A 144,179-nucleotide genomic window follows, 5' to 3' on the forward strand; every position below is an offset into this window, starting at 1 on the left:
GTGAACATCTAGGTGGCAATTCCATAATCACAAAAACTCAACATGGGTTTCAGAGAAACAAGTCATGCCAGACAAATCTAATCTCTTTCTTTGATAAAATTACCAGCTTGGTAAATGAAGGGAATGCTGTGGATATAGTATATCTTGATTTCAGTAAGGCCTTTGACAAGGTTTCCCATGACATTCTTGTAAACAAGCTTGTAAAATGTGGACTAGACAAGGTAACTGTTACATGGATTTGTAACTGGTTGACCGGCCGAACCCAAAGGGTGCTCAACAATGGCTCCTTTTCATCCTGGAGAGAAGTGACCAGTGGGGTCCCACAGGGCTCTGTCCTGGGCCCAGTGTTATTCAACATCTTTATCAATGACCTGGATGACAGAATTTGGAGCATACTTATCAAATGTGCAGATGACACCAAATTAGGAGGAATAGCTAATACCCGAGAGGACAGGATCAAGATTTAAAAAGGCCCTGAATAGACTAGAAAGCTGGGCCAAAGCTAACAAAATGAAATTCAACACGGAGAAATGTAAGGTATTGCACTTAGGGCGGAAAAATAAAATGCACAGATATAGGATGGGTGACACCTGGCTGAATGAAACTACGTGTGAAAGGGATCTAGGAGTCCAAGTAGACCACAAGTTGAACATGAGTGAACAGTGTGATGCGGCAGCTAAAAAGGCCAATGCAATTTTAGGCTGCATCAATAAAAGTAAAGTGTCTAGATCAAGAGAAGTAATAGTGCCACTGTATTCTGCTTTGGTCAGGGCCCACCTGGAATATTGTGTCCAGTTCTGGGCGCCACAGTTCAGAAAGGACATTGAGAAACTGGAGCGTGTCCCAAGGAGGGTGATTAAATGGTGAAGGGTCTGGAAACCATGCCCTATGAGGAACGACTTAGGGAGCTGGGGATGTTTAGCCTGAAGAAAAGAAGGTTAAGAGGTGATATGATAGCCCTGTTTAAATATTTCAAGGGATGTCATATTGAGGAGGGAACAAGCTTGTTTTCTTCTGCTCCAGAGAACAGAACCCAGAACAATGGATGCAAGCTACAGGAAAAGAGATTCCACCTCAACATTAGGAGGAACTTCCAGACAGTAAGGGCTGTTCGGCAGTGGAATGCACTTCCTCGGAAGGTGACAGAGTCTCCTTCCTTGGAGGTCTTTAAACAGAGGCTGGATGGCCATCTGTCAGGGATGCTTTGATCTGGATTCCCTGCATGGCAGGGGGTTGGACTGGATGGCCCTAGTGGTCTCTTACGATTCTATGATTCTATGATTCTATATGTGTGTGTGTGTGTGTGTGTGTATATATATATAAATAAACACTCATACAGACAAATGTGTGTGTACACATAAAAAAAGGCATCTCACTTTTGGCTGTACCACTATGTGTATATATATAAGTATGTATGTATTTATATAAGTATGTATGTATTTATTTATGTGTGTGCATACACACACACACACACACACACACACACACACATATACAGATGGTGCATACCCCTTTCGTAAGTGGCTAAAGGCAGCAATTCTCACGATATTACGCGCTAAACAGTGACCTCATTCTTCACCCCGGAAGTTAAAAATGTTGCGCCCCATTCAGAGCCCCACAGAGCATGCGCAAGGCTGCCGATGCGAATCGGCCAATACACATTGTATTGGGCTGGTGTGGTAATCCAATCTGCACTTGCCTCACTTTGCCTGAATACGCATTGGCCGATTCGCAAAACCTCAATTCGGAAGGCCGCCCAGGTGTAAACAACAATGCGATATGAAGCAAATAGGAATCGGCAAAGCGTATTCAGAGAGCGAGGGTGTGAATGAACGATGCAATATAATGTGAATACGCATCAACCAATGCGAACTGACCCTACTTCTGTGCCCTGTGTGGTAAGGTCCTCAGTCACCCGGCAAGCAGGTAGCCATCTTGGGTCTTACAGTTACTGAAGATTCCTCAGCAAAGGTGAGACTTCAAAAACAACTGAGCCTAGTGGAGGAAGGGCATTTTGTTTTTTAAATTATTATTATTATTATTATTATTACACTTTATTTATATAGCGCTATAGATTTACACAGCCCTGTACATACGATCAATAAAATAGATAAAAGTAGATATAAATAAGCCTGCCTATGGCGTACATTCTACAAAATAATAAAATAATACATATTAAGGAGGCAACAAATTAAAAACATCAAATAATAATCATGCAATGCCTGGGAATGCTTTTATTAGACATAAACATAACCACATACAAGTTTTATATGTATATCTAAAACAAACATATACAGACAATTACAAGGCTACATACTTGACTAAACTACTATACAAAACCTAACACTATTGACTCCCCCATCACCGGCACTGATGGATAGATGCCTCTTGTATTATTATATTTCCTTTATATATCAATATATTTATGTTTTTATAACATACAAAGTTTATTTTACAAAACCTAAAAATGATTTCTATCCTTGATATAACTGCAGAGAAGTAATAATTCACAATTTTTTAAATTATTCAAAGATTTCTCTTTGATCAACACTATTAATTCATCCATTTCAGCAAATTCAATCGTCTTCATTAGCCAATCTTCTTGAATTGGAATAGTGGTATCCTTACATCTTTGAGCGTGTATACATATATTGTAAAGTCTTTCCATGTTTCTTCTCAATTTGATCATTAAGAATTCCAAGCAAAAATGTCCCTGATTTCAACTGTATCTTAACTTTAAAAGGTAGGTCTGTCAAAAGGAAGGACATTGGTCTCAATACAGACAAAGTTTTTGCCCTCAGAGAAAATGGAAGCTCTAGAAATCAGGGAGGAATCAGCTCAGCTCATTAAAGGGATACTCCTCGCTCTGCATATACATGAATTCATTTGGTTAAGCACACAGTGGTTCAGGATTAATAGTATTTTATATATTCATTACACATCAAGATTGTGATAACTGAAAAATGATGTGAAGGGAAGCTTAAAGGCTCCCCCCCCCCAAAAAAAATTCAGCAAAATAGTTCTTTGTTTCTTTATATCAAATATAGAACTTTTCAATTTTAGCTGTATCCTATCAGAGATATAGAAACTTTCTTTAATCATGATTTCCTTCCAACAAGCTAGACTCTTGGTCATTTGCAATGCAGATCAAGGAACAGGATGTGTTCTGTGCTGGATGAGGTTACATTCCCTTTGAAGACACAGTTTCACAATTTGAGCATAGTCCTAAGTTCAGCCCTGAAGCTGGATACTCTGTCTTGTTTAAGTGATGGTAGGAGTGCATTTGCACAATTAAAACTAGTGTGTCAACTATGTCCATTTCTACGAACATCTGAGTTGGCAATAGTGACACATGCTTTGGTTACATCCTGTTTGGATTTTTGTAATGTACTCTACATGAGATGGCATGTAGAATACAGAGTGTTTGGAAATTTCGGCTAGTCCAAAGACTTGCAGCCAGATTGTTAAGTGGGGCTGATTAAAGGAAACAAACAACTCCCTTACTGCAACAGCTCCACTGACTGGCAGTCTGTTTCCAAGCATAATCCAGAGTGCTGGTTATGAACTATAAAGACATGCATAGCCCAGGTCCATCTTATCTAAAAGACCATTATTTCCCCTTATGAGACTGCCTGAGCACTAACATTTTTGAGCAGGGTACTTCTCTTAATCCTACCTCCCTTGCAAAAACTTCTAATGGGAACACAAGAGAGGGACCTTCCCCAGACTCTGTAACTCCCTTCCCTGAGAAACTAGGCTGGATCCCTCCTTGCTTTCCTTTCATCAGTAGTCAAAGGAAGGGACCCAAGTGGCACTGGCAGGAGCGCTGCTGCTGTTGTTGCTGTGCTCCGGGGTGGAGTCTTGGCCAGATAGCTGCCAGTTGCCCAAAGTGATGGGCCGATGCCAGGCAGCATTCCAGAGGTGGTGGTACAATGCCACCAGCCAGGCATGCCAGAAATTTATCTTTGGGGGCTGTAGAGGTAACCCCAACAACTTTTTATCCGAACAAGACTGCCTCCAGGAGTGTGCCACAGGTGGAGATGCAGCGGCACCAGTGACCCCCGGCTGGCCAACAGAAGAGACGATGTCCACCACTAAGGCTACATCCAGGTTTGGTCACCGTTATGAGCCAGGAGATGACAGGGTTGGCTTCAAAGAGTATTTTATTCCAAAAAGTTTTGGAGACAGCTTGTTTTATGAGAAAACAACATTTTAGTGAAGTATACTATTTTACTACCTTGTTTTTAAATCAGTGTTTTAAATTGCTTTAACAACAGTCAACAGTTTAATACTATTTTTATCCTAACTTTTTTGTGTGTTTTAGCCACAGATGCTTTGGGTTGTTGTTGTTCTTGTGTGCCTTCAAGTCATTGCTGACTGATGGCAACCCTGAGGCAAACCTATCACCTGTTTTTCTTGGGAAAATTTGTTCAGAGGGGATTTGCTCTTGCCTTTCTCTGAAGCTGAGAGTTTGACTTTTATTGAGTTTCCATGGATGAGTGGGGATTCAGACCTTGATCTCCAACTATCCTAGTTCAGTATTCAAACCAGTAGACCACTCTGGATGCTTGCAATTCTCTCTAATGTGATCAATTTATTTGGAGGGTACAATTTAGTACCCTGGATCATGTCTTTAAACGTTGGACTAATAGCATTATCACACCAGTCCTTTTTCATGCTGCAGTCATGTAAGGAAAAATAAAACAGAGATAAACCATCTCCAGTGGGTTTTTGTGTATGCATGAAAATGCAGAGCAGACACAATTTTGTTATTTCTTCATCTTTCTCTGGGTACATTTAGCCATCATTTGCATTTCTCAATTCTCTCATTTTATATGAGGAGAGACATAGGGAGCTGGGTATGTTTAGCCTGGAAAAGAAACAGTTAAGAGGTGATATGATAGCCCTGTATAAATGTTTGAAGGTGCGTCATGTTGCGGCTGAAGGAAGCTTTTTTTTCTGCTGCTTCAGAGAATACGATACAGAACAATGAATGCAAGCTACAGGAAAAGAGATTCCTCCTAAACATTAGGAGGAACATCCTGACAATAAGAGCTGTTTGACAGTGGAACACACTTCCTCAAAGAGTGGTGGAATCTCCTTAGAATCATAGAATAATAGAGTGGGAAGACACTACAAGAGCCATCCAGTCCAACCCCATTCTGCCATGCAGGAAATCTTAATAGATAGTCATCCAGCCTCTGTTTAAAAACCTCCAAAAAGGAGATTCCACTACACTCCGAGGAAGTGTGTTCCACTGTCGAACAGCCCTTACTGTCAGGAAGTTCCTCCTAATGTTGAGGTGGAATCTCTTTTCCTGTAGTTTGCATCTTTGGAGGTATTTAAACAGAGGCTGGATAGCCATCTGTGGGGGGGGGGGGGGGTGCACGGCAGAATGGGGTTGGACTGATGGCCCTTGTAATCTCTTCCAGTTCTATGATTATAAAACGTCCATTCTGATTTTGAAGCAGCTACTACTGCACTTTTATTCGCATAACTGGGGCTGTTGCCCTCATCATGCTCTCTTCCTGTTTTCTCACTCAAGTCCACTTCCCTTATACCATACCCCACATACATTTAGGTTTTTTTTAATGAACTTTTTCATGCATTCAAAGCTTTGCAGTTCCAATTTAAGCTTTTTAAAATGATTTTTTACAACTTTGTGGCTTCAGAGCTCCAGAACTGCAGGGAAAATGGAGTGGGGGGAGGGGGAATAAAAGAAATAGCAAGTGGAAGCAGGCAAAGGGTGGAGGAGGGGACAGTGACACCACATGACTGCCAATTGCACAAGTGCCCCGGGAATCACACCTGAGGTATTGTGCAATTGGCAGTCAATTAATGGGTTTCTCCTGTGTATGAAAAGGATGGTTGGGGGATGGGGCAGCTATGGGAGGGAAGTGGAATCATGTGACTAGAATTGCTGGTGCTTCTTCCTTCCCAGGGGAATCATGGTTTAAAAGCTGTGTGTGATATCTCCTAAGCCAGAGGAGATTCACTGGCCCACTGACATTAATGCCACAAACCCTCACTGGCTTTAAGTCATGGTCTTCTCCATAGGGCAGTTCTTTATAGCAAGGGCATACTGGGGAAACAGACAAGCTGATGGGCCTTAAAGGCACCAGATCCCATCTGATCTTGGAAGCCAAGCAAAATCAACCCTGGTGAGTTGTTGGGTGGAAGAGTGCCAAGGAATACCAGGTGCAGTGGGTTATATAGTCAGCTCTCAGTATCCATGGTTGATCTGTTCTGGACTCCCCTGCAGATACAAAAATCCACAGATGCTCAAGTTCTGTTGTTCCTAATGGCAGCACAGCTACGTTCATGCACCACCATGGGACAACACGGATGTCCCTAATGGTGGCATGGCCACAAGTACACACCACCCTTGGGGACAATGCAGGCTTGCCATCCACGGATGCTTGAATCCACGGATGGCAAATCTGAGGACACTCAGGGCCGAATGTATTTCAGATGAAGGAAAAACCTTTGAGTATTCCTTGCCTAAGAAATTCATGGGGTCACCATAGGTCAACAGGCAACTTGAAGACACACACACACACACACACACACACAGAGAGAGAGAGAGAGAGTTATCAACAGCTATTAGCCAGAATGGATATGTGCCTACACCAGAGTCAATGGGAAGATGCCTTTCAGTATCATTTCTGGGGAACCATGAGCCTGAAGATGTTGTTACCTGCATTTCTTACATGCTGGCTTTCCAAAAGCATAGGGTTAGCCATTGTGAGAAAAAAGATGCTAGACTAAACTGGTCTGATCCAGCACTACTATTATTATAAATACATTTTTGTTTCTCATCAGGAGAAAATGCAGTTATTTGTTTAATTACCGAGGTCACTAAAATTAGTACCCAGCTTGTTGGGGGCAATTAGTTAACACATTATAAACCGCTTATGGAGTGTTTAAGTGCACTGATAATCGGTATAGAAATGTACTTGCTATTGCTATTGCTAAATAACTATAGAGATTCAAGAATATGTCTGCTGGAGAATGGATGAGCAAGGGAGGTGGGGAGGACGTGCACATCATTTGAAAACTGTGACTACTTGAATAAAATTAGGTTGACTTTAAGTGTCTGTTACATGCTTGTCTTATCTGTGTACACGTGCTTACATACATATGTATGTAAGTACATATGAACTGTATACTGTAGAGTTATTTGTAATTAGGGATATGTATTCAGGTTTATCAGGGAGGTGTGGATGGGACAGGCCAACCTTCTTCTGCTGCCTTAAACACCAATAAAATCATATTTAAAAAGAGGTCATATATTTGGCAAATGGCAAGTCTTACATTCACTTCTGAAGACCACTGAGCCTATCTCTTTGTGTAAACTAATAATTAATACTCATCAGAAGGTCTTACTGCCCTTTTCTTCCTCCAAAGTCAGAGGAGTGTAAATTAAGAGCTTTTGCAGAAGCTGAAGAGGAATGGGTTACCAGACTCAAAGGATGGGGAAATTAAGGGGTTCCCCCTGGTCTTGCATTGTCTATATCAGACGAAGCAACCCAAAATCCCCAGAGCATCTGTTCCAGTCCTGGGATTAACAGCCTTTACTGTAGGGTAAAATACCTATCATTTCCTTCTTCTTCTTTTTGCTATGAACATATAGCAATAGCAACAGCAAGTACATTTCTATACTGCTTATCAATGTACTTAAACACTCCTTAAGCAGTTTATAATGTGTAAGCTAATTGCCTCCAACAAGCTGGGTACTCCTTTTAGCAACCTCAGAAGGATGCCAGGCTGAGTCAACCCTGAGCCCCTGGCTGGGATTGAACTCACATCTTGTGGTTTGTGAATGAGTGACTGCAACACAGGCATTTAACCACTGTGCCACCAGGACTCTAACATACTCCCCACAAGCCCTTTTTTATTATTCTTAAACTCTCTAGTTGTTCTGCACTTTAGTTTTTCTGACCCTCCCCCTCCAGGTTCTAGCTATTTGTCTGAATTCCTTTTTGGTGATTTCTCCCTTTTTCTATTTCTTATACATTTACCATTTAAAACATAGCTCAGTAGAAAGATCTTTAGTCATCCATCCTAGTTTCTTGAGCCACCTCCCATTTTTCCTCCACATTAGAACTATTTGAAATTGTGCCTTCAGTGTCTCCCTTTTGAGAAACTCCCATCCATTCTGAACTCGCTTTTTACTTTTACTATTCCTGACCACAGGAATTTCCCTAAGTTTACTGAAATCTGCCTTCCTAAAGTCTAGAATGTGTGTCTGACTATGCTTGGCTTCCCCTTTCCACTGTATAACAGACTCCAGGAGAACCTGATCATTCCCACTTAAGTATCCTGCCACTTGCACCCCATTAACCATGTCATCATTTTTGGTTAGGACTAGATCTTATAAATTGTGTGGATAGTCATAAGGATAGTGATGGGATGGGTAGCATAGCATAGAAAAAGAAACATCTGGGGCATTTAAAAGTTCTCAAACAGCCAAACAACTTTTGGGATAATGAGAGGAATGAAGGGGACAGAGTGCCTTGAAATCTGGGGTGTGTAGGATGGGTGCAGAGGCAGTTTGGACAGAGCCGTATGGCATGAATGTTCGGAAGGGCTAGTCTACACATAAGTGTGTTATACAATTGCTGCAGATTTCTGCGCATTCATATTGACAGTTACTTGTATTCACTTTGCATCTATTCACTTCTATTCACCCTCCCTCTTCCAAAAATGTGCCACCATTTGAATCCCTGTGAAGCAGATGAACTGTCACATGTGTGATAATACACATTTCTGCGGATTTCCACAAATACTCCAGTAAAAACCATGAAGCCTTTTTATGCGAAGTTTAATGAGTTTTTGGGGGGCACAAAAGCTCAAACTCCTGTGAATTGCATGTGGCCGGATCTCATTCTATCAGACTAGATTGAAGGATATTTTAATTGTGTAAACAAGCAATGAAATGCTTGCAGGAAATCAGAGCACTTCTCACTGCTTTTCTGTAGTTTACCAACAGAGGGAACCATTGCTTAACTTTAAAACAAAAATTGCAAAATCTGGAATCTAATGGTTCTCAGCCTTCCTAATGCCACGACCCTTTAATACAGTTCCTCATGATGTGGTAACTCCCAACCATAGAGGAGCAGTGTCTCAGTTCCTAAAGCCATTGGTTTAAGAACCGTGGATTACTGGCAATGTTTAGCTAATACAGACTAAATTAGGCTCAATCACTTAGTTACAAAGATGCCTTTAAAGTATAATATAATTAGTCTTGCCCTTTCACTATTTTATCTTTATTTATTTGATTTATTCCACACCCATCCTCATATATGTGCTGCTACAAGGAATATACTTTTCCTGAGGACTTTTAGTTAAAAAGAGGAGTAAGTCAAATTAAACAGAAAAAAATAACCTCAGAAATAAAAGTGGTAACTGTTGCTCAAAAAACCATCAATAGAAAAACAGCTGTGAAACATCTGCATTGGACTGGAGCTACAAAACGCCAGTGACAAGACATAGCCCCTGAGAATTTTCTTTCACCATTCTCACCCTTTTAGATTGGAAAGAAATGCTTTTTGCTGCTTATAATAGCCCACCCAGGATGTCAGCATCCCCAAAGAAGGAGTGCCAAATGAATGTTCACTATACCTCCAAAAGGAGGAACAGAAACCCAAATAACCTCTGGATTTCATGCTTTTTAGTCATTTGCCTGAGGAAAGGGGTGATACTCCAACCTCACTTCTGTTATCTGGATAGTTTGCCCTATTGAGTCAGCCTGCAGAAGATTCTCTGTTTTTCTTCTGGGTTGTCTTTTATACCCTATTTACCATTCTCAGTGCTGCAGCCTGGGTTCAGTACCCAGCCAGAGGAGGGCTCTGCTGCTTCTTATTAGACCTCAGTTGCCCACCTTGGTCCTGTTTGGCTAGCAAATAATGTTCTTCTTCAAGACATCTTCCTGCTTCCATTAAAATTGATTTACTTTTTCAGTCAATGTTTTAGAGCACTCAACGCAGAGCAAATATTGTCCTGTCCCCTCCTGTTAGTTCTGGGGGTGTCTCCCTCCTTTTGGATGCTTTGGTATTTCTGTGTGTAAACTCATGTTCTATTGACAGGCACAACCACAGAACTGTTTATTACTAGAGATGGGGCAAAGGAATCACTGCTCATATGAAAGTGCTCTATAAACTGCAACCTATTGAGATGGAAAAGGAATTGTAAATCTTATTGGCCTCAGAACAGCATGATGCTCTTGTGGTGTTCTGAGGTGTGTGTGTGTGTGTGTGTGTGTGTGTCCATTTGAAGTTCAGCAGGTCAAAAGTTTCTCACATATTCTGGATGCTATCATTTATGCTATCTTTTCCACTATATAAAAGACACCCATCAGATATGCTTGTTGTCTGTTTTCTCCTTGTATAAAACAGAGGTGCTGGCACTGGACAATGGTATGGGAACAAGTCCTTCAACCCTTTGTCCTTGCCCATTCTCACATCAGCATTGCCTCCTCACACCACACAGAGAGAGAGAATGCACCTGCTATTCACACAGTATTGGGATCTTGTACTTTTTCTGTCAAAGGCCCAAGATAGATGGGCAAAAAGGGATGTGGTTGCAGTGATTTTAGGGTTAGGGACCACATACCAACCACACGGTCCCTAACCCTAAAACATGCTGGCGATGGCATCATGGCAGCGTCCTGTCCACAGGGCGCTGCCATGATGACACCAGGCATGCACCTTGTCCAAATAGCACGGCAGGGAGTGATGTCTTTGCGCCACCCCAGGCCACTTACAGTGGCCTGGCTGCGGCACAGAAAGGAGCTCTGAAATAGAGCTCCTTTTGGGGAGCAGATCATTCCCACGGCAACCACATGGACACAGGAATGATCCTGAGGAGAAAGGGGCCGCCCCTTTCTCCTCATGGCTCCCAGGGTGTCTGGGGAAATGAAGCCCCATGGACACCCCTTTTCCAGGCCACAGAGAAGCGGCATTTTGCCGCTTCTCTGTGGCCTGGAAAGATGCCAGATTGGGGCCGCAGGGCTGCTGGTGAGGCTGCCCTGCCCCAATCCAGCAGAAAGGGGGCGGTCTGTACTGCAACAAAGATCCCATTTTTTTTTTCATCCTTGGCAGCAAATGTAGCCCAATAGTTCTGGAAATGGAAAGGTGGTTATATAAACAAAATTCAAGCAATCATTTTTAAAAAGCAGATATTTTATTTAGCATTGAACACTTGTTCGCGTAAGCATGTTTGCCTGTTACTAGCCCTGAGATGACAAAAAAACATTTGTAGAGGCTGTGCTTCTCTTCTACCCATCTGGCAAAAAAAAAAAAAATCAATCTCTTTCTCTCTTCCAAGAAAAAAAAGATGGAAAAGCACTGGCAAGACATGATTGGGTTCCAGATGGATGACAACTTTGTGTGAAATCCCATCCCACCCCCCTTAAAATATAAATGAACAACCCACAGCAATTCCTCACTAAATGCCTTAATGTGGAAATATGTAGTTTCTCCTGTTCTCTTCCTAGACAAAGCTTCCTTCTTTCTTCTCAGATGGATTCGACCCTCTTACTAGGCCTTAAAGTTCACAAACATCTATACAATGTTCAAATACTGGCTTTGGATTTTGAAACACCAAACAGAACCGTGACTCCCTAGGTCCTGCAGTGCCACCAAACATAGAGACATCATGTGTCTCCTACACATTTTCGTAAAGATGTCACTCTTTGAGGGGCCATGAGTTCTTCAATCCATCTCATATGAAAGCAAAACAATCACAGTTATCCAGGATCTGTGTCTAGAGACACCAAACCATCACCAAGACTTTTATCTTCACACATCTTCATGAGGTCTAGATCAAGTACAAATGTAGGTTCATGACTGGTTGCATGAATTTTCATGGTATGAAAATCTCAGTTTCTGTGAACCAGAGGTCTGAGAAATACTGATCTATTTGCTCTTTTAACTTTTATAGTACTGTGGACCCTTACTATCCACTGGGGTTTAGTTCCAGGACCTCCCATGGATACCAAAATCCGTGGACATTCAAGTCCCATTAAATACAATGGAACAATAAAATGGTGACCCTTATATAAAAGGACAAAATAAAGGTTTGCTTATTGGAATTTTAAAAATATATTTTTTCAAGCCATAGATGCTTGAATACATGGATAAGGAGTCCATGGGCCAACTGTAATAACATTTTAGCTGTACTTTGCTTTAATTTACTGTAGGCTGTTTTTGAGTCCTGTGCCAATAAAAGGGCAGGATATAAATTTTAATAGATAATAAATATAAACATAAATATATAAATATAAATAAATTTGCTGGACAGGAGCTGGAGGTATAACACCAAAGAATAAGATCAAGAAAAGGAGATGCTGACCAAGGACGCTTTCATACTAACAGCACTATGGTTTCACTTTAATGTCCATGGTTCAATCCTATGAAATCCTGGGACTGGCAGATTCTTCAGCTGGAGAGCTCCTCTGGTGCCTCTGATCAAACTACAAATCCCAGAATTCCATAAGATACAGCCATGCTAGGAAGAGTGAAACCAGAGTGGTACAATGCTGCAATGCCCACTGGCCCTCCAGAGTGCTTTATGTTGTTATTTTCATTCATGTTGTCTCCAGCCGATGGTGACCCTGTCATAGGGTTGTGTTGACAAGGTTTATTTTTAAGAGATCTGCCATTGCCTTCTTCTTAGGCCCAGAGAGCATGGCTTGCCCAAGATCACACAGCAAGTTCTATGGCTGAGTAGGAATCTGAACCTCGATCTCCCTCCATTCAAACCACTACACTAAATCGGGTCTTCACTGGCCATGTATCAGTCTGAAAACACAATGGAATGTATCATGCAACTACCAGAATGGTCAAGGAATTTTAATTTATAAGAACTAAGGAATAATGCAATCGCTAGTAAAAAGGAATATAAAAATAGTTTATATGCAGACATTTTTCAAAACCTTTCTAATCTAGTATGAGACTTTGTACATGCTCTCAGTTCAGAATATAATGAACATTTCACTTAGATTCAGGGTTTATGAACAGCTGCAATCTTATACATGCTTATTTGGGAATAAGATCTACTTAACTAGATGATTTACTCCCAAGTAAGCATGTGCAGAATTGTAGCATTTCAAACAACACTCAAAATTTTCTTTGTGTATCAAAGTTTTGTCACAGGAACAAGGAAGTGAAATTGCAGCCACTGAAGCAAATAACTTTTAAACCAGGGTCCATAATATATCAGATGGGAACAAAGCCAATGCCTTCTGTTGAGTAAAACAACCGAAAACAGCCTGTGAAAGAAACTATGCAAATAGAGGTGTAACCCCTTTGCATTCCATTCCCTTGAAACTGGACCTAGACAGTACATTAATATTTCCATCCCAGTGCTTGCATTATCCTAAGATCATAAGTATTCTGGCAGGTTTTAAACCAGACGTATACCTGTCCTGACAAAAAACTAAGTGGAGAGTTAGCATATATAGCAGGGATGGGGGACTTCCAGACACCGTAAGACTGCAATGCTCACCATCCCCGACTACTGTCTATGTTAAGGCGACAGCAATTACAGTGCAACAATACGTAGATGAGTACATGTTCACTATCCTGATATACATGATACATATATTATCAATCTTTGTGCCTTAATATTAATGTACCCTGGTGGCACAGTGGTTAAATGCTGGTACTGCAGCTAAAATGTGAGTTTGATCCTGCAGGGCTCCAGGTTGACTCAGCCTTCCATCCTTTCGTAGGTTGGTAAAATGAGTACCCAGCTTGTTGGGAACAATTTTATAACACATTGTAAACCACTTAGAGAGTCCTTAGCACTATAAAGTAGTATGAAAATGTAAATGCTATTGCTATTAATCATGACCCATTTTTCTATTTAAAAATAAAGCAAAATGACAAAAGTTGTAGGTAGACATGATCAAAACAAAAATACTAAATAGCCCCAACCCTATATACACTTATTTGGAAGTAAGGCTCATTAAAGTCAATGGACCATATTTTTGTAGAAAAATAGGATTAAAAATAAAATGAAAGAAATACCTAGCAGTTATGAGAATAAACCATAATAATGTGAAGAACAGCACCGAACCCTTTCTGCTAGGGTTGGGGCTGGCTCTACTGAAAAAAGGATATTCCACTAAGCTTTCCTCATTTGTTATGTATTCCTGGAGTCACAGCATGGAACTACTCTCTTTCTAGCAGAGAGAACTACACTTCTCTCTAGATTTAATTACTCATTAATATCATACCACATCCCAGTGTATCTTGTGGTATATATGTAAAACAGTGGAGGAGAGCTGACTGTCCATGCTAGGTATAGGCCAAAGCAGTATTCAAAGTAGTGGTCTGCAGAGGGATGCCAGTCTGTGGCAAGTGCTCAGCAATTAGTCTGCAGTGAGGAAAGAAATAGTCATAGTCAATGGCACAAAATGATATGGTCCCTGGTGGACTGGCAGGTGAAACTGTTGGTCCAACAGATCATATAACTTGATAGTCACAGGGCCAAACCATCTGCAGGTCTAGAGCCTCCTGGTCCTGAAATGAACATGATATATAGAGATATAGATATAGATGTGTGCCTGTGTGTGTGTACATGCACACACCTTTTTCAGACATAGATGGTTCCAAATGCTATATGATTGTGTTAATAACTGAATAGGAATTTTTGCCCAGCAGTAAAAACACTATCTTTATAGAACAGGAACTTTTTTGAACCTGTACTACCCCTACTGACCCCAAAAGGACTCTGGTATGTAAGGTTGTACATGAATATTACCCATGGTACCAGAGAATGTTCCAGGCTGCAGAGAACTACTGTGTATAGGCAACCCTCAAATAAATGGGACTGGTAATCTGGGTCACTGAAAGCAAGCAAGTGGCGTGTTTCTGTCCTATCTTTGGCAGGCAAATCAGGCCTCTCCCTACTGCCTACTTTGATATGAAAATTGCTCTCTGAGAAGGCTCTGATCTCCTTGCCTCTCCCTATCAGTGCCATGGTTTACCCATTTGTTTGCACAGGTTTAAATAAAAAAAATAAGTAAGTAAGATCAGATCAGATTCTAGGAAACATTTTTACATGGAAGATTAATGGGGTCATCCTATGTTCCTTGGCAGCTACTTTGTAAACTGCTGTCAAGTTGACTTTGACTTATAGCAGCCCTATGAATAAGAGACCTCCAACTAGACTCACACTACACGCTTAGAGTGCTGCTATTCCACTTTAACTGCTCTGGCTGCTTCCTGTTGTATTCTGGTATTTGCAGTTTAAGAAGGAACATTTAGATTTCTTAGCCAGAGAGCTCTTAAGCCTTACTGAACTACAAACCTCAGAATGCAACAGGAGGCAGCCAGAGCAGTAAAAATTGAACAGCATCACTATAAGAGTAGTGCAGTAATGTGGAATGTCACTCTGTCACCAACAGCCCTACTCAGGTCTTGCAGCCTCAGGACCATGGCTTCCTTGACTGAATCTATCCACCTGCAATACAAGCTTCCTCTTTTACTATAGACTTCTACCTTACCAAGCATTATTGTCTTTTCTCTTGAGTCATGTCTTCTCATAATATGTCCAACATATGACAGTCTCAGTTTAGTAATCCTGGCTTCTACTTCTGCCATATCACTAGCCTAACATGGGCCAGCCCTTCTTAGTACTTGGATGGCAGACCACCAACAAACATCAGGTGTTGTGGGCTATATTTCAGAGAAAAGAACTGGCAAAACCATCTCTAAGTATCCCCTGTCTATGAAAACCCTATGAAATTCTTGGAGTCACAATAAGTCAACAGGTGACTTGAAGACACAACATTATTATATTCACTGTAGCACTTACAAAACATTGTCATGTTTTTCCTGATGCAGGCCAATGTGATGCAGTACAAAAGAAAGTAGCTGTCAATCACTGTACTTTACAGTGGTCAGCACAGATAAAGGTGTGATCCCCCTGTAGTAAAATCATATCCAATTAGTAACAAAAACTCATATCTACTAACATTTCATGATGACAGCTGGAATGTTTGTGGCAAAGCAACATTGAGATGCAATCAAGATGGCAAAAGGAGAGGCTGCAGCAGTTTGCTTTTGCCTGAGCCTGCATGGAAGACAGAGAATGCTCATATCTAGGTCTCAGTTGGGGCTAGAATATGGCTCAGTCTCTCAGTCTAACACTTTAACCAGTGTGCCACTCCAATATTGTCCACATATCACTTCCCCTCTGAATGGAGAAGCAAGTCTTTTCTGAAGAGGAAAAAGCCATAGACACGAGAACAGGGACCACAATTATAAGCTCACTGGAAAAGAAAACACCCAGGATATGCAGGGATATAGACCACAGCAAAAAGAGTACAGCTTAGTCCTTTAATCCAGGGAAAACATTAGTTCCACTGGGATTTTATCCCCAGTTCAATCCTAGGTTGTTGAAGAGGGAAAAGCAAAAATATACACACTCTGGAAGCAGATTCCAAGTAATAAAGTGGCCAGAAGCAGTGCACCAAACAGAAAAAATACTATGTAACCCAGCTATGCAACTGGATGCCTTACATTTTGCTCCAACCCCCACCCCTTACTCCCCTCCAACCATAGTTCCTCCCTGATTTCTATTCCTGCAGCCTGCTAGCTTTTCCTTCCTCCTTATCTTAATGAAAAGGCAAGAGGAGGGTTAGGCTTCTTTTTTTTTTTTTTTTTTTTTTTGGCTCTTATAGGGAGCTCTGGTTTGATCTAGTTCAGATAATATATAGTTTATCTGATAAATTTTAATTATTAGGACCAAAAACAGCATACAATTAAAATGAGAAGTTGGCAAGAAACAAAATCCTACCACACCCCATGGGACTATGAAGGGGTATAAAGTTAAATGAAGCATATCATTAACAACCTGCTATTTAGACCAGTATCGCTACATGCCACCAACCTCTCATAGTGATCACCAATCCATGCTGCCAAACTTTTGAGATTGTAATCGAAAGCATCCTTAATAGAAAAAAGGATCCCTTTAAATCAGCAGGAGTTAAAATTCTTATGATGTACTACACACCTTCTAAAGATGCAGGGAGATCAAATACATTGGGCTGAAGGCAGGCTGCAGGTTAATGTGGCAGCAAGTCCCACTAAATTTAATACTGTACATATAAATTAGCTGAATTTGGTTTGCACTGAAATCAGTGGAACAAAATAATCATTGCTTTAATTCCATTTGTTTTAAGAGAACCAACATTCAGTTTCTCAATGTGAATCCCCTGCTGGGAAGCTGCAGAGGGCAAGGCCAAACTGCCTGTTGACCTCATAGTTTGTGCAGCATCTTGTCCAGACTATTCCCCAAAAACCTTTCTGCACATAGCAGCAGTGAAAAAACCTTCATCCTTGCTGACTACAAGAGGAAAAAAACCTGAAAAACTGTATCTGATTTACAGTATACAGGAACATTAAAAGAAGATAGCCTACAAATTAGAATCTGACAGCAGAAAAAGAAACGGGGGGAGGCAGAGGGAGAAGCAAGGGCAGAAAACAGCTGAGAAAGGATGAATGAGATAAGCAAGGAGAAGAAGATATAATTGTGAGAAAGTGCAATTACATAACTCGGACTAATTATTAATTCAAGTCAATCAGAAGCTAATATTGGAACCACCATATCAATTTGTTTTGCAATGCCCATGGGTTGGCTTTGTTTGTGGTACATTACACTTAACTGAAATGCAGATATAATGGAGTATAAAGATCATAGCGCAAATTTCTTTCACTACAGCCAGGCAGAGCCATTGTTTTTATTTTGCTTTAATGGCTACTCTAGTTAAAAGAACCAAGATTGAGGCTGCTACAAAGCAGAAAAATGCCCCACCATTTCTCTGTATGTAGATGTTTAGTGGTGGTGACCAAATCCATCTGCATTTTCCCATGGAGATAATCCCATCCTGCTTCTAGATTAGCATATTAGTCAGCTAGCTCTGTCATTGTAAAAATACTATTGTCCCAAAGCCAAATGTTTGCCTGATTGTGGTAGATACGCCTAACCACAGGGTTTTGATGCAATAAACCTATTGATGCCTTTTGGCTTAAGTTTTGTAGAATAAGTTCCCATATGATACTGAGCCGGAAGCACAGATCCGGTAACAGACACATTTTAAAACTGCCATTTTAAAAAAAAAACTTTCACCAGAATAAGCATGCTACACACTTTCTCATGACACAACCCCATGTTTACTTGGAAGTAAAGCTTGGGACTGCTGCCCAATGTGCTGTTTATCATCAAAACTGTTTACTTATTGAACTATGAAATGAAATGGCAAAGACACAGGAACAAATCATAACACTCACCTTTTCCCTTATTTGTGAACACAGGGAGGTAGTCAAATATTTCTAATTTACAAAGTAAGACTTTTTTTGGTGGGGGAGAGATGAAGAATAGTAAAAATATACATTTTTACTATAATTGCCATCTGTGGCCCAGTCTGCAAGGGCCAAGATATTCTGAGGGTAGACTGGAGTATCCTGGCCCTGCAGCTATTGGTTGATAGGTTGATACATGCTGAGTGTAAAAACAGCTGAGTGAAGTGAGTTTGCCAGAGGGAAACGTGTGGCTGTTTAGGCCCAGTGTCACCTTTCTGTGTTTGTTCATGTGTTATATTAATGGGATCACTGCAGGACAGGAAAATGCAAGGTGAGGCTGGTTTTGTTGTTGTGGTTGAGTGTAGACAACTCCTTAATCATCATCTTCCTTCTTGAATGTAGTCTGCACTTTAGTTGGAGGTTGAGACAAGATATAGAAAGTCCATAATAACTTCATTGTTTTCATCATTCACTTTAAAGTTATGCAGACCTTCTGTGGTGGCTATTTTTGTCTTATTCAACTGGAACCCTGCTTAACTTTCTTAATTTCCATTAGTGGTTGTTCTAAGACTCTACCATCCTCTGCTATTAATATGCTGTTATCTGCATATCTTAACATTAAATACATAAATATATTAAACAAATTGATAAATATTAATATATAATATAATTAATATTAAATAAAAACAAGATAATTATTAGTTTCTTCCTTCAGTTTTCTCACCTCCTCTGAATCCCACTCTTCTTGCAAATAAACTGATAAAGTGATACAATGTAGATGTGTGTTACTGCCTCCCTCCCTCATCTATTGGAAACTATTCCTTTCGTTTATATTCTGTCCCAACAAAGGTCTCTCATTTCTTTAGATCAACTAAAAGCTTTTCATAATCTATGCTGTCAAAAGCTTTGCTATAACCTATGATGCACAGGCCAGTTTTCTTCTGAAATGTTTTGATGTGTACCATTAGCCAACATATATGTGGAAGAGGATCTCTAGTGCCTTTTCCTTTTCTGAAATTTGGCATTTCTGGCTCCCTGTATTTTAAAAAAAAAATTTCTTGCATCTTGAGTATTACTTTGCTGGCATGGAAAACAAGCACTTTGGTGTAATGTTTAATACAATTCCCTGTGTTCCAGGTTTTTGTGACTGGAATGTGGGGAATTATTTTATTTTTCATATTTGTTGGTAGGTTTGTAGTTGCTCCAGTAGAAGACAGAAATTTTGGTTTTTGCAAGCCTGGTGGAGGAAAAAAAATAAATACATTACTATTTGAATAGGTATACATTAAACGGATACTATGACTTTTGACTTAGATACATGACTTTTAGCTCTTCTACCTTCTCTCACCCAATCCTCTTTAATTTCATTAAATAGTTGCCATTGAATTAACTAGTGTGACAGCATAACACATCAGGAAAGACACCAAGGAAAATTACAACATGTTTAAGCTATATACTGTAACTTGATTGATTAAAGCTGATATCCTCTACAATGTGTAGCACATGCACTTATCTGCAACTAAGTTTCATTGAACTTACTTCTGGGCAGGTATACAACTGACCTCTACATGTATTGTTTCCAATTTCAGCTGGTACAAGTACCAAAAATGGATACTCTGAGAAGAGGCAATTTTAGAAAGAACTATGGATTTTGTAGGGGATTTTTGCAACAATGGTTGACTCAACAACTAAAATGTATATGCAGTCTCTCTGGTCTACTACACCCAGTCCTCTTCATTGTAAATAATTGCGGGTTTTAATTGTCAAGTTGTCAAGCAGAGTTCTTTAACCAATGTTTCTATAAGAAAAGGGGGAACAATGTTCCTTCTGTGTGACTTACACAACTACAAGTACATAAGAGAAAGAGGTTCCACCTATTTGCTTAGTAGAGTGAGAGTATTTGCTGGCAAGGTGGCACGGAGATGCTATTCCATATTTGCCCTTCCTTATATATTCTAGTTCCTCAAAGATGAAAAATAAACCTTTATCCGATGTCTTCTAAATGTGGAGCACTAAAAATGTGGAGCACTAAGTATGAATGAATGAATGAAAAAAAAATTATATACCGCTATTCCTATATAGATCATAGCGGTTTACAACATAAATGATACAATTATAACACCATATAACCTCAACAGTGTAAAGAAACTTCCCATAACCAATTAAAAGCTATACAAAATACTCTAAAAGACCATTATATTATAACCATAAAACCATACCATTAAAACCATACAACAAAATAGCTGGATCGAACAATATGCGAGAGAGGAGAAGAGGATAGTATTAAGGCACATGGGGGAAAGCTTGACGGAAGATAAAGGTCTTCAGATTTTACCTGAACAGATCTAAAGAGGTGACAGAGTGGAGCTTGTCGGGCAAGAAGTTCCAAATCTGCGGGGCCGAGATGGAAAATGCCCTCTGTGAAGATGAAGTATATCTAGACTTCGGAACTCTTAACAGATGTTTTCCGCCCGATCTGAGAGTACGGGGGATTGTACAGGGAGAGGCGGTCCTCCAAGTACCCTGGGCCCAAGCTATTTAGGGCTTTATAGGTAATTACCAACACCTTGTATTGCGCCTGGAAGCGAATAGGCAGCCAATGTAGATCTTGCAATATAGGTGTTATATGGCTAGTCCTGGAACATCCAGTGACCAGCCTTGCTGCCATATCCTGGACCAATTGTAGCTTCCGGGTTTGGTACAAGGGTTGCCCCATGTAGAGCGCATTACAGAAATCCAACCGAGAGGTCACCAGAGCATGTACCACCGTTTCAAGGTCCCCCTGGCCCAGGTAGGGTCGCAGCTGGCGTATCAGCCGAAGCTGATAACAGGTGCTCCTGACCATCGCATCAACCTGAGATGTAAGGTGGAGTGACAAGTCCAGAAGCACCCCCAGACTGCGAACTGAGTCCTTCAAGGGGAGCGTGACCCCGTTCAGGACAGGTGGACAAACCTCCTTCCCCGGGCCAGGGGAACCTATCATGAGCACTTCCATTTTCTCTGGATTCAGGCTGAGTCTGTTTTCCCTCATCCAGCCCATTACCGACTCCAAGCAGGCATTTAGAGGAGAGATGCCATCCTTAGTCACTGCATCAGTCGGAGACACATATTTGGGTGTCATCAGCGTACTGATAACACAGCACCCCGTATCTCCGGATGATCTCTCCCAGCGGCTTCATGTAAATGTTAAATAGCATGGGGGACAAAATCGCTCCCTGAGGAACACCAGATGTAAGGGCCCTCTTATTGGAACGATAGTCCCCCAGCTGCACCATCTGGAATCTACCCGAGAGGTAGGAACGGAACCACTGGAGCACAGTGCCCCCGATACCTAACTCCCTCAGGCATTCCAGAAGGATACAATGGTCGATGGTATTGAAAGCTGCTGAGATGTCCAAGAGCACCAACAGGGACATGCTACCCCTGTCCATGCCCAGACGGAGATCATCAACTAAGGCGACCATGGCAGTCTCAACTCCATAGCCCGCCTGAAAGCCGGTTTGAAACGGGTCTAGAAAATCCGTTTCATCCAAGATTCCTTGAAGCTGGAAGGCAACCGCCCTTTCGATCACCTTCCCTAAAAAAGGCAGCAGCGAAACAGGCCAATAATTATTCCGAATCAGGAGGTCTAGGGAGGGCTTTTTTAACAGGGGTTTTACAACGGACGTTTTTAAACTAGATGGAAACTGCCCTTCCCTGAAAGATGAATTAATAGTATGGCGCAACATATCAGTTACAACCGTTCCCCCCTCAGCTGCCAGCCAAGAAGGACAGGGATTGAGAGAGCATGTCATCTTCCTAACACTACAAAGAATCTTGTCCACATCCTCTGTACTTACAGACTCAAAATGATCCAGTATAACAAAGTCCACGGAAGCTCTGGAGACCTCTACTCTAGAGTCAGAACAAATACTGGCGTCAAGATCAGCCCTTATCCGAGAGATTTTATCCGCAAAGAAGTTGTTAAACTCATCACAGCAGGCCTTAGATGGTTCAATAATAGGGTTAAAAGAGGGAGGCAATTGGGTAAGCTCCCTCACTACCGTAAACAGCTCTGCCGGACGCGACTCTGCGGACGCAATACGTGCAGCATAGAACGAATGCTTTGCTGCACTTATTGCCACTCCGTAGGCCAAGAGGGACTCTAGGAGTGTCTTGTTGGATAAGTGCTGGTGTCTTCGCTAGTTGTGCTCTAGTCGTAGCGCAGCCCGCTTCCTTACCCTGAGATCTTCCGTGTACCAGGGCTTTTTGTTGGATGCAGGCCGGAAAGGACGCTTGGGAGCGATACTGTATATAGTCCTGGAGAGATCTCTATCCCAGGTGTTAGTCAGGGCATCAACAGAATCGCCGTTGGTTCCAACCATATACCCCTGTAAGGCTTCTTGGAACCTTTTGGGTTCCATCAGCCTTCGAGGGTGGACCATCCTAATTGGTCCGCCACCCCCGGGAGGGATTTGGGTAGAGGCCTTGATTCTAGCCTTGACCAGGAAATGGTCTGTCCATGACAGGGCAGACATTGACCACCTCTGCCCACGGATTTTCCATGTCCGTACAAAAGATAACATCAAGCGTATTTCCGGCAGAATGCGTAGGCCCTGAGACCAATTGGAACAGGCCCATGGCAGTCATGGTATCCATGAACTCCCGAGCTGCACCCGTTGGACCATGGCTGGCCTTGAAGGGGATGTTGAGGTCCCCCAGGACCAAAAGCCTAGGGGACTCCAGCACCCTAGTTGATGTATTATTATTGCTGTTGACAAAAGGACACCAGTACCAAGGACCACTGCCGAGATGACAGTTATACTCAACATCTACTCAAGGAGTGAATTTCAACAGTTCAGCTAATATGGAAATTTACGTAAATAAAAATTTCACGTATAAGTGGCTTTCTGCTTCATGCTAATGAGGTTGTAGTTATTTGGCAATAGGTTTCCAAAAGTGGAAAATCTATCATTATGGGAGATTTCCCAAGTTTTGAAACTACAGTGGACCTTCTCCTTACGTGGAGGGATCCATTCCGGATCCCCCCGCGTAAGGGAAAATCCGCCTATGCTCGAGCCCCATAGGAAATAATGGGGGTCGTGCATGTGGTGGAGCAGCGCATGCGTGCCAAGAGCACACATGCCATTGTTTCCCTCCTCAAGCTGCTTCTATGTAAGCTGGAAGCCACGTAAAATGCATCTCCACAAGGCACGGGCGCACTGTATTTAAAGTTTTGGGAGAATTTCAAGTGGAAGAACGAAAAGCTGAAAGTGTATTGTGTGTGTGTGTACAAAAACATCCAAAAGGTTGATAAAATGGACACAATAATTATGTTCTTAATTACTGATTGTAAGCAGTTATTTCCAAAGGTATGAATTCATCCATCCAGCCTTTAATGTGAGCCTGCTGGAGTTTTCTAAGTTCTTTGGCATTGTTTTCCTTTGCTTCATCCTCTAGATCCTTTATGACACGGCCCTAAATTTTACCCTCAAATTATCCAGGGGTCATATCAAAATCCATCGTTTTGGCCCCAAAACCTGCCCTCGGCTTATACACAAGGAGGTCGAGGTATAGTCAAGTATATATGGTAATTTGTCCAGATATATGTGTACTTTCCCCCTTCAGAGAACTGGTTTTTACTACTATGTTACGGCTTCCGTTTCTTCCTCCTAGTCTTGCCTCTACTTCTAATTCTACCTTTATTTCCATCTATGTCCCTTTTGGAAAAAATACATAAACAGGAAAAGCATGTAACAGAAAAGTAGTTACACGATTGCCAAAAACCTTTAAACCGCTTCAAAACCTGCTCTGCTGGAGCGCCCCCGCTGTTGTTCTTTTTCGTTCTATTAACATTATACTGTTTAGTAAATGTTTGCTTTAGAGTCGCCTTCTTCTTTGCAAGACACACAACAACAAATGGACAGGTTTCTTTTTTCCCTTTTTTTAAAATAGCTTCATTGCTTTTAAAAAACATACAATCCCAGAATGGAACAAATAGGCAGAATAAACACATACAAGGATAACTGTTGTTATATATCTATATAAACACTGGGCTAAGGACGTTAAACAAGAGTAATTTGGCACAAATAGGCGAAGGAATTAAGTTACAGGGGTGAGGAATTAAAAATTAAGGACTGTCTTATTTTGAAAATCATTCCTTTAGCCTGAAGTAAGATTATTATTATTATTATAGTTATTATTATTATTATTATGTTCACATATATCCTGCCTTTCTCCCCCCCCCCCCCCCGAAATATATAATCCATGCTTCTTAGTCAGGCTCCAAATGGAGGACATTTTGAAATTCCTCCGGAAAGAAGGCTGAAATGGAGGACAGGTCCTGGAAAAGGAGGACGTGGAGTCAGCCCCCCCCCCCCTTTGAGCACGTGCTGTCGAGCGCGCGAGGCCTCACTCAGGGAGGCCTGGACCAATGGGATTCCAGGAGAGCAACGGACAGCTGTCCTCGCGCCCCTCTGGCCACACCCGCCCTTCTGCGCGCGCAGCCCAGCCAGCCTGCCAAGGAAAGGCGGGAGGGAGGGAGGAGCCAAGGGGAACCATCTATCCCGCCTCTCCTAGAGAGAGAGAGAGCTCTCCGCGCCAGCCTCCCCCGCCCTTTCGCAAGGCGTGTGACGCATGCGCCCTGCTCCCCTCTCCCCTCCCTTCTTTTTTTAACCCCCGCCCAAAGCCCGGAAGTGACGCACGGTGCCGGCTCGGCGGAGGTAGGTGGGTGGGGCCCCCCTCCGTGGCGGAAGCGGCTGGAGTCGGGCGGGTCCCCGGTGCGGCGCGCTTCTCGTCTAGGTGGCTTCTCTTCCCCCTCCCCCGCCCCTTTCCTCTTCCTCTTCCTCCACCTTTTTTCCCCGCCCGGCTTCCGTACCCCTTCCTCACCTCGCCTCCACCGTCGCCATGATCCTGCTGGAGGTCAACAACCGCATCATCGAGGAGACGCTGGCGCTCAAGTTCGAGGGCGCGGCCGCAGGGTGAGCAGAGGGAGCGGCAGGGGCACGCCAGGCCTAAGCGGCCCCGGGCGGGACTCGGGTGGCCCTGGACGGCAAAGCGGAAGGAACGGGCCTACCTCCTCCCCGAGCCTTATTCGTTGGTTGATCATTGCTTGAGGGGCCTGGCAGCCCTCGCTCTTCCTCCACGGACTGAGTCAGGGCTGTGCCTTGAAACGTCTCCCTCCTCGGAGGTCTTTAAGCAGAGGCTGGATGGCCCTCTGTCACTGGGGTGCTTTGACCCAGAGCTCCTGCATGGCTCTTCCAAGGCTAGGGTTCTGTCAGCTGACAGAGGCGCCCCTGAGGCCCACGCGCCTCCCTCCCTCTTGGCTGCTTGGGGCGACACTCCTGTTGGCAGAGGCCACTGACAGCTCCGAAGCAGGAGACACCGACACCTTTCCCTCCCCCGGCTTCCGAGGCGGCTGTGGGCCTAGGACTACGCCCTCTCCAGGCCCGCGGCGCTTCCCCTCCAAGGGCTGCCCTGGTGGAGGCGCCTCCTGCTGCCGGCCCTCTCCCACCCGCAGCCTGTCAGCGCTTCCTCCCAGCGATGGGCGCCTGGACCCGGGGCAGCCCCACCCTCCTCTCCCTCCTGCCTTTGCTCCCAGGAGGAGGAGGAGGAGGAGGAGGGCGTGGGTCAGCTTCCGAGTGAGCCGTCTGCGTCGGGACACACGGCAGGGCCCCCCAAACACTGCAGAAAGCATCCAGTTTTGAGACCTGCTTTAAGTGCCCTGGGTCAGTGCTAGGGAATCCTGGGAAATGTACAGTAGTTGATTCTGGCACCAGAGCACTCTCAGACAGAGGAGGAGGAGGAGGAGGAGGCTAAAGGCCTCACAAACCCTGCAGCTCCCAGGATCCCCTGGCACTGAGCCAGGGCAGTTAAAGCAGCCTCAAGGTGGGTTTGGGGCCAGAAGGTAATGGCCCTGCAAGCGGGAGCCTCTTCCCCAGAGCGCCCCCAGGATCCTCCCTCTTCCTTTCCCTCTGTCGCCGCTCCCTCCAGGAAGGGCTGCCTTCCCTCCTTGTAGGCCCTTCCTTGGCAGCAGTTCTTGAGGCGGTGCCCATTGCAGGGCGCGTCTCCTTAGAGGTATAGGCGGCGCCACGGTTTGAACGATAGGCTTTGAACCTGGACAGATCACACTCTCTCAGCCTCAGACTCAACCCTCTGAACAAATCTTGCCAAGCAAGACCAGTTAGAAACAGTGGTGTGCCTTCAATATAATAATAATAATAATAATATTAATAATTTATCTTTATTCCGCCTCTCCCACAGGATCAAGGCAGCTTCCAATAGCAGTGAAATGCATACAGTACAGGTTTAAAATAAACATGAAAATAAAACCCTATCATCCCCTCCCCAAACAACGGCATAAGAATCCCAACATAACGGCAATTAAAATTCCCTATAAATGGTTAAAGATAATTTAAGACAGGGCAGACATGACCTCTTGGGGTACATGTGGAATGGGCCATAACAGCAGGCTGACCAAGCAAGTTATTCAGGGAAGGCCTGTCGCCAGAGATCAGTCTTGATAGCTGTTTTCAAAGCCCTAAAGATTGGTGATATAATGGCTCTCCTCCGACAGGCCATTCCATAATTTGGGAGCAGCAGATGAAAAGGTCCTCTGGGTGACCGCTGCCAGCCTGGTCTTTTTGGGCTGCAGTAAACTTTTCCCAGAGGACCTGAGTGTGTGCGGTGGGTTATACAGAAAAAGGCACTCCTGCAAGTAAGATGAACCCTTCAAGTCATTTCTCAACAGGATCCTTGGCAAGGGGAAGTCCAACACTTTCATAGCCGGCATCCATTGTTTTTTGTGGGTTTTTCAAGCTATGTGGCCATGTTCTAGAAAAGTTTCTTCCTGACATTTCTTGGTAAGGTTTGTTCAGAGGCCCTGAGGCTGAGAGTGTGTGACTTGCCTGGGATTTACATAGCTGACACAGCAATGAGACAACAGCAGTATAGCACAACAGGGAGAAAGCCTCACTTTTTTCACAGTCATGAACCCCACTGGGTGACCTTGGGCAAGTCACACTTTCTCAGCCTCAGGGGTAGGCAAGGGCAAACCTCCTCTGAAGAAATCTTGCCAAGAAAACCTCATGATAGGTTCTCCTTAGGGTCACCAGAAATGACTTGAAGGCACACAACTATAACAAGATTTGAAATATTTGAAAAGGGAACGTTCTTAAAGAATATGAATAAATCTTTATTATGGTCTTCTGAGTGTGTGAGCCTTCAAACCACCTGTCAGCTTATGGTGACCTCAGTTATTTCATAGGATTTTCTTGAGCAATGCATCCTCAGGGATAGTTTTCCAGTTCCTTCCTCTGAAACATAGCCTGCAGCTCCTGGTATTTGTTGGTGGTCTTCCATCCAAGTACTAACCAGGGCTGACCCTGCTTAGCTTCCAAGATCAAACAAGACCTGGTGTCTAGTGATTTCTGAGAGAGAGAATGAACCAAGGCTCTTGGGAAACGGACAGGTAGTGAAGGTGGTGGAGCTACCATTGTGTAAACTGGTCAAGTGGTTATTTGAGTCTTCAGAAAGAACTGCATCATTGTTCTGAAATTATTTTTCTGTTGTATATGTCTGTATTACTGCAAAGGACAGAAATCATGCGGCCTTCTGCCACCAGTCCTAATCAGAATAGTCAGTCAGAAAGGAACGTAGGTAATTGCAGTCCAAGCATCTATTTTTGTTTGTCTTCAGGTCATTTTCAACTTATGGGGGCCCTCTAGGGCTGGGTAGTGCTTCCCTCATACAAAAGGGAAGTATGCATGTCTTAACTTTAGCCAGTGAGTTATTTGGGTTGTTTTTTATTGTAGCCTTCCACTTTTTTGCCAATTGCTGTAAGAGCTTCTTTGAAAACACATCCCAAGTTGACCTAGCTTTTTAAGGCAAAATTAATTGCTGTTAAGCATGCCATCAGTTTTCACCCAGGTTAAGGTCCACCCCTTCAGCATTCTTTGGAACATTCTCTGCAAACAGTCACTGTCCGGTGGTCATCTGGGAACTGGGATACAGTCTGCCTTCTGTGCACTCTCACGTTGTTCTGTGCCTTCAGGTAGTGTCTGACTTAGGGTCACCCTAAGACAAACCTATTACTGGGTTTTCTGGTATTTGTTGAGAGAGGGTATGCTTTGGCCTTCCTTTGAGGCTGTGTGACTTGCCCAAGGTCACCCAATCCATGCCCAAGTGGGGATTTAAACCCTTGGTTCCTAGAGTCATTGTCCAATGTTTAAACCACTACACCATGCTGGTTCTTTTAGACCTATAAACCATTTCACTACACATCTTTGGCCAGTGTTTGATCTGCATGCAATTAAGCTCTTTCGTTACGTTAACATCTGACAGGCATTTTCATGTCAGCTGCATCACCCACTTCCATATTTTTGCTAGTCACTTCAAGGAGATTATTTTTAGATACAAAGTAGGATACAGATGTGCAGTATGCTGTACATACTGACTGTGCATAAATCTGACTGTTTTCTTATCTAAGTCTATTAAAAGTCGTCTTCATAATCATCTTCTTAGTTTTTGGTACATTCCTGCAGCTTACAGTACACATGGTGGGGGAAGTGTTTCTATCAGAGATTTTAAAAGTGTGTGTTACTTCTCTGCTGCAATATACATAGCTGAGTTTGCAGCATTTAGCCAAATATAGCCTCTTATCCTCATCAATAATTGGTATATAGCTTTTGCTTCTATTCCATCAAGATAGTGTGTGAAGAATGTGGCTGAAGGACAGTGGATATTACAAGCTAGTTCTGTTCATGTGTTTATCAGTCCCTCATGGTCCAACATCTGGCAAAATATTATAATAGAGTGGCTTCATACATGTGGATATATGTGTGTGCGTACATATATGCAATAATGCTACTTTAGATAAATATTGATATGTATGAATTACCATGCAAATTATACAGTTGTGTCCCAATACTTCTGGATGTACTCAAGTCAGCTTCTTACATCACACAGATGGTCAGGTTTGCTACCAGATTACTACAAGCCTCGGTTATGTGTACAATTAGTATAATTCCCAGGTGTACCTGTGTATATAATTTTCTCCTGCCTTTAGTCCAAATAGCTCAGAGTATCTCCTCTATTTAATCATGAACCATATGAGGTAATTTAGGCTGAGAGATGATTGGTGCAAGGTCACCCATTAAGCTTCCTGGTTGAATTGGGATATTATTATTATTATTATTATTATTATTATTATTATTATGCTTCTTTATTTATAAAGCACTCTAGAGTTGCACAGCGCTGTACATACAAACAATAAAATAGATAAGACTAAACTTGCCCATGGCATACAGTCTAAGAAATAATAGCATAATACATATAAATAACACATAACAATACAGGAAAGGGTTCAATAAAACAGGCAACAAATTAAAAACATCAAATAGCAAATAATAGTCACACAATGCCTGGGAACGCTTCTCTGAACAGGATGGTCTTCAACTCAGTTTTGAAACTAGTTAAAAAAGTGATGAGCCATGTTCGTGGGGGAAGGAGATTCCAGGAGCGAGGGGCAGCAAGTGAAAAGGGATGAATCCGGGACGGGGCAGAGAAAATCCTGGGCTGAGACAGCAGACCTTGACTACCAGAACGGAGGGCCTGAGCGGTTTACTTATGGTAATCTAAACAGCCTCCCTATGACAGTTGTATGATTCATATCTTAGGTATGTTGAGAGGGGAAGTTATAGCTTCTGCATTTTTAAGCTAGTGGTGACCATGTCCAGACAAGCTCACATTCAAGACAAAAATCTGAAAGAAGTACTAAACTATTTGTTAGAAGCCAAGTCGTGTTTTACAGTGTACAGAATGGGTGTGTAGAGAAGGCTTTGTTCGCTGCATTTATTAATCTGAGAAGTACACACTTCAGCCAATTTTCCTGCAATCTGGAGCACTGTTCCTTTAAAAAAGATCATTGGGCATGTGCGTTTCAATAAAAGCAAGGATACTAAGACATTTTGTGCAGTTTCAGACTGACAAGCCTAAACAGAAATGAAACTGATGATTTTGCTGTCTTCTCAGTAGACACTAATGAACACAGTTGAAGTCTAATGGTTATAATGCTAATTTTATATTTCAGAAGACTGAGCTCAATTTTAAGTTCTGGTGTGTGTTATCATTGCTTGCCATGTCCTATTGCTGCTTCCACGTGTATTTAAAAACCAGCAAAACCATGCTTTTGCTGGTTTTTAAATTCTCTTAAAAACCATTTTTAGAGTATTTTATCTAAAGTATGGTAACAAAATCCATATCATATATGAGAACTGTGGTTAAACAGATAACAAGCAGAATCTTTTTCAAAAATTGAAGGCTTTTTATTTTAATTGTGAAGATCTACTGCCACAAATCCCTATTTGGAGAGATCTTTTTACAGATTATGCTTATTGTTTGATCATCCAGGAAACTGTACACAATCCCCTTCCTTTAAACACAGAATTCCCCCCTCAAATACAAATATGCTAACTGTTGGAAAATATATTTTCAGTTTGAAAGTCTTTACATCTATTTTAAACTGGAATGTAAGTGTATTAATATTTTATAGGACAACAAGCAAGGCAGTTTCAAAAGAATCTGCTTCTTCTCGATCTAGATTCTTTTTTCTCTCTATGCATGAAAATGCTTGCTTAGCTTTGCCTATGAGCGCCCTGGAACACTAAATGACATATGGTGATTTTTTTAAAAAGACCTTTGGAGCAGCCCAGAAAGCTATTCGTTCTCAGTTATTGGTGGGTGTATTGATCTGTGAGCATTATGCCCACACAGCTTATGCTGTGCTAAGTCACACTGTACAGCTTGATTTCAAGTGTTTCTGCAAAGGAAGATTTATAGAATGCTGTACTGTATTATTACCCATTCCTAGATTAGATGTAAGAAAGTGGCACACAGAATGAAATAACTGTTGTTTAATTTTGCTTAATAATCTGTAAAGCTGTCTCAGGGACCTTCCCAAATGATTCTGTAAACCTTATAAAATCAAGTTTACGTTGGGTCTGAGCTGCAGATGATTTAAGCTACCTGGGGAGAGAATCTGGATCTATGAGAATATATTCTATAAAAGGAACAGTGAATCATAAGCCCAACTTCAGCAACTGATCAGAAGTTGCTGATTATTAGTGAAAGAGCAAGGATGGGAATTGTGTCTCTCCAAATGTTTTTAGACTGCAAATCCCATCAGCCTTAGCCAGCATACCCAAGGGTGAGGAACAGTAGAACTAGCAGTCCAAGGACATCTAGAAGGCTGCATTAAGCCCACCTTCTAGAGTCAGCGATCTGGACTTGGTGGCACGTGGCTTTGGTCCAAAACACACTGCAGAAATCATCCAGTTTGAGACCACTTTAACTGCCCTGGCTTAGTGCTAAGGAATCTTGGGAATTGTAGTTTATTGTGGCACCAGAGCTCTGTCAGAGAAGGCTAAATGCCTCACAAAACTACAGTTCCTTGAATTCCCTAGCATTAAGCGGTCTCAAACTGGATGATTTCTACAGTGTGTTTTGGACCTTTGTTACATTTTGGCTGAACTACTGTAACATATTCTGTGTGGAGCTGCCTTTGAAGAGTGTTTAGAAACTTCAACTGGTCCTAAAGAGCTGCAGCCAGACTGCTAACTGGGGCTGTCTGCTGTTTCTGGACACAATTGAGAAATGCTTTTTTTGACCTATAAAGCCCTATATGACACAGGTCCAGGTTATTTGAAGGACTGCATTCTCCCTTGCGAAACTGCTCTTGTTTTAAAAGCTGCTTTGGAGGCAGCCTCTCTGTCCCACCATCCCCGCAGGTACATTTGGTAGGAACATAGGAGAGTGCCTTCTGTGGCTGCCCCTAGATTCTGGAACTTGCTTCAAGAGAGGTTAGACTGTCACCCTCCCTTCTCTCTTTCCCTAAACAGCTGAAGACATTTTTGTTACATTGGGCCTTTAAGGACTGATTATTTAGGTGGGACAGGCTTGCACAATGTGCTGGATTTTGTGTTACTTTTTGGGGGGCTGTGGTTTAAGCTTTAACTTTTTATTTCATTGACGTTTTCATCTCTTTTTAACTGTTCTATTTTGTGAATTTTTAAATGACTTTTTAAAAAATTGGTTACAAGCTGCCTTGAGCCCTAAACTGGGGAAAAGGTGGGGTATTATGATTCACAAGACTGTCCTGGTGAGTCCTAATGTCATACTAAGTCTCCCCAAAGTGGTCAAATGTAACTTAAGCTAAATAGTTGCTTGTGTTTTTTTCTTTTTCTTGTTGCATGGTTCCACAGCATACAAACACAATAGCAAAGCAATTGTTTCTCCAGGCCACCTATTATTATTATTATTATTATTATTATTATTATTATTATTATATATCCTGCCTTTTCCCCAAAACTGGGACTCAGGGTGGCTTACAATGTTTAAAAAAACAGTTCAATTAAGCTGTACACCTTAAGTTAGATATTACGTCTTTCTGACTCATGTTTAATATGTGTTAGAAGAAGTAACATGTGCAGCAGCTCATGATACCTATTTCATATGACAGGCTCATGCTGAATTTGTACCCCAGGCTAGTTACTGGAACTACTGGATCTCTTGGGGTTGCCTGATTTGCTTCAATACATTGTTTGTGTCCATCGGTTTAAGCTCATACACCAAAACAGCTGCATAAAGGGAAAAAATAGACATACTAGAACCACTGTAGAGATGCAAACTGACTGAATAAAAGATGGTACAGTACTGGAAGAGCTATATAGACAATTTTATATGCTTCCCTTCCCTTGGAAACTGCACTGTGTAAGACTGACTTACTCTTTGGTGCTTTCCTTGCATGTGATGCAATTCTGCATAAGCTTTATTGGAACCAGAGTTGTCATCATTCTGAATGGAGGCAAGTCTCCTTGAAAGGAAATTCTGTTACTTTTAGTGAGACCTCCTTCCAAGTAATTGTGTTTAGGATTTCCCCATATAGGCCCTACCAATCCAATATGTGTGTGTGTGTGTGTGTGTGTGTGTATTAGCATAATCCAAATTTTAAAATGAGTTTTTGCTCAGATTTTAAATGCATAACCATAGATAGGACTGCTTCACTACTTGTTTTTAATGCTGTAATTTCCTGTTCTGATACTGTATTTTTGGAACAGCTCTTATTGCCAGGTTCCACCATAATCTGTATTTATTGGTACATCCTGTCCTGTAGTTTTGCACATCAGTGTTGACTCTTATGGGAAATGAACTGATCCCCTGTGCAGTGTAAGCTATAAGCTTTTTAATAGCTTTTTGTTTGTCCTACAGAAATGGGAGATTAGATTGGCCTGGAATCCTCAATTTCCTTTATTATTCAGGCCAGATGTTAATTGAAAACATGGGCGGGATACAAACGGGCAGGGGAAGACGTCTTGGAGGTGTATTCTACTGAATACGGAGCTTCCAGACCGCCCGCCCCGGGGGCGTGGCTCAGGAGATGGGGCTTCCACATGGGGGGCAGTGAAGACGCCTCACCTGGGGCCGTTTCTGACCCGCAGTTTCCATACCACCGCCTCGGAGGACGCTGCAAAGACAGAGGCAGCTTCCTCACGGGCGGCCAAAAACGGGGCTTTTTTTTTTCTTTTGCCGGCTGGCGGATGCGCAGCTGCAGCGCTAAGCAGCAGCGGCAGAAAGCCTATGGGCACATTTAAAGTGCCCAAGCCCCTTTAAAACTTCCCCCCCCCCGCTCTGCCCAAGAACAATGGTGGTCTCCTGCCAGCTGGTGATCAGCTGGTGTTGGCATCCTTGTCCACTTGCACTTTGCCAGTGTCACCAGCATCATGGATGCCTCCTCTCCTTTGGTCCCCGCGCTCCTGCTGAATCTGCAATGCACAGCTACAGCTGTCTCCGCTGCCACCGCTGTCCCCCTGCCATCCCCCATCACCTCCCTTGTACATATGTAAATATTTACAGTTTTAGCGGTTTTTATTGTTAGGTGAAAATGGCACAGGAATGTGTGTAGGGGCTCACTTTAAAGTCCAAACTTTCCAAGCAGCGCATGCGTACATGTTGCTCTAGGGTTAGGGTTAGGGTTAGGGTTAGGGTTAGGGTTAGGGTTAGGGTTACGAGTCTTAAAATGCGCTGCAGCTGTGCTGCAGCTTCCACACCTGCATGGCAGCTGACGCTGCAATTAAAGCCTGACTGCAAACTGCGCATGTTCCAGGACCCCGACTCATTATGCGACGCAGCAGACACGGAGCTTTTAAATGGGCAACTTAAATTAGCGGCGTAGCAATTCTGGCATACCGGTGCAGCAGCTTACAGACGGAGCTGCGCAGCTGCGCATCAAACGGAAAAGAAGCGGAGAAAAGCAGCACCTTTTTAATGCCGCTTCTTCCCGCTTGGGGTGTGCGGGGGGCGTGTTCATGGCGGCATTCAGGTAAGGGCCGTCTGAAGGCTCTACCTTCATGACGTCATGAATACACCCCTTTTTGCCCGTCTGTATCCCGCCTGAGTGATTTCCTAATTAGGCTGCCTTTTCCCTGTATCACCTCTTAGATGTGCATCCCTCCCCCCCCCCCATCTCTCTAATGTAGCAGATGAGAAGCAAGTTCTGTACAAGATACTTTTCTCATTGTATTAATTTACTGTTAGGCTCAGGCATTAGGATTTTTTCCAAGTAAAAATTGAGGAAATGCTGTCAGATGGGGATTTGAGGTTGGTTTTAAGCATGTGCTGGCTTAGCTCCATACTATCTGTCAGTCTGTGTTACTGGTTGGTCCTTGAAGCTAAGATGGGAGAGTTCCAAAAGTGCAGAGACTTCATTTAAAAATAGTGTGCACCGATCACTGGTTGGAGGGAGACAGACTGGCGTAGGAAGAAACTGGATTGACCAAAACCCTTTCTTATCATCTCTAGTATTAGGGTAGCTGTCCTTGGAATCAGATTCAGAGATTATTTGAATGGTCTGTGCTCAATGCGCATTAGTGTTAATGGGGAAAACAGACAGCTGCCTCTGGCAGAAACTGCTACTGTTTTTAGCTTCCCAAGTTCAGATGAGCTTGTGAAAAAAGGTCTGTCTTGCATTTAGAGTCAGTAACAGGAAGGGAGCTGACTGCTGGGTGGTATTTTTGGTTTGTGACTCTTTTTGTTTGCTCTTTAAGGCCAAATGCAGTGAAGAGAAAAGCTCCCTGTGTCCTCATGTTTCAGGTGGCTTTCCCTGTAGGAGGCTCATAAAGAAATAAGAGGATACAGAAACTGTCATTAATCAAAGTAGAAGAAAGCAATGCTTTGTTTCAAAGTTTGAAGATACGGCAGCTGTGTTAGATACACACATTTAAGTCATTTGGATTGGGAAGGCAGTAACCAAGAGTCACAAATGGGCCCAGCATACTGTCTGTGCAAAATTAAACAGGATGGATCTTGCGGGAGTAGTGCTAGCAGCATTCACTCATGAGGAATATTATATGGTTGTATAAAGTTATTAGTCCCTTTCCTTAAGGCTGCGAGGCGCTTTTACATGAATAGATGGTCCAGAATTGTCAGTGGCACAGGTTTATGCTCTAGCTCTTGATTTCTCAACTTGGATCAACTTGCCAGAAATGTGTATGTTTTCAGTGCAGAGGTGGGGAAAATGTAGCTCCTGATCCCTTTTTGTACCCTCCCAGCACATTGGATATCCACCAAAGTTCCCAGATTTTTAAAAATTGAATAGTTGTTTTGATCATTTCAAAAACAAACCCAAATGTGATGGTTGGGCTTTATTTGCTGTACACAATCTCCCAAAAGCTGGTCATTATTTTAAAATAAAGGTTTAAAGTTTAGTCGTTGTTTATAGCCCATTTTTTTCCTCCAGAATGAACTCAAAATGGGATTGAAAGACTCACAACGTAACAGAAGAGACCAGAATTTTATCTTTATTTTGCATCACTGTGTCTCAGGAGGGCTCAGAGTTGTTGCATAGCCTATCCCTGTTGAAATGGACCATATTAGAAAGCTAAAGCATTCTAATACTCTGTTGTACATTGGTAGCATTAAAATCTCTGAGCAATGCTTTGTCCATTGAGGCCTCTTCTCGGCTTCTAATTTCATTGCCTGCTGCATAGTAGCAAGTACCAAACAGATGTAGCATGTCCCTTTTAAGATAAATTAATGAAGTTCAGTGTCCAACATGCTGGATATCCCCTCCCCTGTGATAAAATTATTAATGAGAGGTAGAGGACATGAAAAAATCTTTCCTCGTGTTTACATGTTCCTTCCTGTATGTCTTACCGGAAAACCTGTCTAGAAAAGCAAGGGGAGAAATGAGAACAGAAGAGAATCCAAACAAGAACTCCTCTCTTTGTCCTCTATTTCCACTACATATTATTTGAAGCAACTTGAAGGAGGAACCAGAAGATTATCTGAGTGACAGAGGGAGAATCTTTACATCGTGTTGTGAGCCAACCCCTCTTCTGTCCTACCTCTTTCAGATCATATACCAAGGGATGAAAACAGGAAAGAACCAGATACTATCTGATCTTGGAAGCTAAGCAGCATCAGCCTTGGTTAGTACCATGGTTGATTGGTTTAAACCACATTAAACCAAATGACATTTTAAAAAAAACACCCCTGATTATTTCATATTTTGATTATTTCATATTTGATTAATTCATCTTTTTAATAATCTGATGTTTTTTAAAAAATATTTTCCAACGCTTTTATTGAACAACAAATGTAAACATTTTTACTTTTAGCAGTGTACAGTGGACCCTTGTTATACGCTGGGGTTTGGTTCCAAGATCCCCCGTGTATAACAAAATCCGTGTATGCTCGAGTCCCATTAAATATAATGACATAGCAAAATGGTGTCCCTTATAAAAAATGGAAAATCAAGGTAAATTTATACTTTTTTGGAACATTTTCAAACCGTGTATGCTTGAATCCGTGTATAAAAAATCCGTGTATAAGAAGGGCCGACTGTAATTTGTTTGTTTTTATTTTTTATTTATATACCACTATTCCAAAGATCATAGCGGTGAACAGCAAGTAAGCTAATTAGCAAGTAAGCTAATTTGCCCCCAATAGTCTGAGTATTCATTTTAGCGACCTCGGAAGGATGCAAGCCTGAGTCAAGCTTGGGCTCTTTTGCTGGTCTTGAACTCGCAACCTTGTGGTTTTGAGTGAATGGCTGCAGTACAGGCATTTAACCACTGCGCCACCAGGGCTTAATGGCATGTGATGGTTGTTAGACCAGTATCTAATATCAGATATTTCTTTTTAGTTGCTTTATTTTACAGTGCAAGAAAGTCTATTCAGAAATGAATCCTTCAATTAACATAAATTCAACCAAAACAACTTGCATTAAAAGAGCACTTTTTAAGAACAATTATGATTTCAGCTAGTGGCCATAGCATCTGAACTACATTTTGCTACTTAGTCCTATATGTGTATAGTTCTACACATTACTGCAAAACAAAAACAAATCTGATTTAAACAAACAAAAACTTGGTTGTTTTTCTTATTTTTAAAAATGTTTTTCCCTCAACCCTGATTACTACTTGTATTCTTGCCAAAGAATACCAGATACTGTTGGCTGTGTTTTTGAGGAAGACAGTGACAAACCACATCTGAGTATTCCATGCTAAAGAAACCCTGTGAATTTGTGGAGTCACCATAAATCTACAAGCAACTTGAAGGCCCATGTATATGCATACACAAAGTAGGAACTTGGAGACAGTAGAGATGGCAGTTTGCATGTGAGATATTTCAATGTGTAGAGGCAGTATCTTTCTAGATAATTAGGGAAGGGACTTTGTACTATCCACAATACTTTGTCTTACGTTTTATGTTCTTGAATTTCCCATTGCTTGACCTCTGTTTCTTTTCTGTTACTCTTTAAACACAGTTGGAGTTAATCCTCTGTTGATAAACCAGTTTGCCTTTTGTATTCCAAAAATCTCACCTCCATAGTTTAAAAAGGAGTTCTAGAATGTTTGGAAGCAATGCTTGTTGGCATAATTATCTGCACAGGTACACGTAATGTTCACATAACCTTTACATTAGGAGTGAATTTTGTGAGCATTCAAGAAAGAATGGTTGCTGCCCTTTTTATTCTAATTTCACATTGTCAGTCATACTTAGCCCTGTGGTGATGACATGTGATTGCACATGGAATTCATCCTCTGATCTTAGTTGATAACCAGTGAACAGAGATTAGTTTGTAGGCATGTGGAAATTGCTCCCTATTCAGGATACAAAGGTAGAACGGAGATTTTAATTCATGAAGTAGTGAGGGTATATTCTTGAGCTTCACCTGGTAGGCAAAAATTACAAAGAGTGAACTGTTGGTGGCTAGAAACAACTTAAGATATAAAAAGTGTGCATTCTTATTTGTGCCATTGACCATTCACTGTATCTAGAGTTTTCTATGTCATTTTAAACTGCTCAATTGAGACTTGGTATTCTGCTGTTGGTACAAATGACAAGGATAGTATCAAAACGGAATGGGGGGAGAGAAAATGTTTTTAGGATGATTTTTCTAATTTGGTGACATTCATCAATATGGCCCCATACAGACTGCCAAAATAAAGCTGCTTTGGGACACTTCGGAGGTATGCTGTTTAATGTTGCATGCACCCTAAGAGTCTGGAAGCTGCGCCAAAGCCACGCTCCAGTCCTTAGGACTAGATCATGGCTTTGGTGTGGCTTCTAGATTCGTAGGACGCATGCAACATTTAAGCAGCATGCCTCCAAAGTGTCCCAAAGCAGCTTTATTTTGGCCTGTCTGTATGGGGCCTATATTAGCTTGGGTATTCTTCACAGCTGACCATTGTGCCAAGCAATAGACCAGACAAGCATTGTAGATAGGAAGTTTGACTTCTCTCAGGATCCTTTTACAGTTGCATCTGCAAAATCAGCAAAATACTAGAGATGCATATTATTAGCCTTTGGCATATGGAGAAGATGTATTTTTCTATTCTGAAAGCAAGCAGGTCTTGAAAATCTACAAGCCAGGGTCAAATGTATAACTGGTCACCTAGATATCAGAGGCTAGTAGGAGTTAATTCTATAAAAATGAACAGCATGAGCAGTTAACTACATTCCCTTGATAGCTTAGGATATACTAGAAAGCTTGTAAAATGAAAGCATGCATTCGGTCATTTGTGACAGGATGCAGATTCATAGCTCCTGTGAACTTCATCTATATTCTAACTGCTATTCTTTCCTCATCCCCCAGAAACAAGCCTGAAGCTGTAGAAGTAACATTTGCGGGTAAGTCCCACTCTTTTAAATTGCCTGGAGAGAAATAATTGAGAATGAAATAAAAATTATTTGTTTTGTTGTGAGTTGTCTCAATCAGTGAGCCCTAGCTCCTTTTTATCACAGTGACTCAAACTAACTGCACAAAAGAAGCTCTGTTTCTAGAATTTTACTATCTAATACTGAAGTGTCCATTACCCATCCTATTGGAGTTGATATATTAGTGATGGCAGTTAGACAAATGCCTTCATAGCCTTCTCAGTCCATGTTTTTTGATGTGCCGGGGTGGGCAAAAGTGTGTCTCCCAAGGCTGTTTTGACCTTCTGTGCTCCTGGACTGCACTTTTTCTGGCATTGTGGATTGCATCTCCTGTAGTCCTGTGGGTGGATCAGTTCACCTTATAATTAGGTTGCAGGACACCTTTCCCCCACACCAATATTTTTAAAAAAATATATCAAAACAAAAGTGGAATTTCTGCTTCTTCTGACTTTTTTTGTTTTTGTTTTTGGGTTTTCTTTAGGTCTGGTGCAGAAAATTGGGACCCAGTTGGGTGCCAGGGGCTTATAATCGGCTCCCAGTCCCACCATACTTACCACTATGTCTTTAGAATGGAATATGTATGACAATAATACTGTCCTGTCCAGAATTTTTAAAGACTTGCCAAGTAACCCAGTGAAAAGCACATTTGTCTCAGGCCTCAGTTTCAAGTTCCTGTCCAGGCTTGGAATTCATTTGGTGGTATTTTCAAAGGTGCTTCTGCATTTCTTTTTCCTTTTTTTCCCCTCCTCCCCCTTCTTTCCTCTTTTCATGAGGTGGTATTAGTATTCATTATCATTTAACTTGCTGTGGTGTTATGACAGAGGCTACTAATGCCTTCTTGACTAGTAAAAGCTAGTAAAATTCCATCATACCAGTGCTGAAATGTTAGCACTGAATGCTATGTGTTGCTGTCTTAATCAGGAACAGGCCATTGAAAAATTTGCTATTTAGGACCTAATAGTACTATTTGCATTTCTGAAAGTCTTCATACATATTCTGAGCTGGTGCAGCTTGTTTCTAATAGGAACCTAAAAATCCAGTTCTTGAAGGGTTTGCAATCATACTCGTCAAATTCTTGCATCAGATGGAGTAGGCTGGAGTCCACAAAATCTGATGCCTAATAAAAATGATTAATCTTCAAGGTGCCAGAAGACACTTTCTGATCATAGTTAAGGAATGGTGCACACTTTGATGCAAATATACCCAATTCACATCTTCAGAACTGTTATGTATACTGAAATACAATCCTCATTACTACTATTTTGCATTTTAAATTTTTCTCTGCCGTTATGTAATCAAAAAGAAAATACAAAAGTATGTTTTTTAGCAGCAGAGAAGGGGCCGAGCATCCTGATCTTGGGTGGCTCCGCCCGCTTGGCTCCTGGTAGGCAGGTAGGAAAACAAAGAGACAAAGGTATGACCGGGGCCCTGGCCCCCCGCCCCTGCGGGCGGAGCTACCCAGGAACCCCAGTCTTCTTCCTGCCTTGCACCTGGTAGGACGTCTTTCATCCTTCTTTGGATTTTTTCATCGCTGGCTCCCCAGACTCGCCTGGCTCCCTTTCCTTCTCTCTCCTTCTTTCACTCTCTCCAAAAAAAAAAAAAAAGAGAACACCTTCTTTCCTATCTTCTGTCCTTGTTTCCTCTCAGCCTCCCACTCCCTCACCCCCCCCTCCAATGGCTACCGATAGGGAGACCAGAGCCACAGGGGAGCTCGCTTCCACTCTGCCCGGGCCAGCCCCGGCTTTGCCGGCTGCTCGCCGAGCGGCATCACCATCAGCGACCCTGCAAGTGGAAGCGCGTCCACAGCGGCCGGAGGAACCCCTCCCTTCCGCTGTTGGAACGAGGGACTCCCAGACGACCCGGGTTCAGGATGGGTGGTCTGAAGAGGGAGACCCCTCACCGGCGGACGGCGAGGAGGACGTGAGTAACTCCCCCCCACCGCCACAGTTATTGAGGTGGTTCAAGGCCTTCCTGCAGCAGGAGGCTGCCTCCACCACCGGGATACCCCAGGGACGGGACGAAGGCGCCGGCTCGCGCGCGCGCGAGGCCAGCGCTTCGGCTTGGGGGGCGGCTGCTTTCCCGGGAGGGGGGCCGCTCCTCATGTGGCCGGGGCCCATGCCCCCACAGGCCTTTCTTCCCGGCGACTCCGTTCCGGGGTGGGGGATGGCACCGGGCTTCCCCCTGGCCAGCGCGGGCCCCATACATGGGGCGCATGAAGGCCGCCATGTTGACCGGCCGACGCTCCTCCCACTTCCGGATGACCCGGAAGTGCCCCACCGGCACCACGCGGCCGCTCATGGGCGCCGCCATCTTGGCCATGCGGCCGCCCATGGGCGCCGCCATCTTGGCAGCGCGGACGCCCATGGCCGCCGCCAGCCTCCCCAGCCGGAGGCCTATGCCCACCGGCTCCTTACCCGTGCGGAGATCGCACCAACCACAGCGGGGCGGGCAGGCATTTTCGCCAAAGAGGCCCCCGCCACCACCAGCCAACCCCAGCCCACAGACCAGCCCAGAGAGGGTCTAGGGCGAAAGGCTCCCAGAAAGCGGAGCTCCCCGACCAGGGATACAGCCACCACCGAGCCCTCCCCCAATCGGTCTCCTTTAAGCCAGACAGGAGCCGGCGAATCAGAGGGGGATGATGAAGGGGCCCCATGTTCCTCTGATTCTGAACGCTCTTATCTTCCACCTCCCAAGCGCACGCGATACACCAGGCCCTCTGGTCGCAAGCGCCCGCGCGATTTGCTGCCCCCCGAGGATGAAACCTCGGACGACACTCATAACCTCTCAGGCTCTGAGGCAGAGGAGGGCGAGCTGTCGCATGATGAGACAGATAGCAAGTCAGACCCCCAATTGTCCTCTCGCCTGTTTAAACAGGAGGACTATGTGACACTTATAAAAAAGACGACCAAGACCTTAGGCCTTGCCTCTCCTTCGGATCAGGCAGCTCCCAACCCCGACTCAGACCTCCCCAAGGTGAGCGAGGATTTGTTCCCAGTGCCGGTCTCGTCAGTCCAGCAAATCCCATGCCCTCAAAACATCATGCAGATTATTAGAGATGAGTGGTCTAAACCAGCTTCTGCCAGGTCCAACCACGGCATCACCCGCAAGTACTACGTACTTCAGCCAGCCGTCATGGACAGACTCAGGGTCCCATCCGTGGATGCCCCTGTGTCGGCACTCGTCTCATCAGCCGTTTTCAGCAGGGACGGTGAGGACACACTCAGAAACCCAGAGGACCGTAGGGCGGACGGAGCACTAAAAAAGGCCCATGAGGCCTTATCCATTGCCATAAGGGCCGCGACCACCGTCTCGATGGTTATGCGAGCCACCCTCCAGTGGTCCCGTCAACTCCTCGACCTTCTGCCCAACCCAGATACCAGGGTCAAACAGACAGTTAACAAAATTGCCAGAGCGGCGGCCTTTGCAGCCGACGGCACCTTAGATACCATCCAGCAGTGCGCTAGAGCCCAAGCAGCAGCCGTGGCAGTTCGCAGGCAGTTCTGGCTTAAGAGTTGGAATGTGGATTCGAAATCCAAGCAGAACTTGGCCTTTACCCCATTCCTTGGCTCCAAGCTGTTCGGAGAATCCTTAGAGCCAGTGCTAGTAGAGGGAAAGGACAAGAAGAAAGCCCTTCCCACCTCCAAAAAAAGGGACGATAAGAGGCAATACAGAAACCGCTCTTCCTTTCGCCCCTCCCAATCCTCCTACCCTTCTTCATCCAATTCCTTTCGAGCCAGGGAGTTCAGGCCCAACAGACCAGGTTGGGGAGACACAAGAGCCAACAAGCAGGCTAAGCCCTCTTTCTCCTCCAAGGAAGGAGCGGGGTCCAAACAACCCCGCAAAAACAACCCCCAATGATGGTGCTCCCCCAGTAGGGGGCAGGCTGCAGGGGTTCGGCCACATCTGGGAGACTACCACCTCGGACAAATGGGTCCTGGATACCATCCGTCAGGGCTACAAGATAACATTTCATCATACACCAACGGACAAGTTCATACCGTCTCCCAGATCAGCCGACCCCAACAAACACCGCCTCCTACTGGAGGCCATCCAGCGCCTGCTAGACATCAAGGCCATCGAACCCGTCCCGAGTCAAGAGAGGGGACTAGGTTGTTATTCCACCTTCTTCCTTGTTCCCAAGAAGAACGGTTCCTGGAGAGCCATCTTGAACCTCAGACGGGTCAACCGGTTCGTCCTAAAGAAAAAATTCAGGATGGAGACGCTCAAGTCTATCCTAGAAAGCCTCCAGCCCGGAGACTACCTCTCATCGCTGGATCTCCAGGATGCTTACTTACACATTTTGATCCACTCTTCCTCAAGAAGGTTCCTCAGGTTCAGATACGGCAATCGCCATTACCAGTACAGAGCTCTCCCCTTCGGACTAGCATCTTCCCCCAGGGTGTTCACCAAAATCATGGTGGCACTGGTTGCCCTGTGGAGGGCCCAGCGGTTACACGTCTATCCCTACCTCGACGACCTTTTAATCAGGTCACCATCCAGACTTCAGGGGACTCAAGACATCTCTCGCATCCTCAGGTCGCTACGGGACCACGGCTTTCTCCTCAACCTACAAAAGAGTTCGCTGACCCCAAGCCAGCAGATCCACCACCTGGGAGCCATAATAGACACACACAAGGGGACGGTGCGCCTGCCTCCGGATCGGATCCAGGCCATTCAGGGGGCCATCTCAAAAGCCCTAGGCTCCACGCGGCCCAGCCTCCAGCTGCTGGCCCACCTCCAGGGTCTCATGATAGCATCTATCCAGTGCCTCCCCTGGGCGAGATTCCACTCCAGGCCACTACAATGGCTCCTTCTCCCACACCAACGAGCCATCACACTCAAGAGACACAAGACGATCCGCCTCTCCACCGAGGCAAGGCGGTCATTTCGCTGGTGGATGTCCGAATCAGTCCATCGAGGTCGCCAAATTTGGAGGCCCCCGAGTGTCCAGATTACAACGGATGCCAGCCTACACGGCTGGGGAGCAGTTTGCGGGACACAGCTGGCCCAGGGCAAATGGAGCCCAGAGGAATTAAATCACAGCATCAACTGGCTGGAGCTTCGTGCAATTCGCTTTGCTCTTCTGGCCTTCAGACAGTCGATCCGGCACAAGTCAGTCCTGATCAGGACCGACAACACCACAGCCAAGGCTCATGTCAACCGACAGGGGGGAACCAGATCCAGGTCTCTGATGGTCGAGGCTCAATCCCTGCTACGATGGGCGGAGACCAACCTCTTAGCCTTGGAGGCAGAATACCTTCAAGGATCCCTAAACTCAAAAGCCGACTGGCTGAGCAGAACGGACATAGATCAGGGAGAGTGGAGCCTCCACCCTCAGGTCTTCCAGATCATCACCGACAGACTGGGTCAACCCGTACTAGACCTGTTCGCTTCACCAGCCAACGCCAAGACTCACAGGTTTTTCTCCAGGTTCCTAACGGAAGGAGCCGAAGGAATGGACGCCCTCAACTGCCCTTGGCCGCCGGGCCTCCTCTACGCATTCCCTCCGACTCCTCTGCTGACCAAGCTCCTGGCCAGAATACGCAAGTCCAATTCACAGGTTATCCTGGTTGCTCCAGCATGGCCGCGGCGACCCTGGTTCTCAGAGATCCTAGACATGGCGTCTCAGAGCTTCGCTCTTCCACTCAGGCCAGACCTCCTCGCACAAGGCCAGATCCATCATCCGGACCCAGCCTGGCTGCGGCTTCACGCCTGGAAATTGAACGCCACATGCTGAGCAGCTACGGCTACTCCCCAGAAGTGGTTGACTCCATTCTGGCATCGAGACGCCAATCTACAAATAGGATCTACGAATACACCTTCAGGACATTCAGGAGGTGGTGCAAGCGCAAGAACAAGGACTTCATCAAGGCTTCTGTTCCAACGGTGCTACAGTTCCTGCACGAGGGGTTTCTCCAGGGCCTGAGGCCCAACACCATCAGGAGACAACTGCCAGCCATCACTTCCATCCTGCCCCATAAGGAAGCAGCCAGGATATCTCACCACCCTCATGTCCGCAGATTGCTAAAAGGGATCGCCAACAAAGCGCCCCCGACCAAGCATAGGTTCCCCTCATGGGACCTTCATCAAGTCCTAAAGGCTTTGACCATCTCTCCTTTCGAGCCACTGAGAGAGGTGGCCCTCAAGTTCCTGACCTTCAAGACGCTCATGCTGACGGCACTAGCTTCGGCGAGGCGTGTGTCTGAGATCGGCGCCCTCTCCGTCCGCAAGGAACTGCTGATCATCAGGCCGGACTCCGTTCTCCTGCGGCCGGATCCAACTTTTATCCCCAAAGTCAACTCCGTCTTCCACTCCACTCAGGACATCGTCCTCCCGTCCTTCTGCCCTCGTCCAACAACTGAGTTAGAAAAGCGTTGGCATACTCTAGATGTTCGCAGAGCCATAAAAGTTTACCTCAAGAGAACGGCCTCATTCAGAAAGTCTGAGGCGCTGTTCGTTTCCTTTCGACCTGGCTCAAAGGGCAAGAAAGTGTCAGTATCTACTTTGGCAAGGTGGATCAAGCAGTGCATAGTCCAGTGCTACAGCTCACTCAAACTACAGCCGCCGGGGGACATCACCGCTCACTCGACAAGGAGTGCAGCTACTTCAGCGGCCCTGTCTACCAACGCCCCGCTGGCTGAGATTTGCAGAGCAGCCACCTGGAAGTCCCCGTCTACCTTCACCAGACATTATAAGCTCGATCTCTTCCAATCGGCAGAGGCGGCCTTTGGCCGGAGGGTTTTACAACACATAGTGTCAGATCCGCCCTCCGCGCCAGCCAGCCCTCCCTAGTATCTGGTCTGCTTTTGTAAATCCCAAGATCAGGATGCTCGGCCCCTTCTCTGCTGCTAAATGGAACGTTGGACTTACCTGAGAGACGTCCCTTTACAGCAGAGAAGGCCCGAGCATCCTCCCCACCCTATCTGCCTACTGGCGCGGGTGGGCGGGATCCATGTTTCTCTACACCTCATTAGTTTCTGGGGTGTGTTAGGCTTGAAATCGACTGAGGTTCCTGGGTAGCTCCGCCCGCAGGGGCGGGGGGCCAGGGCCCCGGTCATACCTTTGTCTCTTTGTTTTCCTACCTGCCTACCAGGAGCCAAGCGGGCGGAGCCACCCAAGATCAGGATGCTCGGGCCTTCTCTGCTGTAAAGGGACGTCTCTCAGGTAAGTCCAACGTTCCAATTAAGGGAAAATGCACACAAAAATAAGTAGCAGTGAAAGTAACATACAAAAGTGCACCTTCATGCACAGTCCACATATTGGGGTAAATATACATAAAGAAATGTATAAAGAAATGTTTTTATCCAGGCTTTTAAAAGAAAATTGCAATTCAGTAAAAAAAAAAAACATTAAAATGAATAAGAGAAGGAAATTGATCAATTTAGTCCACCTCTATAAGTCAGTTATTAGATATCTGTCATCTGGCCTACTGTTTCTTGTATTGCAACTTCAGTAACAGTATACTCAAGTAACAAAAAACCTTTATGCTGTTTGTACCCTATTTTAGAAAGCTTTTGTCTCCTACTGTGTAACTAGGCTGAAAATAATGCAAGCACTCTTCATCTCTCAAATGCTTTCCTAGATTTCGATGGAGTCCTTTACCATATTTCCAACCCTAATGGTGACAAAACAAAGGTTATGGTCAGTATTTCTCTAAAATTCTACAAAGAGCTCCAGGAACATGGTGCCGATGAGGTAAGAATAAATACACCTTATTCAGTTATTCTAATGCATTTGCCTGGAGTAAAATTTTATAGATGCTTCTTACATGATAATTCTAAAATGCAGGCATCTCAAAAATGCATTTGGTATATGTTTTGTTGCTCTTATAATATGTTCCAAGGAGCTGAATTAGTGCTTTAACAATGCAAACTAATGCATCTAAACCAGCAGTTATGTTCTGTAAAATCTACAAGTTACTCCTAAAATAGTCAGCTTTATAGAACATGGTCTGAGGTAGAATTTGGCACTTGATTGTCTTTAATTGAAATTAATAAAAATAAGCATTGTTAGTTCACTGCTGGAAACTGAGGTTATAGGCACAATTCAGGATACTAATTTTGATCTAGATTGCTCTAATCATAAAGTTCTTCCTTAGCTGTAATTCTCACACTTCTTGACTTGCTGAAGTCTTTCACATCCTTCTGTTGGGAGCAGTTTTGAAAGAAATAACCATGTTAGTCTGTTTCAGCATAAAAAAGGGAAAGGGCGAGGGGGATGAATCTAGCAGCACCTTTCAGATGAACTAATGTATATTTGAACACACTTTCATTGATATCAGTCCACTTCTTCAGATGCACTGCACATCTGAGGATGTGAAATGGATATACATGAAAACTCATGTTAAATTATAAATTAGTTAGTCTGAAAGGTGCTCATAGGTTTCTCTTTTTCCATCTCCCCTTTTTTCCCTTTTGGGGGCATCACATTCTCTGTGATCCCATGTAACTGACAGATTATTTCCAAAAGAGGAACTCATCCTCCTAATAGCTATTTTATATGATAGCCTTTTGGAGAATGCTTGGGCTGTAGTGTTGACTGCTGGCTTCATTATGTTATAAGAGTGATGAATTGCTTGTGATTTGATAGTAAGTTTTCAGGTGATATTATGTCCATAGTACTAGATAAAGTAGAGTGAGTAGAGTTCTGTAGTAACAGTGGATTTCTGCAACCAGTGTCACCTTGCATTCAATTAATGAAGTCCTTAGCAGAGCCTGGGAAAGTTACATTTTTGAACTGGAACTCCCAAGAATTCTGTAGTTAGCTTGACCATGGGGGTGGGGGGATGAGGTGGCAGAGAGTGGTCTTTGCTGCTCACTGAAGCATTGCTACTAGAGTTGGATTCTGCCACTGAAAGATCAGAGAGTCTGTTTGGGAGGATTTGGGGGAAAACACTGAGAGCTTTCAAAATTCCCCCCCCCCTCCCCATAATAGTTCTGCTTGAATCTGTTTGTAGTCTGCAAATGCTTAATTAGTGTCTGCAGCTGATGTGAGAAGTGGCAAGTTTGGTTCATGTTAGACAGTATATCTTTTGAAAAGAACCATTTATGGTAGAAAAAGCAGTCCTTTCTGTGCGTTGTGGTTGAATCTCTCAGCAGAAAGTGTGACTCAGTTCCTGAAATGGTTTTCATATGTTGCATAATTTGAGAGGGTTCATGCTGCCTTGCTTAGGAAGAGCAGATGCTGCAACCAATATGGGACTGGATAGAAAGCATTTCATAAAACTGCTTGAATTATTTACAGTGGCCATCTGAGACGAACCAAGGCCTTAAAATGCCCCATAGATCATGGGGTGTATGTAGTGTGTATTTTCTCATTTTTTGTTCATGGGAAAGCTTTCTGGGGATTCTTTTTAATATCTGAACAGAAGCATGTGTGTCAAAAAGGGTACTAACACTTTGCCTGCTTCTTTGTTCCAAACCTCTTCCCACCTACCAAGAGTGGAGTAGGGGTTAATTTGGCTAACATGCTTGGAACAGGGTTGGGTCGGGTGGCATTGAAAAGGGAAGACCAAAGAGTGGGAGAAAGGAAGGTGTTTTTCCACTCAGTCACTCTGTTCAAAACTCTTTCTCATAAATAACATTGCCATTGGTGTTTAAAGATGCACTTTTGCAGATAATGTCTAGTTACATCTTTTTTGGATTTCAAAGCAGCAAAATAAAAGGTGGAAAGAAATCAGACTCACATCAAGCATATGGTATAGTGGCCATGATTATGAAGCAGGTAGTGTCTTCTGCTGTTGCTGTACGAAAGTGCATTTTACAGTATTGTAACTCTTAACAGTCTCATCCATCTTCTCAGAATGGCTTCTCTTCTTTAATTTTTTAAAATCCTCCTCCCACTGCTTGCCATTTAACAGCTGTCTAACTATTCAGAACAGCAGTGGTTTGGCTCCAGTCTGGTAGACATGGGAACATTTATGGTAAATATGCCTCATATCTGACCCAGGCATTTTTCATGCCTAGCATGGTTAAAAAATGGAAAAAAATAGCAATTCTCTTCCAGATGTTTTGGACGACAGCTCCACAGTCACTTACCATTGGCCATGCTGGGAGAGCATAAAGAGAAATGTGGGCTTGGAGAACATAATGGTCCTGCCCTACTGTGGTACTTCACCAAGCAGCATATATTTTCTCATAGATCTTTTCTTGCAGTTGCATGTCAAAGTGGCAGAGAATAATTTTGGGGCCAGTGGTGAACTGCTTTGCTGAGTAGAAATAACTTACACAAGGGCTAGAATTTTTAAGAGCAGTGTATTTGTGAAGGGCATGAAAATCATGTCAAAGCTCACAGCTTTTTGTCTTTTCCCTAGTTGTTGAAGAGAGTATACGGAAATTACTTGGTAACTCCAGAATCTGGTAAGCCTTCATGTAATTTGTGTCTTCATACTTATTCAATTTGCTGTTCCAATGTAATTATTCCTTGCTTTTTATAAAATAAATTACTGTATGTTCTCAAGCTAGCTCATGGTTGGGATCTCCTTGTCACAGTGCTATATCTTAAAATAAGCACACAGCCCCCTTCAGTGTTCCACAGGGAGGCTGAGAACATCAGAGCTGTATTTCTGAGCAGTGAAGGCTATGATTCTGGATCCACCCCCAAACATACCCCCGCTTCTGTAGTTTAGAGATCTTTTGTTCTGTGTAATAAGACTGACAGGCTCTCAAAAGCTCTGGAAAACCATGGTTACCTGTGACAGTACTGCTTCCCACTCATTTGTTACAGAACATCGGCGGGAATAGTTTCACTTGGTGTTGAGGAATGGAACAAAAAATTGCCTTGTGTGGAGGAGAAAGGCATGCTTAATGGAGCATAGTTTTATTTCAATGTGGCGCCATTGAAGAGTTGGAAAGAAATAACCTATGAGTTATAGTAGTCTGCATCTGCATTGCAGAAATAATCCAGCCATTGCTCAGTGCTATGAAATTCTGGAAATTGTAGTTAATTGTGGTACCAGAGTTCTCTGACAGAGAAAGTTAAATGTCTCACAAAACTACAATTCCCAAGATTCCATGGCATTGATCCATGGCAGTTAAAGTGGTGTCAGCGTGGATTATTTGAGTCCCTATATTGGGAGAAAGGTGAGATACAAGTAAATAAAATAAATAAAATAATTATTTCTGCCATGTGCATGCAGTTGCAGTGTATTGCTTTCTTCACAATTGTAAATTTCACCAGAGAAGGGAAAATTGTGATTATTGCATTGTTCATCTGTTGTAGGTTACAATGTTTCTTTGCTGTATGACTTGGAGAACCTTCCTTCTGCCAAAGACTCCATTGTACACCAAGCAGGCATGCTCAAACGCAACTGCTTTGCCTCAGTCTTTGAGAAATATTTCAAGTTCCAAGAGGAAGGAAAGGATGGGGAGAAGAGAGCAGTCATCCACTACCGGGATGATGAGACTATGTAAGAAATAACTGGACTTTCATCTCCCATATCTTGAAACTGTTTCCCAACCCTGCAATTTAGAATAGTCCAAAACATTGTGTTCATCAGTGCACAGTTTGTCACCCACAGTCTCATCTGTGTTTAGGTGGGTGAGTAGCAAGATATGTTTGCTTGCCCCTAGGTAAGTGCTGATACTTGTGCTTACAGACTGTTTTACAAATGCACAGTGCAGGTCAGTGCAGCACACACTAGATTTCTCCAGATACGTATCAGCTGGACTTCTCATAAGAATATATATTAATAAATGATGTTACTGAACTCAACTTGCATGTACTTGATGCTTTAAGGAAATCAGGATAAGACTTGAATGTTTCTTGGGAGAGTTATGGGCCAGTCTGTATAAAACATCTGAAGATGGATTGCATCATTCATATATGTCAGCTTGCCCCACAGTTTGGAAGACGCTCTACACTATTAAAGGTTTTTGGAGGGTAACAATCATTACATGTGCACAGACATCCTTGATGTGGGGAAAGATATTGCATGTATCATGCTGTAGATAGTCAAGAACTTATGGCAAACTGTAAAGCCATTCTGCATTTTGGTAGGTGTCAAGTGAGGTCAGAGAGAAGAGAGATGCTATGTTTTCTGCATCAGCCCCATAAAATAAGCTGGTGAGCAGAATCATAAGGACAGTTAAATAGTTGATGAACGACCCTTGTTGTTAAAATCCTAGTAGATTCTCTGTATTACAAAAGATTTTAGATTCATAAATAGTATTCTTTTCATCTCCTTTTTAGGTATGTTGAATCAAAGAAGGACCGTGTCACCGTTGTTTTCAGCACGGTATTTAAGGATGATGACGACGTAGTGATTGGAAAAGTATTCATGCAGGTATGATACTTCAGATTCTGTAGACTTCTGAGGGATAGTAATTAGCACATTTATATCAGGAATACCATTGCGCTTTTGCCCTTCCCACAGTAAGATTGGCACTGTGGTGCCTTTGGAAATTCAATTTGCTGATACAAATATTACTATACATATTTGCACTCAGTAGATCTTTTAAAAAATTCTATTGGGTGCCCTGAGATCTTTTGATATAGAGTGGGATGTATATATACTTTAATCAATTGTTTTGCCTTCAAGTCCTTTCTGTCTTATGGTGTCCTTATTTATCATGTCATTTTCTTGGCAAGATTTATTCAGAGGGGGTTTGCCGAGAGAGAAGGACTTACCCAAAGACTTACCCAGTAAGTTCCCACAGCCCAGCAGAGATTTAAACACTGGTCTTATAGAGTTGGTCCCACACTTAAACCATTATACCATTATACTTTAATAAGTACTAAAATAAATAAACCAAGTGGTTAGGGCAGAAGATTTGAGTGGAAACATGATGTATAACTGGATGGAGTGGTCTAAAAGTGGAAGCAAGAAAACTTGCACATAGAATGCAACAGTAATTAATCCTGCTGTTGGTTCTGCATGTACTCTGCTCTCTGAAGCATATACTAAGTTAAATAGTTGTTTCCTCAAAGCCACATGAGTTCCTGTTGAGTAACATTAGTTTACATATCCCTAATACATATCTAATGTGAAATATGGCATATTTCACATTAGATTCACACAGCTGTTCTTCCTGTATCAAACTGCTATTAACTAGATGATTAGTTCTGTTGTGTGTGTTTTCTATGTTAAGTCAAAGGCCATGTTGAGAACTGAAGGATTCAGCAATAGAACATATACCCATAGTCCTATATACATTTAGTCAAAAAAGAATTGCACTGGTCCTTACGTTTGAGAGCAGACTTACCCAAAGTCAACAAGTGGTTTTCCATGGCGCAATGGAGAGTCAAATCTTGGGCTCCCAGAGTCCAGCACTTGAACCACTACACCACATTAGGTCTCTACCCAGTATATACCTGTTCCACTACTCCAATCAGGATTCAACCAAGCATTGGTTGAAACAGTGCTGTATACTTATAAAAGAAATGGTCTTGGCAGTGAACTATATCTCTTTAAAGCACCTAAGAGCAAAAACAATCCTTTGGAATACAGATCTCTGCTGCTCTTTCTTGGCCCAGTTATAGTTTCTACATCTTGTTTCAGATAGAGCACTACCATGCTCCTTTATCTTCATCTTGATGGAGATGCATGCAGAAAATTTGGTTAATTTCAGTAATTAGTCACTCAAATCGGTCTTAGCACAAACTTGTTAAAAAGTAGATATATTTTTTAAGGGGAAAATTCTTGGAAGTTGACAGTTTCAGACGGTTTTGATTCCAGGATGAAACATGATTGAAGCTCAGAAGTTGTAGCCATTGTGGTAGGTAGACAGGTGGAACTTAGCATTGTCAATTTACATTTCTGAGAATGGAAAAAGAGGTTCAGGGAGAGAATGCTTCCTACTAGGTTTCTGATTAATAAACATTTACTGTCTTTTATCTCAGGAGTTCAAGGAGGGTCGCCGTGCCAGCCACACAGCCCCTCAGGTGCTCTTCAGCCACAGGGAGCCCCCCTTGGAGCTAAAAGATACAGATGCAGCAGTAGGCGATAACATTGGATACATCACCTTTGGTAAGTGGGTGGCATTTTCAGCTGGGTAAGAGTCTGATGACTAGACAAAATGAAAGCTGTTTGCCTCTAGAACAGACCTGCACAACTTGGCCATAGGTAGGGGGCTAAAATTAAAATCAGCTAAACTTCTTCAGGCCACAGATAGATTGTAAAAATTAATCATTATTAAATTACTAAATATTATTAATTACTAATTGATGAATACTAAATAATAATAATTAATATTAATTCCATTCTCCTCCTCCCTGCTCTTCTTGGGAGAAGGCCTTGACCAGGGTGACCAGATGTCATAACCAGAATGGTGGACAGGGTACCACAAAATGTAGGACATTCAAGGAAAATGTAACACATTACAAAATAAAAGCTAAAAACAATAATATAAATTTACAACATTTACAAATATAAATGTACAAAAAAACCCCACCTCCTTATGCCCCCCATGCCATTGGGCTCCTACCCCCTCACCCCCCTGGCAGCCCCTTCCTTATTTATAGGTGAGTCAGTTGTAAAAGCACATCTCACTCCAGAAGATAAATATACTTCAGCAATTTGCACTCTATGTCTTTCTATAATAATAGCTACAAAACTGAACAATGGTAATAGCATTGGGTTTTTTAAATTTATATGCTGCTTTAAAAATTCTTTCCATCTCTGAGTTATGAGAAGGATGGAGGGGGGGGGATAAGAAAGTGTTGGGAGGGAGGGACTGCAAACATATTAGGTGATGTATACCAGGGTATGTACAATTTGCAGCTAAGTAGGTGACCCTGAGCAAGTCACAAACTCTCAGCCTCAGAGGATGATAATGGCAAACCCTCTCTGAAGAAACTTGCCAAGAAAGCCCCATGATAAGTTTGCCTCAGGTTCACCATAAGTCAGAAATAACATGAAGACACACAAGAACAACAAAAACCCTGCAATTATTTTACAGGTAGTACATGGAAAGATGAGGCAGCATGGTGTAGTGGTCTGAGTGTTGGACTATGACTCTGGAGACCAGGGTTCAATGCTGCTGGTGTGCAGGCTTTTGCCCCACGGACCTGACCAGCAGGCCAGCCTGTTGCAGAACCTACTGCTGTGAGGCAGTGGGGGCGGCCAGGGCAGCCATGCCGTCTGTCAGTCTGTTGCTGCCTTTTGGTAGCCCTACACTTCTGGGCTTCTGCGAGTAAGAACCCCATTGGCTTTAATGGAGCTTGAGTACGTGGAATTTCCCTTACGCGGGGGGGGGTGGTGGTGGTGTCTGCATGTTTTAAGGTCTAACTAAATCTCAAAGGTAGACCTTAAAACATGCAAGTTAACAGTTGTTGCTCCACACCTTTCCCCAAACCTTACGCAGCTGGTGTAGAAAGTATACTGTATATACTCATGTATAAGTCTAGAAATTTTAGTCAAAAAATTGACCCAAAAAACCTGGGTCGACTTATCCACAGGTCAATGTAAGTACTGTACTTTATATATATAAGAGTTAAATATATATATATATATATATATATATATATATATATATATATGAAGGAGCCATCCCCTTTCTCTGAATAAAAGGCAAGGGCTTGGTCCATCCTGGAAACATCAAAAATAAGCATGGCTCCCCTCTATTCTCTCATCCATCCATCCTTTAGGATGAACACAGACAAGTTCTTTAGCATCATTTTTCTTTGCATTATCCTTTCCACCCTTTGTTACATGCCCCTAAGTTTTACCCTCAACTTATCCAGGGGTCATATCAAAATCCATAATTTTGGCCCGAAAACCTGTCCTCGACTTATACATGAGGTCAACTTATAGTCAAGTATATACGGTAGTCCATTGGCTGCATGTGACACTTGGAGCCCCCAGATCCTCCAGACATCTTAAATTTTAATTTGGTTGATTTTTTCATCCAAAATTCCCCTCCTCCCAAATGCAGAGATTTTCCTTACTACAAGTGTCCCATCTCTCTTGAAAAGTGTGTGTTTGGGGGGGGGGGCTGAAAACAGCTGTGTCAGGCACGCCAGTACAGCCCAATGTGAACACAAATGAATATTGGCCCCCACTCCCTTTACAGGTGTCCATCCCTGCCCTGTACTTTAAGGTACAGACATTTTCTCTTCATTGCCAAAGCCAACTACCTGTCATTACAGCTTCTCACCAAACCAACAAGCCTCCATTCTTGGAAAACTGTATGGAAATTTTTGCCAAGCCAGTCTGCTTAGTTCCTGAAAGCTTTGTCATTGGGCAGCACTTGGCTATGGAACACTAATAAGCCCAACTGTCTTTCCACTGTGACAATAGGATGAGAAACTCCATCCGGATAATTATCTTTTCCCAGGGGCTATTTTAACAGATCATGTTATAGAGGAGCCTTTGCCAAGACTTGTGATGCATTTTGGTGATAGAAAAAGGAAATGAAGTCTGCTATTGAGGGGCATTTCATCAGAGTATTTTGAGATAGATAAAATAAGTATTAAATGCCCTCTTTGCAAATTTTTGTGAAGACTTTTTTTTTTTGTGGCTATTTTGTACTTTTTTGGATTTGGATAAGTAATAACAATTCTGTTCCTAGATAATGAAAGGCTGTATAATAGATCTTTATGCAAGAAACCACTATGTCTATAGTTTTTTGTGAGTTTATTGGGCTATGTGGCCTTGTTCTAGAAGAGTTTATTCCTGACATTTTGCCAGTATCTGTGGCTGGCATCTTCAGAGGGAAGGTCCTTCATAGATCTTCCAGATATGCAGACTATTCACTGTCACCAGCAGCCAATGAGTAAAGTAGGCAAATAGCTAATGGGAGATTCAGGCCAGATAAAGGAAAGTATTTAGCACATCACATTCTTTTAGCTATAGAATTTGCTACCACAGGGTGTGGCAATTGCCATCAATTTGGACATCCTTGAGAGGTCATTAGACATTCATGGAGAATAATTGTCAGTAGCTACTAATCATGATGGCTATAGCCTGTTTCTACGCTTGCAGGCTATGTGGATTTCAGTGCCAGTTGCTGGGCAGCACAAGTAAAAGGATGTTATTACATTTGTGTCTCGTTTACAGACTTCCCATAGGCACCTTGTTGGGCATTGTGGGAGAAGAATGCTGGACTACCTGTGCCTTAGATCTATTCCAATATGGCAGCTCATTATGATGGGCCACAGTACCTCTATTAGAATTAAAAAGAGACTATACTTGCATGGTCAAGGTTCTGAAGGCATCACATTCAGACAAGCTTAACCATGGTGTGCAACACAGAGAAAAATTCCATTTTTTTCTGTGCACATACCATTATGTGAATACTGCAAATGCTGTTGATCTAGTACATATAACTTAAAGAATGAACCTATTCTGTTATGTTCTCTTTGCAGTGCTGTTCCCCCGCCATACCAATGCTGCTGCCAGGGACAACACCATCAATTTGATTCACACATTCCGGGACTACCTGCACTATCACATCAAATGTTCCAAGGTACAGAAAGGGTAGTACTAAGTGGTGGTGAACAGATGGTGGATCTATGATTTGTAGTAGACTAGCAAGGATTTTTAATTCTTAGTTGTATAAACATAGCAGCAACATCCCCCCATCATAAATTATAAGATGAAATAAAGCAGGAGATAACCAGAATAAATTTTGTATGGAAAGGATGTATGGTGTTTTGAAACTGCTGAAGTTTCTGAACAGTTTCCAAAGGCAGCCCCACATAAAGTGTGTTACAGTAGTCCAAATGTAAGGGATGTAATCAAGGCATGTGTCACCGTAGCCAGATCTTAAGGAGTGAGGGCAGCTGGCACACTAATTTTAACTGTGCAAATGCACTTCAGTCCACTGCTGAAACCTGGGCATCCAGGCTCAGAGTGGAGTCCAGGAGCACACCCAAGCTGTGAATCTGAGATTTCAGGGGAAGTGTAACCCCATCCAGCACAGACAAAGCCCCAATTCCCTGTTCTGCCTTACGACTGACCAGGAGCACCTTTGTCTTGTTTGGATTAAGCTTCAATTTGTTTGCCCTCATCCAGTCGATTACTGACAACAGACACAGAGACAGCTTCCTTGGAGTCAGCAGGAAAGGAGAGATAGAGTTGGGTGTCATCCACATATGGACGACACCACACTCCAAACTCTGGATGACCTTTCCCAGCGGTTTCATGTAGATGTTAAATAATGTGGGGTACAACACAGAAACCTGTGGATCCCTACAGGCAAGCAGCCAAGGAGATGAACAGGAGTCCCCCAACAACACCTTGTGGGTCCGCCCCTCCTAGAAAGACTGGAACCACTGCATAGCAGTGTCCCCAAGTCCCATCCCAGAAAGGCGGCCCAGAAGGATACTATGGTCGATGATATCAAAAGCCGCTGAGAGATCTAGCAGGACTAACAGGGACACATTCCCCCTGTCCAGTTTCATGCACCAAGGCAACCAAAGCTGTCTCTGTGCCATAGCCAGGTCTGAAGTCAGATTGAAATGGACCTAGATAATCTGTTTCATCCAGGAAACCCCTTGTGTACAAATGGCAAAGAGTAGGTATATTACAGTCAGCTCTCTGTATGCACGGATTCTTTATCCATGGATTCATGCATCCACAGCTTGAAAATACTCAAAAAATATAAATTCCGTAAAGCAAACCTTGGTTTTTCAGTTTTATATAAGAAACACCATTTACTGTGCCATTGTATTTAATAGGACTTGGGCATCCACAGATTTGGGTATCCATCGGAAGTACTGGAACCAAACTCCAGCAGCTACCAAGGGCCCACTGTATATTTGTATCACAAAGTATGCCTTCCAAAAATTCCAAGGCATCCTGGCACAGTGTGCCCCACTTTTTGAGACTTCTAGGAGACATTAAGAGGACAAAACTCTCCTCCAGCGACTGTGTTCGCAGTCTGGGGGTGCTCCTTGACTTGTCGCTCCTGATGACAAATCAGGTAAATGCGATGGTCAGGAGTGCCTGTTATCAGCTTCGGCTGATACGCCAGCTGCGCCCTTTTCTGGAAGTAAGGGATCTTGAGACGGTTGTGCACGCGCTGGTAACCTCACACCTTGACTTCTGTAATGCACTCTACATGGGGCTACCCCTGTACTTGACTCGGAAATTACAGCTGGTTCAAAATATGGCAGCCAGGCTTGTCTCAGGAACATCTAGGAGGGACCACATTACTCCGGTTTTGAGGTCCCTCCACTGGCTGCGTATCAGCTTCCGGGCACAGTACAAGGTGTTGGTTATCACCTTTAAAGCCCTAAATAGCTTGGGTCCAAGCTATTTTAGGGACCGCCTCCTCCTGTACAATCCTCCCCGCGCTCTCCGCTCCTCTGGGAGGAACTTACTGCAGCTTCTAAAATCTAGGCTAGTGGCGACCTCCCAGAGGGCGTTCTCTGCTGTCGCCCCCAAACTCTGGAACGACCTGCCGGATGAGATCTGTCAGATAACATCATTAGACAGCTTTAAAAAAGCGGTGAAGACAGATCTCTTCCGGCAGGCCTTTCCAGATTAACCATCCCGGCCCAGGTTCCCTGATTCCCTCATTCCTCCCGTGGCCCCATCTTAGTGATGGTTGAGGATCAACAGAGGGATATCAGGGTTTTTAGTTTAGTTTTTAATTGTTGTTTTTATGCATTGATATTGTGTTTTAATATGTTATACTGTTTAATGCTGTCTTAAGGGGGGGAGGGATAAAGTGTTTTTAATTGTCATATTTTATATTTTACTGTTGTTAACCGCCCGGATTGGTTTGCCAGAGGGCGGTATACAAATAAATAAATATTATTATTATTATTATTATTAAAAGCCCAACATACCCTGAAAATGCAAAAAATCAAAATTGGAAGTGCTTGTCCAGTCAGATCTGGTTTGGATTTTGTGAGCCCGTTCCTGCTTTACTCGAAGAAGGCTTTATGTTCCTTCTTTTTGATTTCTGGCTGTCATCATTATGCCTACCATACCTCTGGGAAGTAACATTTCTGGGTGTTGTTTTTCTAGTGCTCACTGTCTTATTGCCAGAGAATTACTGTATATACTCATGTATAAGTCTTGAAATTTAGGTTAAAAATTGACCCCAAAAAACTGAGCTGCCTTATCCATGGGTCAATGTAAGTACTGTATTTTAACACACACACGGTGAAAGGCAAGAGTTTAATCTGCCCTGGAAGCACTGACCCCATTCTACTCTCTCAGTCATCCAGCCTTAAGTATGTGCACAAATAGTAATGTATGCTGGAATTTTGTAGGTTCTTTGGCATTGTTTTCCTTTACTTCATCCTTTACATCCTTCATTACATGTGCCTAAGTTTTACCCTTGACCTGTCATATAAAAATCCAGAAGTTTGGCCCAAAAACTTGCCCTCAACTTATGTATAAGGTTGACTTATAGTCAAGTATATATGGTATGTTTGGTTGACCAGGAAGAGGGACAGAATAGACTTTAGTTAAATAGTTTTATAGAAGTTTGTACCTCTTCAAGTAAATATTTTGACTCAAATCTCTGTGCATTAAAATTGCTAATATATAATAGCAAGTTATAAAATGGAGTTTGGGCTGCACCAGCAGCTTCAACAATTTGGTACATCAAATTGTGCAAAACAAGAAACTGTATGAATATAACCTTACAGTGCAATGATAAAGAGAGGCTGATTATGATTCCTGTCTAGGTAATTCCATTATCCTGCTTCAAAACAGCACTGAAAAGGGGGTGGTTGAAGTTTGAATTTCAAAGTAGTAAGACAGATCCCTTAAACTGCTTTTTTGTGTTCTTTTTTCCTAAAAAATAAAAATAAAAATGCAGGCTTACATTCACACGCGCATGAGAGCAAAAACATCAGACTTCCTCAAAGTACTGAATCGTGCCCGGCCAGATGCAGAGAAGAAGGAAATGAAAACAATCACGTAAGTGTCAAAAATACAGTTTTTTCTCTTTGCTGCTCATCATGAGCTGCCTTGCTCATCACTGCAGATAACACAGGCCTAGAGAATACAGAAGAACTCATATAAACCTGATACTCTTGTCTAAATTGAGAAGACACACAACACTGGTTGTTCTAAGAGAACTCTTTCCAAAATAAACCTAATAACTTTGAAATACAGCACTGATAGTAAAACTGTGATGTTTTTAACAATGCCTGATACTTCTCTCTTTGCCCAAAACATTAGTTTGTGCCGTTTATCAGTTGGTGAATTAATGCACTCATCATTTGGTAAGGTTTAATGCTAACTTTAATGAGCAAGTATGAAGGAGGGCTCTGTATTTATCCCATAGATGAAACAGAATTGCCTCAGTTTCAGATTAGCTTCTAGTTGGGGTTCAGACAAGAGACAAAGCCTTGGTTGGCTTTGTTAGCAACTTGACATTAGGGAAGGGAAGTTGTGATCCTGCTAATTTTCCTGGGTGTCTCAGTAGCTTTTGAAGCCATCAACCAAAATAATCCTCTTAGTCTATTTGGAGGGATGGAAGTGATGGGCCCTGCTTTGCAGTTGTTCTGCCTCTACCATGTATGATGCTTTTAGAAGTTGGCATTGAAAAACTATTACCATTTCCTATAGGCATTATTGATTCCAGTGTTTCAGAGGATTGCATTTTATCACCATGCTTTTCAGTATCCACATGAACTCACTGAGTGAAATTGTTTGGGGAGTAGGAGTCAAGTGACATAACATACTTCCATTATGATTTCTTTTGCATGTACACATTGAACGGTCTCATTCAACAATTACATTTTCTCTTTGTCCTTAACCATCAGATGTGGCCCTGTTTCTGTAAATAGTTGCCTGAAGTTGATAATGTACTGAATAATGATGAACAGATTAAAACAGTCTGGACAAATTGAAACAATTTAATGTAGCATGTATAATTTGAGTGAGGATGCATACCTACATCCTTCCTATTCTTTCAACTGCTCCCAGTTTTAGGCTTATCAGACAAGCTCATATGAACTCAAACTGAAGGCTGTTCTTGCTTTAGCAAGTTGAATATTTTGATATCTATAGTGCGGTACAGACCGCCCCTTTAGGGCAGCCTGCACCTGCTCCTTTCCGCAGAGGATTGGGGCCAGGGCAGCCATACCAGCAGCCCCTGCAGCCCCGATCTGACAGTTTCCAAGCCATGGAGAAGTGGCAAAATGCCACTTCCGCATGACCTGGAAAAGGGGTTTCTTTGTGGCTGCATGCCCCCGGACACCCTGACAGGTGCAGCCATGGGAGAAAGGGACCACCTGGCCCCTTTTTCCCTGGCTTCATTCCCGTGGCAGTCACACACGGAGTGTGTGGTTGCTGCACGCTCCCCAGCTCTAGTTTTGGCCTTAGGACAGCATTTCCGTGCTATCTGTATCAGGCCAATGTCAACTTACTGTCAGTCTTGTGAAGTGCAACATAGAGAAATCAGAACTGTATGGATATGAAGAGTGTTATGTTTTCTGTGCCCTGAATAGGAGGAGGAAACTAGTCACTGCAGATTAAAGTTTTATGGAAAAATAGGTAAAAATAGATACTCTGGTCAGAAAAGGCTATGGAGCTTATATATATTGCTAAATGCTCTTCTAGCATGGATCAGTGCCCTACTGGGAAGAGGAAAATAATTGAACTGATGTGGATATTCATAATGTACCAGACTGATCTTGATAATCTGATAAGATACTGTGTCCTGGCAGTTAAGTGGAGCGGCTAAAATAAATATAACAAGTCTGAACATTGGTCTCCAGTTTCTGGAGGGGATGGAGAGTTGGGTTATTCCAAAAAGGCTCCTGCTGTGAGAGCTGCAAGCACAGCTGTGAATGCCTTGTGACTAGCTCTTAAGAATTACAGGATGTCTGCCTTATCCAGCTTTCAGTATATGTAACCTCCTTTAAAAAGGCATCTGGTTTCCTTCACAGAAGCTCAATTTCTTTCTTAGGCAGCCTTTGGCAATTGTATGAAAATACATTTATCCTCAAATGAGCATAACTCTGTTTCCTGTGGTTATTGAGTGTGTGACCTCTTCATAAGAACAAACTGAGATACTTTCTTTACTTTCTGCTCTTAATTTTTCTTATGACACAAACAATTAGACCTACCTATTCCATTTGTTTTATTCTGTAATGATCTGGAAACAGTCCTAGAAAATAAGATTTCGCCAATGGTCAAATTCCAGAGTTTGACTCAAGCATGGGGGTTCATAATTTCAACCAATACTAGATTATGCTAGGCAAAATAGGTAAATCTTGCTCCACAAATGCTAAGATACAATTTGCAAGTGTTATTTTACCATTGAGATTTACAGAAAGAATGATTTAATATACCAACTTTTCATGTACAGTGTTCCTAAAAACAGACATAAATTTTGCCAGATGGGAATGGGAAGGACACTAAGGAAATGGTGAGGCTATGGTGTAGTGCGAAATGGCAAAAAGTGGGCCCATGTGGAGAGCAAAATGGACAGATGTAGAGCAAGATGACAGGTAGAAGAAAGAGTTGAAGTGTGTTTATTTCACTTGTTTTAGAAGTTAGAAAACACAAGGTCATAGTCATTAAAAAATCTTCCATGTCACAGATATGCCACAGAGGCCCACAGCCATATGAAGTTGGCTGCATGTCCAAGTTGAGGTCTCTTTGAAGCTACACTTGTGATAAGCCAAGGGTTTATGCTTGACTCCATTGAAAATGGATGTAGACGGAATGTGAGCAGTGGTTGCTTCATGTGGGCAGTGGGTCTATGTGAACATACTGGGCAAGGAGTGCAAGAACGGTTTTATGGGCCTGGAAAGCTTAAGCTAAGCACCTTAAGGGGGAAAGTGTGTTAAGGTCAGATCGAGAGTGCAGACCTAGAGTGGTGATTTGGTGGCATTAAGCACTCAAGCCAAGCAAACCTCAAGTGAATTTTGGAGCTGGATAGTGGAATGTGGGGCCCAGTATGGATCAACAATCAAAATGCACACTAAGTAGCTATACTTGAGAGTAGCTCTGGGTTCAGCTGATGTACATGAGGGGAGTGATTGGGTTTTGTCATGACAACACCAAAACAAAGTTGTAGAGATGGGACATGTGGAAATTGTGCTCTAAGAGCTACAAGTATGTAGTATGTAGAGCTCAGACTTCAGGATATGATGTGTGGCTGCAATGTGCCAGAACTACCCTTATGTATGATTTCTCTATTTTTTGCCAGGGGGAAGACTTTTTCATCCCGTTAACGCCTGAAGTGAGGTGGAGCTGAAAAACTGTGGCAGAAGGCTGGAGCAGTTGCTACATGATAATTGTAGCATGTAAATGTTGCACCTCTCTGGGCTCTTATGGAAATAAATCCAATCGGGTTATGATTTCTACACAAGTTTGGGAAGTGATCTGCAGAATCGAGCTGTGCTTGCGAGGACTTAATAGTTCAGACAAAACAAAAAAACTTAATTCCATTTTGATCAACTTTACTTTCTTTCCTTTTTTCCCTTCTCCCCTTTTTCAAGCTGTTTTGCTTTGCAATATGTTTACCGGTAATGAGTTGCAGTATTTCTTATGAGAATAATGCAATATTAACTTGTTTTTCTTCTGAGTATTTTGAGTTCACAACTCCTGTATCTGAATAAATATTGTTGGGGTTCATTAATAAAGGAGATCTTTCTATCTTACCAATTACGATTTTTGAGTATTCACTTCTAGATATACTTTATTAGTTTATGCTCACACTAAATCAGAAAAGGCACACACATACATGTGTGTGCATGAGTGCAGAGTACCCAGATACTCAGTACAGCCTTATCAGCAGCTTCTGTTGTTGAACAGATTAACTCACAGGGCTGAAGAATGAAACTTCAAAATAGGAGTGAGAAAGATATGGCCCTTTAAATATTGTTGGATCTCAGATCCTATAATCCCTGATCACTAGTCAAGCTGACTGGGGTTGGAAAACTACCCATTCCTCATCCTTGGGTTTAAGTCAGAAACATTAATTTGCCACTTTGTAAAGGAGTTAAGTATGAAAACAAAAATAGTGTTTTATTTTGAATTGTAACTCCCCATTCCTGAGAGCATGTCAGTTGAGTTCTGTGCACCACCTAGTGTACTAGTATTCACATTGGGGAGGAGGTTAAGTCTGGTGTTCTTTTCCCTGTCTCCCACATTATTCTTGCAGGTTGAGCATGCAAATATCTAAAATATCTCACTTGACTCTCTGAAAATGGACCTCTTAGACAACTCTCAGCTGACATAGTCTGAGTGTATTAACTCCTGCAGGAGGTGTTTGAGGTGTGTTCTCTAAGGACTCTTTGCCAAACCCAGATTAAGAGGCCACAGAGCAAATCTTTGTGCAGTTGAAGGATAGGCAGTTAAATCCACAAGAGAAATGTTTGTCACAGTGGATTGTCGTGTCTTCTCTTTGCTATCTAGTAAATACCCCTGTTCTGTTTCTCATGACTGCTACATGGGGCTCAAGCCCTAGCCTTTACCAAGCAGAGCTTGTGAGCTGGACAGCCACACCAGGTCATTAGATGTAGTTGAAATTTCAGTATTTGTATTCAGCATTGTCATTGAAACATTCAGCCTGATTCAGCAATTGTTGTGACAGCATGTCTGGATTTGCTAAATATTGTTTTATTGAGCCACAGAAGAAACTGCTGAGACAGGGATTAGCCCAATACACATCATACATTGGAAAAGGCTACTGAATCACTTCTTCAGATCTCTGGGTCACCACTTGCCCATCCACAATTTCTTGCGTGGTGATCACCACCTTCTTAATGGTCTGTTTCCTGGTGTCTGCAAGAAATTGATAAATCGCAACTAATTAAAAAACAAAAACAAAGATGGACTCAATCAGATTAGGGATGGGCAAATTTGTCAAGCTCTAGATTCAGTGCTGCATTTAATTGAGAGCATTTTTTGCATAGAAATGCCTATGTCATCATGTTTTCCCCCACCCCATGCATGCCTATTTCCAGTGACAAGTTTGTTTATGCACATTTTAAAATGCACTGTGTCTTGCAAGCAGCATCAGACAAAGGTTTTGGCTTTCTAGCTGCAAATTGCATTTGGATCCATGTTTTGTTCTGAGAAGTGTATATTGGGGTATAGTAGTAACATGAACCCAACAAATTTCTCACCCATCCCTAGATCAGATGTCTAAAGAGAAGCAGCAAGAAGCATTTGACTTCCAGGTTGCTAGCAGGCTCAAAACAAGTTTACAAATAGCTTCAAATTAAGCTTTGCTTCTTACTGGTAGAGATGATTCAATCTATGCTGTCTCTATATTTCCATGATTCATTGAAAGCAGATTATCTTGAAAATCATAATTTATAGGCATTTACTTTTACATGTGAATTACTACTTATGCTCATTTTTAGCATTTTACTATGCTATGCTATCTTCCTGCTCAAAATGGCTGTTCAGGAGATTTCACTCCAAGGATGAAGAGATGAATACACCTGTCTTTCCTCAGCTGTAAAAATTGCTGGGAGTTGATATTTTAAGTGGGATAATGGTATGGAGGTGACACAAGTTAAAACCTGCCTTTTCCTGCATTAATGTATCCTTTCAGATTATCACTACAGACAATTCATAGTTCTGTCCTCATGCACAAATTGGGATTTGATGGAGCAGAAGGATGAGGCAGCTGGAATGATCATATAGACTAGAAAAGAGCACAGCAAAGAATACAAAGCTGTGTTTAGGATAGGGGTGAACAAAGTATGGCTTTGAGGGGTCAAAAAGTACTCTCAAATGACCTCTTGGGGGTCTGAGAGGCATTTCACCATGTTTTGGTCCTACTTGGGCCATTGTAGACCCAGGAAAGACCTTTTAAAAATCTGGAAGTAAACTGGAGCTGCCTTCTTGTTTCATGAAAATACTCCCCCAGCTCCTAGGATGTTGGGGCACACTTGAAAACAAAAGAAGTTTTTTGGTGGGTGGGTTGGTGGGGTGTCTCAGGAGGGGGAGTAATGCAGCCCCCAGCTTCCCACAGTTGCCCATCCCTGGCCTAGGATATAGTATAATTATGAGCCAAACAATTTTGCAGTGCCTCCATATGGACAGTCCCAATTGTTGTTTATTTCTTCTTTTCATAGTGGCTTATTTCTGGTGAGAATAAGAAAGATGTGATGAATAAGGAGATTTTTTTTTTTTTAAAAAAAGGATGCTATGGTAATATTTATGCCTATGTCCAGCCTTTTCTCCAGTAAGTTCAAGATGGTAAGCATAACATTTCTCTCTCGACTTTGTTCTAACACATGCCCTGAGAGGTAGGTCAGGCTGAAATGAGCTTCATGGCTCAATGGGGATTATAACTTGGGTATGTTACATCCCAATCCAACACACATGGGAAAGTTATCAGTGGAAGACAATGTCATCTAGACTCTCTATAAAGCTCTGTGAATGAGACAGGATGATTGCATGCAGCAGAAGGCTCATCAAATCTCCCTAAATCTGGTCAGTGCCCAAATGAATGGTCACCTGGAAATTCTCTGCATTCTCTTGGGTAACTGCAAGAAATGTGAATTATAGAATACATGATAATATTTAAAAAGTGGTATCAAATATTGGAGAACTTTCTTATATTTAGTTACTGCTGCAAGACTTGTGATAGCACAAAATTGGAAGAGCAGTAACCCACCACAAATAGAAGAATGGATGATAAAGACACAAGAAATGAAGGAAATGGACAAATTGACAAAATTGCTAAATAATAGATCTGAATTGGAATTAAACGATGAGTGGTTACCAATAGCACAGACACGGGGAAAGGTATTTGATATAAAGAAAGATATTTTGATATAAATTTGATGTATGTGAAATTAGGTAAAATGTGTGTACATACTTTTTTCTTTTTATTCAGAAACAGTTGTTTTTGTCAAATTGATTATAATAAGTATAAAAAAATTGAGAATGTAAATAAGATTAAGATGTGAAATGAGCAAATCGAAATAAAAAAAATATTAAAAAATAAAATAAAAAGTGGTATCAAAACACACACTTCTATTAAAATAGAAACTTCAGGGTGATTATTTCTCACTCTAGATCCATCTTCTACCCCAAGGGTACCTGCATAGCTATTGCTGAAACTGTGATTGCTGGTTACCAATGAGAGACAAATCTAGACTCCCAGTCTATCCATCATCTTTCTTTAAAAGTTTTATAGCTGCACATCACTCCCTGGATTTGTGAAGATACTAAACTGCTGACACCAGGCTTGGGACAAATGTGTAACCAATGGATGTTAGCAATGAGGCAATTCAACCTCCTTCAACTCAAACAACTTTCATATGAATCCTGTTTGTGGAAAAGCAGCAATAAAGCTTGGGAAGAGTTTGAATGGTGGGGATGGGGGATCAGCAAGCAGTATAGCAGGCACACAGATGCAAAGGCGAGCAGCTAACTAATGTCACTCTAATGCAACACCATGACTCACCTGCTTTGCCTGCGTTCGGCAACTCTCCTCTGAAAATACAAAAATATAAAAAGGTGGCAAGTGTTTTGCATGCTGTGCCCTAAGGCAATTTGCTTACCAGGTGAGCTCCCTGCTACAAATTTGTATACACCTGGACTGTAGCAATCACTGGACAAGCTGTCAAGGCAGGATGCTTACCAAAAGTCCCTGTATTTCTCAGGAATCACAAGTGATTTAGCCTAAGCTCTCCTCACTGGTGGCTTCACAAAACCAAGTTACAGGGTTCAGATTAGGGTTCAGAGCTTACATTTATTTCAGAAGTAAAACATTCACTAGAGGGCAGCTTTTCCCTCCAGACTGCCAACACTATCTCAGGAGAAGCAGCACCTGACTGATTTATTTTTCTCAAGAGGAAAATCTTCCTGGCATCTACTTCCAAAACTATTTTGTAAAACCTATGGCAAAAATCACATACAAGTTCATAACCTAAAGTTACACACTTGTTGTTGGTCGTCTGTTCCCCTGTTGATTGGGAAGTAACTGGTTCACATTTCCAAGTTCCCACTCACCCCTTCATGCAAGGGGGATATGCAACAGGAGTCCTACTTCTGCCTATTGCACCAGAGATGGCTCATGAGAGAGGTTAGTTAGCTGCTTCCTGAACAACAGGGGGATGGACCCACATTGATTGCAGTGTCTGCTGCCCAATAAGTGGGGATTGAGCGTAGTAGGATGGAAGACTCTATGTAGCCCAGTAACTAGTGTTTATGCATTTATAATTCCCCCGCAGGATTCCAGCCTCATTGCCTAATCAAGAACATTCCCACTCTTCAAGTGCCGCACAGCCAATGGTGAGAAATTCTGTACGCTGCACTTCAACAACATCTGGAGAGCCACAACTTTATCATACCTGGTTATAACTGGAGCCAACAAATTCACTGGAACGTCCTTGGTGACATATGCTAATGCAACTGGGATTACATTAATGTAAGTACTTTTTAACCTTTTGTGAGGAGTTATCCAGTACCTCGTTGTACAACAATATCTCCCAGGTTGTACAACAGCTGTGGCTCCATCTCTAACCCAGATGCCCACTTTCTGGCTGGGGCTGTGTTAAGACAGCATTGTTGCCCTCCCAGACCTGCACATAAGTAAACTGGTGAGCAAAAAACCTACCAGATGCAGTCATCCTTCCATATCCATGGATTCTTTCTCCACAGATTCAACTATCCAAGGCTTGAAAATATTTTTAAAATATATAAATTCCAAAAAGCACATCTTAATTTTTTCATTTTATATAAGGGGCACTTACTATGCTATTGTATTTACTGTGACTTGCGCATGAACAGATTTTGATATCTACAGGGGTCCTGGAATCAAACCCCAGCAGATATCAAGGGCCCACTGTACACATTTCTGGACACTTGGACCAAGATTCTATTTAACACTGACAGAGTATAAAGCTCTGTTAGCATATTTACATGGATCTAACCCACTATACAATTCAGACAAACAACAGTTGGAGAGCCAAATATTGGCCACCTTTGTAAACATTTTGAAAATTCAAATAAGAATGAGAGAAACAGATATTTGGAAAGACAGCTCAGAAGAGGAAAGCTGATTAAAGAACTAAGAATGGATTCAGTCAAACAATAGTTGGAGGGCCAAACGTTGGTCCCTTGTATACACCTAGAAAATTCAAATGTGAATGAGAAAAACAGAAGATAGCTCAGAAGATGAAAACTTCCTGCTGAACAAATGCTTCATTGAAAACCAAGTGCAAAAAGTCAACCCTCAGCTCTTTCAAAATAAGTCTGCATCTGAGAAATATGGAAATAGGCAGCTGTCCTCTTGTTACCTGTCTGTCACCCCCTCAATCAAGCTGCGGTAGTGTTCAATTTCATTCTCCAGCTTGGTCTTGATATCCAGAAGTGCCTCGTAGTCTCGGGCCTGTCTCTCCAGATCAGCCCGGCAAGCTGCCAGATCATCTTGCAGCTTGGCAATTATCTGGTTAAGGTGGGTCATGTCATTATGATAGCGATCTCCAGTGTTCTTCAAGGTGTGCTCCAGGGTGTCTACCTGAATTAGAGAATATTTTGTCAGGTAAATTAGAAAGGATATCATGTTTTGTTTGTTTGTAATATTTCTGTGTTTTGGCATGGAGGGCTGTTGTGAGGATCTGACAGATAACTCCCTTAGGATTACACTATAAAAAAGGACTGTGCTCTACATCAGTTGGCAACATGTTGTCCTCTAGGTATTGGGGAAATGCAACTCCCATCAGCCTTAGTTAGCAAAATGACTGGTGAGGGATGCTAGGAGTTACAGTGCAACATCTAAAAGAACACACAAAAGCACAAATGGTCTACTCATAGCAGATATAAAATGTTTATAATTTTAAAAGCAGGACCTCCACTCAGACCCAGCTTTTTTAGTTAATTAGATGTAATTATTCTTTAATTCACCTCACCATGCCTAATATCTTACAATAAATATTTTCAAAAGATTATGATATGCTGGACAATTGTTTAAAGGAAAAAAAACAGCAGATATTCACTGAAGTAGCACAAACTTCTTGCAAAAACATGTGGATCTTTTTTTATCCCACTTGTCACTTGGACAGATTTACACCATCCTAAAATGTGAATCCACTTTATGGACTTTATGGGAGGCTTGAATATGCTTGTTATAGTAACATCTGCTGCTGCTGCTGCTGCTAATGCTGGATCTCAGCAGCTCTGTGGAGATCATGATGCTCTTCGCTTTGCCTGGACACATACTGTAAGCACAACATCTACCAAGATTTCAGTCAGGAACATGGGGTCACTTCTTTGTGAAGATGGCTCATGATATATTTGGAAGGTAAGCTACACATGGCCTACCTGTTATTTCCCCATATATTATTAGTATTCCAAGTGGAAGATCTCTGCCCTACCCAGAAAACCTGGACCTTAAATGGGGGACATGTGGGGTTGGGCGAGAGAGAGAAAAATCTGTTGCCTATACAAGGATTTGGGAAGGAAAGAGTGTGATCGTCTTACTATTTTCTGGAGGCTCTGATGTTCGATTTCCAGACCTTGCAGCTGCCGCTGAATTTCTGATAGCTCTTGTTTGGCTTCTTCCAGTGCTTGAGTGTTTACATCAGCTTCTTGGGACATGGATTCAAACTGTAAGGGTGAGGAACAACAATATGGAGAAGAAAGGTTAGAGCCAAGGAAAATCTATGCTTTCTTGCCTTCTTTTGCAGACCCTTACTTTTCTCACCTTGGTTTTGTACCATTTCTCAGCATCAGCACGATTCTGCTCAGCCACTTTCTCATACTGGTTGCGGATCTCCGCTATAGTCTCATTCAGATCATTTTTCTGGGGATTATCCACTTGCACTGTTACATCAGAGTTGGCAATCAAAGCATTGAGAGCATCCACTTCCTGTGGGAAATGGAGGTAAAAGGAATTGTCTGTTATGATGTAAAAAAAAAAGGTTAAATGCCCTTGAACTCATTAGTATAGTTCCCCAATTCCCATTCACCATTGTACCTAAGCCTACCTATGCATATACATAATTGAGCTAAATTCATATTGCTATATTGTTTGCCACTACCTTTTGTTTGCCACTGCCTTCTGTTCTCAAATATTAGGTTAAGAGCACATTGGGACATGGAACTATCCTGTTACATTTTGTAAAAGTGTCATGCATGTTGATGAAAGCTCAAGGCTCAGGCACCATCTAGTTTTGCATTGACAGAAGCCTGTTTGCTAAGTGCAATTATAGAAGAGTAAACCAGGATGGAGCTCTCTAGAGACCTCTGCCATCATGGCTCTTCAAAGCTTAGGCCATTGTCTCCCACCCCACTGTGCACCCTCAAATGAATCACATTACATCTGTAAATTTCACTAATAGGACTGATGAGAATGCCAGGTTTTACCATCATTTAAAAATATGTCACATAAGTTTTATTTTACATCTGAAATTTTATTCTGTGGGCTCTTTCATACTATACAGAGCATTATAATCCCACTTTAACTGCCATGGCTGTGTCCTATGGAATCCTGGGAGTTGTCATTTGGGGAGACACAAGAGGAGTTCTCTGGCTGAGGATCCCAAATGCATTTCCCAGAATTCCATAGGATGGAACCGTGGCAATTAATGTGAGATTACAGTGTTATCGTTGTCTAATGTGAAAGAGCCCCAAATGAAATGATCTTGGCACTGACTATGCCAAGTGGCTTTATGTGAATCCTGGCTGTTGGAATCAGCATCAAGGATACATCTTAAGTGAAGAGAAAATGTTGAAGAAAGTTACTCATCTAAGACAAAGAAGAGAGAAAAGAATGGGGTCTCCTGGCCTCAGCTTTATGACTGTGAGAGTGAAGGAAAACATTGAAAGTGAAGTAAGACTATAGACTCAGGGCAAAAAACAAAACAAAACAAACAAACAAACAAACAACCCAAATCAGATAAGACAAGAGGGAACACACAGTCTATATCTGCTTCACCACTCCCCTTAAAACCTGACTGTGAGGTCTAGGAAAATGCTTCCTAAAGAAGGCATGCAAGATTCTCAGGATTCTAAAGAGTGCATCAGTGCTCTGGGTGAGTAACACTCATGAATGAATGTACTGACTGAACCAACACCCCCCCCCCCGTGTTTTCCTTCCACTGGTGGCTGTTACCTCTTTGTGGCTTTTGCGCAAGTGAGCCAGCTCCTCCCGGAGGGACTCCAGGTCCCCTTCCAGCTTCAAGCGGAGGAAGTTGGTATCATCAATCATTTTACGCAACCCATGGGTGTCCTTTTGCACACTGTCACATACCACCTGCTCTGCTTCCAGCCTGGAAAAACAGAAGGAGAACAAGAAATGAAAGCACATTTACTTTGTAAATTTTGGGTTGGAAACATCAGGGTTGATTCTCACTTTTGTTTTGATACTCATGTGCATGTGTATGAGAACAAAATCTATGCAACTCAGTATGTGTGACAAGTTCATGAATGCCAATGCCTTTTTCTTACATAGAAGTGGCTGCCTGGTCATTTCTTGAGCCACCATGGTGCAGTGGCTTGACTAGGAGCTCTGGAGACCAGGATTTGAATCTTGCTTGGCCATGAAAAAAAAAACATTCTCAGCCTCAGCAGTGGGCAAAGGCAAGCTCTCTCTGAATAAATCTTGCCAAGAAACTCCTATGATCAGAGTTGACTTGAGTTAAGGTAGATGAGCTCACAGGTCTATTTATTTATTCTAAAATTTGGCTCATAGGTAAGTTTGTTTTAAAATTTATATGTTACCACAACACCAAAAAAAAAAAAAAAACCACCTTGAAAGGTGCTTGCATGATAGCAAATATAAGTTCCAAAAAAGAGAGTCATAGGAGGAAAAGAAAATCTGAAGTCTGAATTTGCCCCCATAAAACTAACAAATAAAAATTAATCCTGAAGAAACTACAGTATCCACCCACTATGAAAACAGCAGGTAGCAATCCTTCATTGTCTCTTCCTGAGGCAACATACCAAATGGGGTGTGTAGTTAATGTCTACCGTGAACAGAGCCAAATAAACATCCCTCCCTTCTCTCTCTTCCCCCCCTCCCTTTCTTTTCCATTTCAACCCCCCTTCTCTCTTTCCCTTTGCCTCCATCCCTTTATTTCTCTTCCCAACAATTAGTCTTAGAATACAGTTCCCATTGACACATTTCCCTATAGCTAATTTACTGAATGGGAGATGCTTTTCAAAGGACTGGCAATGGGCTGGCCCTTTCTTTGTAGTCTGCCAAGCCCCTTCCTGAAATTGAACTCTCAGTATGCATGTACAGGACCTATTTTCTGAGTCAACACCAAAGAGAGGAGGTAGGAGGCCCTGGGATGGATCCAAAGGACCTGCAATCTTTGTCAATAAATCCCATTTTAGGAGTAAAAGTTCTAACAGATGGATCTGTGTGGGTCTCTCTTTAGAGAACTTTCTTCAGCTATAGTACCACCAGAAATAAAGCCCAGCCACTAATGGACATGAGCTTGACAAATAAGGAATTTGAAGCATAGACTCCCAGGGTTGATAGTACTTGTTGTTGTATACCTTGAACTCATTTCCAACTCATGGAGACCCTAAGGCGGCCCTATCATGCAGTTTCTTGGCAAGATTTGTTCAAAGGAGGTTTGCCATTGACTTCCCATGAAACTGAGAGTCTGTGACTTGCCCAAGGTCACCCAGTGGGTTTCATGACCTAACAGGAATCAAACCCTGGTCTACATAATCATAGTCCAACAATCAAACCACTATACCATGCTGGCTCTCATATTATTACTTGATGTAAAAAAATGATCATATAGAAGAATACACACACACTATTTCTCACTGACCAGCGACGATTTACATAACTTTAAAGTGGGTAATGAAGACACTGAAATAGTTAAAGATTTTTTATACGTTAGTTCAGTAATTAATCAAAACAAGACTGTAGTTAAAGAATCCAAGGAAAGGCAAGATCTGGAAAGGCAGCTATTAGACCCTCAAGCGTAAAAATATTAAATACCAAAGCCAAAATCACCCATTCACTGGAAATCCAGTTTCTACTTATGGTTGTGAAAACTGGGATGTGAAGAAAGCTGTGAGGAAGAGAATCAACTCATGTGAAATTTGGTGCTGAAGTTGAAATGTAGTTCAACAGATACCATGGACTGCCAAAAGGACAAATAAATGGGTCCTAGAACAAATCAAGACTCAACTCTAACTAGAAGCCCAAAGGTGTAAATCAAGGCTATAAAATATTTAAAAATGTCATGAGTCATTGGAAAAGTCAATAATGCTAATTAAATGGAAGGCAGTAGGAAAAGAAGAAGACTACATTGACTCTATAAATGAAGCCATCAGTATGCAAGACCAGAGCAAGTCATGAAGATCTCCAATTCATAGGGTTGGTTGCCTTACGTTGAAGCTGACTTGACAGCAAAAAACAACACAAATTCCCCAGGTTGTACCACTTTTAGGGTGTAGGTCAGGAAAGATACCTCTTCTGTGTAAGTTCTTCCATCATTTTCTATGCTAAAGGAAATTGCTTCCCAGTTTTTGCATGGAAGAACATTATGCTGTAGGCTATGTTTCAGAGGAAGAAACTGTCAAAACCACCTCTGAGTACTCCTTTCCTAAGAATATTCTATTAAATCCATGGGGTTGTCATAAGTTGACAGGCAACTTGAAGACACATACACACACACATTATTCAGTCCATTGTTCGCTGTCAGAACGGGCACCCTTCCAAATTTATTTCCAGAGTGAAAAATAAGCTTGAGATACTAGCATGAAGTTCTAAGCCTCCAAGGATCAGTGTTTGGCAGCCAAAAAACATTGGAAATGGAAAGTATTCAGTCTTCTTGAACTAGAACTCAAAAAAATGTGGTTTGCCTGTTCCAGTTCCATTAATAATTCCTTCCATTTCAACCCCTGAATTTATGTGTTTGGGTTCAGGATGACTTGTTAAATAGGTGTTTTGATTAGTTCAGTGAATGACCAGCTGAGTGAAAAGCTGCTGTAACTCCACTCAATAAAATGTTACTCTTGTAACATTTCAAACTCCACATAAGAAATATGGGAGGTAGTATCCCAGAGTCCCCCCCCCTTTTTTTTTTTTAAAGGAGAGATTGTCAGTTGGAAAGGAACCAGAATTCTGATTTTGTATATTCACTGTATGACACATTTCCCTAACTGCACTAAGCAAACATATACAGGGTATTCAGAGCAACGTAACTTTCATTTTAAAAATTACAGAACGTTTTTAGATAGTTTTGGAACAACCAGCCTTGATGGGCAATGTCTGATGCAATCTCATTAACTAGACGACTGGGCACAAAATTTCTCTCCTCGTGAAACATGTATTTTACAGACAATGCAAGCATAAGGACTACAAACCATAATCAGCAAATCAATTTATCAATTTCCAGTGCCAAATATTATATTCATTGTAACTCAGAATCAAAGAAAGCAAACAAGCTTGGTAAAACTTCTCATCCAAACGTAACCTAGGTTAGAAACGTAACAGCCACTTAACACAGATAAATTTGTTTTGTTTTGTTTTTTTCTTGCAGATCTCATTCTCTGGGCAATTATTGAATGGGATCTGTGAGAAAATAAAAACTTTAAAATGATCTTGACTTTTATTTCTCAAATCTTCTCAATATACAGAATTACCCCCCCACACACACACACACACACACTCCTTCTTTGAGCATACTCTTCACATTTGGGTGTTTGCAATAACATAATGTACTCTGCCTGTGGGCATAGTTTTATGGTAAACCATCCAACAAGGATAGAAGCAAAATAACTTACTTGTGCTTGAAGTCATCAGCTGCCAATCTAGCATTATCAATTTGTAGAAGCAGTCTCATGTTCTCCATATTGAGATCTTCAACCTGTCATGGAAACGGGCATTTGTGTGTCAGTAATGAATATAAGGCGTCACCATATAAAAATCACAGTACGTTGCATTAAATTCAGTTGAGCTTACTCTCAATTAAATGCACTTAGGACTACTTTCTGTCTGACTACTACTGTCATCTTTCAGCATGTGAGGGAGAGAATAGGCTGGCCCAGCTCCACCAGGGCCAGCCTGAAGAAGAAGAGCCCTCCCTCCAGTCCATCTGCCTTGGTCCAGGCCTCAGAGAGAGAGAAGAGTGCTGGACCTGATCCCCTCCCCCCCTCACCATTCCCTTCTCCTTTTGTATCGTGTCTTTTAGATTGTAAGCCTGAGGGAAAGGAACTGTCTATTATCCCCTCTGTTGTAAACCGCTTGGATTCCCTGTGATTGGGCGGTATATAAATAAAACCTATTATTATTATTATTATTATTATTATTATTATTATTATTGCTTCAAAATGACAGAGCTGCCAAAGCTGGCCCTCCCATGAGGCAGGATGAGACTCTTCCCACTGGCAACAGGTCAGAAAGTAGAGGCTGATGATGGCCTGACACGACCACAGCACTTCCACTTCAATTGGCCACAGTTCCCTTAATGGTTGCACCAGATTTGGAGATGGTTGCTGTGACCATCACCACCTCCTTGGTGGAGACTTACACTAGACCCTGAAAAAGTCAGAAGCCCCCAGTCATGCTTTTTCAAGCTTTTCAGCCACGTAAGACAGGAGTGGGGAAATGTGGCCCTTTAAATATTGCTGGACTGCAACTATGAGGATTCCTTGCCATTGGCTACACTATCTATGGTTGCTGAGAGCTGCAGCCCAATAACATCTGGATCTCAGGGCAAAATGGCTCCCATAGACTTACAGTAAGAGTCTCATGAAAGCCAGGTGATTAGAACTCTGGAATTTTTAATACGGACAAAAGTAACCCAAGAAGTAATTTTTCACAAAGATGCCTATGTCACTCTGTTTCAGTACAAAGGAATCTTGTGACACATTTAAGACTTGACCAATTTATTTCAGCATAAACTTTTGCGGACTGCAGCTTTGTTATTGTTGTTGTTATTGTTATTAACTGCCCTCGAGCCGTCTTCAGCTTGTGACAACCCTGTAGATGAGACACCTCCAAACCTCCTTGTTGTCAAACTCTCTGCTCAAGTCTTGAAGGCCCATATCCTCCCTGATCAAGTCTAACCACCTGACGTGTGGTTTTCCTCTCTTTTTGTACTGCCTTCTACCTTTCCTAGCATCATTGCCTTTTCTAATGATTCATTTTTCTTCATGATGTGCCCAAAATACGACAGCCTCATCATGAGGCTTCCAAGAAAAGTGCATGCCTGAATCTGTTTTTATTTCTCCATAAAAACGTATCCTGAAATAAATTGATCAACTGACACTGGCTCAACGCTACTTCTGTTGATCATTACAAGTATATGAAGTCGAAGGTTTCATGGTCAGCATCCATAGTTTTTTGTGGGTTTTTCGGGCTATGTGGCCATGTTCTAGAAGAGTTTATTCCTATTACAAGAGGAACTACTGTATTATAAGAATATTCTGAAGATCAGCTGGGCAGGTGCATATATTCCACCATTGGTCATATATCCAAAGATACTAGGATGAAAATCTTACACATCAAGCAAATGGTTTGACTTTCCAAACAGTTCCTGAAATAGTAGCCTACCATTGGAATTTTGAGTATGACAATGAAACTAATATAAGCTGAAGTTTATTTGAAGGGTTATCAAAAGACAAAGATGATGTAGTTTTCCCAACAAAATTACCACAACTGCAGTTCTAGGGAGTGTCTTTGTCCTCTTTGCTTAGTGTTTGGATAAGCAAACAAACTGTACAAAGCAATGACTCTAGAAGGGGTTTGTTCTCAGGATACAAATAATGGAAAGAGAGAAATCTAGTGGGTTCTTTAAAATAACACACACACAGCCAGGCTTTGTCAATAAAACTGTTGAGAGAATGCATCAAAAAAGTCAAGGGTGTGGGAGAAGCAGAGGTGTCTGGCAAGGGCTTTATTTGCTTTCTGGGGAAGCAGGAAAGACATTTTTATTACATTTCATCTGGTTCCCTCTAACATCAGGAACTGCACCATGATTGCTTCAATAGAGGGGTAATTGACACTGCTTTTCTATGTTCTTTGAGAGCTACTGCTGTCAGAACCCTTCTCTCCACTTCTGGGCAGAACAAGAAGGGGAGACTTCTGTAGTTGAAACAGACTGATATCCAGTCAGAGGCAGTGCAGCCTTTGTGACCCTTTGAGTGAGTTCTGGTGTTGCTTTGACTTTGTACCTTTCAGACTGAGAAGCCTGGGGAAGGCATTACTTCTCAAAATTTGCTTTGGGGATTGTTGTTTAAAAAAATAAATAAAATTGTTGGGCCTGTGCAGACTGGCCATTAAGGTCAGCCTGGGGGTGGAGTCGGGGTGTTGGGTCCATATGACACATGCCCCGACTCCAGCCTCATGATGGCATGATGCTGCATGCTGGACCACAAGGTGCACGGCATCATGGAGCTCCTCTGGTGCTGTGTTTAGATCAGGGGTAGGCAACCTGCGGCCCGCGGGCCGGATGCGGCCCGGCGAGGCCTTGGGACCGGCCCCAGCCCAGTCCTGCTGCCGATTGCCGCCGGGGCCTTTGGGGGGGCAATTGTCTATAGAAGCCTCAGAAACATGCATTTATCTTAACATTTTTTAAAAAATCAGCAAATTTTTTCAAGTGTCCTCCATTTTTTATTTAAAAAGTGCCCTCCATTTGAAAATTTTGTCCTACATTTGTCCCGGTTTATTTATTTATTTAATTTTTAAAAAATTATTTAATTGTTTATTTTTTGGCTTCGGCCCCCCAGTTGTCTTAGGGACAGCTACCCGGCCCCCGGCTCTAAAGGGTTGCCTACCCCTGGTTTAGATGATACAGTGCCAAGGGAGCACCATAAAGCCATGGTGTGGCTGCTACGGCAACCTTCCCATGATGCAAAAAGAAGCTGCTTTGCACCCTGGAAAAGCCAAATCCATACGACACACACCCTGACTCTGCCCCCATGGCAGCATGATGCTGTGCACCACACCACATGGTGCACAGCATCATGTCCCACTGGAAAGACCAGATTGGGGCTACGGTGCGCGGTTGCCATGGCCCCAATCTGGCGAAAATGGAGGCACCTATAGGCCAACCCTTCAGGGACAGTCTGCACAGCCTCTTACAGCATCACATGTCCATCTTTTTTGGGCTCAATAACCTTTCATATGGGGTTGTTGCTGCTTTTTGCCTTGAACATACACATAAATATGTAATATAGGCAAAATCTTCTACATACAGATATGACTGTATTTATACGTGTGCCGTATTGTATCTGAAAATACGGGTATTGATACATATATACCTCATAGAGCTAATGCTGATAGCAAAGAAGTGTCCTGTGTAGCTGACATCAGTGTTTTTGTTACAAGTCTTTATGTAAGTTTTATTTCAATATTTCAACAAAATACAGTTTTAAAAGTGTGTTTCTTCTGAATATATCAAACATGAAAGCAGAAAAGATTCAGAAACATCACCTTTTTGTTGTCTATGCTCAAATCATCCCTTCACTGTCTCCCCTTTCCCTCCCATATCCAGTATAAGCTTCTGTTGTTAACTTTTAAAGCCCTGCATGGGCTGGCCCCTCTTTATTTATCTGAACTTCTTTCTCCTTACATTCCCACTCGTACCCTCCATTCTGGTAGTCGAAGTCTGCTGTCCCAGCCTAGGATTTCCACTGCCCCATCCCGGATTCGTCCCTTTTCACTTGCTGCCCCTCACTCCTGGAACCTTCTTCCTCCACGAACACGGGTCATCACTTCTTTAACCAGTTTTAAAACTGAGTTGAAGACCATTCTGTTCAGGGAAGCGTTCCCAGGCATTGTGTGATTATTTATCTGACATTTGATTAGATAGTGGATGTTGATGTTTTAATTGTTGCCTGTTTTTTTAAACTAAATTATTTTATATTACTACCTACTGTTTATATGTATTTTGTAGATTGTACACCATTGACAGGTTTTATATTTTTATTGATTGATTATCTTTATGTACAGCGCTGTGTACATGTACAGCACTATAGAAATAAACTATAATAATAATAATAATAATAATAAATCTTGCCAAACAGTATTATTATTTATTTATTTTATTGATTTGTATCCTGCTTTTTCTCCAATAATGGGACTCCATATATTTTAAAACAATACAGACTAAAGCTATGCAATGCCATTAATAAATATATGAGTTATTTTAAAACTGATTAAACAATTTATAAGTTGAAACATTAAACACTAAAAATATTAAAATTTGTTAAGACCATATACAAACCTTAAAAACAGCACTGCACAGGATTAAAATCCCACCTCAGTCAGTTTTTAAAAGCCTGACAGCATAAAAATGTTTCAGCTTGCTAAGGGAGGGAGAGCAAGAACAGGGCCATCCTGGCCTTTCTAAGGAGGGAGTTCAAAAGTCTGGGAGCAGCCATGGGGAAGGCCCTCTCCCTTGTTCCCACCAAAAGAGCCTGAGCTGGTGGCGGTACAGAGAGAAGGTCCTCTCCAGATGATCATAGGGCTCTAAGGGATCCTTCAGTCCTTCAAATGACTCACAGTTTGTGCATGGTGAACAAATACCTAAAGGCTAGAATCCATTCTAATGTTACTCAGATATTAAAATGCACCCAGATGTTGAGATGATTTAGGTTTCAGGGTTTCTTAGCAAATTTAGGTTTCTTAACAAATTTTCAAACCTGAGTGAGCACATTTACCTTCTTGGTTGTGAATGTGTGACATACCCCCATGCATTTCTGAAAATGTATTCATGCACCTCTAGCTGTGACATCTGTTGCAATTCTTATTTTGCAAAGCCAGTGCAAATACACCACCCTAAGCTACCCAATATGGAGCAATTTTTTTAAAAAAAAAAAAATAGTCCCAGATGGGGGCATTTCAAGTAGAGACCAGTAGCACACGGAAGGAGGAAATGTTCTCCCTACCCACACAACATTTACTGTGCAAGACCAAGTGCTGTCTAGCAACATTTCAAGAAATAAATGTCAAAGGTCTTAACTTTGTACAAAATGAATTGAACAAATGCCATCCATTTAATTCTCTTTCCACTAAAGACCTAGTTTTTGAAAACAGGCAATGCAGAAGGAACTCTACCCTGTCCTAAGACTGAGTTTTATTCCTTCTTAATCACAGTGGACATAAGTAAGCAAAAAATTAGTCAGAACAACAAAGTCCCATTGAAAGCAATGGAAAGACACTTTCAAAATGACTCTAAAGGAGGAACAATTGTACTTCCAGGTCTTACATAGGGCAAGACCTGAAACTGATTCCCTTGTAATATCTGCTCTCTTCCTGTCCTTTTGATAGCTCTCTTGACTTCCTCCATAAGGTAAAATCCTAGTCCATGTCCCACTCACCCAGCCCTGGCTCCTTTCCACTCATATTTTCACCTTTTTCACCCATACCTGTCGATTGCCATTACCTTATCACTTGCCATGACCACCAGCTCATTTGCCTGAATCCTCTGCATTTATCTGCAGCACTATGGATGTTTGCACAACCCTAATAGTTGCTCAGAGCAGATGTGTGCAAGTCCTACAGAGTTCAATGGGCCACAGTGCCAAACAAGAGAATACAGAATTGTCACTTGAACTCATGTAGCTTTTGTTTGGTCGTTCAAATTGTGCATGACAAAGGCAGGAACAGATTGTGTGAACTCTAACTTGGAGGTAAACTTGGATCATACCAACAGTTTTATGACCTGCCTCATGGGACTATTATGTGAATGAAATGGGAAAAGACATAGAAGTCTCCATGAGCTCTTGGAGGAAAGGCAAAATAGGAATGTCACAACTAAATACTAATAGCCACTTGCTAAGTCCATCTCTTTCTCTCTGTTCCTCACCCATCATCCTAGCATTTGCTCTTTCCTCCCTTCTCTTTTATCCTTACACAGGGAAGGAGTTTGACTAGATCAGGGTTTTTCAAACAGTGGTTTTCATCCACAGCTTTGTGCCTTCTGCTTCCAGAAGCCCCAAGCAGCAGCAGCAGCCCCATACCAGATATCATTAGGTACAGGGAGGGCTGCTGGGGCAGTAGCCAAAAAGTAACAGTGGCCCTCCAGGTTTTGCTATGGCATGTGCCCCTCCTGTTCCTGCAGACCTGGGCTTTCTCCCTGGAGAGGAAGCCTGGTGCCAGAGCAGCCAGCAAGGACATATGTTCACCCCTCCTGCCCTGAAGGGTGAGGAGGGACCAAACAGGTGTCACTCCTCTTCTGGGTGTCACCGGATGCACTCTGCACCCCATACACCCCCTAGTGATGCCACTGGCCCCAAGCACCTTGACCAATGATGAAGAATTTGTGGGAGCCAAAATCCAAAACATCTCGTCATGTTAGGGTAGCCAGATGCCCTAACCACAAAGGAGGGCAAGTCACTATGAAATGTAGGACATTCCAGAAAAATGTAGGGCACTACCAAACAAAAGCTAAAAAGACTCAAATAGGTATAAATAGAAAATGCAAGCTACTTAGTCCTGCTCAAAAGGGAGGACATTTTGGAATTCTTCCTGGACAGAAGGCTGAAAGGTAGAACATGTCCTGGAAAAGGAGGAGACGTCTGGTCACCCTGGGACGTCTGGACCACACAGCCCTTGGGAGTGGCTGGGGGGTTTTCTGCCCCTTCTGGGCTCTGACAGTGATGTCACGGGGGGGGGGGGTGACAGCCTAAAGGGGGTGACACCACTGCTCCTCAAACACCTACATTTTGGCAATAACAGGCTGTGGCATTCATCTGCATCCCTTTAAAATGCTTTAAGAGATGGTGGGAGTGTTGGGGGGGGGGAGCTCACTGGGAAATTGAAATGTCAATTTTTTTTGAAATGTTTATTCTTTTTAATTTTTTCTTTAACATCATCCCCTTTCAACCAAATCTTTCCTGCATCTATGTAAACACATTTAGGTGGTACGTATGCTATTGTAACTTGAAGGTATGGTTTTAATTTTGCTAGTTGTTTATGTCAGAACTATGAGCATGACATTCAGAGTGGTATATGGGAATGATGATTTACGAATAACATTAGTGCAAAAAAGCATTAACAAGAATTCTGCATGGTGTGAAATGGAAGGAGGAGGTCAGTGGAGGGGGGGTGTGACACCATGAGTTAGTGCACTGGGTGACACCAACCCCAGGTGAGGAGGACAGGGAGGGGGGAATTAACAAAACTAATTAAATAAAAATAGCCAATGTGTTTCATAGCTAAAATGCCTGAAGCTGAATTGCAGGAAAGGACTGTTTTTGTAATAAATAACAGATCAGGTCAAAGAGACGTCTTCGTGGCTCTTCATGCCATTCAGGGCCTGTTTATTGCCCCAAGTGGTGCTTGGATGTCTGCATTTGCCCAAAATAAGGGATGCTGGAGTGCCATGCTGGGACAGTGATTGAAAACAGTCCTGACAAGGGGATGGATGGTGATGATGGTGCCAATGTGGGGCTTCAAAGTGTGTGTGTGTTCCTATATTTAATTTTATGTACCAATCAATGCATAGCTTGGAGGTTCTTTGCCTGAACCCCACTCAAAGGGGGTGTCACCTGTTGATCAGGGCTTCAGACCTTTGGAAAAGCTTCCCCCTGAAGCCAGCCGGCTATCAAACTCGGTGAACTTTCCTAGCTTGGTTTTCCCTGGAAGAGCTGCAATACAGGGAGGCCTCTGGGGCCCGGGATGCTCTGCTCACCTGCCTCCGCAGCTCGGCCAGGGGCCTCTCGCAGGCCTCCCAGTCCTTGTGGCCGGCTGCCTCCGCCCGGCGCGCCCGGACGGCGGCGATCTCCTCCTCCAGGGCCCGGTTGGCAGCCTCCAGGCCCCGGACCCTCTGCAGGTAGCCGGCCAGGCGCTCGTTCAGCCCCTGGAGGGCCTCCTGCTGCCGCCCAGGGCCCAGCAAGACGAAGGCGGCTTCAGTCCCTCGGGCCGCCGCCGGCAGAGCCGCCCGGAGCCGGGCCAAGGAGAACCAGGAGTCGGAGCCGCTGGAGCTGCCCTGGACGGAGCCCCCCGAGGAGCCCGGGAAGAAGCGGACGGAGCCCGCCGACATGGAGCCGCTGCGGGGCCGGGAAGAGGCCAGCGCCATTCGGAGGATGCTGAGATGGATGCTGCGCAGGATGCTGCTCACCTGGGCGGCTGGGTACCACTCTTATAGGCGCCCTCATTTGCATGCCCAGGTAGCCGCCAGCCAATGGCAGCGAGGCTAAGCGTTCCACAGCTACCTGTGGAATGTTCATTCTCTCCTGACTGGCCAATGAGGAGGCTCCCTCGGCCCAATCAAAGCGAAGGTAAGCTTTTCAAAGTTCCCTTTTTTTTGCAAAGACAATGGAGTCCGAGAGGAAAGAGAGGGAGTGGTGGGTGCGCAAGGTTGCTTTTCAATGGCCTCCCCTGATTGGACGAGCTAAGCTAAAGGGGCGGGGCAATGCTAATGAGATGGAAATGAGCGGGGCTTGCAGGTGGGTTTAAATAGGGCCCTCCCTGGGCCTCCTGCTTTCCCTCCCCGCCCGGCCTCTCAGCATGAGCCTCTCCTACTCCCTTCCCCGCCCGGGGAGCCTCACCTTCAGCAGCCGCTCCCAAGGCTCCCTGCCCAGCCGGGGCGCCTGGTACCGGGCCAGTCCCGGGGGCCTCCGAGGAGGAGGAGCAGCGCCAGCAGCCCCTGGCTTCCCCTCCGGGTCTTCTCTCTCGGCCTCGCCCGCTTTCCTCCTCTCCTCGCTGCCCACCTTGGAGATCGACCCCAAGCTGCACCAGATCCGCACCGAGGAGAAGGAGCAGATCAAGGGGCTCAACAACCAGTTCGCCTCCTTCATCGACAAGGTGCTCCCCCTTCTCGCTCTTGGTGTGTCTGTGTGTGTGTGTGTGTCTGTGAGAAAGACAGTGAGGCCTTTCTCCTCCTGTGTGGGTAATATAGAGCACAGAGAGAGAGAGAGAGAGAGCTGGATGAAGATGATGATGGTATTAATTTGTATCCCGATTTTTCCCCCAAATGGGGACCCAAAGCGGCCTATGGCCTAAAAACGTAGCATTAAAAACTTACAACAATGCAACCAGTCCCTAGAGAGATCTTGTAGCCCCTTGGAGACTCACTGAAAGAAAGAAGTTGGCAGCAGGAGAGCTTTCCTATAGAGTTCAGTCTGCTTCCTCAGATGCTTTTGGTGAAGGAGGAAGTTGATTTCAGTCTAGGGAAGCTCTCATGCTGCCAACTTCTTTCTTTCAGTGAGTTTCCAAGGGGCTACAAGATCTCTCTACATACTCATTCTACAGACTAACACAGCTATATATTTGAAAAATACCATTAAAAACTTACAAATGTGACAATTAATATTAATAATAATAATAAAACAGAGGACCAAAAAGAGTAATTTGGGAGAGGTGAAGAACATTTACACCAGACTGCTTGCTTCTGCGACTAATCTTTGCATAGAAGAGTGAATCTGGTAAAAATTAAAATTGAATTAAACTGTCGCAAAATTAAAACCCATCAATTGTTTTAAAATAGGCTAAAATTTTAAAAAGGTAAAAGCACTTAACAACTAACTAAATAAATGCATCTGAGGAGGTAGAGTTAAGTCTAGGAAAGCTCATGCTGCCTCCGACTTCTTCCTTTCAGTTTGTCTCAAAGAAAACTACAAGACCCCCTTGCGTGCTCTTGGCTCTCGGTATTCACTGATTCTTTATTCACAGATTCAACCATCCACAGTTTGAAAATATTTTTTTAAAATATGTAAATTCCAAATAGCAAATCTTGATTTAGCCTTTTGTATAACAATGTATTGAATGGGACTTGAGCATCGATGGATTTTTGTTCCCCCGGGGAAATCCTGGAACCAAATCCCAGAAGTTACCAAGGGCCCACTGTAGTTATTAGGACTATGTACAGAGCCAGCATGCCATAGCAGTTTGAGTGCTGGACTATGACTTTGGAGACCAAGGTTTGAATCCCAGCTTGGCCATGTAAACCCACTGGATGTCCTTTTGCAAGTCATTCTAAGACTCAGGATGGCAACAGCAAACTCCTTCTGAACAAAACTTGCCAAGAAAACCCCATGAAAGGTTTGCCTTCAGATTGCTGCCAGTCATGAAGGACTTGAAGACACCCAAAAACAATACTGAGAAGACAAGAATTTGGATTGAAACAAGAGCAATAGCAACACAGACTCATGCAGCACCTTACCTTTTGACAAGCTTTGTTTAGAGGAAGCTTGGATCACCATCAGTCAGAAATGACTTGAAGGCACACAACAGCAACAAAGCTTTCGTGGACTGCAGCTCACTTTATCAGATGCACGACTGTAGCCCACAAATGCGTATGCCAAGACTCATAATTTGCTGCCCCAGACTAACACAGATGCTGCCATTGCACTATAGCCATTCATAAAAGTTTCTGCCTTAAGGATTTTTGTCTTAACACTCATTTGTTCTTCTTAATAAAGCACAGTCCCTAAAGCTGTGCGACACACTGTTTTAATAGATTAGTGCTAATTATGCTTTATGATACTCCACAGTGCAAGGCAAAGCAGAAAGAACTCACGGCATCTTTCATGCTCATTCCCAATGCAATTGTGTCTTTTAAAATATATATATGTGTGTGTAGGCTTGGTAACAAAAATAGTTAATAATTTGCTGCTTTTCAAGGTGGCTTATTGTTAAAGCCACCAGTCTCTAAAATTAAATATAACATAAAGTTTTACTGTTTTAACAACAACAACAATAGAGGGCAGCAAATATAATTGATGAATAGGATACCATTATCCGCAGAGCACAATAAATATTATTCAGAGAAGAATATTATAAACTCACAGTAGTAACATAAAATTAATAAATAAAAAACTTGGATTGGTATGATTGATATGTTCATTTTTAAGGTAGAGGTTGGATGGAACTGATTACTCTTTTATGGAAGAAACAGGGTGCCCCGTGTTAATGGCTATTTAGTTAGTTTAAGGGGTTAGTTAATGATTTTAAAGGGCAATTTATCGGGTCTAATAAGTGGCAAAGTTTTTCATTGTTTCTAGATCATGGCCAGAAAGGGAATTTTTGTTATTTATTTTAATCCCACTGCTGAGTCTGCCAGTAGTGGAGAGTATTCTTAAACAAAAGCTTCAGCTTGATATTCTGAGACCAGGAAATCAAACAATATCTGATATCAATTTTAAAGTATAAGCATGCAAATGAATGTAGACTGTGAACCTGAAGAACTCTGGGTCGAAGCCAGGGACATTGTCAAGAAGGAGGCATGCAAAAAGGCACTAGCTGCAGCCCAAAAGAAAGAGAAGCCTCAATGGATTATAAATGAAACTCTTCAGGCAGTTAAGGAGAGATGAGAACCAAAAGTAAAAGGGGACAGACAGGGACGTAGCCAAGGGGGGGGGGTTTCTTGGGGCCCAGACCCCCCTTCCGTTAGATAAAATGAATGGTGTGTGTTGCTGCACCGCCACACCCAAGCCCCATTATAATGGTGGCACTTAGTCTGGACCCCCCCTTCCCAAAATCCTGGCTACGTCCCTGGGACAGAACCCTGACTACAACTGTTTCCCAGCAGAGAAGGAGCCGAGCCTCCTTGATAGTGGGTAACTCCACCTCTATGTCACCTGGTAGGCAGGGAGATAAAAAACAAAGGCCAGGGGCCCGGCCCCACCTCCATGGGCGGAGTGACCCTTGCAACCCCAGTCAATGACCAGCACGGTATTGAAGTCAGTCCCTAAGAGCCCTTTAAGAGGAGGTTTGCCATTGCTTCCCCCTGAGACTGAGAGCATGTGACTTGCCCAAGGCCAGCCAGTGGGTTGTAAGGCTGAGCGGGGAATCGAACAGAATCATAGTCCAACACTCAAACCACTACACCACCCTGGCTCCTTTCAAGAATTTGAATACTTAAATTATGGCATTGGACTGGACTGGACTAGGAAATGAAGAAGGCTTGTGCCCCCTGGTGGGGGAATGTGTCAAATAGAAAAGCCAACTTGCCTGTCTACGGTTCTATTACATTAGGTGTTTCTACTCCCCTCTTTCTATTCAAACATTATCACAAATCTTTAAAATAATATTTTTTTAAAATGAATGCATCTTAATATTATATCAAATTTTAAAAAGAACTTAAGAGAACAATAAACATCTACATAATAAGACAATTCTAAAATCTAATCATCTCTGCCATATAATCTAGTCAATTTATCCATTCCTACAAATTCATACAATTTTAGCAACCAATCTTCTTGAGATGGAATCTGATTGAAAATGTTGGCTGAAAGGGAGAAAGTATGCAATGCCTGCAATCCCCCTCAAGTTTTCTGGTGTACTCTAAAGTTTCCTGCTTTAAAGTGAGAGGCGCACAATGACAGTGGGATTGCGTCCAAAAAACCCTTTGTACACTCTTGTTCCAATTTAGCACATATGTGTGAAACCCATTTCTTCAGTGTTTCTACAATGACAGTCTATATGGCAATAGAAATATTGCCCTGCACCTTGTTCGATATTTATGAGACCATAAATTATCTCATAACTTAGGGGATTCATGTTTACAATTAATGTCTGAGTGTGAACCCCAAAATCTACTTTTTAAGTGAGGCAGTGCCCAGATTGAAAGTTTTCCAGATTGGGGTGCTGGGAAATGATGACTGCAGTATTCTCCCTATTATGGAGTGCATTGGGACAAGCAGCTGTGACAGGACCCCCATGGCTTCCAGCTTCCTCTCCCAATGAGCCCTCAACTAGGATAGTGCTGCAGTCATCATTTCCCAGCACCCCAATCTGCAGCACCTCAGAAGTCTTTCCATTGAGGTGCTGCCTGGTTTAAGGGGTAAATTTGTGGGGGGCAGCATTGGCAGAAGTAGCCACAACAATGGAGCATGTTCTTGACCATTCTGAATCAATGTGAGAAGACTAACAGTATTTTTTCAGTGCTGGTTTATGTGCATGCAACCAGAGGACCAGTCTTACCAATGCACAAGAACAGTGGCTGTTCAATACATCAATTCTTTCTATTGGCCACTGAGATGTGTTTGATTTCTGAAGTGCCATTAAAATGCATGCAACTCAGGATGATTGGTTGCTTGCAGAGTATATTTTAGGGACTGTCCACAATAGCCTTTGGAATGGATTGCAATCCTGCACTGGATGAATTTTGAAGAGAATTTCTTACCTTAGTGCCCGTGTTGTATGATTATTTTCCTTTTCATTCTCTGTTCACCAAGGTGCGGAAGCTTGAGCAGCAAAACAAAGTGCTAGAAATGCAGCTGAAGCTACTGAAAAACAAAGACCAGTACAAATCCAATGTCGGGCGCATCATGACAACCCATAGCCAGCCCCTTAAGCAGCAAATTGATGCACTGAATCAAGAAAAGATGAAATTGCAAAATGAGTTGGACCATACGCAGGCCTTTCTGGAAGAACTGAAGAGCAGGTGGGTTTGTGAAGGGTCAAGAAGGTGATGGTGGGTGATCCATTATCAGTCCTTCTTTAAGTTTTATTTAAAATTATGCAAACCAAATTGCAATCAAAGATCTGGGTCGGAGAAAAGAAGAGGCTCCTCCTTCAGCCTATATTTCTAGTCTAAACTGATGAATTTTTTGTGGGATAGTAATACACACGCACATATGCAAGCAGTCTGTGATAGATTTAGGGACGATTGTTCTTGGACCTGCTCAGTTCTCCTAGCCTTGCTCTATGCAGTGAAAAATTAAATGGACTAAAGTGGGGATGAGGCACTTTGGATATCATGGCAACCAAAACTCTTTGCCCATGACCCAGCTGGTTCCTTACTATCACTGCTCAAAGTCAGAACATTCTTCATTGAAACCTCAAGTCCTTCAGCTGTGGACACAACAAAGCCTTACAATTGCCATTATTATTTCAACTGACTTCTGGTACTCTGTGACATATCCTAACTTCTTCAGTGCACTTTCATAAAACATTACACAGTTTCTGAGGCCTTATTAATGTAAAATGGGAAAATAGCACTGCCACATATGCAGTTATGAAGCTGATGCTTGATGGTGCCAAGTTGAGATGTTATATACACAGCTAGTAAGAAGTAACAAAGTAATGCTTGAGGCTGTGGATGAGCCATTGGGTAGGGGAGAGGGGGAGCATGGAGGTAAATGGTTTTGATAAATGGTACATTAATGTTGCATCAATTGTAGTTACCTTAGTTACCCATCAGGGTATTTGTGTGGTGTTTTCTATTGCACTTCACACATTGCATGTTCTCTCTCTGATCTGTAGGTATGAAGATGAAATCAATAGGCGTAATCAGCTTGAAAATGAATTTGTGATAACCAAGAAGGTGGGTCTGAAATATGTAAAGTATGTAGATGCCTAAAGGAATTGATAAGACCTGAGTTTTCTTTCACTAATCCAAAGTTGCTTGTTTCTTGCAACTGAGGTATAAACATCATGCTAAGCTGGGAAGATGAGACTTTCTATTTAGCTTACAAATAAACATGTAGGGGCCAGATCCAGGTTAGTCCCACCACAAATGGGCAGGGATAGTATAAAATTTCCTATCTAGCAATTTCCCCTCTAAATTTGCCAATCTACTCATATCCAGTGACAAAAAAGGAGATGCCAATTGATCTGTATTTATCTTTTTTGGGGGCCTTTCTGCAGTCAGAGAAGCAAATTCAGGGGGAAAGCTTAGATGAAGACTTAACTCTCCCCATTCAGTCCAACATTCCCTTAGCATAGTGTACATACCCATACATAGATATATGCTATATGAGTGCTACACAGCCTCCATGCAGAACAGAACATGTAAATGACTATATTCTGTTTCACAGTGCACAATACATTATGTGCAACTGCAATGTAAAGTATAGTATTCACAACATAGCTTGTAAAGACAAGGCTCAAATGAATATGCTGTCTGTGCAACTCCCATTTCTTCCACTCTCAACAGAATATGGTCAGTTTTTTTGGCCTCACATGTGTAGCATGACCTATACATGTTTATGTCACAAAGTGAATTGGCAACAGTGCGATAAAGCTGATACATATTGTGGGCCTCACAAGCTTATAGGTTTAAAAGGTCACCACCACATGCTACATATCTAACCTAGCATGTATGGCCAAATTAATTAACACACAGTTTTCTTTGGGTTTTCTGGGCTATGTGGCCATGTTCTGGGAGAATTTATTCCTGACATTTTGCCTGCATCTGTGGCTGGCATTTTCAGAAAGGGGTGGCATGGAAGTATGTGGAGTACATATATATCTGTGTGACCCTTGGTTGGGAGGAAGTGATGTCTTTTGGAAGTGTAGGTCTGTTATGAATGGCAAGGCCTTGGGTTTGGAGGATATGCAGGAGGATATGTGTTTCTATTAGATGACACACTTAGCACATCATTAGAAGAGGTGTTCATCAACTGTAAAATATTCTGTCTGTGAGAACACATGACTGTCTTCAAACTGAAGTCTTGCATTTATTTCTTTATGCCTTGTTCTATGATTGGATGCTTGACATATTTCCTGCTGCTATGTTCAAGAGGTTACTATGAACCTTCATTTTATTCTCCAACTTCACTTGCCCTAGATTGCAATCCTCAGATTACAACTCCTAGATTACAGTTCTTCCAGATTAGAGAAGGCAAAAGCAGACTGAGCATTGTTCATTTTGAAGGATTGGCTCCACTGAATCTATGAACCAGAAATCTTCACAGTACACAGTTGGCCTACCATTAGGCAGAGTGAGACGACCACAGAACAGCACATATTGTGAAAGTAGCCCTCTGGCAATTCCCCTCTCTGGGAGGTAACACCCATATGTGCTATATGGTCTTTTTTGCTGCCCTTGGGAGTGTGGTGGAAGGATGCTATCTTGTTTCCAGTTCTCAAGTAAGATGTAATTGCAGTGCCTTTCAACTACTGTAAATGAAATTAAAGGAGGGCACCATTTTGTCATTTGCCTCTGGGAGCACCATGCTCTGGGCTGGCCTCACGGTGCACAATCTCTCTTTTCAAGGAATGGGAAATTTATTCTGATAGTCTGCTGACTACTTCTGTCCTATTACAGGACCTTGATGACATCTATTTGCAGAAGGTGGATATTGAGTCCAAACTAGAAGGGATCTCCAATGAAATAAAATACCTGAAGCAGCTCTTTGAAGAGGTGGGTTTCAGGATTGGGGGGGGGGCAGTGATAGTGTATAAATGATGGGAGTGGGAGGGATTTTCATCTCTAACTTCTGTCTCTGACTTGGTGTACCCTCTGAGGAAGATTTTGCAAGGGTTTTGCATAAGAAGGACTAGAGTTATCCTCTACATTATCCAGTTTCCCATCGGAGTGATTCTGCAATTCCAGTTTTCCCTTCAATGTAGTTATTAGTATCCTTTCCCTATTCCCATTCAGGAAATTCGGGAGTTGCAATCCCAGATCCAAAATTCAATGGTCACCGTGGAAATGAACAACAACCCGGAGTTGGAGATGAAACACATAATTGATGAGGTGAAGGAACAGTACAAGGCCATGGCAGCCAAAAGCCGTGAAGAGGCAGAACAGTGGTACAAGAACAAGGCAAGAGTTTCATTTCTATTACCTTACATTCGTTTCATGACATTGCATTTCATATATATATATAAATACCTGGGCACATACTGTACAGAGGTACATGTGCATGCTCAAACATTGGTGGCATGGACTCCATTTTATTTTGTTTCTCTGCTATCAAAATCCAGGATGTAGCACTGAAAATTCTCATCTGGTTACATCATCTAGAACAAGAGTAAAACATTTCAGTTCCAAATAAACAGTGCAACCAGGCATGGGAGATAGAGGGAAGTTCTGTCCAGCAGTTCATTTGGATGCAGAAAACTATCTGGAGACTACTAAAAAGGGAGGTTAGGATGTGTCCTCCTGTTGGCAAGAGAAAACTTTTTTATTCCGAAAAGCTTTTAGGAACTGACTCCAAAACCTTTTAACAGCGTGCTTTTACTGATTTCTATCTTTTTGACTTTTTAATAGATTGCTTTTTAAAGTTTTACTTCTATAAATAGTTCAAGTGCATTTTAACAATAACTTTATGTACAGTATACTGTTACTTATGTCATAGTATGTGCTTTTGTGGATGACTGGAATCCTGCTGGAGATAGAAGTCTTTGTTAGTGGATTTGCATATGTGCCTCAGTCCTCCTGATGGGCAGCACATTGGTCCTGATGGGCATTGGCCACCAATGTACATCAGGCACTCTTGTTGGTGTCTTGTGTGCTTCTTAGCAATTCTGTAAAGTGGTTGCTTAGTGCATGTGCTACATAGCTAGATATACATGACCAAATCTACTTGAACATGGCTGAAGCGGTTTTGCTTGGGTCCAAAAGGTTCAAGTGCCACTAGAAATGCATTGTCATTTGTGCAAGGCAATTTCTCATTCATTCATTTTTTCCAGAAGGTGCCTCACTTCTGAGAGATGGTTTTGGAGAGACACAGAGGGCTGCATTGGGAAAGGAACCTGGAAAGGTCCACTGCATGAGCAGAATTCAGCTTGTAGTTGCTAAACCTATATTATAGCCCCTCCAAAGATGCAATACTAAAGTGTGAACCACATCCTAACTGAAAAAAGATGAAGTGAAACTCTATAACAAATATTTGCCATTTTTTTAAAAAAAAAAAAACTTCATTCTTGTTGAAAAGTTCTAAAATTAGACAATACTTTGGAACTAATACTTTTTGTAGAACATCTCAGAAGAAAAAGATCACCACAGATACTTAATTGGGGTGGTGTACAAGAGCAGTCATATATAATGATTAGGGTTTCCAATCATCATTCTTATTTAAGGTCCAGCACCTCATTCAATATGACAATTTAACAAAGTGCCAAAGATTCCATATTTTTGAGTTTTGGCTGAACACTAAGCCCTTAAAATGCTGGAGGGACGGAGGTTCTGGTGTGAGTGCTGCTGGTGCCTGCTTTTCCCACTCCAAGTTGTATATGTCAGTAGTAAAATTCCTTGCCTAGTGATAGGTGCTGGCTTGCCATTGTGAGCTTTTCAGGGGTTTGAAGGTTCCCATAGAATTTAAAATCTCACAGGAGTCTAGAACTGTTTTGAGAGGCTCCTATATAGGCCTGCCTCATACATCTCAGCCAGTCTCAAGTGTTCTTGTGAAAGGTTCCTTTATTATTAGTTGTTTCTCTTTTGAAAACCTATCAGTTCTAACAGACATGGAAGAAAAATATCTTCAGTTCACATTTTAATACTGACTTGCTTAATTTGTACTTCCTGAACAAAATGCAAACTATGCATAACAAAATGCAAGTTATGTTTCCATGATCACAGTCTTCTGATTTGTTTTCCAGTGCACTTCTCTGATGAAAAACTATACGTATACAAAAATGCATATATTGTGGAGTACACAGGAAGAATGCATTTATTGGTGAAAGTAATGCAAAACAAAAATGAATTGCATTTTGAGAAACTCATTACAAAAATGCCCCTTAAAATGCATACAACTTTCACATGGAATTTTTTAAATTCCAAGTTTATGAAGAAATTAGAAAAAAATTAAAACAAAAGTGGGGAAAACTGAAACTGAAGAAAACCAGAACATAAAATTCACAAAGGCAGCATTGTGGAATGGTGGCTGGAAGAGATTTATTGGCTGGCTATGCTCTTTGAGTTTAAGCAGTAAAGTTCAGTCTCTTCTGGCAGGCCTACATTCTTGCAGTATATATTGATTGTTTTTAATATGTATTAATTTTATATACTCTTGTAGCAGACATTAACATGTCTGGTTTATTGTTTCTTGCTTATTTGTTCTTCCATAGGGAGAGGTGGGTAAGAAATTATTATTTATTCATTTATTTATTAATTTTCAAATTCCATGACAGTTCACACATTTACACTTTTAAAATCCTTTGCTTTAATCTTGTGTACCCAATAGTAATAATGGCTCATATACTATAGATAACTAGCCCAGGGGTAGCCAGCTGCAATGGGTGTGAGGATTAATATGCACACACAAGAATCCAACACAAGCTAAGCATGAGAAGCCAGCTGAAAACAGAAGTGACTTGAAATGTATTCCCAGTTGTGGGATTTGGAGACGTGGGGTAGGTCTAGGGGAAGGCTTGGGGGGGATATTTTGTGCTAAATTATCATTTTTGGAGGCTTCCAGAATCAAATAGAGCTGTTTTCAGCCAGAAAAATGTCTGACACAAGCGCAGCCCCCCCCCCCCCCACACACACACATTGTGGACTGCATGTAATCATGGGCTGCACTTTACCTACCCCATCTTTAGCTAATCTTTTCTGCATTTCCAAAACTTTGGTCCAAAACACACTGCAGAAATCAACCAGTTTGAGACTGCTTTAACTTTTCTGGCTCAGTACTAGAAATTGCAGTTTGTTGTGGCATTAGAGCTTTCTGACACAGAAGGCTAAATGTCTCACAAAACTACAGATCCCATAATTCCCTAGCATTGAGCCAGGGCAGTTAAATCCATCTCAAACTAGATTATTTCTGCAGTGTGTTTTGGACCTTTGCTAAAACTCTTGACCTCATGCTGCCTTATCAAGTGTAATGGTGTACTTGGAAACTTTCAAATGGAGTTGGGCAATTTCCCACTATCATCCTGCTGTATCATATGTATGACCATCTGAAGAAATGAAGGGGGGAGATAATCCTATTTTTCATACTTCTGAATTCTTCTTGTTAATGATCTTGTATTAATCTAATCATCACGAAGAAGAACATAACAGGAAATATAACCAACCCTATCTGATGTCAACTTTCCTCACTTCAGTAATAACATTTTTGTTAAGAGATTCTTATCAGTATTTTCTGATCAGTACCTAATTCTGTACCAGAATAGAGCTTTCAGTGATGCTCCCACTTAATCAAAAAGGCTTCAGGTTGGACCTAAATCAGTTCCTCATGGCATGTATAGGCAATACTAAGTCATGCATTCATACTGAAGAGAGAGGCATTAATCTCTTCCATTTTAAGGCATTCATCTCCTCTTTCTTCTCTGTTTTATTATAAAGTATTAAAATATAAAATATTGTATAGAATCTCACTGTAGTAGCTCATCATTGCTCATACATTATCTAAATATGCCTTCCCATTGCAGTGATATAGATTTTGGAATATCCATAACTAGGCATAGTTAAGAAAATTCATAAGAGCTACAAATCAGAAATCATCTTCTGCTGCCCAGGGTAATTTAAGTGTAGCTCACCTTCAAATCTGTTTCCATACTTCATAGCAACCAGGTATAATTCAAGTTTCACAGCCCTCTTCCTTATGTCTTGCAGCAGTTCTAGTGCAATTTTTTTGCTCCTCTCTGAAACCTAATATTGTACCATTTATGGAATTATTAACATTCAATATTCAATACAGGGTAAATGTTTGATCATAAATACTGAATGTTAACAACTCAGTTTTCCCATGTGATTCATATTGAAATACTTGACTTGTTTAAAATGAACAAGTATGATTTTTTTTGACATAACTGTGAGGTCAACTAGATCTTTATTAAAATTTGGGAGGCCTTCTGGCTCCAGCTAAGCACACCTGGCCCAATATATCCACCAATAAGACAACAGTAATATTGATATTTTTTTGTGGTGGGGTTGTCCTGTATCACTATGTATAGCATCCTGGTGGCCTGGTAACTAAACTTTCTCAATAATTCTCCTTACCCTCCAGTTTGATGACATGGCAAGGCAGACCCAGAAGCACCATGAGGAGCTGAAAGGGACCAAGGGGCAGATCGTCGAGTTGACTCGATATGCTCAGCGTGTTAATGGGGAAATTGAAGCCTTGAAGAATCAGGTGAGCTACTTTCCACTAGACAGAAAAAAGCAATTTTTAGCCAAAATATTGAGGAAAGGGTTAACTGTATAGTCATGAGGGAAATGCTGTACAGACTGACAATGCTGGCAGGTACTCCCAGTAGACAGAATTCTTTGTTGTTCTTTAATATTCTTTCATATAATTTTTGTTAATATCATTCTTATTCCCAAGAAGACATAATGTGGGATTTTATATCTCTTTTAAGAAGCAACATGGTGTAGTGCTTTGAGCACTGGACTACAATTCTGGAGATTATGGTTCAATTCCCTGGTCATTCATGGTAACTCACTAAGTGACTTTGGGTGAGTCACACATTCTCAGTCCCAGAAAACCCTGTGATAGGTTTGCCTTTGAGTTGCCAGATGTTGGAATTGACTTGAAGACACACAACTACAACAATATCTCAAGTTCCAAAGTGGTATGGCCATCTTTGAGTACGTATAGCTTCACATTCCCCCATAGCAAGTGATATTTGCTGGTTCATTTTAGACAACAAAATGTCTTGGGCCCTGCTTTGACTTGAGGAATGGAATTGCCATTTGCTAATTAGCCTCAGGCAACAAAATTATCTTGGGCTTGCTGTTGAGACTAAGGCTAAAATCCATTCTGGGTTCTCCTGAACTATCCAGTCCCTCTTCCATCAAGTTTTATAACTAATTTCATAAAGTAACTCAGAAGCAGGAGGCAGAAAAAGAGATCATTTGTTCATTTGAGAGATAGGACATGAAGGAACCATCAACTTTTAAGACTGTTTCAACTCTGCACTGTTTGGTGCATCTGTGGCTCAGAAGTCCTTCAGCTGTTTCCAAAGTCATTAACCAAACAATCACTAAACAGTACATTTAGCATTTAAAACAGTTGCTCTCTCAACCTCAACTGATCAAAGATGACTGTCATAGTACATGGTTGTCCTTAGCTCTGTATTTTAGGTAGGATATTTTGTGATTAGTTATTGGAAGGTCAAGAGCTTAATTTGCAAGTCTGAGCACTAAAGCATGTATCTCGTGTGAGAGGGGAAACATGTTAATTACAGGGAATTCACATTTCCCTTATCATCTGGTCTGACCCTTTGTGGGTGATAGGAGAGATAGCATACTGTAGTGGTTTGAGTGTTGGACTATGATTCTGGAGAACAGGGTTTGAATCCCCACTGGGCCATGAAGCCCACTGGGTGACCCTGGGCAAATCATACTCTCTCAGCCTCAGTGGCTGGCAATGGCAAACCCCCCTATGAAGAAATTTATCAAGAAAACCCTGTGAAAGGTTCACCTTAGGGTCTCCATAAGTCAGAAATGACTTGAAGGCACACAACAATAAACTCAGAATGCTGAAGAAAATGTGTCCCAAAGTGGGGGATAGACCACTTTCCCACTAATCTTCCCAAGATTCTTCTTTTGCTGTGTTTAAAATGGCAGTGGGATTGCAGGAAGAATGTGAGTAGCTACAGCCATACTGGAGCTACTCTGCAGAACAGGAAGGATCTTTCCCATCATGTTTCAATGACAAATCAAGCATTTAGGCCCTGACTCTCTCTTATTGGTTACTGTAGGTTTTCCATGTGGTTCAACTGTAGACAAAAAATGCCAATTCATAGCTCTTCTCTCTCCTCCTGCCCAGAGAACCAACTTGGAGAATGCTGTGGCAGTAGCTGAAGAGCAAGGGGAGCAAGCAGTACAAAGTGCCAAGGCCACCATCCAAGATCTGGAGGAGGCCCTGAGACGAGCCAAGCACGACATGGCAGGCAAAGTGCGAGAATACCAAGAGCTGATGAACATCAAGTTGGCTCTTGATATCGAAATTGCAACCTACAGGAAACTGTTGGAAGGAGAAGAGAATAGGTAAGCCAGAAATTCCAACTCTGAGCAAACCTGCTGTGGATAGGTGGTGTGTTTTGGTGCATCGGTTCACAGAATGGGCATTAGGGAAAACTTTGAGAAGTAACCACTAGGCAAACATGTCCCTGTATGATCTTCCTATACTATTGCATAGCAAGCTGCTGGAGGAGTAATTACAACAGGGGTGGAGACCTGGCTTAGAAAGAGAGAAGTACAGAGAGCTAAAGAAGAAAAACTAACAAGGGTTGAACCCTGAAAGGGACAATTTTCCAACTATCCCAGTTTGGCAGAGACAGGTCCAGTTAATCATCTGTTAGTCCATTTTTTTTCATCTGCTTTTTAAATGTCCCAGTTTCTCCCTGTGTCCTGGTTTATTTCAACTGCTGCAAATTGAATTCAAAGTGTAGAAATAGTTTCCATTCAATTAACTTGATGTGAGAATAGAAAAGGAGAGGCATGTACTAACCTTCCTCATACATCCAGGCAAAAGTAAACTGCTGCAGCTTCTCCTAGCTTGTAGGTTCTTTCTCATTAATTACTTTTGCCATCTTGAACACAGACTGATGTTGTTTGGCTGCAGCTGTCCCAATTTTCATCCATGACATGTTGGAACATATGAGTTATTCCACACCATCACAGGTTCAAAATCTGTCATGATTCAATTCAGATTGCTGTGGTGGCTCAAGTGGTTACGATGCTGACTCTCTTGATTGCAAGATCGGCAGGTTGGCAGTTCGAGGCCCAGGTGCCACATGATGGGGTCCCAGCTTCTTCCAAACCTAGCAGTTTGAAAACATGCAAATGCAAGTAGATAAATAGGTGCCACTTCAGTGGGAAGGTAAACAGCGTTCTGTGCAGTCATGCTGCCCACATGATCAAAGAGTAATCTCTGGCAACGCTGGCTGTTCGGCTTAGTAACAGAGATGAGTACTGCCCCCCATGGTTGGACATGACTTGACAACCTTGTGAATGGGTTACTAATCTATTGTAAAGGGTCTTTAGGAATATTTGGGATAATATGAGCAGGCATACTGGAAACACAGAAAGCTGCCTTCTTTCAAGCAGATAGTTGTTACAGAGCTTTGGAAATCTGGCTAGTTTTAAAAGGAATGGGCAGCATTTACCATTTCACCTGAGACAGGAGAATATGTTGGGTTAACCCTGTTGAGGTAAGCTCTATAGCACTTACTGTTTTCCTGAAAGATTCTGGAAGTTACTAATCCTAAAAAGTAGGATTCTGATTGATGGTTCATACCATTAACCCATCTTGCTTGGTGGAAGTTTATCAAATGGGAGGAATTTCTCTTAAATTCGAATGAAAAGAAAGTGGGGCCAGAACGCATTCATTTAAAGTGGATAGTATAGCGCAATTACGTGAATGAGCATTGCGTTCAAACTGGCTTCCCATTGCCCAAACATAGCATGCCATTGCCCAAATTTGCGTGTGGCAGTATATCGTGCAATAACGTGAAACCCCATGATTGTGTTCGGACTGACTTCCCATTTCCCGAATTTGCAATAACATTAAACTCTATCAGATTATACTTCCAATTCCCCTTGTCTGATAAACTCCGTAGTGTCTCCTCCACTGGCAGCAGCTCTTCAATATGTGTGTGTGTATGCGTTCAAGTCATCTGTTGACTTATGTGGCCCCAGGAATTCCATAGGGTTATTTTAGTCAAGGAGTGCTCAGAGGTGGTTTTACCAGTTCCTTCATCTGGTATTCATTAGTGGTCACCCATCCAAGTACTAACTAGGGCTGATTCTTCTTAGCTTCCAAGATCAGACATGATCTGGTACCTTTAGAGCATTTAAGCCTCCAGAGTTGTATTCCAGCTTGTAGTTAAAGATGCCTGGGACTGAACCAAGGGCCTTTACAGTGCAAATGTATGCTCTGAGTTATGACCCATCATCAAAACAGTCAGGCCTGTCCCTTTTAAAATCTTATAGTGACAAAGACAGATAAACAGGTAACATTTATTGCAGTTGGAAACCTGAAAAATCTTTAAGGTACCTTAAGTGATGGTGAAAAATTGTGCTTAATGTTGAGTTGAATCAGAGGTTCATAAAAAAATATTGGGAGAAAAAAAAAAGAAATCTCTTATATCATACCCCCTAACATTTGACAGATAAAACCCAAGATGCATGGGGTCAAGCAACATCATGGTGTGGCCAAGACAGCAAATATTATTAATGAGGAAGAACACACAAGCTAGGAGAGGCTTGCCTCAGTCTACAGGAAAGGACAAGATTTTGCCCCCTCCTCTCCTCTCCTCCTTCTGAAATACTGAGTATGAGTACCTGCATGGCAAGGAGTTGGACTGGATGGCTCTTGTGGTCTCTTCCAACTCTATGATTCTATGAAACTACTTTTGCACTTTGAACTCAGATTGCAGCAAAAGAAGTAAGCTGACGATGAAGGGAGGAAGTGGGGGGAGGAGATTTTTTAAAGCAGCTGAAAAAGTGGGATGACAGCCAATTAATAGGGACTGTCACTGCCAAATCAAGACAGTTGAAGGATGTTTCACATGCATTTCCCAACAAAGTAAACTACTAGGTCAGCCATACTGAGCAGCAGATTTTGGGGTATTACAAAATAGCAGAACATATGCTATATAATTTGCTGTATTTTTACTGCTAGAGATGGTGAGAGGTATTCTTTGTCTCCTTTGCCAAAATAATTTGTTTGGTTTGGGGTTGGGTTATTTGGTATTTCCAGCTGAGACAGGAGAATATCTTGGGTTAGCCCTATTGCCAAGCAAAAAAGCATGCTGTTCTTTCATTTTTCAGGATGGCTGGCCAAGCTCCAAGTAATCAATTCAGTGCTATTAACAGATTGGGTGAGTATAGTCCCTTTTCTGATTGGTACATGGGGTTCCTCAGAATAGGGACAGGTCTGTTTGTTACAAGGCCATGTTGAAATAGAAGATTCATGAAATGGAAACAATTGTACCACTAGTGACACAATTCTATGCTATTTTTCATTTCTTCTCTGGAAGTATCTGGTAACATTGTGATTTTATCCTTCCTTCATGGCTTCCCTGTGAGTCTTTCCAGATTTCCTGATTTTCCCCCAAGATTCTGTGTGTGTCCTGACAAAAGAGCTGAAACCCATTAACACCCCAAACTTTTTCCTCCATAGTCTTATATTTCTAATGATGGCTACACATTTCTGAATTTTCAAATATCAGTTGAATATTTGATGTTTATATCTAACACTCAAAGCAATTAATATTTTATAACTGACAATCCAATGCTGATGGTGCTCTTTGGCTGTTGATGTGCAATAGTATGTAATACTAGCACTGATAACTGAGGCAAAGTGGTATGGCTTTCAGCTATTTATTTTCAGGTAAACGGTTCCATCATTTGTGTCTACCATTTTACCGTGCATACTTCACAAAAACCCACTTGAGCATGCTGTGTAGAGGGCACATTCAGGTGGATCTCAACATTAACTGGGAATTGATAGTGTGTCTTTGGACAAATAAATTGTTCTGTGGGTGCCATGATGGACAAATTGATTTGGTTGGAGCCTTCTCCACCATCATTGAGGAACCCCAATCAGTTTGCAAGAAATGCCAAAGTTCCTCAAAACACATTTGGAAAACTCCCTGGATCTTATATTTGTTGGCTGACACTGATTGTATTTAATATTTGGTAAATGACATGTAATACCACATAGTATCTGGAATAATTCGATAGTGGTTAGTATCTAGTATCTAATATTGAAAATGTGCCAAAATCAGCATCTGAGCTTTGTTGGAACAAGGACATCAATCAGTCTCAGTATAAAATGTCTGTCTGTCAGGTGATGGTATTTCTGTCAGCTGGAACTCACTCTTGCCCTCGGCAAATCTCCATTAATCTTTTTGCTTGGTGCAAATGGCTGGTTGGCCTTCTGACATGTCGATCTACCTGGTAATTTGCTTGGACGAATCCCCTTCTTTCTCAAATCACTCTGGGGAGCCAATAAGGAGCCTCTTCTCTGAAGCCACCCTTCTCTGATCTCTTGACCCAGATTTCTAAACCCATCCATTGCTTATGCAGCTGGGCTCCTAACTCAGGGAGCAGCACTACCATCCCATAACAGAACTACGGGAACTGCCTTTACCACCAACAGCTCACTGAAGAGGCCCCTGCTGATCAAAACCATTGAGACCAAGGACGGGAAGATCCTTTCTGAGGCCAGTCACTTCTCGGAGAAGTAGCCATTAGCACAGCAAATCAAAAGGAGCAGCTGGCTTTGCATGCTTCTGAATAAATAGTTGTTTTAAAACCTCTGGCTCATGATGATCTTGCCTACATCTCTTAGTCTTTTTACTATAGGGTATCACCTCTCTTAGCTACCACAGAAGGACTAGCAGCAGCCATTGATAGCAGAATGATACGGCTTCTGCTTTCCTCTTAATGTTTCATGTGGAAACATACAGGAATGTTTTATCCTCTGCATCACTTTCTTATTTGAGTTCTAACAGAAGCTCTGTGTGCTTAGTCCCTGGTCTACCAGGCAGTGTCTTCCTTGCATGCCTGTGCGTCATAGGTTTATTCTCAGCTTGCTTTGAAGCAGGAGGTTCTGATCCCTCCAGATAACATGTACAAGGGATTGTGCCAAGCACGCAAATTCTTAGACGGCAGGCAGATGGAGATTTCAAGTTTTAAAAGATGGGATTTGGGTCACATGGAGGGAGCCTGGAAAACATAGAAGAGAAAGGCTGTATAGCTACACAGGGAAAGCAGCAGTATTCTCAGCAGCTGCTCAAATGGTGACATACAGAAAAGCCCAGCTCCACAGTAAGATGTCAGTTCTCTTTGCCATGCCTCTGTTACAGCTTGTTCCAATCTGCTGCCCTCAGTTGCTGTTGGACTACTATTCTCAACATCCTTGACTAGTTATTGATTATGCTCCCTGGTGTCAAGTTTTAGTCCAAAAACATTTGCGGTCCAGGATTGGGAAATACATTTTTTAGCATAACCAAGAAAGGGAACCCATGCAGAGGCTATGAAAATTCAAGTGGGCTAAATTCTGTTAACTTCTATGGTAGGAAGCAGACAGTGGCAACCAGAAATTGTATTAGGAGAGGAGCAAACCCTTTTCTCTTCAGAGAACTACTTTGATGGATTTAGCTTCCATTTAAACAGCATTCCTGCATACAAACATACTTTTTCCTATACACATGAATAACTGCTGTTCATTTTTGTGTGATGGTAAGGGGTATGTAAAACATTGCATTTGTGGTTAGTATTGCAGTGAGGGCAAATTCTGACCTTCTCCCTCTTGGTGGTCCAGTCACCACTCACAGGAAGCAGTGTGGAGTGTGTATACAGACACACAGATTTCCCTGCAATGTGGGAACCTTTTACATATCAGTTTCCTCCTTCAGCCTGTCGGTTATTGGCATCTTGCTACATTTTCAGGATAGACCTTCTACCCATCTCATGAAACAACCCAGTTATGTGTACCTATCATAGTGGCTTCATGACAGGACACTTAGCCTTCAAATGGAACAACTTTAGACCACAGGATCTCCAGCTTAAAAATATCACATAGGAAATGCTAGATGGGCAAATAGGCTGGCCTGGTACAAAGCTAGCTTTCCTGTATTTCAGTCCATCATGGACTGTCCATTTTTCTTGTCCTGGGCAAAATTTCCTGGCCAGTATGTGAATACGTGCCTTTTTTTCCAAACCAGAAGTCAAGACACATTTGTACTTCACACATACATTAGATGTTTATTAAGCATATGGTTTTCTCTAAGAATCCTGAAAACTGTAACTATCCGGGAATGTTATGAGGAGAGGAATTCAACTGAAATTCAATTATGTGTCCTCCCAACCCACTTACAGAACTACAATTCCCAGAGTTCTGTGAATGTGAAAGGAGAATGGCTGCAACACCACTTCAAGTCTAAAATGTAAATATGCCCTTGATCTACTGGGGGCAGGAGAAGGAGAGTCCAAAGGGGCTGCAGTGCTTTAGGAGACTAGCCATGGATTATTGAATATTATTATGAAAGCAGGTCACATGGTAAATGAGCAAGCCTCTAAGACAAGGATAGACAACCAAGTGCCCTCCGTCTTGAGCCAAACCTCCCATTAGGCACAACCAACACATGGTCAATGGTGAGGGAGGACCATTCAAGGAGGAAGCTGTCTCTTTTACAAAAGATTAAAAATCTAGAATGGTTTCTCCCTGCTTTACCAGGCAAAAGTTTTACTTTTATATTGTGAAGAGCATGTAGCATAGCATTGAAAAACAGCAGAAGAAAAGTACAGTGGGCCATTGGTATCTAGTCCCTCCGCTCCCGTAGATACCAAAATTCAGAGAAAGATGCCAGCCAAGCTGCTGTCAAAACATCAGGAATAAACTCTTCTAGAACATGGCCTCATAGCCTGAAAAACCCACAAAAAAACTATTTATTTATTTTGAGAAAATAACAAGAGCTACATCCCAGAGAGGCTTATTTTTATTGTTATTGTTGTTGTTAGCCACTAAAACTATCTCTGGAAAGAAAAACAAAAGCAATAAAGTTCCAATAAAGCAAATCAAAAGCAAATAGGTGATATGGGATGGGGGAAGGTGGTTCTGGGCTTTGACACCAGCAAGAACCAGCTTTGTCACCAGCAACAATCCAGACAACTGAGTAAGTTGATTTGCATGCCATGTTTTAGCTGTAGTGCTGTAGTGATGTTATCCCACATTTGAACATGTGCTCTAGAGCTGAGCACCTTGAGGTTACTGACCTGAGCCCTGAGTGGAAAACAGTAGCCTTCCTGAAGAATCTGTAGCCTTTCAGTATTGAGGCTTTGCTGATGCAATGTGTTTTTAGGCAAGAGTTCCCTGTCTTCCCTGACCAACAAAAGGGCATCTGCCTTTCTCAAGCACCTTGGCCTGGGACACGCAGAGCATCGCACATTTTCCAGCATAGCCAAGGGCCACTAGGAGGCAGCTGTGCCCCAAAGGAGCTAGAGTTAGGACTTGGCAACAGTTCACAAGGGGTGTTACTATACAGTTATGGAGAGGGAGATAGAGATAGTCCCTCCCTAAGGTTTGACTTTCTTTGACAACAGTCTCAAAAGTCTGCCTGCTCCTGCGCAGGGACTTGTCTCCTCAGCTTCTCCTGTGACAGATAAGGAATTGCTACATCCCCTAAGCCACTGAACATAGGCCAGCCCTTGCTCACTGGGGCCATTCAAGAAGGCTTTGGCTGATTTTCATTTTTGAACATGGTCTCCAATTCTGCGGGAAGGGAGTGGTGCCCAGAAGAACCCTGCCTGTGTTCAGTGGAGGCTGATTAACCCACAAAAGGTTAGTTTAATTTGTTTGTTCTAATTTTGAGAGATGAATGGAAGGAAAAGCTCATTTGGCACTGAGCTGGATTACTCAGTAACGTTCATTCACACAAATCTGTGGCATGAACCTTACGGCACAATCTGATACATTTTTACTAAGATATAAGTCTTGCTATGTTCTATGGAGCTTTTTCCCTTAGGTAACTGGATAAAGGACTGTGGTTTCATTTGCTTTGCTGCAATAAACTGTCCTTTCCCACTCTTGGCAAACAAGGATGCTAAGGACAATCGGTTCAAGGGTGCTAAAGATAATCAGCAATGGTTGCTGGGACATTCTAGAACAGTGGTTCTCAACCATCTAATGCTGTGACACTTTAATACAGCTCCTCATGTTGTGGTGACCCCCAACCATGTGTCTCAGTTCCTAAGACCATTGGAAGTATGTGTTTTCCAATGGTTTTAGGTGACCCCTGTGAAAAGATCATTCAACCCCAAAGGGGTCACGACCCACAGATTGAGAAACACTGTTCTAGAAGAAGCCTCATATCCAGTGCTGCCCCATGTAAACACCACCATTTGGCTTTATAAATACAAATGTTGAAACCTAAAACTGAGAGGGGGCAGAGTTATATTGGTAAAGCTGAAATCCTCTATGCACTTACCTGAGAGTAAGTCATATGAACCCAGTGGACTCATTTCTGAGTAGATGGGTTTGCACTGGAAGGGTTATACTTATGTATATTGTACAAGTAACACAGTTACCTGCAAGGAGATTTGGGGGTAAAGAAATTGCAATAAAGCCAAACTTCAAAAGTTATGTAATGAGTAAAACCCAAGTTCGTTTTTTAGTGTAATGAGTAAAGGTTCCTAACAACTTTCAAAAGCTCTTTTTAAAGGTATTTTCACAGGAAATATTCTACAGTTTATGCTCTTAGCAGTTCTAAGGGGGTTATTTCTAAAGAAAACCAGCAAAAGGTAATGGAAAAGTATGAGTAGAGTAATGCATCATTCTAATGTAATGTAGTGAGTAATGCAATGAGTTATTTTTTTAAACACCATAATAAGTAATGGAACAAAACACTAACTTTTCAAACTCTAGTCATATCATATTTAAAAGCACCCACTATTTCTCACACACCTTCTGAAAATGGTATATTACTTCAATAAAAGCAATTATCATATCTAACTGCTCACTGTAACAGATACACAACTGTTCAGAAATACAGGTTGAGTCTCCTTTATTAGGAATTCCAAAATCCAAAATTGTCTACATGGATGATTGAGATAGTGATACCTTTGCTTTCTGATGGTTCAATGCACACAAATTTTGTTTCATGCACAAAATTATTTAAAACATTGTGTATAAAATTACCTGCAGGCTATGTATATAATGTGTATACAAAAATGTATTTCATATTATACTTGGGTCCAATGTCCAAGATACCTCATTATGTACATGCAAATATTCAAAAATACAAAAACAAAAACAAAACAAAACCCTGAAATCCAAACATTTCTGATCTCAAGCATTTCAGATAAAGGAGACTAAACTTGTATGAGATGTATACAGATTTAAGAAATTCACATTCAGATATGTGGGATGAGGTGACAGAAACAGAAATAATAATGTAATTAGGCTCACATCCATTCTTGCTAATACAACCAAAGCTTCCATGCAACTAGACTAGAGGTGGAAGCCCTGTGGCCCTCCAGATGTTGTTGGACTGTAGCTCCCAGCATTCCTCACCACTGGCTATTCTAGCCAGAGTTTACAGGATCTGTGGTCTACCAAGATCTTGTGAATCACAGGATTCCCACCTCTGCCATAGGTGAAGATGTTATATCCCAATATTCTCAATAGACCAGGCAAATACAGCTCCCCAGAAATTAAACTTTCCCAGATTTCATGTACTGCAAAACATTCTGTTGAATTTCTTGCCTTTTTCTGATATGTCACTGTTCTTTTCACAAACAGAGAGAATCATAGAACCATAGAATTGGAAGAGACCGCACAGGCCATCCAGTCCAACCCCCTGCCATGCAGTAAATCTCAATCAAAGCATCCCCGACAGATGGCCATCCAGCCTCTGCTTAAAGACCTCCAAAGAAGGAGAGACTCCACTACACTCTGAGGGAGTGTGTTTCACTGTCGAACAGCCCTTCCTGTCAGGAAGTTCCTCCTAATGTTGAGGTGGAATCGCTTTTCCTGTAGCTTGCATCCATTGTTCTGGGTCCTAGTCTCTGGAGCAGCAGAAAACAAGCTTGCTCCCTCCTCAATATGACATCCCTTCAAATATTTAAACAGGGCTATCATATAATCTCTTAACCTTCTTTTCTCCAGGCTAAACATCCCCAGCTCACTAAGTCGTTCCTCATAGGGCAAGGTTTCCAGACCCTTCACCATTTTAGTTGCCCTCCTTTGGACATACTCCAGTTTCTCAATGTCCTTTTTGAATTGTGGCGCCCAGAACTGGACACAATATTCCAGGTGGGGCCTGACCAAAGCAGAATATAGTGGCACTATTACTTCTCTTGATCTAGACACTATACTTTTATTGATGTAGCCTAAAATTGCATTGGCCTTTTTAGCTGCCGCATCGCATTGTTCACTCATGGTCAACTTATGGTCTACTTGGATTCCTAGATCCCTTTCACATGTACTTTCATTCAGGCAGTTGTCCCCCATCCTATATCTGTGCATTTTATTTTTCTGCCCTAAGTGCAGTACCTTACATTTCTCCGTGTTGAATTTCATTTTGTTAGCTTTGGTCCAGCTTTCTAGTCTATTCAGGTCATTTTGAATTTTGATCCTGTCCTCTGGAGTATTAGCTATTCCTCCTAATTTGGTGTCATCTGCAAATTAGATGAGTATGCCCCCAATTCTGTCATCCAAGTAATTGATAAAGAACAATGGTAACATCGGTTCTTGAAGGTATCTCTCTACCACAAGTTCCAGTGTTAGTGCCATACTTAATGGTCTGTTTGGAGCACTGCAGCTTTGAAGTTAGCTGTGAAATTAGGTCTTTGGCGAATAAAAATCTCTTCTCTTTCATCAGATCATACATTTTATTATTTGTCTGAGAAACAGTTCTCTAATCATTTCTAGTATTAATAAGATATTAAATTTATTTTTTGTATCAACCTTTTTCTCATCATTCCTTCCCTCTTCTTCAACTACCTGACCCTAAAGTGCATTACAAGACTCCTGCTTTTTACCTGTAGCTTCTCACCAATATACTAACAAGGCTAAGGCCTAACATTAAAGATCAGAAATGATAACAATATAGCGGGAGGGTGCAGATGGTTTGCATATTAGCATACTGATTCCTTCCACAAGATGATTCCCTCTATTTCTTGCCCAAAGAAATGTATCTGTCCAAAGTGTTTACATCACTCCCAAGCCATTTGTGACTGTGAGGTGAGTAATAAATACAGTACCGTGCTTTGAGACTATTACTGCATTGCAAGAAACATGTTAATCATTATTTAAATGTTAATTGTTATTGTTCATTTTTATTTAAATTTGTGCAGCCTAGCATCCTGAGATGTTGTTGGGGTACAAATCCCATCATCCTGGAACATTGATCATGATGCTGAGGAGGACACAATTTGTGGCCTAATAGCATCGGCAGCACTCAGGTTTACAAATGACTGGATTAAGATGACTATTAATCCAAGGCAACCAGCCACAGAGAAGACTGCATACTGCTTCTCTCTCTTTTTTTTTTTTATGCCTTTTATACTGCTTCTCTGATGGTTCAGGGTTCAGGGTTTTCGCTGTGCTTCTCCAAGGCCCCCAAATTATGACTCCATTCCAATCCCATTACCAAAGCCATTACAATACAAGTTTCCATACTACAAGCACATACAGTCGGCCCTTCTTATACACGGATTTTTTATACACGGATTCAAGCATACACGGTTTGAAAATGTTCCAAAAAAGTATACATTTCAAATATCAAACCTTGATTTTTCATTTTTTATAAGGGACACCATTTTTCTATCTCATTATATTTAATGGGACTTGAGCATACACGGATTTTGTTATACACGGGGGATCTTGGAACCAAACTCCAGCGTATAACAAGGGTCCACTGTATAACAAAAGGAATCTTTTCAGAAGAGAGTTTTAAACTCTGGGGAAATGATTTTTGGTAAGCAGATTTATTGCTTTCATACATCAACACTAACTGACCACTGTAAAGTATAACAACATCCAAAATCCACAAAACTGTGATACCTTTTTTGGGACAACCAAAATGCACAAAATACATGTTGCAAGCTTTTGATGCTCCATTGGCTTCTTCATAAGTCAAAGCTATTAAATATACAGTATATATATATTGTGAGTGTTAGAGTCACAGGACTACATTCTGTAAAGATGTTGTTGTTCACAGTTAAGGTGGTATGGAGAGATATTCATGTAGGCAGTCCACTTCTTACAGTCATGTGGGTTCTGGGAGACAAATAATCATAAAGTTTGGGAAATAAAATTTGATCTCTATTTGCAAGACACAAAAAGATACTTCTTTTGGCCTGTTACAAACTGCCAAAATAAAGCTGCTTCGGGTCTCTTTGGAGGTATGCTATTTAAATGATGCATGGGTCCTAAGAATCCGGAAGCTGCACCAAAGCTGCACTCCAGTGCTTAGAAATGGAGTGTGGCTTTGACGCGACCTCCGGACTCTTAGGACCCATGCATCATTTAAATAGCATACCTCCAAAGAGACCCGAAGCAGCTTTATTTTGGCAGTCTGTATCAGGCCCGTTGCCTTTGTCCTTCCAAGGCTACCAGCCTCCTTTGTTAGGCAGAGAACATTGACTAAATTTCTCATCCAGCATCCATGCTTTTCCGTAGAAAAACTTTTAGGTAATGCTGTTCAGATAAAACACACTAAATGTAATCCAATTTTTAAAAATAAAACTTTAGCTTTGTTGGAGGTAAAAGAACTCAAAGAGTAAAGTCCCAGTCCATTAGCTCTTCTCTTTCAGATTATCTAGTTGGCCTGAAAAAGGTATTGCAGTTTTGTGGATTTTGGATGTTGTTGTACTTTGCTGAATGACCAACACAGCTGCTGCTGGATATGACCTCTGTAAAGTTCTGAAAGACCTGTATCACCTTTTGCAGACCTTTGAATATGTAGGGCAAGGGATTTGCATCTTTCTGTATCCTCTTACATTCTATCCTACTCCCACAGCTGTCTGAATATGATGTACATGTATTACTGAGCATTTATTATCACTCTGTACAACAATCTGAAGAAGTGGGTTAATATCCACTCATGTGAAAACAAAAACTAGTTAGTCTTATAGGTATTCCTTTCCCTTCTCCCGTTGCCTGTTATTACTCCTTTTTATGTTGCAAGAGACTAACATGACTACTTCTCTGAAAGGTCATATACTTTGTGTGGACCTACACACATCTACATAGAGGTAGGCCTATTGTTGTTCAGAGGTGATTTGCCATTCCTCTGGGGCTGAGAGAGTGTGATTTACCTGAGGCCAACCAATGGTTTTCATGGCTGAGCTGGGATTTGAATCCTGGTCTCCCAGAGTAATGGTCCAACACTCAAATCACAATGCCAGTCTCAGTGTTTGCTTTTATTATCATCATTCTATGCCATTCTAGCTACATTTATTTGAACACTGTTAATATTGTGTGCCTTCAAGTTATTTCTGACTTATGATGACTCAGAGGCAAATCTGTCATGGGGTTTTCTTGGCAAGATTTATTCAGTGGAGTTTGGCATTGCCTTCCTCTGAGGCTGAGAGCATGTCACTTGCCCAAGATCACCCAGTGGGTTTCATGGCCAAGCTGAGAATCAAACCTTGGTCTGCAGAGTTGTAGTCAAACTACTCAAACTATTAGGCCACACTCATTCAAACATTAACCCCATCAAAATCAGTCAGACTTATATCAGAGAAAATATGTATGGGGACATCCATAGATACCATTATTTCTCTTTCAGAAATCTAACATGTGGGACAAAGATTTACCTCCACCCCAAAGAAACACACTTTGTTTCTTAGTCCCCCACCTTAACACAAACACATTTTTGTTGTTGCTGATGTTACTGAGTCTAAAAATAAATATATAGGGGTGCAAATGTTCCCTGGCCTGCTTTTTTCAGTTTGCAAAGACAAGTGTTCCCCAGCTCATAAAAGGCTAATTCTCTGGAGAGGCTGACTTGCAGTAGAGAAGATTTACTTCTCTTGTGTGGATTGCCCTCAGAGCAGCTGTGCCGTGAGTGCTGTTTTATCTTCTATTCCATCCATCTTGTTTGCTGCCTCTTGAGAAAGGATGGAGGGCCCCTCATTTGGGAAGATTTCTGCTGGCAATTAGATCATTGTAATCACTTAATTGACTCCTGTTGTAGCTGCCAGATGGTTAAGAGCCTCCCTTGAAGTGCCTGTTGCATTTTCTTTATGACCCCAGTAAAAGAATAATCCTGTTTCTTTTCAGTGGCTCCTCTCTGTAGGATAGTGATGCTGTCCATATATGCCTGCCTTTCGCTGTGCCATTCCACACACACAGGTTTCATCTACACTGTAGAAATAAAGCACTTTGACACCACTTTGACTGTCATGACTCCATCCTATAGAATCCTGGGATTTGTAGTTTTGTGAGGAACCAGCGTTGTTTGGCAGAGATGGCTAAAGATCTTGTAAAATTACAAGTGTCAATATTCCATAGAATGAAGATACAGCATTTAAAGTGGTGTGAAACTGTTTTATTTCTACAGTGTTGATGCATGTGTGCACATCTTCCGCACAATAAAGTCATGAAGTCCTTCCTACTCAGTTGATGCTGGCTGACAACTAGCCTATTGTTTGATTGTTCCCAAATAGATGGCTCCGAACAATAACAGGCAAAAGACACTGTATGTCTGTTCAGTCTTTCCTTCCAAAATGCATTTTTTTTAATGGAGAGAAGAAAAGTGGAAAGACGCAATAGAAAAACACGGGAATGTTACAACTGGAAGAGAACAATGCCAGGAACCCTATCCCCAAATAAAATTCCATTACTGTAACTAGGGGGCCATTCAGACTACCTTTTACCCCGGTTCAGAAACTGGATTAAAAGCAGGAAGTTCATATTGACCGTGATTCTTTAACACCTGAATTCGAAGCTTGCACACCCGTTCATTGGCAAATGCCCCTTGGCACGGGTCTTTTGAAAGTGGAGTTTTACCTGTATCTTTTGAGAAAAACTGGGTCCTGGCAAATGTGAACTTGGCCCCAGTCATGATAGGGGTCAAGTTGAGGGGAAGGATTAGGTCAGAGGGAGGGCAGAGGGCAGAACATGCCTCCTCTTCATCGGGGCAAAGGAGGAGGAGGAAGGGTGCTATGAAGGGCAGAATCGGGGAGGAGGAGGAGGAAGCAGGATGAAGGGTCAAGTTCAGGGGAGGGATTAGGTCAGAGGAGGGCAGAGGGCGGAACATGCCTCCCCTCTCACAGACAGCTCTCTGTCTCTGTCTCTGTCTCTCTCTTTGGAATTTTTATTTTTGACAGACTATGTGAATACAGTGGGTCCTCGCCTTACGCGGGGATCCGTTCCGGATCCCACCGCGTAAGGCGAATTCCGCCTATGCTCAAGCCCCATTGTAAACAATGGGGCTCGTGCACGGCGGTGCGGCGGCGTGTGGGACACAACAGGCGCGTGCGCCCATTCAATTGAATGGGACGCGCCGCCCCTTCCACCCCGCGCACGCCCCGCGGCTTGAGCGCGTATGCTCAAGCCACATAAGGCACGCCCGCGTATGACGCGGGCACACTGTAGTTCTACAGGTTGATATATATACATATTGATAGAATGTGTCTGCTTGTGCTACATTTCCCTTTCTGCTTGCTGCCGGCACGGCACCTCACTTTACAAGAGGCTTTTTTTTAAAAAAAAAATTGCGTGTAATATGCGAATGCAAATGTTACAAATGTATCCCTTTCAATTTGGCAAATTGATACAATATGTGAATGCTTTTGCTACATATGTAAAGGCATTCTGGGGTCACAGTCAGAGGGAAAGCAAAGCAAGAGGATGCAGAGATGGCATTCTGGGGTGAGCAATTATTATTATTATTATTATTATTGTGATGGGAAGAGGATGGCATGAGGGGGAGGCAAGGGCTTCGGAGATAGCATTTGGGCTGGAAGCAAAAGGGAGGCTAGAGGCTGGCATGTGGAAACCCATGACTTTGGGGGAATCACACTCTCTCAGCCTCAGGGGAAAGGTAATGGCAAATCTCCACGGAACCAATCTTGCCAAGAAAACCCCAGGATGGGGTTGTTTTAGGGTTGCCATAATGCGTAATGACCCAAATACACATAACACACACACACACCTGGAGTTTTTAAAATTTGACAGGTTGACAGACTATGCGCACACTGCCGCCAGTTTTTTTTTTTAAAGGAGGGGGAAATGGCTGTAGGAGACATCACCTTTGATGAAAGCAGAAGTGAATTTTATTGACAGCAAAGGAGGCTTCATTTTAAACCAATACCGCAAATGTGAACTTCAGAGGGGTAAACTGCCCCGATCGAGGTAAAAGATAGTGGGCACTTGTTTCCAAGCAGATTCGAGAGGGGGGGACCCAGATCTGCCCAGTTCCATCCAGGGCAAATGAGCAAGTGGGAATGGGGCTAGATCTCTACCACAGTAAAAGCCTCACCAGGCTTCTGGAGTTGCCTTCAATGTTGGGACATGGTTTCTTCTACTAATTTAAGACAAAGAATTAAGAGTTTAACTTTTGTGGTTTCCCAGTCCTGCCACCTGACTGTGGATATTCTCTGTTATTTCCCAACTGGATGAGACTTCTAAATGAAAATATCATTTGGAAATTGCTGGCTGTATGGAAAATAAGTATGCAAAGAGATCTTGTAGTACCTTTGAGACTGACTGAAAGAGAAAAGCTGGTAGCATGAGTTACAAGAAGGTGCTACAAGATTTCTTTGTATACTGATTCTCCAAACTAACATGACAATGGCCTGTTACAGACAGCCAAAATAAAGCTGCTTCGAGTCACAGTGGAGGTATGGTGTTTCAATGATGCATGCGTCCTAAGAGTCCAGAAGTCGCACCAAAGCCACGCTCCAGCCGTAAGGACTGGAGTGCAGCTTTGGTGTGGCTTCTGGACTCTTAGGACGCATGCATCATTCAAACACCATTCCTCCACTGTGACTCGAAGCAGCTTTATTTTGGCTGTCTGTAACAGGCCACAGTCTTTGAATTCTACCACTATAGCTGTATGGAAAGAGATCAAAGGTCAAAAGGACCACAACAGTTCATTACAAGCCTCAGTAAATGGAATAATGGTATTTTATACATTTTTCAGTCTTAAAATAGTCAAATAGCCAGCATGATGTAGTGGTTTGAGTTGGAATGGGACACTGGGAGACCTTGGGCAAATCACACTCTCAGCCTCAGAGGAAGGCAAGGGCAAATCTTCTCGGAAATAAATTCTACCAAGAAAACCCTGGGATGGGGTTACCCCAAGTCAGAAAAGAGTTGAATGCACACAGCAACAACAAGATAGCAAAGCCCCTGTTGATAAGGATTGTTGCAGAGTGTTGGGGTCTTTGTAAAAAGATTGCTGAGATGCAATCATACTGGGAACTTTAGACAGACTAAGACTTTAGATTGCCTAAGCAGCAATGGGGGGTTTTCATCAAGAATTTTCAAGTATATGAATGCATATTATTTTAAATCACAATGATTACATTTTGTGATCCTTCCTTCAGTCCAGGTTGGGCAAGTTGCATCTCTCCAAATGCTTGTGGACTGGAGATTCCAACAACCAATAATAATAATAATAATAATAATAATACAATTTATTTGTGTTTCCCTGCCTCTCCCAGTGGATTGAAGCAGGGTTACAGACTATAAAATCAATACATATAACACTCTTATAAAAACATAAAAAATATTACACCAACACTCATCAATACAACAGTACAAAAATCCATCAACCATCCAGCATCCAGGGGCAAGGCAGAATATCGTTGTGAGCAGGGATATTGGTCTTCATTCTTCGGGGAGGAAAGCTTGGCAAAAGAGTACCGTTTTAAGTCTCTTTTTAAATGTTTCCAAGGGGGTCATGAGATGGAGCTCCTCAGGTAGGCTATTCCAGATCCATGGGGCCATTATAGTAAAGGCCTTTTGGGATGAGGAAACATATTTGGAAGATGGTGTTTCCAATAAGTTCTTACCAGATGTTCTGAGTGTGTGGGGCGAATCATACGAGGATATGCGGTCCCTCAAGTAACTCGGGCCCAAGCCATGTAGGGCTTTATAGGTAATAACCAACACCTGTACTGTGCCCAGAGGTGAATAGGAAGCCAATGAAGATCTCTCAAGATAGGTGTTATATGGTCAAACCTAGATGCACTGGTGACCAATCTGGCTGCCATATTTTGTACTAACTGAAGCTTCCAGACTTGATACAAGGGTAGCCCCATGTAGAGCACATTACAGAAATCTAGATGAGAGGTTACGAGAGCATGTACCACTGTTTCAAGGTCCCTTTGGCCCAGGTAGGGTCGCAGTTGGCATATCAACCGAAGTTGATAGCAAGCACTTCTGCCTGTCACATCTACTTGTGATGTCAACTGCAGGGACGAATCCAGAAATACTCCTAAACTGTGAACTTCATCCTTCAGGGGAAGTGTGACCCCGTCCAGGACAGGTGGAAAAATTTCCTTCCCCGGGCCTGGGGAACCTATCACAAGTACAGTTGGCCCTCTCCTTACGCGGGGGATCCGTTCCAGATCCCTCCGCGTAAGGCAAATTCCACCTATGCTCAAGCCCTATTGGAAACAATGGGGCTTGTGCACAGCAGTGTGGCGGCTCGCGGGCGCCGTGGGTGCACACGGCCATTCAATTGAATGGGACGCGCTGCCCCTTCCACCCTGTGCACTCCCCATGGCTTGAGCGCGTAAGCTCAAGTCCGTGTAAAGTGCGCCCGCGTATGACGCAGGCGCGCTGTACTTCCATTTTCTCTGTATTCAGACTGAGTTTGTTTTCCCTCATCCAGCCCATTACCAACTCCAAACAGGCATTCAGAGGAGAGATGCCATCCTTAGTCACTGCATCAGTCAGACACACAGAGAAGCATATTTGGGTGTCATCAGCATACTGATAACACCGTGCCCCATGCCTCCAGATGATCTCTCCCAGCGGTTTCATGTAAATGTTAAACAAAGTAGAAGAGCACACATTGTTCTCCCCAAAGTAATTAAAGAATATAGAGAACACTGCAGTGCCTTCAAATCTACCCTTTCCTCCCACCCATTTTGAGACAAGTTGAAGAAGATCCCATTTTGAAGGGTTTTTGTTTTGGTTCTGTTTGTTTGTTTGTTTGTTTTGTAGACCTATAGACCAAGATTGAATAAAGTGTGCCTGTCAGATGTTGCTGGATTTCAACTCCCATCAGCCCTATCTATTTTTACTAACAGCGAAGGATGATGGGAGCTGCAGGCCACATACGTCTAGAAGGTCACAAATTGTCCTCCCCTACTATAAACACATATAACCTAGGAATATATCACTAGGTCTTAGGCATGTATATGATTCTGTCAATGTTACCATATGCATTGATGACTTTCAGGATGTAGATTTGCAATTGTTCTCCATTCTTAAGTCTGATTAGTCTGAGTAGCCATAACTAATATGCATTCGTTCCTTGCTCTCTCTCTCTCTCTCTTTTTGACTTTTTTTTAAATTTGGATACACTGCAGAGTGGAGTCTTTTCCTTGGTTTAGCAGGTGAGAAAATGAGTGCAGGGACGTAGCCAAGGGGGGGGGTCTTGGGTTCCGGACCCCCCCCTTCCATTAGAAAAATGAATGGTGTGTGCTGCTGCGCTGCTGCACCCAAGCCCCATTATAATGGTGGCACTTAGTCTGGACCCCCCCCCTCCTAAAATCCTAGCTACATCCCTGATGAGTGGAATGCAGGCTTGTGAAGAGAAGGCAAGCAAGTTCAGAATACCATCCAGTAGGGAGAAAAAGCACCAGTGTATATGTCTGTGCTTGTGTGTGTGTAGAGAGAGAGGGGGGGAGGCTACATTCTGAGACTGTGGACCTCTACCCATTGGTCCAGCCCCAGTACATCTTTGTCTAAATTGGCTATCTCTTTTACAAATTCCCCCCTCATTTGATGAGTTTTGCTGTAAACCCATTGCTGTTATCCACCAATTAAGACTTAATTGGACTATTTATTCTATTGCCACAGCAACAACTTCATGCTTGTACCTTGTCTGTACCATTGTGTTGTATATTACAAGATGTACCATAGTCAATTCTGCTTCTACACTGTGATTACTTTGTTTCCTTCAGTTGGTGTGATTCTTCCCTATCAGTATTTAATTGAGTAATTACTAACAAATATAACAGTGTCCTTGCACCAGCTGCAACCACAATTGTTTGGAAAGGAAATGTAATTGTTGAGCCAACTTTCTTTGATTTTGTTAAACAATAACACTAGATATTGTGTGGTTTCCTTTAGGAAATCCATTTTAGTAAGCACAGAAGATGGAGGAATCCAGCTCGAAAGCACAAACGAAGAACAAGACACAGGAGCTCATCATAATTTGGCTCGCACAGCCCCTGTCAGCCTTCATCATTTTGACCAATGTTTTCATCATCCTTGGGATCCTTTTCAACCGGAAGCTTCATGGTGCCATCAACTGGTTCTTCGTGAGCCTACTCTTTGCTGATCTTCTGGCTGGAGCAGCCCTTCCATGTATCCCTCAGATGTCCTTTGAGATGAAGTTGGAATACCACAGTTGCTTTTTAAAATATGTGGTACCCAACTTCCTTTTCCTCTCTTTCTTAGCCAATCTGCTGCTGGTACACTATGTCAAGTATGTGTGTATCATACACCCACTACACTACCAAAGTTCCTGGGTGCATCGCTGGGCTGCTCTTTACATAGTCCTGGCCTGGGCTGGTCCCTTGATCTTCGCTGCCCTACCACTGGCTTGGAACCAGTGGAAGCCCAATGTAAACTGTTCTTTCGATCTTGTCTTTCCCATGACTTATCTCTACTTAGAAACATATGGCTTCCTTATTCCAGCCATCCTTGCCATGGCCTTTATGTGTGTCCAGGTACTGTGTGTCGCCCAAAGACATCTGAAGAACATTACAAAACTCCTCCATTCAGTGAATCAAAGTCAGGCCCCTTCAGAACTGGAGCAGCAACTAGAACTGAGAAATGCTAAGAGTATCATCAGTGCGTCTCTCATTTTCCTGGTCTGCTGGGTACCCTACATTGCTTGCTTGAACATCTCATTGTTAGCTTCAAAGCATAATATCAGTCCACTGGTTCTCACTGTTGTTACTTGCATAGGCACTGGCAGTGCTGCTGCAGTACCCATCATCCTCAGTCTTGGCAACCACCAGTACACACAATTTTGGAGGGACTTGGCCACCAAAGTCTGTGCAGACTGCTGCCAAGGACAGAGGTGCAAACAAAAGCAAGGCAAGCCAAAAGTTAAGTTGGCACATGGTAATGTTTGCACCATAGAGGCAAACTCAAATGATGCACAAGGCTGATACCTCCTCCGCACAGAGTCATTATGTTCTTCCCAGCAGCAAGCAAAACCAGGAGAGACCAAAAAAACTTGGTATGTAATGTTTACTGGGTAACCTGATACTTTGTGGAGTGGACTCCTTACTGCACTGTGACCCTGTGGGGCTCCTTTGGTTATTGTAAGAAGGTGGGTCTCCTCTGTTGTGGTACCCCACCATACAGAATTATTCCTGATTAAGATGACATGGGCTCCCAGGGCAGAATGTTTTTGCCATCACCTATTTATGGCCTAAATTCCCTAAAGGAACTAGATCTCATCTGAACTTGAAAACTAAAGCATGGTCAGCCCTGGTTAGTACTTGGATGGGAGTCTGCCAACTAATACCAGGTGCTGTAGGCTATATTTCAGAGGAAGTGCCTGGTAAAACTATCTCTGAAGATTCCTCCCTAATAAAACCTTATGAAACTCATGGAGTGGACATAAGTCAGCAAGTGACTTGGCCTGTGTGTGCATGCACACACATGTGCACTACCTATAAGTTCTCCCAGGCCTGTTTATTTTTCTGATGGTTGACAATGTGAGTTACCTTTGGTTTTTAATAGATATTCTTGTTTCTATCTATTGGTCTTATTGTATCTGGTTTCAATATAAACTTTTTTTGAGTTTTTGTTTAAATGAAGGAATGTTTTTAAAGAGTACTTAGATAAATACAGTAAATAAAGTAGACCTTTGAAATTTGCTTTTTTTCCTATATACCCAGTATATTTTTACATCTAATTGGAATCCCTAGTATATGAACTTCCCAGGAATTAGCATTCCTTTTGTCATTAATATAATTTATTAGTTATTAGTTATTGTTTTTATATTATTTATGTTATTTATATCCTGCCTTTATCCTGACATGAGACCAAAGGTAGCTTATAATAAGACTAAAAGAAGATAAAACTAAACATTCTAATCATAAAAAATTGAAATGCAATTAAAATTTAATTAAACATATTATTCACTATTAATTCTAAAATGTATAAAATCATTTTAAAACATAACAATAAAGGTAAAAATATAAGACACATGCATGCCCTTTAAAAACATTCCCCAACCTATAAATCATCAAATGTTTGTTTAAATAAAAAGATCTTTACCTGCTGGAGAAAGGCAGACAGAAAGGGGGGCCAGCCAAGTCTCTTGTGGAAAGTAATTCCACATCCAAGGAACAACCACTAAGAAGTCCCTGTCATGTGTCCTCACCAGGCCAGACTATGATGGGTGTAGGGCTAAGAGAAAACCATCCACTGAGGACCTAAAAATATGGTAAGTCCATATAAAGAGATGTAATGCAGATCGGTCTGGATCCGAGCCATATAGAAGTTTATATGACATAATCAGCACTGTGAATTGTGCCTGGAAATGAATGAGTAGCCAGGGGAGCTGTTTCAACATGTTCCCTGTAACTGGCACCACACAGCCCACTGGCCACAACATTTTGGACTGAATGAAGTTTCCAAACAGTTTTCCAGGGCAGCCCCACATAGAGTGCATTATAGTAATCCAAATGGGATGTAATCAAGACATGTGTTGCTCTTCCCAAATCTGACATCTCCAGAAATGGATGCAAATGGCACATTAGTCATCAGTGTGCAAATGTTCTCCCGGTCAGTGCTGAAACTTGGGCATCCCTCGATCCCAACATTTTCATTTGATTTTCATACACGTGTATTTCTGCTTTTTTTTCTCTATATGCGTGCATCTGCACTGTAGAAATAATACAGCTTGACACCAATTTAACTGCCATGATTCCATCCTACAGAATCCTGAGTTTTGTAGTTTTGTGAGGGACTAACATTCTTTGGCAGAAAGAGCTAAAGACCTTGTAAAACTACAAACACTGTAAGGTTTCCATAGTAAATCAAGTGCTATATCACTTAAAGTTGTGTCAAACTGAACTATTTCTACAGTATAGATACGATCTTTATTATATTCAAGTTGATACAGCAGTCACCAACATCTGAGGTTCTGGGCTTGTCTTTAGCATTTGTCTGGGCAGAACTAATATGTCATACAATGAGGCTGTCATTTTATTGCAATACACCTGAAGAACCACCTCCTGATCTTCAAGATTGGGGTTTGGTTTTTTAACCTTTGGTATCCCCAAGAGGGAGGCTGCCCTGCCCCACTGATAAGCAAAGATGTTATTAATACCACACCGGATGTGAAGCCGGAAATCTGAGGTTCCACCTCTTTCTGAAAATGCAAAGCACAGTACATAGAAATCACATGGAAACAGAGCAGCACCCACATCTGCATGCCTCTAATAGCCAGTGCTTGGCAAGATCAGCCAGCTAACATCAAAATTATGGTAACTGTTGATAAATTACCAAAGTTTTTGGCTGCACATGCTGCAGAATTAATACAATTTGACACCGCTTTATCTGTCATGGCTCCATCCTATGGAATCCTGCCAGTACTTACTGGCAGAGAAGGCTCAATAGCTCACAGAACTACAAACCCCAGAATTACATAGCATTGAGCTATGGCAGTTAATGTGCTGCTAAACTGCATTAGGTATGGTATCACAGCTGCAATATGGGAAAAGCAGAACTCGAAAAGCTATGCATAAATACACTGAAAAACAAAGGAACAGGGCACAGAGCAATTTTGATATAAACTTTAAGGGGAAAGAAAAATACTAAAACAAGAGGGTGCATAATGAAAGAAGCAGTCATCCATCCGGGAGAGAAAGCTTTCTACATATGAAGGAGCAACAAAGCCTGTAGAACTCATTGCTGTAGATCAGATACTGGGATTCTTGAAAAAGGCAACACAGATTCAGAGGGAAAGGATATTTTGACTACAAGATGACATAGCCCTGTGCGTAACCACAGTCTTACACAGGCTGTGTGCCCACCCCAAAGCAGGGAGGGAGATTTTAGGGCTGTTGGAAAGAGACAGGGCCAGTGTAGACTATGTAGCAGTCCTAACTATATTGGTTGAACAGTGCAGGTCATGCCAATTTGTCTATACAGCAAGAACGGCGAGCATTGAAAGCACAATGTGAAGTGTTGCAAGGTGGCGCTCTGCTGAATTCTTCATTTGTTTTTAAATATATTTATCCAGTTAGCATTTACTGGACCTAAACACAAGCATGAACTACTACTACTACTACTACTCTTATTCTGTATTTCTCCATATTTCTAGAAACAGACTATCATGAACTGGCAAAACTACCTCTGAATATCCATGCCTAAGGAAACCCTATGAAATTCATGGGGTCACCATAAGTTGGCAGGTGAATTGAAGGCAGGTGCATGTACATGCACACACACGCTATAGACAAAAGATGGCTATGTCCAAATCAGTATTCAGTACAACATGCATAAAGGAAAATGGATGTTTGTTTACATAACCTTGTACTGTTTTAGGCAAGCAAGCATCCAAATAAAAAGACTGTAGCAGAGAGTTTCCAGAGGAGATCACAGTGATGTAAGAGTTGCATTTTTCCCATGCCTAGGAAGGCGCGAGAAGAGGCCAAAGCTCAATAGTAAGGCACATGCTTTGTATGCAGAAAATCCCAGTAGTTCATTCCATTTGTTGTTAACTGCTATTAAGTCAACCTCAGCTTATGGTGGTCCAATGAATGAAAGACCTCCAAGTTTTCCTATATTCAGTTGCCCTTGCAGACTCATTGCTGTAACTTCCTTGATTGAATCTATCCACCTGTAATGCAGTCTTCCTCTTTTCCTACCGCGTTCTACTTTACCAAGTCTTTTCTAGTGAGTCATGTCTTCTCATCATATGGCCAAATTACAACTCATTTTCATTTTCTAGGGAGAGTTCAGGCTTGATTTGCTCTAGGCCCATTAATCTGTCTTTTTAGCAGTTTATGGTATTCTCATTTGTTCCCCAGTCAACTAGGCTTAATAGTGCAATTCTATTTTTCACATTATTGTTAAATTCTTTGAAGATGCTTTTCAAGTTGTACTTAGGCATGGTGGCTGCTTTGGTGTTCTTCATTAACTTTACTTTACTCTTGCTATGCTATTAGTAGTTCATGATGTGTACTACAATCTGCCACTAGTCTGGTGTTTCTGAGAGAATGGAGCTTCTCCATCTTCTGCTTCAGATTATGTAGTCTGATTCCTATATTGGTCATCAGGTGATGGTTCTGTATACACTCACTTCTTGGATTGTTGGAAGAATGTTTTTACAATGAACAAATGGTTGGCCTCACAAGCTTCCCTAGGACTGCCTGTTAGGAGAGCCTAGTGGCCTTGGTGGGAAAGACTGCCAGCCAGAGCAAACAATATCAAGGCTACATAAACAAACAGGATTTAGTAAGAAGCGGATATTTGACCAGACAGGTAGGCGAAAGTCATTCAGAGGAACAGCAACACAATCCCTCCCTGAGGGCTACAACTGACCACTTGCATATTTTACTGCTCTGGAGACATGCCACTGATAACGTCACACTTGCATACCCTCCAACTGTCCTGACTTGGATCAATCCTCTGCCATTCCACTTTTTCAGCTACTTGTAAAATGTCCCACTTTTGCTCTCCCTCCCAACACTTTCCCACTTTTTCATCAGTTTACATCCATAAAGTGCAACAGCATTTGCAATCAATCAGGTCAGCAGGGGGAGAGGAGGGAGCAGAATCTTGACCTTCCCAGTAGGATTAGGCAAAAGCAAACTGCTGCAGCCTCTCCTAGCTTGTATGTTTTTCTTCATTAATGTGACTTGGCCATGCATATCCTGGTTTTCATATCTCAAATGTTGAGGGTATACACTTGACAAGAACTGATACCCTCACTGACTCCTTCCCATTGCCACTTCTATACAATGGCAACACAGACCTTTTACCATAGCAGGCCTGAAGTCTGCCCATCTTTATTCTGTTTGTGTTAGCCTTTTTTTACTAGCTTAGATAAGGTCCTCCCAAAACAATGATATATTTGTGTTAGACGAACCTTCTGAAAAATCTTTTAATCATGTTGACTGGACTGCAGTTTGAGAGATACAATATTGGGCCAGTAGCAGTCATGATTTTTGCAGTTCTACAAACTGTATTAGCATTATATCTGCTGTGCATTTTCCCCATGTCTAAGAATGGTCTCTATTCTTTCTGGGGTATATGCAAAAATGCTGATGAGGCGTTGTTGAGATAATTATAACACAATGGCAATAGCAGTAAGTAAAAAAAAAAAGCATTGTAAGTGTTGTTTGCTATTGTCCTACAAGAGTATCATTTATTTTCCTCGCACTGTCTTCCTGCCTAATTTGTTTATCTGACAGCAGCATGAAGTGTGAACAAGCAATAGTATTTTTATTTCCCAAACTGTTACTGTTAGTTGTGAGTTCAGTGTCTGTTTCCAAAGCCCTGAGTGACTCACTGAAATCATTTGCACTACTTCACTTCTCTCAGCCATTACTGCCATCTTGACTTTGACAAAGTGCTGCGTGGATTGGTTGGGGTCACACTAGCCTTCCAGTTTCATGTTGTAACTATTTAAGGTTCAGTTCTGGACTGCTAGGCAGAGGCCAACCCTTTCCCAAGCCCATTTTGTTTACATTTGAAAAACTGTAGAAGGAACATTTGTGGTTTATATCTCAGGAAGGAAAGCTGTTCCTGGACCAGCACTGACACACTCTGAAACAAAATTAAGAGCATTTTTCAGAAGTGATCATGCCAACTCAGCACCACAACGCAAAAGATGGTTTCCTCTTGTTCATTCACCACATAATATACATTCAGGCAAGTATTTCTACCATATAGACAGTAAGTTTATATCTAGTGGTATACGACTGGTCAAGGTACGATTATTTGGATACTGTTTGTAATGTGGTGCTTACCTCTCTCTGTTGCATACCCTCTTGCACTATCCCAATTTGGCAGGAACTGTTCCAGTTAATCCTCTGTCATCCAATTTTCTCAGCTGCTTTAATAATTTTCCAGTTACTCTTTCCTCCTCCCAGTTGCTGCAAAGGGAGTTCAAAGTGCAAAGAGGGGAGGGGACAGAAAAGCTTGCTATTCCCAGTGGGTTTGTTTGGTGATGGTTGTTTTCAGGCTTTCCTAAACTCTGTACATAAATTCCAGCATTTCTCCACTTAAAATAGAAGCTTTGTGTGTTTTTCATCATTAATAACTGTTCGTCTCTTGTTGCCTGGCCACAACCTTTTGACCACACTCTGATAGTTCCCCAGGTTTCATTTATGAAATGGTAAAGGGCATACTTTTGCTTATGTGGTGTTTTTCCATGCCTCTGTGAACACGACACCAAAAGCCTCCCCTCCAGAGCAGAATGGGGAATTGCTACTAACTGCTTCTAATAATGTAGGGGTGACACACAAAAATACTCCCAGCATATAGCATTGGCAAACCTCCTCTGAAGAAACTTGCCAAGAAAAGCCCGTGATAGATTTGCCTCAGGGTCAGAAACAACTTGAAATGTGTCAGCAGTGCTAGGACAACGACACTATTACAAGATGTTGCAATGAAGTACGGTATATGAACCTGAAGAGAAAGGATGTTTTCCAAAACCAGCAAGCTAATTAAACCACATCCTAGCAAACAGGACATTTTAGTATCTGAGAGTCATGTTGTGTTGCAGGATTCATACAGAATTTGCACATACATTATACATATTTTACAACATTGACAACAATGTTGCTTTGGGTTTCAGCCACCTGCCATACATTTTATATTTTTGTTTTACAGGAAAAAAGGCAGCTGAGAGAAAAGTTGCCCCGACAAATAATTTCCCCTCTGAAGTACTTCAGTAGTTTTTGGAGTGGATTCTGTGAAGAGTGTTTGAGAAAATTCAAATAAGGATTATTAACTGTAAGAACTAAGCTAAAACAGTGTATGATATATACAAGTTGAACAAGTAATTGTGAATAGTTTTCCTATCTTCTTCGGTTAAATTATTTTCTTCTTATTTTATACAGACATGACTTTGGGGGCCACAATACTGAGATTAAGTTATTCATAAGGTGAGTCTGTGATGGTAGGAGCTTAGATAATCATCAGAGGTTATCACAAGTGGTGACATTGGTAGGACATGTAGAGATCCCTATTCTTTGGACTATATCTTCCATAATCCTTCAATGACTATTCTGCGGTAGGCTGATGGGAGGTGTAGACCAAAAAACACCCAGAGGGCTCCAGTTGCACACCCCAGTTTACATGCATAAATCAGGCTCTAATGTGTCAGCTGAGTACACTTACAATGATGTGATCCAGTGTGGTCATCTTTCCCTGTGGTATTACACGCAAGACAACAAACATGCATACACATGAAACAGGACAGCAATCACAGTTCAAATTAATTAATCTTACATATAACCAAAGAAGTGAAATCATGATGCTATCAAGACTCAAAAACTAGCTTACAAGAGTTTCTTTAAATCATTTTTAAAACACAGCAGTGGCATCACTAGGGGGTGTGTGGACCACACCGGGTGACACTAAAAAGAAGGTGCCTCCTCCTTCCCAGCTGCTCCAGGACACCTGGGATGCAGGAGGAGGAGGAGGAGGAGTGTGCATGCGGGCTGCTCTGTCTGGAGCAATATTTAAATATTTGAAGGATGGAGCAAACTTATTTTCTGCAGCTCCAGAGAATAGGACCCAGAACAATGGATGCAAGCTACAGGAAAAGAGATTCCAGCTCAATGCAATCCGGCCTGAAGAAGAGTCCTCTGTCCTTGCCAACTGTCATCTTCTGGCCTAGAGGGAGTGAAAGGACAGGCCCAACACCACCGGGCCCAGCCTTGATTAAGAAGAAGAGTCCTCCCTCCAGTCCATTTGCCATGGTCCAGGCCTCAGAGAGAGAGAAGAACTGCTGGAACTGATCCCCTTCCCCAACACCTTTTGTGTCGTGTATTTTTAGATTGTAAACTTGAGGGCAGGGAACCGTCTAATTAAAAATAATAATTATAACCACTCTGAGAGCTTTTAGGGCTGAAGGGTGGGGTATAAATACCATAAATAAATAAATATTTGGAGGAACTTCCTGATAGTAAGGGCTGTTCAAGAGTGAAACACATTCCGTTAGAAAGTGGTGGATTTTCTCGTTGGAGGTCTTTAAACAGAGGCTGGATGGCCATCTGGCAGATTGCTTTGATTGTGAGTTGCTGCACAGCAGGAGGTTGGACTGGATGGCCCTTGTGGTCTCTTCCAACTCTATGATTCTATGATTCCTCTCCAGGGAAATAGCCCAAGATGGAGCAGCCTGCAAGGGCATACACTCCTCCTTCTCCAACTCGGGCTTCTTCTCCAGGGGAAAAAGCCTGGGACCAAGCAGCCAGGAAGGGAGCTCACCCTCCTCCTCCTCCTCCTCCTCCTCCTCCTCCTCCAGCCGCTGTTTTTCTCCCTGGAACATCTGCTCTCTGCCCCATACTGCAGTGAAGTAGGGAGTGCCCTTTTGATCCCACCCCTAGGAACTCCACCCACCGCACCAGTGACACCCCAGGTAGGGATGCCACTGAAACACAATTGTCCTCTGGATAATAGGCTGAGGTTTGGGAATTCAGCAAAGACACAGAAAAAGGAATAACTCAAAGGAGTAATTGTTGGGGGGGGGGAATAAGAAACTTCAATTTACTGTATTTAATATCCTTGAAACTGGAAGGAAAGCAACTGACTTGCAGAAATTCATCAGCATATTACACTATGAACAAACAAAAAAACCGATGCATAGATATTTTAAATCACTCATAGATGTCAAGATTAAGCATGCTATGTCAATTCAGATAGACATGCATTCTCATGGAAGAAGCCTTAAACGGTTGATTGAAGGGATAAGCCTGTTGACCTCCTAGTCAACTGCTATCACTCCCAACTCATATAAACACCATACTAGCAATAGGTTGACCAGGGTTCAGTGATTATGGGATGTATAGTCACACAACATGTGGAGGGCACTGGATTGGCTTCTTTGTGATAAGCAGTGCTGGTGAACTTGTGACTCTCCAGATGTTGTTGGGCTCCAGCTCCTATTAGCACCATCTGGCTTGACATTATGACTCCAAGGGAGCTGGAGTCTAACATCTGATCTAACATTTAAGGAGGGGTATCACACATTCTACACGTCACTGCTAAAAGCTAGAGAGATCACTTCTTTTCAATTATTGTAGGCCATGAAAATAGCTTCTCTTGTCCCTTCCCGCACAAGGAGCCAATATCTATGAAGTCTTCCTCATTGCCTCCTGGCTCAAAATACAGCCCAGCCTCAGTGTACTGAGACAAAGTGCAGTTTCTACCTCCTTGACAACTGATGGACACCAGAAACTGGAGAGTCACTACATCGCCATTATGAAATCAAGCTAAAAGCACAAACATAAAAGGAAACGTCAGACATTTTAGATCAGGGATGGGGAATGTGTGATAGTTTACACAGGATGCTGGAAATTTTCATTAGTACAGCACAGCCATTAGTGAGAGCAAATGGGAACTGCAATTCGACAGCATCTCCAGGGGCACACCTTTTCCAACCGTTTTAGACAATACTTTATTACCATGACTCATGCATCCCCAAAACAGCTAAAAACCATAGGGGGAGGTGTATTATTTTCAGTTAACAGGATGAAAAAGAGTAAGGATTGCGCATATCCAAGCTGAGCTGGGGCAAGGACCTATCTCCCAGGGTTCTTAACAGGGTTCCTATAAGACATCAGCCAGATTCCCATATCATCCCTAGGCTGGCCACATAGGGGGACTGTCCATTTCCTGAAACAGGAAATCTGGATGACAAACATGATAGAACACAGACAGCTGCTAGGTCAAGTGGCCAGGAGAAGAAAGCAACTGAGCCAAATTTCTGGGAAATGCAGCAGCTTAGAGCTTTCCCAGCTCTGATTGTTCTTGCACTGATCTCATTCAGTTGACAGAAGGCCACTTTAAAAAATTACAGGTACTCTCCTGTGGGCTACAGCAGTAGTCCAGCTCTCTTCAATAAATTATGTGTCTCTGTGTGAAAATCTTAATGTTTTTCTTCCAGGCTAATAGGGCAAAGAGTAGCAAGCCCTTTTTATGTCTTCACAGCTTGGAAGGAACACGTTACTGGCAACCCATCAATGAATTATGACAGTGTTAAGTCCAACGTACACCACTGTAATTCACATTTTTGGTCATTGTACAGGTCAGAACTCTGTACTAACCATGCAACAACCAATCACCCTATCCCAACCCACTTTTCCTCTCCTGCAGTGCCATAGCACAACTATTCTTTGGCTGACAGAGTAAGGAAAGTAAGAAGCATCCAGCTATCTTCTTATGATTCCTTTGTAACCTCCCAGGAGGTCCCTGAATATTTAAAGCACATTTTTTGTAAAATAAATAACTAAAATCCAATTAAGTGTTGCTGAAAAATAATGTGTAACAAGTAACCTCATTTGCAATTGGGAAGACTAAATGCATACCTATAACTTTTTTAAAAAAATCACATTCCAAACTCTGTGCCTTCAAATAAAATTCCAAAACCACACATTTTTGAAGAAAGGGCTGTGCTTGATCAGACCATAGATTGAGTTGACCCAGTATTCTTTTCACACAACTGAAGGTGCTGAAAGCCATGAGCAAAGCACCAATGGTTGTACAGTAACATACTGTCTCTCCTATTGAAGGTATTATATATCCAGGATGAGTAGCAGCCTTTTTTTAAAAAAAACTATGTTTCAAGTGACCACCTGAACTACAGCTCACCCCAGTCTTTAGGATTAGCATTACTAGTTCTTATGCCATAAACCACATATCATCTTTTTTAAATAGTTCACTACATTTCTTAATATGGCATGACTAGGATCCTATGCAACAAACAGTAAAACAGCAGTAGTAATACAGTGTACATATACACACACACAAACTTCATGTTTGTTCTTGTATCAAAAGCAAGGCAAAAGATACACAGGTGTGTCAGTTGTGTTTACTATATGACTCCAAATGAACCACAGGTCAAAGGAGTTGGATTAACATCACAATGCATTTAAAAGATTACAGATAATCCTGTATTTCTTGAAAAGATGAAAACAAATCAGAGGCCTGTTACAGACAGCCAAAATAAAGCTGCTTCGAGTCACAGTGGAGGTATGGTGTTTCAATGATGCATGCGTCCTAAGAGTCCAGAAGTCGCACCAAAGCCACACTCCATACCTAAGGACTGGAGCGTGGCTTTGGTGTGGCTTCTGGACTCTTAGGACGCATGCATCATTGAAACACCATACCTCCACTGTGACTCGAAGCAGCTTTATTTTGGCTGTCTGTAACAGGCCAGAGTAATTTTCTGATTTGCACTGTTGCAGTAAAAGGCTTTTATAAACATACAAGAAAGTCTTCCAGCCTTCCAGAAACTGCAAGGGGACTGGAAGTGCTTGCATGGTTATAGCTATGATGGAACTACTGAACATAACACTGCAAGGTTGCTAGAAATGCTACCCAATCCCCCAAATTATGATTATATACATGAACCTATGTCAGGTGTTTACAGACTGGCACCCTCCAGCATAACCCAAACTACAGGATGTGGGGGTCTTATCTACTGGGAAAACTGGAAATACAGTTCAGATGTGGGGAGTTTCTGTGTTTAATGTATCCATGCATCACCATCTCCATCCATTAGGAAGCTGCTATTCAAAATAAAGAGTTCTAATTTAACCTTTCTCTTGGTATGCGTATGGCGGGGGGCAGGAAGAGTACATTTGGGTCATTCTCACACCAACACTTATTCAAATATACATTCAAATCTGTTTTCCCTCTTCTGAATTTTAAGACATATAAAATTTTAAACTGAATGCCAGGAAGGCTGTACCACATGTGATCTCTGATCCCATGAGAAGAGTGGCCAAATTGCATCCCAGAGACTACTTAATGTCCCCACTCCTCACCTGTTTTTGTGGCCCTTGAATCTCTAAAGACAGCCCTTTTCTGGCCAAAAGAAAAGCAGTGAATTCCCTTTCCCAGAAGCCTCTAGGAGTGGCAATTCACCATTTCAAAAATGCACTTTTCAAAGGTAGAAGAGGGGTTCTGGCCACTTCTGTTGTTGTATTGGCAATCCATGTGAACCCCTGAGGTCCCTTATAAGCGAAGGAACACCAACCATGGAACAAAGAAATGTACTGTGAATGAAAGGATCTTTCATGTCATGTCTTAAGTATGGTAAATTACCCCATAGGACAAGGATTTCCCTGAGAAAATTACAGATGCCTTGAAATCCTTTCAGCAGAGGCAGAAGCTGAGGAGGGCAAGTCACATTAGAGCCTTAAGAGCAGACCAGCAGAAAGGCCGTAATGTGTGGGTAGTTCTTCTGGATTATGGACATAACTAAGAATGAAGTGTGCTTGACTTTTATTGTAAACTTACCTAATGCACACCTTTGTGCAATATGCCAAATGCCATTATGCCCATACAGTATTTACATTTTAAAAATAATTTGCACTGCAATTTTCTAATAAAAATACGTACAAAGTTGTCTATATAATGGGAGTGTGTGCACAAAACCTGGATATATTCATTAAAACAATGTACAAAAATGCATTGAATTAGGGAAAACAACTTGCAAAAATGCATATATAAACATGAAACTGTGTACAAAGATATTTCTGTTTGGAGAAATACATATAAATTTTCATGGTGACCTTTCTTTAAAATACTGCAAATTCATGAGGAAACAGGATGAAATGAACTTAAGGCTGGTAAAGATAATCACAGCAAAACCACAACTAACATGTATCCATCCCGTCATAACACTGGACTCTACTGATTTCATGATCATTTGCAGTCAACATACCATCTGGTGATGAGTTCAGAAAGGACAAAGGAAATTAAAGCTACATTCTTCCCATCCCTCAAGGTCAACTGTGCTAAGCAAGCAGGCTGAGATGATGACAGCACTTCCTTACTTCAAACCACTGCTCCACTGCATAAGCCTTCAAGATAAACATCATTTTACTTCTTAAGAAAGTGAGTGGGAAGATGATGAAATTAAAAAGTGGAGATGCCTATCTTATCCAGATAGCATCTACATAAGATGGGGCAGAAGGTCCCTTCAGAACAGAAATAAAGGATGAGATTCATCCTGATTAAAACAGATAAATATATTTAGGTAGAAACCAAGAAGCAGGAGTGCAATTCAGTTTGAGGTTTTGTCCACAGATAGCAAAAAGCAAAGATTATGAACTTCATATTATTTTGGTTGGCTCCACCAAAACAAGGGTTCACAATGAAAACTATTTGATTGACACCTTAACAGACAACTATGCAACATTTTTTCTCTAGAGTAGTGGTGCAAAGGGGAGCGACATGGGAAAGCAGCTTTCTTTGTGGAAAAGTTTGAGTACTTTTCCAGTCTTCCCAGAAATGTTAAAATCATGGCTTACACCTGATGCTGTCATTGCTCATAAATGAATCCCCCCTTTCTCCTTCAGTCCCCATGTATACCTCTCCCCAATCTGCTCATGGGATTGGGGGACCCTACAGAGTAGACCTTGGAGAGGTGAAATGAGGCTGCACAAGAGATGAGGGGAAGGAAAGCTCCTGTTGCCTGAGAAATCTGCTCACATAATATTAGGTTTAACACCATGGTTGCCATTTGTCATCAGAAAGATTTCAAGTCATGATGCCATAAGTGAGTAACTCTGTTTCCAACCGAATGTTTCAAGTGAAGCCCTACCAAATACCAAAATATAAATGAATCCCCATGAAGGATGAAGAGGACGTTGGGTACAAATGAGTATTTTCCAGACCTCTTTTAAATCACTGAAGTGTCATTTCTATAGCATCCAAATGACACACTATTGCCTCCCACTGGTGGGACAGATCATTCTAGCTTTGGTTCCTCCATCCCAGCAGATCCTAAAATATACCTCTTAGTAAGAATCCTTCTGTTCCTAAAGCCACACAATTTATCTTCACATCTTTCCTGTCTCCCACACTTTTTATATCATACTGCTGCAAAAAAGCCCCCAACCATTTTGTTCCCTGAACAAAAAACACACAAGCCTGGAAGCTGCCTGTGGGACCTGCAGTTACAACATTCAACCAGCAAATTTTCATCTCAGAAAGCAGGATGAATATTGCATGGTGCTCCCTCCATCAGCACACTGCTTCTCAGGAGTCCCTGCACCTACAACTGGTAAGTGACACCTAGGAAAGGTCAACATGTTTTGGGCTACAACTCCCAAAATTTCCCAGCCAGCCACTAAAGTGACATTAATGATTGTGGGGCAGGATATATTCTTCAGCAAATATTTCTGTCAGAGTCCTTACAAAAAGTGTCTCAAGCCCCCTCTCAAAGATTTTCCTTTCCTTTCTCCTCTGCTTCCCTCATCACAAGAGCAATGGATGTCCTTTAAGGAGAAATAGGCAAATATAGTGTCCACAATTAGGCAATCTTTCTTCTCACACTCAGCCAGCAAGCATTCTAAAAGTCTTGGCTCATCATTCAAACATCTCCTGCCAAGGCTACCACAGTATTAAAAAAAAAATCTGATAGGTTGCCTACAACAACCGTACCTATATTTACACATATGGTTGCAAAGGAACAAGCCCTAGCTCTATAATAAACCAGGTACCCCTGAACGTTATGCAACATAGCCTCCAACTCAGCTTTTGCCATTGAGATCAAGAAACGGGTTGGGAGAACAACAGGTACTTTCCTCCTGATTTGTTTATATGCAATCAGTTCCTCTTTCCAGCTTAACAGGTACATAAGAGGACAACAGAAAACTATGGCTGGGACATCAAGAAGCAAAACGTGGCTTTAAGATGATTGCCTTCTTTTTTATTTCATTATAGTGTCTTTGGACAGCAAAGGTGGGTGTGATTATTTGAACAGGTTGTGTTGCTGCTGCTCTTGTTGTTGGACAGATCCAGTACCCAAGGCTTGGTGGATGTATTCAGTTTTAACCTGAGTTCTGATGGTTGCTGAATGCGTCTTGGGAATCATCATTTTATGAGCAGCTGATCTCCTATCACACAAACACATGATTTGCTTAGACAAACCATGGGGCAAAGGTTTCAACAGAGGAAAGGACAAGCTTCCTTCTCTTTTCAGTAGTTGTGAAGCCATTCACCTGCTCCAGCTAATAAGGAGGAACATGGAAGACAATAGCCCTGATCACCAGGGACTTGGCACACTTCTTCAAAAGTGGAAGCCATTCCTCAATTTGGGAGAAATCCAGGGGCATTTCTGAGGCATGTCACGTCTTCCTCACCACAATCACGCTGACCAACTGTTTCTAAGTATAATGCGTTCACCCAGCTTTGAAGCTCAACAAAGCCCCAGGTTTGTGAGTTAATTTTAAAACTCCTCCTACAAAACTTGAGAAATTAGACCTGGTACCATGAAGAGACACAGGATGGCAAAACTTTCCCCTCAAAGGAAATACAAAGTTAGATGCCCCCTGAGACATGATTACACTAACCCTGCCCACCCCGCCATAGTCCTGCTGGCATGGCTGCCTGCATCCACATGGGCTTGTTTCTCCACAGTGTCAGTCTCTGCCTGAGTGAAGCACTGTTAGCGGTCAGGGCGCTGCACACAGAACACCTTGGCCTGGTGATCGCCAGAAGTGGTAACCACAATGGAAGCATCTCTGAAAGGAAAAAGGACAAGGGAAATGGGTTTATTTAAAATATTTATATCTCACCTTTCCAAAAAGTTCTAAAAATATGACTAGACACAACTCATTAAAGTGTTACTACCTAAAAGAAGAAACAAAGTAGCAAAGCCCAGAAAGAAAAAACTGGTAACAGTAGTAAAAGCTGACCACTGAAAACTCTAGCAAATAAAGACCTCAACAATAGCCCTGGCTATTCCCATCATAATATGCTACAGCAGTTTTACTGTCTAGTGCTATCCATATTTACTCTGAAGCAAGCTCTTCTGACTTCATAATGCTCCTAGCTAAATGTACGATGTATCACTCTTCATCTTGCATTCCTCTTTACATGGTCCATGTCAGCCAGATAGTAATGTTCCACATTTTACAGGTGAGCCAAAGGCCAGAAAGACATAACCAATCCCAAGATAGCCAAGGCATTCTCAGGATGGCAGGTGGAACAATTCACTTTCCTTGGGTTTATCTCTAAGAGGGCCATCTGCGATGCATGGAGATAAACCCAAGGAAAATGGATTGTTCCTCCTACCATCCCAGAGCCTTCACAATAAGTACAACCTCTCAATCCAAGGTATATTCCTAGCCCAAGCCCACTATACTCTCTGCCGCACCACATATTACCACTTTACTGGACCTCTACTGACCTTTGTGAGAACAACCACTGGAATGTGTCTACCAAGGTTTGTTTTTTAAAATGTGAACAACGAGCAGTGTGGCTTAGTAATTTGAGTGTTGGACTATGACTAGAGTTCGATTCTCAGCTTGGCCATGAAACCCCCTGTGTGACCTTGGGCAAGTGACAGACTCTCAGACTTAGAGGAAAGCAATGGTGAACCTCCTGTGAACAAATCTTGTCAAGAAAACCCCATGATAGAGTTGCTATCTAAGTCAGAAACAACTTGAAGGCACACAACAACAACAACAACAACAAATAAAGAGCACAGAAAGGAGAAAAATACTGCACAGCTATGCATAACAGCATTTTGGAAAGTCCTGGCTTTTCCTCACCAGGCAACCCTATTGCCAGAAAATGCCTCCATCATTCTTTAACTTCCAATTGGCAGCTAAGATGATATTATTAAATAGGCTCATAAACCCTTAAACCAAAGGGTTTATTATTTTTAACTGTTTGGGAGGACTTTTAAAACTATGTTATGACAAATTGCTTCAGTCTGTTTTTAAACATTTTTGTATCTGTTTTATGTATCTACATTTAATGATATCAATGTTTTTAGCTGTTGTACATAATGTCAGAATTCCTAGTAACCTCACAGGCAATAAATATATACTTTAAAGAAACAGATAAATATGCCTCCAAATCTGCTCAGCTCTACCACATTGCCCTCCTGAACCAATATTCCCAGCACAAGTTTCCAGTGCCCTCTACATCTCAGTTTATGGTGTTTATCACTCTCATTCTCCCTCTATCCAGCACTTCTTCCCTCTCTGAACCAACATCTCCTTACCAAAAAACATCTTTAGCATCCTGCCACTCACTTGTTCAAAGCGAAGTCCAAGATTTCAGCTGAGTGACCCCGGTACTCACTGATCAGCTTGCCTGAACGAGCATCCCAGAGGGATACAGCCCCATCCAGGCTGCAGGTGTAAACCACAGGTGCAATTTCCTCCCACAGGAGCTGTACAATTCCTGACTGGAAACACAAAGAGAATGGACATTAGCAGACTCTCAGCATTCCTCCCTTCTCAGCATGAAGCATGGCCCTTCATATTCTTAAGTCTTTCCACTGATAGTGCCAGCATTCCATAAACTGTAACAGCAACAACATATACTTCTCCAAAACCAAAATCGTCTCTGAAGTGGCTATTTGGATTTAGTATTGCATTCTTCCTCTCTCCTCTAGAAGGAGCAGATGATGGAACCTTTATCCACCAGCTCCTTATTGCACACCATGAACTTGGATCAGGTTTCTGAAGCATCCCATCATAGCTTTGCAGTTTCTGGTAGTTATGAGGAGGCAGAATACTGATCTGGAGCTCCTGCCCCCAGCAGGGTTGGAATGCAAGCTCACACAACTATAACTGTAAGCTGCACTCTCTCGTTGTTAGATCCTGAGTAAAACCTATTTCTTCCTCTCATGAGTCTGCAATTCAGAGAGCTTCATGGCAACCCATTTCTCCAGTGTCCCATGTGACATCAAGTCTCCTCTTCTCCATTACCTCATGCTGGCATTTGTGTCTTAGAGTCTGTGTAGCAATGTCATAAATGGCCAAGGTCCCATCCAAATAGCCAACAGCTGCCAATGGCATCCTGCAACAGCAAGATGGAAGAAAACGTTTTCTTATAACTTGCTTTACACAGTTCTTTGCCCATGATTCCAAGCACACACCACCAGCATCTACTCCCCTCTAATACTTACACACTGCAGAAACCCAGTGACTCCACAGAGTTGGACTCAGCCTCCTCAGCTTCTCCCACTGAAGGCTTGGGGGTGCTCTCTGCTTTGAACACAGACACAACCTGTAAGAGAGATGGACAATGATAGATACTTCTCACATTCAACATGCAAAGCAGAGTCTCTGGTTACGGAGCTAGGACAAGCATTGACACACTAGCAGAATTCAAAGAATTTTTGAAGAACCTTTGAAGTTGGCTAAAAACAATGCAGCAGGAAATCTGGAAAGCAACACACTACCCAAGACCAGGTTTTGACCAGTTTAACCACCCAGAGTCTTTTTGCCATTAGAACCCAACTTTCTGTGACAATAAGATTTTGTCCATAATCTCATGACATATCTCTAAAATATAGCATATGACCAAAAAAAAGTCTCCTCTTCCTCTTTGTAATTTCAAACTTTGATCCCATGGAGGGCAGAAAACAAGATCCTACAGAGACATCATATAAATCCTCAGACCACACTCACCGTGGAAAGTACAGTGCCATCTAATGGTAAGACATACAGTAATTTCTGGTCCCGTTCCAGCTCCAAATAACCTTAGCCCCCACATTGCCCTATTGACAATATGCATAACATGCCCACATTCATTTCCTTCTGGTGCTGCCCTCCTCCCTGCTCTTTCCATTAGTCTGCATCCTCAAAACAGCCAAATTCAAAGAGTTATGTTCCCTCGCTCCACTGTTCAACTGAAAAAGATCAAGAAGAACAGGAGCACTGGGAACAGGCAGTGTGACTATTATTTCTTTATTTGATCAAGAAAGATGGCTAGAAATTATGACACTTCTGCCTCTGTCCCCCAAAACAGTTCAGATCTCTGCCAGGGTGATAACTTCAGGGTGATGGCAAAGAAAGCTTTGTTCTGCTTCTTTGGCTAACTGATATTACAAGGTCAGAATAGCCATTAAGCATAGAGGTAAACTATATTTCTCCATCTCTGCCTCCCTACCTCCAAACCAGAGACAGGAATTGGAAACTTGTTATGGTTTGCTTCTATGTAAAGCCAACACTGAGCCCAAAGAAACCCAGGCTGCAGTCAAACTGTTAGAACTGTGTAGGGAGATAGACTTCAGCTCTTCATTTAAGTCTTCATTCGCTCCAGCTCCAAAGGAAGCCTTAGGACCACCTCACTTGCCATATGCTGGCTCCCTACTCACCATGGCACAAGCAAATTACCAAACCTAAAGACCAGTGACAAGCAGAAATCACCCAATCTTCCCTTAGCTATACAAACCCAATAATAATAATAATAATAATAATAATAATAATAATAATAATATCATCATCATCAATAAAGTGGTTTTTAAAACACATCCTCAGCTGAAATGCCACATTTTGCCTCTGCCTGGAGAGGAAGAAGGCACTCACCTTGCCTGTTGCAGAGTTCACCAGCTTGGCATGGCAGTCAACAGAGCCTGTCAGGATTAGGCTGCCATCCTTATTGCTGGCCACACATGTCAAAGGGCCCTGGTGGCCATCCTGACCTAGAAGTTGTTATAAAGAAATTGGGGGGGGGGGGGAGCACAAAACCAGTTACAAAGGGATGTATGGCAAGTGGACAGATTTCCTCCTCCACTCTCTCTCTGTCCCAATGCCTTCACTCACCATACCCTGCAGTCCCAATGCTACAGCATTAGTACTTTATATGGGTTAAAATGACCTCAAGGCCACATAGGCAATATGATTTCATCAGAAATGCAGACCTGTAACTTTCCTACTAAATCAACAACCTAGTGACAGAGAAAGATCTGTTGATGTCCCTGACACCAGCCTGTTCCAATTCTGTTGAGGCCTTTGTGATGTTCTTCAGCCACAAACAAAGGATGCAAACACACCAAGCCACACAGATGAAATCGTATATAGGTTGTCCACTAATGGACTTTTTAGTTGGCCAGTCTGGGAAATGCTTTGAGATTCTGCATGTTTTATGGAAGCCATCTACATTCCATGAACAAAGCTGCTTCTGAACTTCATAAGTCTTCTCAAGCAAGTATTATGATCACCCAAGTAAAATATCTAAATGCCATTCCTGCCTTTTGGCTGTATATGACAATAGGAAAGTTGAAACAAGGATTTCAAAACAGTTATACAGACCCCCATATTGAGGATGTTGTAAAGGTAAAGGTTTTTCCTTGACAAGAATGTCTAGTCACTACCGACTGTAGAGTCACTATTGTAGCAGCGGGTATTCTGTATGAGCAGGAAAAGTTGGGTAAGATGGTTTTGTGGGTCCCTCCCAACTCTGTCCTTCATGAAAAGAAAAATGTGGGTACCTTTAAGAACATGCAGTGGGCTCCCCTGCTTCAGATCCCAGATGCGAACTGTCCCATCTTCATAGCCAACCACAGCTCTCTTTCCTGCACAGAGAAGCTTTATGTTAGTCAATCGTTATCATACCCATGTAAACTTTCAGCATTTTTCTAAGGACACCCAAGAGCCCTTCCCAACTCAAAATGTCTAATCTGTGGTGGGCAATGGTGGATCTATCATCTTTGGCTAGCATATCTAGATGTGAGAGATTATGAGAGTTATAGTATTTAAAAATGGAGATGGAGAGAGCAAGGATTAGGAACATCTGTTTCTAAAAACTTGTTGCTAATTTTCAGTGTATAATGCAATGGGGAGTTATACCTAGAAAAGTTAAACTTTACAAAATCTTCTCTCACTCCTGCAGTAGTTCTGCCAACCCATTCCCACAATTCAGGCACTGCTGCTCACCATCAGGAAGGACATGGCCACATGTAGCTGGGCAGTTTGGCCCTTGGAAAGTCTTGCACTCCCCACTGGGAATCTTCCACATCCAGGAATTGCCATCTGCTGTGCCAGCCAGAAGGACATGCGATTGAGGATGCCACTCCATCCACTAGAAGCAGAGCAGGAAAAAAGAAAGAAGAAGAAAAGATTAAGAAGGATGCAGAACTGAAAGAATCTGGCTGTTTAGTCATGTGGTCAATAAAGTCTTATTCAAGAACCAACATCTCTTTAGAAGTGCCATCTGAATTCAGGGTTTGTTTGTCAACTCATATTTTCCTTTTAAGTTCTACATCACTTGTTGTTATGACCTCCAAGTCAACTATGACTTAGTGAGACCCTATCACAGGGGTTTCTTGCCCAAATATATTCAGAGGAGATTTGCCATTGCCTACTCCTAAGGCTGAAAGAGTGTGACTTAGCCAAAATCACCCAGTGGGTTTCTTTACTTGAGGCTGCATTCACATTGCAGAAATAGTCATCTGACACCACTTTAATTGACTAGGCTCAATGCTATGGGAATCATAGTTTGTTGTGATACCAAAGCACTCTGACAGAGAAGGCTAAATGTCTCACAAAACTACAGTTCCCAGAATTCTATAGCATTGAGCCATAGCAGTTAAAGTGGTGTAAATCTGAATTATTTCTGCAATGCAGATGCAGCCTGAGTAGGGAATTCAAATCCTGGTCTCCTAGAATCATAGTCCAATGGTCAAATGGCAAACACATTATTTTCCTGGGCTCAAGGGAACCAGTCAGATTGCTATTTTTTGGGTTCCTCAGATAACCCCTGCCTTATGTCCAAGTATTCATCATAGTGATTTCCACCTGGAAAACAGAATTATCTTTGTAATGAAAAACTTTTCCCCTGGAATTCACAAACCCCATTTCTCACCTCCAAATCACCCACTTCAAAAGACCAGATTTCCTCTTTGGTGTCCACCTTCCAGACTTTGATCAATCCACTCATGTCGCCTGTGGCCACAAAGGTGGAGTCATGACTGAACCCAGTACAAGTGACAGAGTCTTTGTGACCTAGGGAGAAAAACAAAAAGATCATGTTTTGGTGCTGTACACATTTTTTAAACAAGAGCTGGAAAGATACAGCCAAGGACTCGGGAAATCGAGGCTATAATTTCAGCTTTTAAAAACTGTCACACTTGACTATGCTCCTGGTAATGTCATCTCCATGTGTCCACTACAATTAAAATATCTGTGAAAACAAAAGGTAAAAAAAGAAAAAGAAAAAAAAGTGGGGGAAATCACCTAAAAATATAGGTCAAAATCTCATGTTCTACTTCCTCCTATTTAATCATATGCTGAAGAATTTCTATTGAGGATACAGAGAACAATCTGTTTTTAAAACTATTTTTAGACCCCAGTCAAGTACAGTTATTGCATGCTGTCCTCCAGCAGAGTGCCCAATTTGGGATAACTCACCTGAGCATTCAAAAAGGAGGTCTCCATCACTGAGGCGCCACACAAAGGCCTTATCGTCTTCACCGCCTGTCACTGCCAGTGTGTTGGTCTTGGGATCGAGGCTGACACAAAAAACAGAAGCTGAGGAGAATAATGAAAACAAAGTAAACATGTCACACAACTAACTATATCAGATTGCATGGGAAGCAACCAGACAAAACATATCAAAAGGATCCAAGAGACCGTTGGATCACTGTAATCTCTTGCTATCTCAAGGTATTGCCTTGGTTGCTTGAAGCCAACAGCCCCAACAGTTTTCAAACTAGCAACACAACCCAATGAGAATAGGGCAGGGATAGGAAACATATTGCCAGTAATGTTCAAGTTAAATTCCCATCAGCATGCCCAGTATCCATGGGCCACACATTCCCATTCCCTGACATTAAATATGTGCAGCTGTCTCTTTTTCACAGTAAGGACTCAGAAAAATCAAAGAAGAAAAAGGAGATTGAGCTACAGTCCTTCCTTGTAATTACAATGCTAAAGGGATTGCACAAATGATCCTGTTCTCTTTGTAACTCAAGGGACCATAGCCCTTTAAGACAAGAAGAAGAGATAGCAAAATTTGACAGGAGCAAGTCAAGTTGCCAAGCCTGGATTTAAATTGTCGTTACAAGGCTGTAATCTAGAAGGCTGCCTGACAACAGACAACATACATGCCAATTAGAAACAGGTGAGTGGCAAACTCCATGCTAGAATTTTTGTCAACAAAATGTATGTTAGGCATATTCAGACAACAACACACTGATGAACACAAGAAGGCGAGTGAGGCATCACACATGAAACTCCCTTACATAGCTCTCAAACTTGGGGATGGCATAATATTTTTAACTGCAATAAATACTAATCACAGGAACAGTTAGCCGACATGACTTCTTTCAGTACATTGGGAGGAGTGTTCTGGGCTCCCACTGCAGTCCAGCCATCCAACAACAACAACAACAACAAAACACCACATAGTCTCTACTAGATGTCACATTAAATGGGAATGTAAGAACCAGGGAAAGCAGGTAATGAAGTAGAAAATCTGCTCTTCTAGCTCACCAGTATGCTTGGAGAAGGTGACCTCGCTGTCATCTTGGGCCTCCATGCCTTCCTCCACTCCCTCATCTTCCTCATCTGCCTCCCAAGCACCCTGCTCTTCATCTAGATCCACATCTTCCATCTCATCAGCCAGATCATCTGTCAAAAAAGACAAAAAAAGTACAGGTTTTTGAAATGACTCAGCATCAAGCTCTTCCTTCGCAGTATCATTGCAATGTATCTGCTGTATCTCACACAAAACAAATTAAATTTGGAGGAAGAGGAATATGCCCCTCAAAGGTCCACACACCAATCCAAAACCAGAGGTTGAGAATTTCCACCTGCAAATATTTCAGATCCAGTGCCCTTCTGTGCCATGAGGTCTAGAAATGTTGTTCTGATCAATTGAAAAACATGTGTCGGTCTCTTTTTGCCTTAATTTCCCCTCCTGACCCCCATCTTTCATGTCTGTTTTGACATGAGAGGATGGATTGTCATGTTTACTGGTAACTAAGAAACTGGCAAAACCACCTCTGAAGATTCCTTGCCTAAGAAAACCCTATGAAATTCATGAGGTTGCCGTAAGTCAGCTGGTGACTTGAAGGCATATACATGCAAATTACAGCAAGAGCCTTTCCAGCTGTAAAGGCAGAAGAATGACAGAGAGATAAATATGTAGAGAGATCTTGTAGCACCTTTGAGACTAACTGAAAGAAGGTGGCAGCATGAGCTTTCATAGACTTAAGTCTTCTTCCTCAGATGCATTTGGTCTCAAAGGTGCTACAAGATCTCTCTACTTACTGATTCTACAGACGTAACATGGCTATATCTTTGAATTTTACCACTAGATAGATCAACAGACAGACAGACAACATTCCCCAAGGCAGGGACTGATTTACTTGATTCCTAGAAAGCAGTACACATAGGAGAGGAAAACATAAACGAACATCTCATCCTTCTCCCATTCCTTGAAAGAAGGGAACCCAGTCTATTAGATCCTCTGGATTTCAACATAGTATAGTTGATAGGAAGCAAACCAACTCATTTGAGAAGTGGTGCTGGAGAAAAGTACTGAGAATATTGTAGCTGGCCAAAAAGGTAAATGAATGGGTCCTTGAATAGATCAAGCCTGAACTCACCCTGGATGATCAAACTGAGGCTGTTGTACTTTGGCCACATTATGGGGATAAATGATCAGTCAGAAAAGCTAATGATGCTAGAAGG

General features: G+C 42.2%; 5 protein-coding genes and 1 long non-coding RNA gene across 9 annotated transcripts in view; 4 read left to right on the forward strand and 2 right to left on the reverse strand.

Moving 5' to 3' along the window:
• Nucleotides 1-25,190: 25,190 nt before the first annotated feature.
• LOC149314017 (actin-related protein 2/3 complex subunit 2) lies at nucleotides 25,191-64,028 on the forward strand. The gene is made up of 10 exons (XM_089520365.1): nucleotides 25,191-25,273; nucleotides 39,448-39,482; nucleotides 47,092-47,204; nucleotides 49,822-49,867; nucleotides 50,730-50,916; nucleotides 51,699-51,792; nucleotides 53,349-53,475; nucleotides 56,814-56,914; nucleotides 60,227-60,327; nucleotides 63,575-64,028. The coding sequence occupies exons 1-10, from the start codon at nucleotides 25,200-25,202 to the stop codon at nucleotides 63,597-63,599; spliced, it is 903 nt and encodes a 300-aa protein (XP_089376491.1). The 5' UTR covers nucleotides 25,191-25,199; the 3' UTR covers nucleotides 63,600-64,028.
• A 941-nt stretch (nucleotides 64,029-64,969) lies between these two features.
• LOC149314018 (keratin, type I cytoskeletal 18-like) lies at nucleotides 64,970-84,560 on the reverse strand. 2 transcript variants are annotated; one of them, XM_089523353.1, is made up of 8 exons: nucleotides 83,949-84,560; nucleotides 76,093-76,175; nucleotides 72,452-72,608; nucleotides 71,042-71,206; nucleotides 70,819-70,944; nucleotides 69,636-69,856; nucleotides 67,799-67,827; nucleotides 64,970-65,154 (listed from the first exon to the last, which is right to left on the reverse strand). In XM_089523353.1, exons 1-8 carry the CDS (start codon nucleotides 84,333-84,335, stop codon nucleotides 65,057-65,059), a joined length of 1,266 nt encoding a protein of 421 aa, XP_089379479.1. In that variant the 5' UTR covers nucleotides 84,336-84,560; the 3' UTR covers nucleotides 64,970-65,056. The 2 variants fall into 2 exon arrangements, with proteins under 2 accessions (XP_089379479.1, XP_089379480.1); XM_089523354.1 differs by lacking the exon at nucleotides 67,799-67,827.
• Nucleotides 84,561-84,766: 206 nt separating this feature from the next.
• LOC149314019 (keratin, type II cytoskeletal 8-like) lies at nucleotides 84,767-103,123 on the forward strand. Its single transcript, XM_089520366.1, has 9 exons — nucleotides 84,767-85,063; nucleotides 89,437-89,645; nucleotides 90,467-90,527; nucleotides 92,253-92,348; nucleotides 92,589-92,753; nucleotides 96,883-97,008; nucleotides 98,647-98,867; nucleotides 101,655-101,704; nucleotides 102,915-103,123. The coding sequence occupies exons 1-9, from the start codon at nucleotides 84,767-84,769 to the stop codon at nucleotides 103,073-103,075; spliced, it is 1,386 nt and encodes a 461-aa protein (XP_089376492.1). The 3' UTR covers nucleotides 103,076-103,123.
• Nucleotides 101,663-120,406, forward strand: LOC149314020 (G protein-coupled bile acid receptor 1-like). 3 transcript variants are annotated; one of them, XM_089520369.1, is made up of 2 exons: nucleotides 101,663-101,704; nucleotides 118,654-120,406. In XM_089520369.1, the coding sequence occupies exon 2, from the start codon at nucleotides 118,680-118,682 to the stop codon at nucleotides 119,700-119,702; it is 1,023 nt and encodes a 340-aa protein (XP_089376495.1). In that variant the 5' UTR covers nucleotides 101,663-101,704; nucleotides 118,654-118,679; the 3' UTR covers nucleotides 119,703-120,406. The 3 variants fall into 3 exon arrangements, with proteins under 3 accessions (XP_089376495.1, XP_089376494.1, XP_089376496.1); XM_089520368.1 differs by lacking the exon at nucleotides 101,663-101,704 and adding an exon at nucleotides 105,964-106,173; XM_089520370.1 differs by lacking the exon at nucleotides 101,663-101,704 and adding an exon at nucleotides 109,558-109,575 and having other exon boundaries at nucleotides 118,668-120,406.
• Nucleotides 120,407-126,402: 5,996 nt separating this feature from the next.
• Nucleotides 126,403-127,604, forward strand: LOC149314021 (uncharacterized). The gene is made up of 3 exons (XR_016280889.1): nucleotides 126,403-126,516; nucleotides 126,624-126,668; nucleotides 127,287-127,604. It is a non-coding gene; the product is annotated as an uncharacterized LOC149314021 (long non-coding RNA).
• A 4,394-nt stretch (nucleotides 127,605-131,998) lies between these two features.
• The window catches only part of LOC149314022 (angio-associated migratory cell protein-like), a 13,377-nt gene continuing 1,196 nt past the window's right edge, over nucleotides 131,999-144,179 (reverse strand). The window contains exons 2-11 of the mRNA XM_089520367.1: nucleotides 142,977-143,114; nucleotides 141,894-142,013; nucleotides 141,349-141,488; nucleotides 140,421-140,565; nucleotides 139,976-140,059; nucleotides 139,071-139,186; nucleotides 137,666-137,766; nucleotides 137,466-137,556; nucleotides 136,785-136,939; nucleotides 131,999-135,263 (exon numbers count right to left, since the gene is read on the reverse strand). Of these exons, the coding sequence (XP_089376493.1) occupies nucleotides 135,188-135,263; nucleotides 136,785-136,939; nucleotides 137,466-137,556; nucleotides 137,666-137,766; nucleotides 139,071-139,186; nucleotides 139,976-140,059; nucleotides 140,421-140,565; nucleotides 141,349-141,488; nucleotides 141,894-142,013; nucleotides 142,977-143,114 (1,166 nt within the window). The 3' untranslated portion in view covers nucleotides 131,999-135,187. The remainder of the gene's footprint in view (nucleotides 135,264-136,784; nucleotides 136,940-137,465; nucleotides 137,557-137,665; nucleotides 137,767-139,070; nucleotides 139,187-139,975; nucleotides 140,060-140,420; nucleotides 140,566-141,348; nucleotides 141,489-141,893; nucleotides 142,014-142,976; nucleotides 143,115-144,179) is intronic.

This window comes from Sceloporus occidentalis, unplaced genomic scaffold (assembly GCF_023333645.1).
Source record: "Sceloporus occidentalis isolate IW3139 unplaced genomic scaffold, rSceOcc1.0.p SCAF_4, whole genome shotgun sequence".
Classification (NCBI taxonomy): domain Eukaryota; kingdom Metazoa; phylum Chordata; class Lepidosauria; order Squamata; family Phrynosomatidae; genus Sceloporus; species Sceloporus occidentalis.

Bases quoted from the DNA above. Each gene is read 5' to 3' on its own strand.
- LOC149314019 (XM_089520366.1), top strand. From the start codon at position 84,767: ATGAGCCTCTCCTACTCCCTTCCCCGCCCGGGGAGCCTCACCTTCAGC. The intron at 90,528-92,252 runs GTGGGTCTGAAA...GTCCTATTACAG, and splicing joins AATTTGTGATAACCAAGAAG to GACCTTGATGACATCTATTT. The intron at 92,754-96,882 runs GCAAGAGTTTCA...CTTACCCTCCAG, and splicing joins AACAGTGGTACAAGAACAAG to TTTGATGACATGGCAAGGCA.
- LOC149314017 (XM_089520365.1), top strand. From the start codon at position 25,200: ATGATCCTGCTGGAGGTCAACAACCGCATCATCGAGGAGACGCTGGCG. The intron at 39,483-47,091 runs GTAAGTCCCACT...ATGCTTTCCTAG, and splicing joins TGTAGAAGTAACATTTGCGG to ATTTCGATGGAGTCCTTTAC. The intron at 60,328-63,574 runs GTAAGTGTCAAA...ATTTTTTGCCAG, and splicing joins AAGGAAATGAAAACAATCAC to GGGGAAGACTTTTTCATCCC.
- LOC149314018 (XM_089523353.1), bottom strand. From the start codon at position 84,335: ATGGCGCTGGCCTCTTCCCGGCCCCGCAGCGGCTCCATGTCGGCGGGC. The intron at 76,176-83,948 runs GTGAGCAGAGCA...TTTCCATGACAG, and splicing joins TGGCCGAGCTGCGGAGGCAG to GTTGAAGATCTCAATATGGA. The intron at 71,207-72,451 runs GTAACAGCCACC...CATTTCCCACAG, and splicing joins TGCGCAAAAGCCACAAAGAG to GAAGTGGATGCTCTCAATGC.
- LOC149314020 (XM_089520369.1), top strand. From the start codon at position 118,680: ATGGAGGAATCCAGCTCGAAAGCACAAACGAAGAACAAGACACAGGAG.